At 38.3% G+C, this 144,179-nt stretch overlaps 5 protein-coding genes across 8 annotated transcripts; 2 read left to right on the forward strand and 3 right to left on the reverse strand.

Moving 5' to 3' along the window:
• The first annotated feature begins 2,135 nt into the window (after positions 1-2,135).
• Positions 2,136-38,002, forward strand: nlk2 (nemo-like kinase, type 2). Of its 2 annotated transcripts, XR_005992732.1 has the most exons (12): positions 2,136-3,727; positions 13,356-13,485; positions 15,692-15,747; positions 21,172-21,278; positions 21,586-21,671; positions 22,189-22,398; positions 25,528-25,629; positions 25,864-25,950; positions 26,731-26,929; positions 28,852-28,945; positions 29,061-29,294; positions 37,593-38,002. XR_005992732.1 is itself a non-coding variant. In XM_041802528.1 (11 exons), the coding sequence occupies exons 1-11, from the start codon at positions 3,261-3,263 to the stop codon at positions 29,113-29,115; spliced, it is 1,593 nt and encodes a 530-aa protein (XP_041658462.1). In that variant the 5' UTR covers positions 2,136-3,260; the 3' UTR covers positions 29,116-34,254. The 2 variants fall into 2 exon arrangements, 1 of the variants encoding a protein (XP_041658462.1); XM_041802528.1 differs by lacking the exon at positions 37,593-38,002 and having other exon boundaries at positions 29,061-34,254.
• Positions 38,003-41,497: 3,495 nt separating this feature from the next.
• Positions 41,498-56,985, reverse strand: LOC121525496 (Na(+)/H(+) exchange regulatory cofactor NHE-RF4-like). Of its 3 annotated transcripts, none has more exons than XM_041811540.1 (11): positions 56,940-56,985; positions 54,543-54,570; positions 51,000-51,061; positions 50,269-50,480; positions 49,062-49,133; positions 48,240-48,372; positions 43,554-43,690; positions 43,261-43,468; positions 42,913-43,109; positions 42,665-42,835; positions 41,498-42,424 (listed from the first exon to the last, which is right to left on the reverse strand). In XM_041811540.1, the coding sequence occupies exons 1-11, from the start codon at positions 56,977-56,979 to the stop codon at positions 42,395-42,397; spliced, it is 1,290 nt and encodes a 429-aa protein (XP_041667474.1). In that variant the 5' UTR covers positions 56,980-56,985; the 3' UTR covers positions 41,498-42,394. The 3 variants fall into 3 exon arrangements, with proteins under 3 accessions (XP_041667474.1, XP_041667466.1, XP_041667480.1); XM_041811532.1 differs by having other exon boundaries at positions 41,498-42,427; XM_041811546.1 differs by having other exon boundaries at positions 41,498-42,427; positions 56,847-56,951.
• Positions 56,986-59,133: 2,148 nt separating this feature from the next.
• Positions 59,134-78,597, reverse strand: nlrx1 (NLR family member X1). The gene is made up of 12 exons (XM_041810137.1): positions 78,426-78,597; positions 75,561-75,611; positions 72,207-72,322; positions 71,367-71,754; positions 70,430-70,661; positions 68,918-70,082; positions 68,127-68,310; positions 67,703-67,798; positions 65,976-66,062; positions 63,259-63,510; positions 62,876-63,086; positions 59,134-62,667 (listed from the first exon to the last, which is right to left on the reverse strand). Exons 2-12 carry the CDS (start codon positions 75,575-75,577, stop codon positions 62,518-62,520), a joined length of 2,898 nt encoding a protein of 965 aa, XP_041666071.1. The 5' UTR covers positions 75,578-75,611; positions 78,426-78,597; the 3' UTR covers positions 59,134-62,517.
• Positions 78,598-80,618: 2,021 nt separating this feature from the next.
• Positions 80,619-106,155, forward strand: efhd1 (EF-hand domain family, member D1). The gene is made up of 4 exons (XM_041810149.1): positions 80,619-81,006; positions 99,542-99,689; positions 100,531-100,665; positions 104,513-106,155. The coding sequence occupies exons 1-4, from the start codon at positions 80,705-80,707 to the stop codon at positions 104,645-104,647; spliced, it is 720 nt and encodes a 239-aa protein (XP_041666083.1). The 5' UTR covers positions 80,619-80,704; the 3' UTR covers positions 104,648-106,155.
• A 10,192-nt stretch (positions 106,156-116,347) lies between these two features.
• kcnj13 (potassium inwardly rectifying channel subfamily J member 13) lies at positions 116,348-120,844 on the reverse strand. Its single transcript, XM_041812876.1, has 2 exons — positions 120,328-120,844; positions 116,348-116,922 (listed from the first exon to the last, which is right to left on the reverse strand). Exons 1-2 carry the CDS (start codon positions 120,842-120,844, stop codon positions 116,348-116,350), a joined length of 1,092 nt encoding a protein of 363 aa, XP_041668810.1.
• Positions 120,845-144,179: the final 23,335 nt, after the last annotated feature.

The following is a 144,179-nucleotide window of genomic DNA, read 5'->3' on the forward strand; positions in this document are numbered from 1 at the left end:
CTGGGACACACTGTATTCATTCCATAATTACACATTATCCGGAAGAACTCAAGTGGAGTTAATTGTTTCAGTAACCAAGAGGAAAGTGTGCAACATATTTTATCTGGCTCAGGTATGCAAATGACAGTCGTTAAACACAAGCAGAGTTAGGAGGTTCATACCATTCACCATAACCCCAAAAATGTATGGTGTTTTTTTTTAAATACACCACTATTTATTTGTTGTAATGCATAGTTAGAAATATTCTATGTGGTGAAATTGGTATAGTATGGATGTAAAACTATGTCAATTTCAATCAGTTATCCTTAGAATTAACAAAAAGTTATTTGTGATTAATCCCTTTTATGTTGAAATTCAGCTATTTTGTTCTGGTTTTTTTTATTTTATTTTCATTTTGTTGTTCTGTCTTAAGCTAGGCTAAGGGTAGTCAACTTCCTGTTCGGATACAGATCTGCTTTTATTTAGAAAGAATAAAAGAATTTTTACGTGTCTCTGCTTTTTGCAGATGATGTGGTTCTGTTGCCTTCTTCTTTTGGGGACCTCCAGCATGAGCTGGGGCGGTTTGTAGCTGAGTGCAAAGCGGTCGGGATGAGGGTCAGCATCTCTAAGCCTGAGGCCATAGTCCTCTGCCAGAAAAAGGTGGATTAGTCCCTCAGTGTGGGGAGGGTGTCTTTGGCCCTAGTGAAGGAGTTCACTTATCTCTGGGTCTTGTTCATTGATTTAACTATGGAAAAGAAACTTGTTATAGACTCATACGGAACCAAGGAAACAGTGAAAAATGAAATGTTTGATCACAAAGGATTCAGATAACTTCAGACTGTTCCTTTTTCAAAGTGAAATGTGACATTAACCTCCTTCGCCCTGCGTGTACATGAAATTACATTTTGGCTTTACTTATAATTTCTGATATTAGAATTTCATACATACATTTTGATATTATGGAGAATCTGCTTGGAAATTTTTTTGGACATTTCGAGAATAGGTTTATATATTTTGAGTGTTTCATTGAAGGTTTTGGGGGAAATTATTTTAATAGTTTTTTTTTTCAATTTCATGGGAATTTAAGGGGAATTCATTCTGATGTTTGGGTAAATTTATTTGGAAATTTTCAGCCACTTTCACGTAAATTTAGGAAATATATTGTGATTTTGGGGAATTTGATTTATTAAATTAATTATTATTATTATTATTTTAAATTTGGGAGATTTAATTGAAAAATTTGGGGGAATTTGGGGTGGGGGTCCTTTGAAATTTTCAAGAATTTTCACAGAATTTCAGAGAATTTGTTCTGATATTTAGGGGAATTTTCAAATAAGACATTTAAGGGGGTGTTGCTTAAATGTTCAGAAATTTGTGTGGAATTTCTGAGTGTCTATGCCTTCTAAAAAAACGTTTCACTAAAACATTTGAAAATAATTGAAGGATTATGGGGTTCTTAAAAAATATGGTAGAAATGTTTTACAGAAATTCCTTGCAATTTCTGTGAAACTTTGGGAAATATTTGCAGTGCTTGGAAAAGAAAATGTCCAAGAAATTCAGAACTTAGTGGAAATTTTGTTCAAAGTCAGAGCTTTAAAACTTATTGGGCCCTACTTATACCGAACAAGTGGGAGAAACTGAAAATGCATTCCATGCAGAAGCTCTGGTCTCAGGAGGTTAAGGTGCAGTGGGGTACTTGTTTTACATCACTGTGGCTGCAGGGAGATGCTGCCGTGGCTTATCCAAAGTGTTCTCTTATGGACAAAAAACCCCAAGTAATTTATATGATTTAAAAATATTGACCTTTCTCGCATTTTTCACATACACTTTTCTGTATGTTTTGTGAACATCCAACATTGAAGTTCCAGCTCTACCCATGTCAATTTGGCATGCACCATAGACTGTAAAAAGAATGCATGCAAGAGGCATGCTCACACGGATCTGGCAATCTTGACAGAAAAACAATGATGACAAACAAGACAGTAGGTGGCGATAATGCTCCGCCTTTGAGTGGGTCACCATGTAAAGAAGAAGAAGGGGCATCTTGTTCGTTCAAAGGAGTCGGTTCAAGGAGTCGACTCATCCGTGATCCTTACACCTCTGATAATCTCACCGCCGAGTAGCTGAGGTTTTGTTCACCATGTTGGAGCAACTGTTCATGGTAGTTAACGTGTGACCAATACTTTTATCATGTCAGCGGCTCTACCGGAGCACCGCGGGCCCACAGAGTAGCGCTTCTGCCGGGGGAGCGTCCTCATCCCCTGCGGCGGCTCACCGACACTCGGAGAAACGGACAGACGGACGGAAGGAAGGAAGGAGTTGTGTTTTGATTTGAGGATAACGCGGACACAGATTAGCTCCAAGCTGTCAGCTGAGCACCGCCGTGTCCTGTCCAGCTCCTTGCAGCAGCAGCAGCAGCAGCAGCAGGAGAACTGATCCCGCATTAACAGGATTCACTTTCCCCGCATTGTTACCGAGCCTCCCTGGATGTTTCTCCGGGGGACACACATCGAGCACCAGGCTGCTGTCGATGGGGGAAATAAGTAGCCTTCCCGAGGATTTCTCTCGTGTTTTGAGCCATGGTGGAAGCTTGGTCTGTGACGGCTGATGGAGGTTTGTGTGCGGGCTCGGAGCTCGGTATGTCGGTGTGATAATATGTGAGTGCGGTGGACAGCCGAGGCCTGGGCCTGCCTGCCTGAACGCGCTGTTGTTTTGTGGCCTGGGCTGGGAAACTGCTCCTCTGCACCGGATCAGCAGCGGTAATCACGGCCTGGAGCTTACAGAGGGAGCTCTCTGGACTTGGTTTCAGTGGATAGATGCCGTGTGGAGCCCCGGAGCCGGAGCAGAGAGCGAGGCAAACTTGGACAGTGCTGAGATGAATGCGCTCCCCTCATGTGACAGGTTTTAAGTCTGATTGAGGGAGGGGGCGCCACCTCCATCATGAGGGACATCTAGGGCCAAAGTGTTTGATTCACAGAGGGGGCGGGTTGTTTTCTCCTCCGTATTTTGATTTCTCATTGTTAGTAGATGCTCTGTGATGAAATGATTCCCGTTATGAGCCCCGGGCTGCTGCAGCCTGATGGAGAGCAGGCAGGGAAATTAATTTAGAGGAAGTGGGTCAGATCCTGGTTGGCATTATGATAAGGAGGGACTCCCCGCAGACCCAAAGGAGCTGTAGTTGGACCATTTAAAAGCCAGACCTGATTTCTACATGTTCCTGTAGTGGTCGTGTTGCAGCCTGGTAGCCATTATCACCACTTAGACGCTTTCTGCATCATTTTATGGCTCTTTGCGGCACAGCAGCTACAAATGTTACAAAAATGATGGCTGCTTATAACGGTGGCTCCTCAGCAGTGGCTGCCCATCACCCGCATCACCACCACCAGCTGCAGCACCTCCCGCCCCCCCATATGCACCACCACCACCACGCTGGTCAGCATCACCTGCAGCACCCGGGCTCCGCCGCCGCCGTGCACACGGTCCAGCAGCACGGCTCCACGGCGGCTGCTGCGGCGGTGATGCTCAACCCCGGCCAGCAGCAGCCCTACTTCCCTTCGCCGGCTCCCGGGCAAGCCCCAGGGCCGGCGGCGGCCGCGGCTCCCGCACAGGTTCAAGCCGCCGCTGCTGTCAAAGCTCACCACCACCACCACCACCATCAGCAGCACCAGCAGCAGCAGCATCATCTCCAGCAGCAGCTCGACATCGAGCCCGACAGACCCATCGGATATGGAGCGTTTGGGGTTGTCTGGTAGGATTACCGAACTACATTTATCTAACAGAGCTCACCAGGGTCTAATTCACCATATCCTGATATGAAAACTTACTTTAAGAGTCTTGAAGCTAAGCTAACTCCTTTTAGATGTCTGCAACAAAAGTGAAAGAAATACTAACGGATGTTGCAGAGGTTACTCATATTGTCTGTCACTGACGCGTTTTACTTTTAGTTCTCTGCAAGTTGAACTGCGTTTCTTCTCTGTATTTCTTGAGTGACATTGTTTATTGTACATAAAGCTCAGACATCCTGTTGCTAACAGCTAGCAGAGAGAGGCCGCATGTGCTTGGAAGTGGAGCCGATTAAAGCTAACTCTTGTGTAGGGACATTACTACTGAATCTCAGAAAGTTTGAGTTAAAGTACAAAATAAAAACTGGAAGTTTAGTCTCCAAACCCAAGTCAGGAAGTGTTTGATGAAAGTTGCTACCCAGTTGCATTGTGGGGGATGTAGGATCAAGTTTTGACAGCTTGAATTATACTTACTCTGGTGCTGAAGTTAGAATTTCTAGGCCCAAGATGTATCCATCCAGTGTTGTAGTCAAGACCACACTACCAGAGACCAAGACATGCCTAAGACCAAAGTGCACCAAGACCAAGACTTTTGGGGGTCAAGATTGAGTCAAAACCAAGACCATAGAAATCTATAAAAAAATTAGAGCAAGACATGCCTTAAAGCAAGTTGTTGTTTTTGCGTAGGCCTCTCCTTTATTAAATGAATGATGTCAAAGAGTGGTGGTCTCCACCAGTCTGGATGGAAAACCCAGAGTCCAGCCAGGCCCAGACATTCAAAATGTGGCTCGAGGCCTAGACTGTTGTAGAGTACTACAAGGCTAGTTGCTACCATACCAAAATTTTAACTTTATATTTATTCTTGTAAAAATCCAACGATGCTGATACTGTTTGATACCACAACAGCCAAAGGATCCCCAGACACACAACACAAATTCTTGTTGTTAATCATCAAAAATCCAAGGTGGACTTCTTAAATGTTGTCATTGTATTTGTGGAATTTAAAAAGTTGTCCATTTGTTGACTGCAGCAGCCTGTGGTTAAAAATGTGATTGAAAAATCAGCATTTTCTTTAAAGCTTTATAATCTCTGTGGCTTGTTTCCAACAAATTATCTGGTTCAGTTCTGTTCAGTATTGAACAGATTGGACAGTTTCCAAAATAACTTGTACTGTCCCATTTTTTTGGCACTCGTTGTTGGGCTGAGGTAGGTATTTCAGGCACAACTTCACTACCTTTCAAGGTGCATGGAGGATGAATAAAGTCTTGAAGCAAACAGAAAGCTCCAGGAATACTTCTGGCTTAGAGAACAACTTTATTAGACTGGTGCGTTACGGCCTGTGGCCTTGATTTGGATTGTCAAGAAACACATCAGACATTTAAATAGAGTACTTTTTAAAATCTCGTACTACCCCATTTATAGAAGAAAGACACTGATATGGTTTAACCAAATAGTTTTGAAAGGGACAATAAATCAAGTGATAAAGCACGGTTAAAACATACATTAGTGCACTAATTATAGACCTTGATTAATCGCAATTAACTTGATTAATCTTGACAGCCTATGGATTTTGAGAGAGTAATTTCATCCATGGTTATGCAAGAATTAGCACTTCTACCTCACAGTAAGAAGGTTCCTGGTTTGAATCCCCCATCTGAAAGAGCCTTCCTATAGAGTTTGCATGTTCTCCCCATGCATACATGGGCTCTTCCTGGGTACTCCAGCTTTACTACTCCCACAAACCAAAGACATACTTGTTTGGCTAACTGGTGACTCTAAACTAACCTTAGGCCTCAATGTGAGCACGGCTGCTTATTTGTCTTTATATGTCAGCCCTGTAATAGACTGGTGACCAGTCCCAGATGTACCCTGCTTTTCACCCAATAACAGCTAGGATGCCCCCCCCCCCCCCCGCAGACCTAAATGGGATAAGCAGTGTAGATAATGGATGGATAATTTCAATGCTGTTGTTTTTGTGAGTAATGTGAGTTCATATCACTGCCCCATGGATAACCTCAAGGTGCAGAGGTGAAGAGTAACTTTGCTCTGCACTCTATTGGCCACCGACACTGATTCTTGTAAAACAATTTTGCTTTCCTCTGTAGTTTCTGGTTTGGTAATAAATCACACATAAAGATGTCAGTTTCACTTTTAAATACTTTTCCTTGCATTAATCTCAGTAATGTAAAGCATATTCTGCTCCCCTGAGCTGCATTCCCTTTTTGACAGAAAACATTTACAAAGCGGTGCTTTTGAACTCAATATAATCTGCTGTTTTTACATCCATGTGTATTTACTTGCGGCCTTCTGACTGGCTGTCTATGTAGGTGCACTACAGACACCTGTAGATTATTGGAAAATTGTGAATCATCAGTAGGAAGAGGTTTTTTTGCATCACCTGCATGCACGTGTCAGCCAGCTTCAGACTAGGTTGTTTTTTGGATGGATTTATCCTGATTAATTTCTCCCTGCAATCATAACTACAGTTTCCATAATTGGGATATTTTGATGCTTTTTATAATGCATTATAATACTATGCAGTTTCTATTAGATTTGTCAATAATATTGAAAGTACAAGAGCTTTATGAAAATACATCTATTCTATCAGACAGGTTGGTAGGATAATAATTAATTCATCAAACACACTGAAAGCATCTGCTGCACCCTGTCTCAACTGAACAATTGACATTCATATCAAGACCTCTATATTTGCTGCTGTGGTATCAAACAGGTATCAATGGTTTGTTAAAATTCTGACATCGTGACAGTCCAACTGAGAACACAGATCCAGTCTCGGACCAAAGTCAGTACCAATGTTGAGCCTGTACTGTCTGGTAAAGTGACAGGTTCACAGATCTATCTCAAACTTTATGAACTGCTTGTAGACTCCTAGATCATCCCAATAATACTGCACATATTTAAAATAATAAACATTCTAAAGTCAGATCAGACAAAACGTGACCCAGTCAAATATGTCTCAGGTTCAAGAGCAGAAGTTGTCCTCAGACTAAAATAATCAGCCATCCATTGTATCCATCAATGCAAAGCATGCAATTCTTAATTGTGTCATTTGCATATTCATGTGAGGGAAAATTAAAAATTAAAGCGAGAAAGTTTTATTTAACTGTTAAAAGGCTGTCATTGAGAGAAATGGTGGCATGGGGGAGTTTTTGAGACTCTAGTCTGCATGAATACTTCTGCTGCCCCTGAAACTCATCAGATTATTGAATGTAGATTAACACGTTGCTGAAAATAGTCCTCTCCATTTCTCTCTGCTACAGTAGTATGTAAGCTTCACTGAGCAGCTGCTATGGGAGGAAAAATCTTTTTCTTAGTTATTAAAACTGTCTATTTTTCTTTTCTTTTTGAAGTTTCTTATTTTCACAGATTGAGCTTGAATCTGTAGACAGGATTTGATGATTATGAAAACTAAAGATAGCGCTTTCCTATTCATACACAGCCACATTCAAGTTTTTATAACTCAACTGAGATATTAATGTAAAGTAATATGTCTCATGATGTTAACTTGGAGTGAAATTATTTGATATAAAAAGAAGCATTTCTGTTTAGAAAGGTCTTCTTGTAAAGTTCAATGCGAAGAAGATGATGAAGAAAATGAAACCTCTGAGACAGTTTACAAACCAGGATGTTGTGAAACCAATGATGTTGGTGGGAATGGTTTCTGCCTTTTTGTTCTGTTTTCTGAAAGACATTGTTCTTTCTCTGTATGTAGGGTTGTAGCTATCTATGAACAGAAAGACGTCTCACACACTGCAGGGCTCCAAAAATGTAATTATTTATTACACCAACGTAGCGACATTTTGAGCAGTATTGCTCTTCATCAGACAGGTTGTAACTATCTGTCATGCAGAACTAAGTCAAACACTGACATCTTGAAACTGCATGCAGCAATATTTAAAAGTACATGTTACACATTTTCATATGCACATTTTTTTCATTTCCAAAAGTAAAAATACCACTTTTGCAATAAGACAGTTCATGAAATTACATCCCTGCTGGATATTCCCCAGTCAATTGTATGTGAAATAATTAAAGTGGAAGCATTTAGGAATAACAGCATCTTAGCCATGAAGCACAAGATCACGTAAAATCACAGAGCAGGGTAAATGACTGCTAAAGAACATATGTGGTGTGTAAAAAATGCTCTGTTGATTCCATAGCTAAAAAGTTCTGAACTTCCACTGGCGTTAATGTAAGCACAAAAACTATGGTGGGAGCTTCATGGCATGGGAGTCCTTGATTTGAGCAGCTGCATGCAACCAGAGCACAAATCAAGGACTATAAAGGCATGGTTTGATGAGTTTGTTGTGGAGAACTTGGCCGGCCCACACAGGGCCCTTACCTAAACCCACATGTGCAACTTTGGGATGAACTGGACTGGTGATTGTGAGATTGTGAGAAATGCTCTACAGAATGAATGGGCTCAAATTCTCACAGAAACACTCCAAAATCTTGTGTAAAAACTTCCAGGAAGAGTGGAGGTTGTTATAACTGCAAAGGGAGAGCAAACTCCCTATTAAGGAACATTTGAATACAATGCCAGACAGTCCCTGTCTGAATACTTTTGTCCATATAGTTTATGTAAGCCTTTGAATAGCACGCTCATCCATCAATTTTATTTTACCTAGATTTCATTTTGTTAAAATGCTGCTTTTCCTATAATTCTTACTGTCAGTTATTTTTTGATTATTATTTTTAGTCGCTTTCTTTAGATGTCAAGAATTTCTACTTATCATGGGAAACCAGCACCGTTGTTTTAAGAGAGCAACATAAATCAGTTGTGATCTATAAGCTGTTATCTTGAGAAAACAATCTTGTTAGTTATCACAGAAAAAAGAGCAAAATGAAAACGATCAATGAATGTTATCTTAGGGGTTCCACAAAAATAACATGTAGAAGTGTGACAGTCTTTTTTTTTTTTTTAACTATTTCAGACAAAATCAAGATTTTTGGGTGTTCCAATAGTTGGCAGGTGGCAATGAAATGTAATTCAACAAGTTTATTCCCCGTCATTGGGACACCATGGACCAAATAGGATCTCCACTAACACGTGTGTTTTGTCGCTGTGTGCGGAGTAGTTGGAGCTCTCAAACAATTCCACAAGAAAAACCCTTGTGAATTTTCTCAAAATTAGAATATTTGCACATTTGGCAAGCTGCGATTTTAGAACTCATGACACAAGCCACTTCTGTAATCCATCTGCCAAGCTGTTCAACTTCCAGGAAACATGGTTTATTTCTTAGATGTCCTGCCAGATCTACACCTGTTGGGAGTGTTGGAGGAGTTTACCATAGAATACTAAAGTGTCACAGCAGAGTCTTTTTCCAGGAACAGCTTATAGCAGAGGAGTGTGGTCAGTACAGTTTACATTGCCCCCTGGGGACAAATTAAGGTTTTTTTAAATTCATTTTGAATTGAAGTTTGAAATGTCAGGGCCTAAAATAGACTTAAAGTCCCAGTAATGCAATGAAAATATCTTTATTTTAGATTTGTTGTGTGACAGGCCACGGAATTATGAACCAACAAGCCACATTTCAGTTACGTAAAACATCTCAAAGTATATCAAACTGAGCTTCAAAATCATGAAAAATGAGGCAGTAAAATCTGTTCTAGGATGGTGAGGGTGTGTGGTTTGAATGAGACGAAGCCACGCCCACTCACAAGAAATGCAATCCTTTCAAATTTCAAAAAATGCTTCGGGTCAGAGCGCAGCTGCCTGGCTCTGTGCCAGAACAGAGACAAGTTGGGATTAAATTTACTGTTTTCTGGAACAGATCTTTCTGTAATGATGTTTTAAATGACATGCAGTCCACTGTGGCTGATAGATTTGGGAAATTTACCTCACAATGAACTAAAACACAGCATGTAGCTGGTTGTTAACTGTATAAGAAGTTAGTGACACTCGCTAACAACAGACTGTACTGAGATGAACTACTCGGTGATTTTCCATTATTGTAGCGTTAGGGGTGAGGGGTAATTCCCCATCTAGGCTGGTGATGTCATGGGCTCATATATTTGCCCTGTCCAAATTAAACCAAGCCAGGAAAGAAGTTTGTATCCAAAATTCAGTCGCGCCTAGATCCTGGTGTTTTCAAGTTTACAGCAACATTATTCAAACATATCTAGTGTGTTATACTCAAAGTTTGGATTTCACTTTACAGGGACTTTAAAGTATCAGTCGTAGCTTGCTTTTACACGTAGTGTAAAGTGACTGTTCCTCCTACTCTACAGCTCAAACAGTAGTTTAAGAAAGGAAAAATATGTATAGCATCACACTTTTGCAACAGAATTATTTTTAGGGAAGCAAAAGTATAATTTGTCTTTAACCTTTCCTTTCCTATATAAAATTGTCAAAACAATTCAACACTTTGATATTTTTGATATTTGTCAAATTGTCAAAAAAAACCCCAACATATTCATACAGGTGCATGGAAAAGAAGTAAACATACAGAAAATTGCAAGCACAATCCTGTTCATTTCCTAAATTTTTCAAATACAGCTGTGTTTCTGTACTAGAACATTACCAATGTTATTTTGCAATTTAAACGGTGTGCAGGAGTTTGCCTGCAATTTCTGGTAATTAAAGCAAGAAATTACCCAATATTGGCTGATAGGGACTTCTGTTTTTGTTGTTGTGGTATCAAACAAGAATCACCATTGTTGTATTATTACTAGAATAATTTCTACATCTCTACAGCTTTAATCTGGTAATTAGTGAACATTTTATTTCCATTTCTGTTTGGAAGTGTTATAACAGCATGACTTTTTGACAGAAGAATCATAAAACCATGGTGCCAGAGGATGACAAAATGAGTTACAGAGTAATGTGAGATAACTGCAGCAAAAATAAAACAGGAGAAGAAGCAATAAAAAGATAACAACCAAAGAACGAGAAAGGAGGAATCAACAGGAAGGGAGAAAAAAGTTGAGTCTGATAGTTTTTGATAACATGATTGTTAATGGGATCTTTCTCCCCTGGATGTTAGGGTTTGGCCTTTCTCCTCACCCCTTCTTGATCTGTTTGCACACATGCAAACAACTAGTTAAGGTGTCCTTTTTTAAACTTTCAGGTTGAGTTGGTATGTAGAGGCAGGTATTATTAAGGAAAGGCAAAAAAAACTGTCAACATAGTGTCACACTCTGTGGCTTTATTCCCCACCCTGTAAATATGATGTAAACATGACCAAACTGCCTTTTAACATCATAGCAGCTATGTTAGGACTGTCCTGCAAACCAACCTAAAATCTTCTCAGATTTTTTGGCATGTATGTGTGAAAAAAGCCTAGCTCTTACAAAGGTGAATGTGTAGGAAATGTAGAATCTAAAGAAGTGAGATTACAAAGTAAACTCTGATTGAGGTCTAAAAGAAGCCAGGATTGAAAAATGAATTAAAGCCCCCTTTGTTAACACATGGTCCCTTCTCATCACTGTGTCTGCTGTGTTCCATGTTAGTTTTCCTCTTGGAGAGCGTGAGCTTATTAGCGGTGTTTGGAGCATCGTGTGGTCTTGAAAGCTTGGATCTTAGCTGGCTGCCATCTGTCCGCCTGCCCTGATCCTATTTGAAAGGTTCACTGAAGGTTACACTGGACGGGGCTGCTGTGTGCAGAGCTGGAATCGTCTTACTTACACCTGCTGTGTTCCTCACGAGGCTCTGATCTCTGCGTTCCTCAACAAACAGTTTCTTTAACTGTTTGCTCAGATGGACGCTAAAATGATCAGGAGTTCACTTCTGGTGAATCCGTCTTGGTTTTGACCAAAATGGGAGGTCATAGGCATCTTAATAATTCACTAACACAGTAGGGTCAATAACACCGTTTCCTCAGAAAAGTTGTTAGTGTCTGGCTACTGGCATAGTTTGATGGATGCCTGCAGCAGAGCCCCACGATAAGCCAGTAATTTGAAATTATGAGGAAATCACATATTTGGATTAAGGAACATTAATCAATTCACTCACAATAATCACACTACAGCAGCATGGCATTACTGAGAATTTGAGATTAAGTTTAGAGATGATGTATTTTCCTGAGCATTAAATGTGACAATAAGAGAGTAGAAGTTTTTGCACATCAAAAACTCTAAAAAATACTTTTTCTTATACACTTAACAGCAGTGGTGCAACAGATCCCATTTAATCTGTGTATTCATTTGGGTCCCCCCAACCCCCAAGTCATAAATATGGTGTAAATAAATGCTGTCAAATCCCTGTTCAGCCTTGGAGAAAGGAAGACAGGATCTGATTGGTGACAAAAATCCATGATAAAATCCCAAAGAGTGACATTTGTGATCTGTCACACTGCAGATGGTGCAGGCCTAAACATAACAAAATGACACAAATTAAAATAGATGATAACAAGGCTTTGGCTTTACAAAACCATTTATCTCATCCTAAATGGGCTGCTGTGCAATCAGTCAGTCGATGAGTACATCTTAGTGGCTATAGCCCTGAAGACTAACAGAAGTTTTCTAAGGACACGACCCATCAATGCATACCAGGTAAACAGAGAACCAGCATGAATCCACCATGAGATAGAAAAATGTCCTTTAATTGGCTGAAACCTGGATCAGAACCAGACTGACCTAGAGAGTAGTGCAGAAAACTGCAGTTCTTTGAGTTTCCACTTAAGGGTTGTTGCAGAAGCCGTGGAAGTTATGTACACGCCCATTCAAACGTGTGCAGAGCCTATTATAAACTCCAAATTTGATCTAAATGGTTAGTCAGTATTAGTAAGGTTCATTGCTGGCCTGTCTGATGTGCAGATGCAGTGTAGCTGTTTGTCTGGAAGCTTAAGACTCACCCCGACTGCCCCTCTTTGACAGGTGTTTGGTCAACCCAAAGTCAAATAGAGTTTGCATTTCCAATATGGTGACTGGCTTCAAAAGTCCCCTTCAGTAACCAAATGGGGGACATCAGAGAGACCTCTTCAGTGTTAGAATGTAGTTCATAGTGTTCACATGAACATGCGGCTTGCAGTTGGATGTATTTAGGTGGCTTTATCACACAGAGGCAAATCCACCTTTGTTTTCTTTTCCTGGTTGACATCATGTCCTGTTTTGTGCTGTTTGATTACAAGTTAAAGGTGTTTTGGCTTCTGTCTGTGTTACCGACTGCTTAACTGCCTGCAGATGCTAGATAAAGTAATCTTTAAAGTTTGAATATTCTTTGCTTTAATTTTAAAGAAAACTGATCTCTGACCTGCTGTTTCAACTCAGAGAGCTCTGTAAGAATTTCTGATATTTTCTTTAAGGTTTTCATGAGCAAGAATGATGGAAAAGGAAACAAATGGAAACATTAAACTTTAAGAGAATAAAACAAACTACAGTGCTATCAACCAAACTAGAGGTGTAATATGTTAGTTAACTTAGACAAAAATGTGAGGGTTTTTTAAAGTACTATGGGAAAACCTTGAAAATCATTCATGCACATTAATTAACATGAAAGAAATCTGACAAATCTAAAAATGAGCGAATATAGTTATTTTTGAACTGAGCCACCCAACTGTAAGTGCAGTTTTAAAAGCATTTTAAAAACATTTTAAAGTGATTAGATCTAACGCTGTGTTTCCTCTTCACCAGGTCGGTGACGGATCCCAGAGACGGGAAGCGAGTAGCCCTCAAAAAGATGCCCAATGTCTTCCAAAATCTCGTTTCCTGCAAGAGGGTTTTTCGAGAGCTGAAGATGCTGTGTTTCTTCAAACATGAAAATGTAAGTACACAGAAATAACAAATTTAGTTATCATTAATGCAGATTTCTACAAATTATAATTATAAAAAAATCCTTGGCCAGATGTGAGTGAATGCTGCATGATCTCTCCTTTGCAGAGGACATTAACAAGATTCATGGAACAGTTTTGTTTCAGTAGAGTTTTTAGATTGATACTGGATTGAAATCCCAGGCTTATTGAAGATTTGCGCTTACATGGCTTTTTGTTTGTACTGGTGTGTAAAATGTCAAAAAAATGAATTTCAGTAGATGTGTTAAACTCAGGACATTTATCTAAAAACTGGGTTCAAGTCTCAACATCGTGCTTGAACTTTGTCCTTTTTCGACATTGTGCGTTATAAAACTATGTAATTTCTGTTATTTTAATATCAAATTATACTGAAGCTATTAAAGAAACTACAGATCATTAGTCATCATTTTACTTAAAGCTGAGAGAGATGGAGAGAGCAGCAATGTATTCAGAGTTACAGGCCAGCATAATGATGGCAACATATTTGTACAGTTTAGACTCCAATGTTTTCAATTTAATTTTTTTATTTAGATTTATTTAACCAGGAAAACAATTAATTGAGATTAAGAATCTCATTTACAAGTGTCCTCACAAAGATGGACAGCAGCACAACAAAGACTCAGACACATAAAATAGAGCAATTAAAATCAAAGAAAAACATAATTAAAACAGGAAATGACCCAGTATTGGGTGACCATTTGTCAATAAATGCCTTTTAAAAATTACCTAATTATCAGTGACCAAACTTTTTTTTGTTACATTGGATTCCAAGTTTGTTTGTTGGAGTCTCCCTAATGTTAAAGCTCAGCCCCCGCAGTAACCACTGGAAAACAGTGAAACAATGCTGTAGAAATTAACCTAAATACAAGTTGTTCCCTAAAGAAGCTATACTAACTCTATACTATACTTACTGGGTGTCTCTTAACTCACACAAGCTTTGCATTTTTCATATTGAAATCTAAACAGAATGTGCCTTTCTATTCTTGCCCAAAGATGTTTGCAAAAGCTGTCAAATATTTGTGTTCTCATTACTTTAGTTAACATGTACAAATTTAGATCTCAGAGCAGACAAAGACTCGTGGCCCCACTAACTTCTTCAGCACCTGTTTTAGAGGGGCCCTGGACCCCAGGTTGGTGGTTGATGGTCTTTGATGGACCTAGAAACTCTGTGCTGTTTCATCTAAAATGCATTCAGTAACAATAGTTGCCATAATGATTCTATTCTGACATCCAGAGTGTTCTGAGTGTTCTCTTTAGAGTAAACGGTTCCCTGCTCTTGATGAAAGCATAGACCTCTACAGATATGAAAGACTGTCAATGATGGCAGTTTTAAGCCAGAAAAGAAATGACCTAAAACTGTGTATGCATGGAGTTTTTCAACTACTAAAAACACTTTTTTACATGGCACTGACGAGATTCTTCATAGTTATTCATAAAAAAACACATTTCTAGGTAACAAGTAGGGTTGGGAATTGCATGATAACTAATGATAAGATACGACATGATCCAGTTCACATGGCAAGATGGGCCTTACATGGCTGGCCTTGTAAGGCCAGCCATGTAAGGCCATGTATGGCCATGATACAGCAATTAGGCAATAATCAACATATTTTAAGATGATCATTGAACGAGCCGTCACAATACCTGATAAACATATAATGATAAATGGCCTCTAAAAGGTGAAGTATTTCAACTTTTGTCTTGCTAACTGTTGTTAATCTATGAAGGATTCATGAAGTAGTGACGAGAGTTGAAAAGTAGGGAAATCTGTGCTGAATGCTGGATTTTTTTTAGTAAAATCACAATATTTGAACGGTTGATTGTATAGTCTTGTCACATAAGGCAGGATTACCATGTATTGCCATATCTATATTATTTCCACTATACATATAAGCACTGCTTTCTGCCTCATATTTCTGTTCTGTTTTTACAAAAGAGAACTTATTCTGATATTTCTTTGTCAAGCTGATATTTATTAATCGAGCTATACCTGAGATGTACCCAAACTCTTTTTCTCTTCATCTGGTTTACATGTTGAGATCTGATAACTATGCTGGCAGAATAATGTTAACTTAAACTTATTAAGGCCTTTTAAAAAATGCAAGGTTCTGATGTGATTGTACAGTGAAGACGCTTGGTAACAGGCACCTGGTGTTAACCTGTGAACTCTCTCCTCAGGTGCTCTCTGCTCTGGACATCCTGCAGCCTCCACACATCGACTACTTTGAAGAAATGTATCCTTCCGCTGTACTGATCATGGATAAACGGACTCAGTTGTTGATGTTTCATTTAATAATAGAACTAAACACTGACCGCCCACTTTTTTGGCAGCTTGATTCTGTAAGTAAATTTTCCCATTCAGATCCTCCGCTGACATTTCAGAAAATCTTTAAATCAGTTCTTTCTAATCCTGGAACCAAACCAACAAGCTACCAGAAAAAATGTGACTTTAAAAGCTTTAAATTGATTGAATGAGACTATAAAACAAAGGAAAACGTACAGATTCATGACTGTGTACATATTTTTCATGGAACTAAGGGTGGTATGCATTCCACTATCCATTGTGATTTTCTGGAGGTATAGTTTTGAGAATTTTCAAAAAATATATAGTCTTTCTTACATTTATCTTCAATGTACTATTTATATTGTTTTATCTTAATGCAGTGTGAGAATAAAGAGCATTTTTAGGTAACACTTAAGTAGTAATTATCTAGTAAATTCTCAGGAATAAGGTGGTAATTACCTTGTTATAAGTTTAATCAATCAATCAAATTAATTTATAAAGCACATTTAAAAAACAGCAACAGCTGACCAAAGTGCTGTACAAGACAGAGAATCATACAGAAAAGTCAAGATGCACACACATAAAACTAAAAGCAGTGAGGATAATTATTATAATGACGAAACAAACTAAACAAAAAATAGATAAAAAATAAGAAGTTGTTAGAGCTATGTTGAATATAAGGACCAGGTCACTGGGCTTCGGACTCAAAAGCCAAACTGTAGAGATACGTTTTGAGACGGGACTTAAAGCAGTCAACGGAGGGGGCAGACTTGATTGAGGGTGGGAGGTCATTCCATAGTTGAGGGGCTTTTATTGAAAAAGCTTGGTCACCTCTAAGTTTATTGTTGGAACGAGGGACAGCCAGAGGTCCCATGTCTGTGGATCTTAGGGGCCTGGAAGTAGAATAAGGGCTGAGGCCATTTACAGCTTTTAACACTATCAGAGCAACCTTAAAATCAATCCTATACCGTATGGAAGTTAGCATTTTAACATGCAATAGCTCAGATATAGGGTATAATAAGAAGGTATTTACCTAGTAAAAAGTATTAATTATCAAGTAATACCTTTTGTTGTTTTGGCAATTCTCTGGTAATCAGGCGTTATTTTACCATAACCCTACCCTAACCTCAACCCCCTAACTTTAAAATTATTTATTATTCAGAAGGGATTCATTTTAATTTAGTGGTCCAAAATAAAGAAACTACCAGGGAATCATTAAGCAAGTTGTATAGAAAATTATCATCTTATTTCTATGAAATTACTTGATATAATACCACCTAATTACAGAGAATTGCCACAATATTACGAGGAATTACTTGATGATTAATACATAGTTACAAGGTAAATATTTACCATTTATTACTATAAAATTACTGGGTAATTACAATCAGAGACGTCCTTCTACTGTCTAGGGTTGTAGCGTGGTTCTTTTTCTTAAAGACAGCATAGAAAGCATGCTTATCTTGTGTCTTCTACAAGAGTTTTTAACTGGTAAGTCTACTTTGGATGGTTATGATATTATAGTCAATTATTAAATCTACTCTGGATAAATTAATGGGATATTTACTCATTGCTAGACCCACATGACTGAGCTCTATTCTCTCCCTGAATGTGAGAAAGATGCTTTAACAACAAGGGGAATACGAACTATTACTAATTTAACACTGTTCATATGTGTCCATAGACAGTTATGCATACAGAGATATTTTTTAACAATAATAAGACAAATTCTAAAAGTTGAGGCTCTACAGAGCAAAAGTGAAAAGTGAATACTCTGGTTGAATAATTTATTGATCATGTTGATGCACATCTCCTATAAAGGAACAGTTTGCCTCCTGAAAGTCATCTGTCTAAAATCCGTCTTACCTCCTAGATCCTCTTTTAGTATCTGAGCCTCTGGGCCCAGTCCAAAGTGACACACACACACACAGATGCATGTGCATGAACATCAAAACATACATTAAAAAACAACCAACAGAAATAATAGTCCATATAAAACATTATACTTCCATTTATAAGCAATAAATCCAAGACAGTGTTTCAGTCAAACATCCCACACAAATCAAGAAATAAACAAAAACATTTCCAACGAGGCCCCTTTTTTCACTCTGTAAACTTGTGACCTCACTCTAGTGGTGTTGTATGCAGGAACTTCTTCAGTCTTTGCAGAGACAAAAGAAATAAAAAAGGAAACGATTAGAAGTTAAATGAGCAGTTTCTTCCAAAAAAGGCACTGTGTTCTGCATGTGAAATTCTTCTCAAAAATGTTTCTCAATTTTTTTTTCTCTTTGAGCTATACAAAACTAAATGCAAGCAATTTTTTCCGTTTTAAAATACATATTAAAATGTCTGGATAAATGCAATATAAATCATCATGAATTCTCACTTTAAATTCTGGTAAAATAAGCTTCCTAATGTAAATATTTCCTCATCTTTTCAGCCTGTTAGCTGTCATCATATCACAGTAAAACCTGTTTATTTGAGATGTAGTGCTGTAGAAAGGCTGTCAAAAATTTAAAGAATTGGATACTTTTCCATACCACATGTTTGTAAATAATACAAGCTTCAATATGTTAATGATTTTATTGTCTCAAAGGGTACAGAAGCTTAAAAAATCTACATTTATATCATAAGACAGATGTACACCTCCATTGTATTAATGCAATTTAGATAGTGGGCAGGACTCAATTTTTGGTTATTAGAAAATACAAGGCATTTCTTAATATTGGATGTGTAAGACTTAACTAACTTTCACTAACTTTCACACCTTAAATTATAGTTTTAAAATCAAATAACAGTACAATAGCGATCAACAGGCAGAATGGTGTCCATTCATTTTCCACAGAATGCCCCGGTCACCTGCTTTCAGCAGTGGACTGAGTTTCTCTCTCCTAATCGTGCACAGCTTTACAGCAGTAGTTCACACAGCAGCATTCAGCTTAGAAAGAAGCCAATTAGCCCGTCTCAGAGCTGTTTGATACAATGGCTGAGGCTTAGGGACTGAAGAGGACGGTAAAGCTGAGAAGAGACCGAGTGACCGAGCAAGAAGCCAGAGTAAATATTGGACAGGCTTTTACACGTTTGGCTAGAGCTTCCTGAAACAGTAGGCTGTCAGTCCAGCACAGAGCTGATTATGGTGTTGTTTGATGGGTGAATAATATGCACATACACATGCAATTTGCAAACAGCCATATTTATGCAAAGTCAGGTCATATATCTTTGCTTTATCAGTCCATGTTGTAGCTTGTCAGAAATGAAGCCAGAAAGAGTATTATTAGAAGTTCTGTTTGATGGTAGTGTTGGACTTTGAGACCAATCTGAGTTTCTACATAATGTAGCTTTAACTCTGTGTTCAACTCGTGTTTTAAAGCTTTTTAAATGCTAGGAAGAGGATATATTAGCTCATTATCCACCCTAACACTTTATAATAAACAAACTGAACAGAAAAATCTCAATAATATAGAGAAGGATCCATGAAGGTCCTGCTTTCTTCTTCATTTTTTCCACTGAAGTTCAGAGTGAATGCATCTGAAAACACGCTTCGGTTTCAAGGCGGTTTTCCCTTCACAGCTGAGGTTTTCTGCTGACTCTGCTGCACTCTCTGATCATTGGGGTCCTTTAAAATTCTGTTTCTTAATTAGTTTCATTCAACATGCTCCATTGTTCATACAGAGAACAAAGATGTGTCCCTCTGTGGAGAGATTTCAGCCGTGCTAGGATGTTCATGTAGGCGACCTGCAGGTGAAATTACCTAAAAGAACTCTACTTTATTCATATGATTCACACTCAAACATCACTGTGTTTAAAGCCAAACAATGAGAGTATCTGAGCTGAAGCAAGGTTTAGATTTTTACAACCTCTAATAAAATGCTCTTAACTGCTCAGAGCTACATGTGACGCCACAACAAGCTTTTTATAACTTTTATATTTAATCATGAGGAAATGAGTCAGTCTCATTGGAGAGGTCATAAATAATCAGAAAAGAAGAACTCAGAATTTAGTGTCATTGATAAATGTAACAACATATGCTTCTTATTTTATGAGCTTTTAGTCTGTAGTGTGGAGATTTGATGCAGATGACAATTAAATAAAGGTAATATCTTTGATATTTTAACAAACACAGAGAAACAGACACTTAAGAATGAATTCTCACAGTGTAAGTGCACCTTGCCATGCTGCCTACATGTTTAAAAGTGTGATACAGAGTGGGTCATTCTAAAGTACGTCTTTAAATGTGGAACTGTGTTGATACCTGTTAGTCCCAGCCTAGTGGGTACTAGAGGTAACATAGAAGTGACCTCTCCTTCTCACTCCCAACATGACCAAAGTATAAAAAAAGGAACAGGAAACGAATTTGCAGTCCACAAACAAAATTTTAATTATCCTTTTTCTTATATCAGTGCAAATAATTTAAATCAGGGATATATAGCTAACATAACAAACAAAAACCCTCTTATAAATCAAATACCACTCTTGGGTTTAAACATTAGTGAAATTTCATCCCTGATGGATATTCCACAGTCAACTGTAACTGATATTATTAGAAAGTGAAAATCACAGAGTGGGGTCAACAACTGCTTAGGTGCATAGTGCCTTTTCTATTCCAACATGACTGTGCCCCAGTGCACAGTGCATATAGACCTGGTTTGATGAGTTTGTTGTAGAAGGATTTGACTGGCCTGCACAGAGCACTGACCTCAACCCAGTTGAGCATCTTTGGGATGAACTGGAACAAAGACTGGGGGCCAGGACTTCTTGTCCAACATCAGTGCCTGACCTTATAAAAGCTCTACAGAATGATTGAGCACAAATTCCCGCAGAAACTTCACTAAAATCTTGTGGAAAGCCCCCCAAGAAAACTGGAGGCTGTTATACAGATGAGGACAAAATTATAAGCCCCCCTTGTGAAAATTTCAGTTTTTCCAAGTATTATTTTGGACGCTTACATTATTTTTACATTGCACACAGAAACAAAATTATTTCAAAATTAAAAACCCTCAAAACTACCAGTGTCAAAATAATTAGTACCCCTTAGAGACACCTTTTTTGCTGACAAAAACCACTGTTGTGCAATGATGTGCTTTACCTTTGTAATGCTCAGTGCCCGTAAAACCAAGATACGACTCCAGTTTACACTCAGTATAAAAACTTCAGTGAGGGCTTGAGCTGTCATTTGAGAAAAAACTGAAAGCTATCTATGCAAGAGAGCAGACTAATTATTATTCCTTTTTTATTTCTGTTAATCCCACTGTGTCACAGATAAAACTCCTTACCCCCCATAGATAATGTCTTCCATCATTTTTTTCTGTAACATTTTTTCTGTATGCTCTTGAATATTTTTGCTGTTTTACACCCTTAAGCTCTTATTGCTCAGATATGTGGTGACTGAACTGATGCAAAGTGACCTCCATAAGATTATTGTCTCACCGCAGCCTCTGAGCTCGGACCATGCCAAAGTTTTCCTCTACCAGATCCTACGAGGTAGGAACTTCTCTGCTCTTTATTGTCTTTTTTTCTTTAAATATTTCTAATATGTACAAAAACTTCAAGATGATCTCCCTTAAACAGTAGAAAAGATGCAGGTATGTGTTTACAGGAACCACACAGTGCTTCCTGATCTCTTAGACTCTCTCTTCTGAAGTTCTTCAGTGAGGGAATAAATCAAACATTTTATAATAGATTTCCATACAGTCACATGAGTCACCCCCCTGCTGGACATTAGAATCTCTTACAGACAAGATTGTTTCCTCTGCTGTAATATACCGACCTCCTACTCCTCCTCCTGTAGGACTGAAATACCTTCACTCTGCTGGCATCCTGCATCGAGACATCAAACCTGGCAACCTCCTGGTCAACAGCAACTGTGTGCTCAAGGTGAGCACATAAGGCAGCTTTTTTAATCAGATCATAAAACATGATCCAACACAGACCTGAGGGATAAAGGGTTCAATTAACAAGAAATATTTAGCTGGTGTTTCTACATCCTGACACGTTTTAGATCATCTTTACTGTCCTTTAATTGGGCATAATCCATGTCAGATTTTGTAATATTAATGTATAACACAGTTTTGAAACACTTTCATCTATTAGTATGCTTTTACTTACACAACCTAGTTTGACATGTTGCATGAATTCGAGGGAAATGAGGTGTTAAAAGAAACTCTAAGAAATGACATCACTAAGAATAAAATACCAATGCACGCACAAGTGAAGTTCAGAGCGTTAAAAATATGATATTCCCTTTAATAAACACGCGTGGATTCCCAGTTATAGTCTGTGTGTGGGAATCTACGTGATATAACACCTGCTGTGGTCGATGAGTAACACACACAGCGGCTGTTTCCATCTGAGTGGGAGACGCTCGCTCCTCTAACACCTCATCGTCTTCCAGATCTGTGACTTCGGCCTGGCCCGGGTGGAGGAGTCAGACGAGTCACGCCACATGACTCAGGAAGTGGTGACACAGTACTACCGCGCTCCGGAGATCCTCATGGGGAGCCGCCACTACTCCAACTCCATTGATATCTGGTCTGTGGGCTGCATCTTTGCAGAGCTGCTGGGGCGACGCATCCTCTTTCAGGCCCAGAGCCCCATTCAGCAGGTAAGGACTGATGTCTGAGGAGACCTGGACGAGAGCAGAGGTGCTTCAGAAAAGCATCAACATTAGCAAACTTTCAGTAGGGAGTTTGTTAAACATTTATCCAACAGATTTTAAAGGAATCTAACTAACTCTACTACTACTATTGCTACTACTAACTTAAGAAAGAAAAAAGGAATCTCAAATACTTAAAAAGAAATGGGAATGGTTTTTTCTCATCTGTAAAGTTTACAAATTGATTTGTAAAGATCATTCCATAAGTATAACATTAATTTTCAAATCTGTGCTTTTCCAGCAAGTCCAATAGCTAACATTAATATATAGGATCAAAATTGTTGTTATTGAGAGTTACTAAACCCCAGAAGTTCAGCTGGGGTGGAATTAAAAAAAAAAACTTATGAGCAATGCTAGGAGAAGGGCGGTAAGGAGACATGCCCTCTCACTCCTTCATGCTGTCATTTGTTAACCACAGCATCATTCAGTTTGCTGCTTTTGCAGATTTGATTATTAGCCATAATGTCGTTACCATCCAAAGCAGACTTGCCATGATCATGTAGGAAACAGAAAGCTCCAGCAACACTTGTAGTTTAGAGAACAACTTTTTTAACTACAGGTATTACAGGAGCTTTCTGTTTCCTTCAAGACTTTCTTTATCCTCCATGCACCTTGAAAGCTGTTGAGGTTGTGCAAAAAATGCCTGCTTCAGTAATACGCGGTTATGTAGAAGACAACTTTCTGTGATGTCAACTTAATTTTAAGGCATAAATGGTCTATTCATGATCTTGGGGAAAAGAACTACTCAATCCTAGGAGGTCACAGGGTTGTCTCAGATTGGTGGAGGTGGCTGTTATCTATGTGTTTCGACTAATTGCTGCTCCTGCTATCATGGAAAATGTGGGGGGTAGCTGTTGAGCTGTGTTGATTCACATTTGAGGAATTGCTTTGCACACCTGTTTCTTAAGACGTGTCAGAGAGCAAGGTGTCCAACAGGCAGTTCAGAGAAAAAAAAGGGTATTTGCAACATTTCAGTTCAAGACCTTCATCGGGCACTGTTTGTACAGTACCAAACATTGCAAAGACAACCTCTTTTTTGGAAGTTGGTATTCCTGGCTACCATTGCACCATAAAGACAAAAGAACACTTTGCCAAAATGCTTGTAGGAGACTCCATGGCCAGGTAGGAAAAAAGTTCTTAGATCTGATGAGACCAAAATGGTACTTTTTGGCCATCAGACAAGACACTATGTTTGGCAGACACCAGACACTGCACACCAGGCACTGTTTGTCGGATGAAGGTCTGCTACCAACTAGGAGTGCACCGATCGATCGGCCAAAATTGTGCCGATTTCCTTAATTTTGGGAGATCTGTGATCGGCCGATACTTAGATAAGATCAGTGGATAAGATCAGTTTCATATGTACCTCTATCTACTAAAATGTGAAAAATAAAAGACTAAAGGAACTGATGTAATTTAGTAGTTTGGGCAGCGATGCTCTAAACTTTTCATTTATAATTGAGAGAACTGCCTCGTGCAGTTAAAACAACAAGTTTGTATTATTCCACGGGTATTGTTCAATGTTTTTCAATAAAATAAGATTGGAACATTGAAGGGGTATGCTGTCAGTTATAAAAAAAACATTGGTATCGGCCAAAATCGGAATTGGCAGGTCAGGCTTTTTAAGATCGGTGATCGGACAGAAAATTGCAATTGGTGCACCCCTAGTACCAAGTAAATGCCCCCTTTTTTTGCAAGGTGGACAGTGTGCTGGAGTTTTCTTTGAACTGTTTGCTGAGATCTGAAAAAAGTACAAGTCAGGGGATGGATACAAATCCATCATCAAGAAATGGAGGGAATGTGGCACAAGTAACCCTATCTGGACAAGGCTGTCCTCACAAACTGAGTGACCATGTGGAAAGGAGACTAGGGAGAGAGGCCATCAAGACACCTATGACTACTGTGGAGGAGTTACAAGCTTCAGAAGCTGAGATGGGAGACTCTTGATACAACAACTGTTGCTTGGGTTCTTCACTAGTCAAAGCTTTATGGGAGAGTGGCAAAGAGAGAGCTAGTGTTGAAGAAAACTCATTAAATCTGGACTAGAGTTCTCCAAAAGGCTTGTGGGAAACTCCATGGTCAAGTCGAAGAAAGGTCTTTGGTCTGATGAGACCAGACACCGAACACTGCACAACACCACAAACACCATCCCCACTGTGTAGCACGGTGGTGGCAACAACATGCTGTGGAGATGCTTCTCAGCAGCCGGCCCTGGAAGGCTTGTAGAGGTAGGGGGTTAAATGAATGTGACAAAATAGAGGAAAATCATGGAGGACAATCTTATTCAGTCTGCAAGAGAGCTACAGTTTGGGAGAAGATTTGTTTTCCGGCAAGAAAATGACCCGAAATACACAGCAAAAGCTGCTCAGAAATGATTTAAAGATAACAAGGTGAATGTTTTGAAGTGGCCAAGTCAAAGCCCAGACCTCAATCCAATAGAGAATTTGTGGCTGGACTTGAAAAGGGCTGTTCACGCCTGATCTCCATGTCACCTGACAGAGGTTGAGCAGTTTTGCAAAGATGAATGGACCAAACTTTTTTGTATTTTGTTGTAAAGAAGAAAAAAAGCTGAATTATGTTGACCATGACTGATTTATAAAAAACAATAGAAGGATAAAACTTTAAAGGGGGTGGGTAGTTTTAATAGACACTGTATGACACCTGCCAGAAGATCAGTCAATTTAAAAAGCAGGGCCTCAACCTGTAGAGTGCAGTTGCTATGGTTATTCCTAACACAATATATAGGATTTAAATACTTTTTAATCAAATGCTGAGATTTGTACCCTGGTTGTTGTTTTTCTTTTGTTCAAGTTCTTCCTGCTTTATTTGTTTCGGCAGTGTGGTTTGTATTTATGAACTTCATATGTTCTATTATTGTAGTTTTGTCTGCATTGGTGAAACATACTGAATATCTGCTGATGACAGGCTTGTGATTGGTCACGTGCTACAAACACTTTGCCTTTCATGAGAAAAGTGCTTTTCATGAACGAAGAATTGATAATGCAAAACCTCACTGCTGAAATGTGCAAAAATATTCCTCCCTATCACTGACTGTGTTTATGTGCATTTGTGTTGCAGCTGGATTTAATCACTGACCTGTTGGGGACCCCGTCTCTGGAGGCGATGAGGACGGCGTGTGAAGGAGCTCGAGCTCACATCCTCAGAGGACCACACAAACAGGTGAGCAGTCTGTGCCTGTCTCCAGGTTACATCATCTAATACCTCATTATGACAGGAGAACTGAAACAGCACCAGTATGTTCCAGAAAATCAGTACAGAGAAATAACAATGGCAGAAGTATAATTTTCTTATTCACTTTCCTAAAGATAAGGCTTTATTTAGAGTATTACGAATATTTATACTTTATATCCGGGGGAGGTTGTTTGATTATTTTCCTGCCTGTCTTGTCTGTAGCCGTCCCTTCCTGTTCTCTACACCCTGTCGAGCCAGGCGACCCATGAAGCGGTCCACCTCCTCTGCAGGATGCTGGTGTTTGATCCGGTGAGTCACTCAGCTATTCATAGATCTGCATGATGTTTTTTTAATGAATGAAACCCACTCAGTCCGTCACTTAGGTGTAATTAAGATATGCAATCAACAACAAAGAGAGAAAAATCACACGCCTCCTCTTAGTTCTAGCCAGAGGAAGTGACTGTAGAGACACTCTGTACTGAGGAGACATGCTGATAATTGTGTAAAAGAAGAGGCACTGACTGAATCTGTTTCCAAATGTAAAGATGGAGCCAATCACTGGATTTATTTCAGAGTTTATTCCTATTCACTCACAGGGGACTTGCAATGTTTCACACTGTAAAGAATCCTCAAAAAAACTCACAGACTTGCATTGCATCTTCATAAAAATTCATCTACAAAATCAGACATTTAAAGAAGCAACAATCACGGACAAAGGGCTGCTTAGCACAAATGAAGTGGATTTACATGAATCAAAGTTTAGTTGAAAAACAAAACTTAAATTCCATATTCTGCAGCTTTTACTGTTCCAGCTCTGTACCGCCTGACCTATGCCAGGCTCATGGCACATCAATCATAGGCCCTCTGAGGCGGGAGTGCGATGTTAAGACAGGTGCTAGTCTCAGCTGCCAACAAATACCTGTTCTATGCTGAGCTCTCCTGGTCCACTCCAGTGGCTCCTGTGCTTTCGAGGGATAAAAGTTGGGTAAAAAATTAGCTTGGAAGCCGTGGGCTGAGGTAACCAGTTAAGGGGCCAGTATTACAGTTAATTGTTTTGTTGCTGAGGTCTAATTTTTATTTGTTTTCCAGTCAAAGCGGATTTCAGCGAAGGACGCTCTGGCTCACCCGTACTTGGACGAGGGTCGACTGCGATACCACACTTGCATGTGCAAATGCTGCTACACCACGTCGTCCGGCCGCGTTTACACCAGTGACTTTGAGCCCGTCACCAACCCGAAGTTTGATGACGGCTTCGAGAAGAACCTGAGCTCTGTGAGACAGGTCAAAGGTCAGTATTCAACAGAGTACATAAGCTTATTTTTTACAGTTTTAAGATGTTTAAGATACCTTTTTTAATTCTTGGAAAAGAATAGAGTGTATCCCTCCAGCGATGCATGTTGCTCAGATATAATCCTATAAAATACTATGGAGACACTATAAAGTGGAAATAAAATAATGGATTTAGAGATAAAGAAAAAATCTCATTTTGAGATTTCAGATCGGTCTTTATTCCTAACAGACATGTTTTTATCTTTTGAGTCGTTATAATGTCCTGCAGGTGGCTCCTGCACATTCAACAAAAATGTTGAATGTTCATAGGTATGATAACCCCTGAATGTAAAAAAGGATAGGCTTTTTTATTTTTCAGGAAAATATAATCTACTATGATAACCCTATATTAAGTTTGGGTATTTTTTTAGAAAAAAAAAATCTAAAATTCAAGTTTTTTTCCTTCATTTGTGACTACAAACTGATGTTCTTTGTTGTGGATAAAAGAGGAACTTCAAGGACATCAATTGTTAGGATGCAGGATTTGCATGATATCAGCAGATTTTAATCTTCAAAAGTAAATTATCAGTAATTATCAGCAAATAATGAAAACTAGGGCTTGGTGGGGAACTATTTTCTTAATCCCTCTCCCGCTGCATTTCTGCCCATTACCGCCCTCTCCTGCAGCGCATGCCATCCAATCCTGCCTGCACCCACACAGATTCTGCCAATCCATGTTAGATATTTAGAATAACACAGTGCATTTAATTAAAGGTATATTAGGTATATTAAGTGTTCACTTAAAGATGCAGTGTGTAAAACTGAATATCAACATCTAGAAGTGGGTTTTAGATTACATTTCTCTGCTGGAAACCGTGGCAACCAGTTGAATTTAATGTGTATCTGTAATGTGAATTCCTCTATGTTACCATGGAAACATGTAAAAATCCAAGATGGTGGCATCCATGGAGGGGACCTTCCCTATGTATGAATTGAAGGTTTAATTCTGAGTTGTTGTTTTTTTTCAAAATAGCTATTTTTGAATTTAGATGACACAACCATCTTAGAAATGTTTCGTTTTATTTGACCAAGTTTATTCAGCTAAATGCTACTAGGCTAAATATTACACACTGCACCTTTAAGCACCCCCCTGATTAATTTTTCTCTCTGATTGAAGAAAACCCTAAGAAAATAAAGGATCAAGGATGGCTAATAAAGAAGCTAGGAGTCTCAGACTGATTTAACTCCTGGTTAAAGCTTACTAATAGCAATGTCAAAATTATAATTAACTACCTTATCGACACATTATTTACCATTGTTTATTTTTAAGTCATATAGAGGTGTTAAAGAGAGTTTTTACTTTGATCTGGGTTTGCAGAGCAGGTGTATCATCTGAAAATGTCTTCCCATATTTACAGCTATAATATCGGCCTCATATATTGTGAGTATAAATCATATCTGCCTTAAATAACTGCAGAATGTACAGCTTCACCATGAAGCTTGGGCACCTAACACTCAATGAGGCCCACAGTGAGCTCAGGACATCTTGAACAAAGACTTAAACATAAATAACCACGAGATTATCTTCTTCCTCACTTCTTTTTCAGTTTCACTTGACTCAGCCTCTTTACACAGGAGATACCTGGTGTTTTTCACAAGAACGATAAAAGGTGTGCATACTTTGGTGTTGGTATAGGCTAAAATAAGGTTGGAAATAGTGGCAAATCTGCAAAAATTCAATATTGTGCATCCTGGACTTTGCTGCATTTCTACTGTATCACAGACCAAACTACTGAGTTGTTTGTTGATTTTTTCAGGTATGATGTTTTAGCCAGAAGACTCTTTTTAGAGTCAAACCCGCTTTCAGCTTTTCTGGAACTGTGCAATCATTTTTGAATCATTTCCTTCTTTTGTCTGCTGCTTGTGCATTTATTTCCTCAGAGATCATCCATCAGTTCATTCTGGAGCAGCAGAAGGGGAGTCGAGTGCCGCTCTGCATCAACCCTCAGTCAGCTGCTTTCAAAAGCTTCATCAGGTACAACTCCAGCAATCTTCACACAAAACCCCTTTCAGAAACTCCACCTTTTCCTGGGCATGTTTGCGTGATAGATTCTTGTTAACCCTACCTACTCTGGTTTCTCTGCCCACAGCTCTACGGTGGCTCAGCCCTCTGAGATGCCTCCGTCTCCGCTGGTGTGGGAATGAAAACTGCTGTGCGTCATCAGCGTCTCTCCTGACCCGCTGCTAAACAGGGAACAAGAATGTGGTGGTGTCGTCTGCGTAGCATTTCACTGGAGAGCAGAACTCACCTGCAGGTCTGCTCAAATTCACCTGCAGGTCTGCTCAGCCTCACCTGCAGTGAATCCACTGGGGGGCGATCAGAGGTGTTTATTACACATGAATGAGACTAAAACTCTGTAGACCAAATCAGAATGTTTTAGACAAACCCATCTGATCATTTCCTGATAGATTTTACTGGTATTGCATCTTAATGAAGTATGTTTTTGCTATATATATATATATGAATACAAATTTAAAAAGATGTCTATTTAGAAATTACCTGATTTATGATTAGGGATGTTCCAACGCTGGTACCAGGATCTGAAATGCTGACAGAGCTTGAAAAACTGGATCAAGAATCCATTATTATGATTGTCTATGCGGGGATCAGATATTGCAATTGTTGGCCTGGAATCAGATCAGCTTGTCACATGGAAATTCACCTATTATTTTTCTTCTTCAGTGAGCAGCTCAATGCTGCCACCATAGAGGTATTATGTTAACCACCTGTAACTACAAAGAGAGAGCAATAGTCAAAAATACGTTAAATTAAACCATCTAATGTAAAAAGCTTAGTTTTTTCCCACCTCCCCTTGGCCACAGCAGGTCCAGAGGGCAGGAAACTTAACTGCCACTCAAGTGAGTGTACCCTAATATAGGTTAAATGCTTATTTTTGGTGAACTTCATTGATTTAAAGGATTTAACAAGGAGTTGAATTATGCAACAGTTATGAAACTAACTGGCTCTGTTATAAGCATAAAGCTCCTTTTCCACTTTTATTTCTATTTAACACAGGCCTGAGGCAACACAAGTTTATAACGAGTTCTCCATTCTCAGGGCTTTTTGTTTTGCATGCCTAATACCCCTTAAAAAAAAGAAAAAAACTTTGGTCTAGATCATGTAAATTGAGCCCTTTTAACAGATAAAATTGCATTACAAATGTCATAGAAGTTTTAAAGCTGCTGTAAAATGTGAAATTATCTTCTACAAAATTCACAAATCATAAATCCTTTTGCATTTTGCACAATGTTCAATGATTCAATTGAGCTTTAGATAACCTTATAATCTTAAAGAACACGCTTTAAAAACTGATCTCCTGCATACAGATTATACTGTATATTAATGATCATTCGATCATAAAAAAGTCTCTCATTAATTTTGCACATAATTATTTCCTTTACTAAAAATGCTGGGAAAGTTCAGGCATCGCATAAAGGTTATCAAAACTTTTGGAGACTTAGAAACTTGTGAAAATATTGTCAAAGTTTTTGAACGTGTTAGAATGTGCAGGAGTTTGCCAGCAATTTTTAGTAAATAAAAACAAGAATTACCCAGTACCCGGTCTCTAGCACTCTGATTTTTCTTGTGTCAAACAGATAAAACTACTGTTTGATTTTTACTAGAATCATGCCAGCATTTCAAATTCTGGTACCGTGTGTCAGAGTCAGTTTTGGGGGAAAAAATGTCAGCATTGGAACATCTCTAATCACAATAAGGCTCTTTGTATTATTACCCCCTCCTTCACCTCTGCACGGGTGAATTAAATCCAAATTCTTATCCAGACAATCGATTGTAGTTGTGTTTAGATGTTGAAGGCAACTGAGAGTTCCCCGTTTATATATAACATGCACTTGAGCATATTGATATTTTAATTTATAAAAATAAGGTATTTTAAGCATGTTCTGTGTCCACATGCACATTTGGCCATTGTTTTTACTTATATAAAAATTTATTTGCCAAAGATCAGGAGCCTCATGTATAAATGATGCAAAAAATATAATGTCTGTGTTCCCCTTTTATCCTTTTCAAATTTTCCAGAATGTAACTGTCTTTATATATTTTATATAATAGTCGGTTATGTCCCTGAGTGGACAGAAGAAGGTGTTTCTATTGGCTGTTTTCAACCATAGGCTTCATATAAGAGATAAACGTTCAAACTGATATCACTAAGAGCCATCTCCTTACTAAACCAGACTTTTTCAGGTCACATTGATAGCATCTTGCCAATCACTGGTAGCTCTGCTCTCCTCCCCTGCTTTCTGTTCTCTATGAGTCAAAATGTGACCATAATTTACTAGATTTACATTACATTTTTGAATATAACTTGAAGCTAAAGATTAAGGCCATAAACCCATCATGGAAATGTTTAAAGAGGAAAAAAAATCAAGTGATAAGTAGGAACATTTTAACGTGGACTTCTATACAACCAGGGTCTGATTCACATATGATTTTGCAGTATTTGCAGCTGGTAAAATTGTGCAAATAAGTCAAAAAGGTATCGTCTAATTCACAAAAAACTCACAAAGGCTTCAGTACTGTCCTAACTGTGCTACAGAGCAAACCGTCTCCTGTGCTGTTTGCATGTATTTATGCAGTTGGCTGGATAAAAATGGCCCCTTTCTGTTTAAATTAGCATCATTGCACAAATAATGTGATTCACAAACCGCGGTGCTAACAGCCACACTCAGAGTGAAAACATGATCATCTGACGAGAGCAGGTGGTAACTTCATAGCAGTATTTATAAGATGTCCAAACTTTCCAGTGATTTTTATGACTTAAAATGAATGATTTGTAAAAAAGTGAATATGACTTTGGCATTACTATCATTAGTATAACGAGGGGTTAGATCAGTCCATGGCTGTCAGTGGCTCCACTCTTCATCTACATGTGTGGAAACAGCCTGTCCCTTTTAGCTTCGTTCAAGAAGGAGTGTAGGTTTTAAAACAAACTCATATCACATTTTTAGAGTCCTGTGTCAAAATAAAGTGTTAAAGTTTACCCTTCCCTCCTAGCTTACCATCTTTATGTGGCCAGAACTGAGCTCTGTCAGCATGAGAGCTGAGCTCTCTGCAAAGTATAGGTGCAGATCACTTCTCTACTCAATCAGACACAAAACAAGAGCAAACTATATGGAGCACGACAGCTTTAATATGTGTTTTCACCAGAGCTATCTGCTTTGTGAATTAGACCTTAAGATAGGGCAGCTAGCGGAAGGAAATGTGTGATTCTTGGAGCTTTAAGCTGCTGCAACCCAGTCTTGGTGAAACAGACCCTTACGCTCTGCTGAGCAATGCAGGTTCTTTAATTCAAGTCTACTTTCTATTTACAGTCTAAGGCTCAGGCACTGGGTAAATCAGTTAACATATTTCAGAAACAGCCAATGTCAGAGATTTGTACCTGTTGTTCTGCCCTCTAGTGGTCAAGTATGCTCAGGTTTTAACCTAAGCTGCAGTATTAGGCTACAAACATTATGCATCAGTCTGACAAAATATAGATGTTTGGACAGGCTTATACATGAGGCTCCATTATATTTGTATAAAAGATAAACTTATCCTAATATTTAAACTTTTCTCAAATAGAAAAAGTCAAATATCCCTGCAACATGCAAAAAACAGATTTGTTTCCTTTTAAAATAAAGACAGGGGAGTAAAAGTTTGGAAGCTCACCTTTGTGTTACATGAAAAATAAGACAAAAAAAAAATCTGTGAATTTGAATGACCAGACAAAAAAAATCTGGGCTCCCGAACTAATAAAGGAAAAAGTAGCTCCTCCATCACCTCCTGATGGACAGCCCTGACGCTGTGTGTCAGAAGCCAAACTCAGCCCTGAGGATGTTTTCTGCTTCTTCTTTGCACTATTATTTTAATTTAACCAACACTCAGGTCATCACAAGTTTACCTCCAAATCCCCTTATTTACACAAAAATGGTGAAATACATTCAGAAATTAAGCTGTTACAATTATATTTGTTGTCATACAGTTTTAAAATTTGGCACCCAGTATCCTGAAATATTGGGGAAAGTAGCAAAACAAGATTTTGGTGCTAGTTCTTATGAAAAAGAAAAAGACGATGAGTTTAACATTCGCTGAAAAAATCTCCTGCAAATGGTTATTTTAAAGTACTCATGGTTGATATTGCTGCCTCATGCATATTTATCCAACATATAAGATTAATTTTACTTTCTGTATGACCTTTGTCTAAAAAATTACTCTTTCTGTAGCCTGAAAATTCCTCACCATGCCAAGCAGGAAAAAACAGATAAAACCTCCGAGGGGCTGGACCTGGCTTCCTTTTCTTCTTCTTCTGTTGTAAAAAGAAAAAAAAAAAGTCCTGTCGGCCTGACTGAATGCTTTTATTTTGAAGGAATTTGTGCTGTCTTAGGGTGTGCCTCCTGTTTTCACTGATATCTCAAACTCTTGGCCTAAGCTGAGCAGATTTTTGGCCAAAGAGAATTCAGAGAAAGGTTTACTGAACTTGACATGTTTGAGTGACAGTTGAAGATCACCTGTGCTTCACCTGCTCTCTCCGCACGGCTCTTGAGCATAACGTTGACCTGCAAAGCCAGGTTGAAGAGCATTTACAATCTGGGTCATATTTTTGTAGTGTGAGCTATTCTTGATGCCTCACATCCATTTCTAATGGCTGTGTGGATCAAAAACTTTGGATAGTCTCAGTTTTTTACATGACCTGCTCAGTAAACAGGATAAATAAGTAACACATTAGAAATTCATTCATCCTGGTTCTATTCTGGAAAAGCTTTACACATCCACATTTCATTTGCTGAGGGAGAAAACTCAAACTGCGCCCCAATGTGCTTCTTTGAAGACAAGAACAGTACTCCAGGGGCATAGATGGCCTAGTGGTTAGGTCACACCTGGACTTCCCTATGACTCTGGGTGGCCCGGTTTAAGTCCAGCCTGTGGCTCCTTTTCACCCCCAATTTCTTAAGCTCACGCTGTTTTTAACTCTATTCACTGTCCTCTATAAATAGAGACATAAAAAGCCCAAAAATATGTCTTTAAAAAAGAACAGTACTACTCTGCCTCTAGTAAAAATTTACCAGAATGATCAATAAGGTGATCACTCAATATTTTGATTTTTGCTGGTAGTTCTTCATGCAAAAACGTAGTTTTCAGAGCTTGATAAAAGGCCTTTTCCTGCTGTTTGTTTCTTTTTCTTTAAAGGTACAGTGTGTAAAAATGGGACTATCAACATCTAACAGTCAATTCTGGAGTGTGATGCTCATTTCTCTGGTGATAACTGTGGGAACCAGTGAAGTTTAAAAATCAATACATGCTTAACTGTTATTTGGTTCCTTCTATGGTGCCATAGAAACAGGCAAAATGCAAAAATCCAAGATGGCAGCGTCCTTGAAGGGGACCCTCCCTGTGTATGAATAAAAGGCTTATTCTGAGTTAATTTAAAACATAAATTTAAAAAATGTGTTATCAGATGTCAACACTAATTTAGATCAATCTACTTATAAATGTTATGTTTCATTTTAACCAAGCTTGTTTTGCTAAATGCTAATAGGCTAAATATTACACACTGCACCTTTAAATCACATCAGTTGGGAGATTTAGAGTTTAGATCTGTTGGTCCAGAAAACCAGAAAATTTATATACATTACTATGGAAATAAAGAGTACGATCATGACCTTGCTCCACTGATAACGGAAATAATAAGCAGATAAAGTGAAAATGCTGATGCTGCACCACAAATATAGCAAGTTACTCAATTTGTCAATATGTATACAGGTGCACGGTAAAAAAAAAAACAGAATATCATGGGAAAATTTAACCTTTCAGATTATCAAGATTCATCTCATACAAAGTGAAATATTTCAAGATTTTATTGATTTTAATCTTGATGATTACAACTTACATTTTAAAATGTCAGAATATTGTGGAAAAGTCACATTTGGAAAGGTTTCCTGACCATTCTTTCATTCTGGTCCAGTACACACAACTGCAGTCATGGGGAGGGATCTGAATCACAAGCAGGGTAAGCCACAGAAGGTCATTGCCGAGGGGGAAGCTGTTCCTAGAGGCCATATCAAAGCATATTGATGGAAAGATGACTGTAGGGGAAATGGGTTGTAGGAAAAGAAACGCAAGCAACAAGGGTGAGCTCACACAGACAGGTCCAGGAAATGGATGAAAGTGTCATGTTCTTAGCCACTCCTGTACCACAGATGTCATAAGCTTGTCACCTGGGGCTAAGGAGAAAAAGAACTGGACTGTCGCTCAGTGGTCCAAAGTCCTGTTTTGTAAACTTTGAATTTCATTTGGAATACTCTCTGAGTAAGATCAGAGAGGCTCAGAATTCAAGGTGCTTGAAGTCCTGTGTGTCCAGTGATGATTTGGGGTGCCATGCCATCTGCTGTTGTTGGTCCACTGTTCAGAGTCAATGCTGTCAGCCATCTACCCTTAGATTTTAGAGATATTGATTTCCTTTTCCAGCAGGACTTTGCACCTGTCTGCAGTGAAGTAAAAGACTACCTGAAAGTGGTTTGCTGATTGTGGTATTACTGTGTTCAGGTCAGGGTAGAGCCCCATAGAGAATCTCTGGGGAAATGTTAAGAGGAAGATGAGAGATGCCAGACTCAACAATACAGATGAGCTGAAGGCTGCTATCAAAGCAACCTGGGCTTTATAACACCCCAGCAGTGCCCGGGCTGATTGGCTCCATGCCACGTCACATAGATGCAGTAACTTGTGAAAGAGCAGCTCCAGCCGATTAATGAGTCATAAACGAGCATAATTTTATAGAAGGGCTAAATTTCTGTATTATAAATACTTACTTGGAATGATGTTTTGTGATATTCTAATATTTGAGATGGTAGATGTTTGATTTTTGTAAGCTGTAATCATCAAGATTAAAACAACAAAGGGGGCTTGAAATACTTAATTTTGTATGTGATCAATCTAAAATATATGAAAGTATTTGAAGACATAGCTGAAAAAAAGAGCAGGCCTGGGATGTACTTTTTGTGATATATTTACAAAAAATAAACACTGATCCACCATGACTGATGATCTGGGGAACATTTACCTTAGATCAAATGACAACAGAAAAATCACTTTCAACAGGCAGAACCACGGAGCAAAACTAGACTCATGTTTAACGTGCAAAAATCAGACCCAGATTGTGAAGAACTCTTTAAAAATGGACATCTCCTGGTGTTCTTCGGATTATAAAGTCAAACTGTCATCATGCTCTGAACAAAATATTTCTTCACAAAAACATACCAAGCTGAAGAAGCAGCCAAACCAGCAGAGTCCCTCTCAAACTGTTCATTCTTTGTTCTGTCTACTTGAATATTTCCCATAAACTGTTGACCAACTGTGTCACGCAGCTCACCACAGGATGAAGCACGTAGCATTTGCTGTATAACTGATGGTTTTATTGAAGCTAATTCCTCCTCACTCATGTACACTGTCTCCAGAGAAAAAGAGCTTTGAAGTAAATTATTTAATATATTTTTAGACCTGTTTTCTATTCCTGTCCTGGTGTCTTATACGGCATGCATTCTCCTCAGAGTCAGATTGTGTATATATGTTACATAGAGAAACAGATCTACACAACAACCTGAAAGCAGAGTACCACTGTATAGAAATTGTATTAGCCTGCACATTTCTAAGGCTGTGAAGTTGATTTTATTTTTAAAACTTGCATACAAATGTATATATTTTCTTGATTTGTACCCTCTGTAGAGGACAGCAGACCCTGTATGGACCCACAGTTGTGTTAGCTGTACGTGTGTGTGCAGCAGAGATGTAGATAAATCTGAGCAGAAGCCTTTTTTTTTGTTATTGTTGGTGATGATTGGATCACAGAAGCACTGTGTGAATATGTACATAAAGGACTCACCGTGTTGGTCTCTACCTCTGGAGCTCGAAATCTTGGCTTTGTTTACCCCTACGAGTCTCTCACTTCATGTGGGGATCCAGAAATTCAAAAAAGAATGTCTACTCAAGCTTTTATACTGAAAGGATAAGCATACTTCCCATATGGAATCCCTGAAGGGACAAAAAACAATACAAGATAAAAGAGAAAAATGAATGTGGCTATATAGAAAGGAATGCCTAAGTAAGTAAAGATTAAAAAAACATACATGTATGATAACAAGCGCAAGTTTATTTTCATTTCTATATGTTCATTTATTTCTCTATAAATGTGTTAATTGGTTTTAAATATATATTAATGGTATTATATAATCTGACAGTTGCCTCTTTCTGATGTTTTTCCTTGTAAATCCAATTTTGAATTATTTATTATCTCAATTATTTATTTTTCTTTCTTTTTTTTCCCCATCACTCTTATTTTGTTGATTCCTTAAAGGGCTGAGCTGTTAATCAAATAACATTGTTAGGTCTTCCTCCCAATATATTTTGCAAAAAATAGTATGATAAAATGATATGATAATTTACTCAATTAAGAAATAAAAAAAAACAAATATCTAATATACAGAAATAAATGAACTAATAATGTGAAAATAAGAAAAAAAATCACTTATTCTATTGAAAATTTGAACATGTACTTGTTCTTTATTCTAACCTTCTTTATTTCTTGTCTAATTTTTTATTTGATAAATATTTGTTTTTTTGTCCCTCCTAGGACTCCATACTTCCCCCTGCTCTCCCTGCAGAACGTTCCTCTCCAGGTGTAAAGCGTTCACCTGAGACTTTGAATGATCAGATGTTTGTATTCCAGCCGTTCAGATAGCCAAGGGTTCCCTGACTGTTAGTCAATTTTCTCTCTGCGATGAACAGACGTGATGTGGAGGAGAGTCACTGCTCACACCTGAGCGGCTGTGTTCAAAGATCAGTGCAAACCACTCGATTCAAAGCTTCAACCCACAAACTGTTTTATCATCCGTTTCCTTATTTTCTGCTCTCTCACAAGTCAAAGCTGTGTTTCTTTCATTTAAAAAGGCTGTGTTAACCTTGCAAAGCAGATGGATATGCCCATTTCCTTGTTTCTCACTGGCGAATCCATCTTGCAAAGCTCCTATCTGAACTATTTGGGCCCGGTTAGAAAGTGACGGGACCAATCAGCAACGAGGGGCAGTAGTTTCAAGCGTGGCAGAGTCGTGACGTAAGCAAGCAGCAGCAAGAGGCCGGTGCGATTATGGCGAAAGAGCTTAGCGTGGATGCTGCTAAAGCGTTAGTTTATCAGAACTTGATGACATTTCTTCGTTTAAAGAAGAACAAGGAATGGCAGTGAGTTGTTTTCTTTTCAAAAATGAAAAGTCGTGTATTGACATGTCTGCAGTCACCACGGTTTGTGTTGTTCCTAGGTAACTGTGCATGCGCACCTCAGTCATGGCTATGTCACATGTTTTGTTGCTCTGATTGGCCTGTAAAGATGTGACAGAGAATATTCATCCAATCATTCTCCGAGTTTTTTTCAAGGTGTCTGCCCTATTCCAAACTCTTAGTATTGAAGGTTTTCCAGATTGATGTGTTTCACACATCCATCTGACGTGTCAGGTTAAACTGTGTGGGATTTTGCATTAAAAGCATTTAATCAAATCTAAACTCAAATTAGTAATTTAAATACAGTTTTACATTTAAAAGTAACTGAATGACAAAAACATTACATCTACCCTTGCTTCAGGAGTTTGCAGGCTGTGAATGAATAAATAGGAAAATAGTGAAATAATTTAAAAGTAACGTTTTTAATGAAATTCATTTTTCAGTGACTCCTTGAGTCACCAACTTTTACCGACCAATGGATTTGATGTAATGTGGAAGTTCGGCTGATTTGTTTAACAAATGCCACTTGCAAGTTTCTAAAGCTTAAAGTGTGTTTTTTATGGTGGCTCAGAGGAATCAATACAAGGCCAAAATTTGGCACTACACAAAAAAAGTGCAGAGATACACTCAGATGAAAATGTAAAAAGAAGTAAGCAAAGAAGAAAAATGTTTTAAACAGTTCCAATTTTCTTTAAATTTGGATTTAGATTTATTTTCTATGAGGCGCAAGCATTAACTTCAGCATTTTTGGCTCTGCTAGGCCACCATAACATTATCAAGAATGAGATTTATTCATCTCTAGTTCAGTGAGTAAATGCAAACCCTTCAAATGACCTTAATATTTTGATCTCTATCATGCAGCACACAAGTATGGAAGTTAAGTTACTCAAATTTCTTGTGATGATTAAAAAATTACTCTCTGGTTACTCCGACTTCCTCCCACCACCAAAAACATGGTCATTGGTTTAACTGACTAGTGACTAGTCCAGGGTGTGCCTCGCCTCTTGCCCAATGAAAGCTGGGATAGCTCCAGCCCCCACGCAACCTGAACGGGATAAGAACTATAGATGATGGATGGATTAAAAATTGTATTTATTTTTTAGCAATCTAAACTTATCAGTCCCTTCATCTCATGATAACAATGCTGATTTTTGGTGAAAATGGGTTGATTCTTCAATACCATGAGAAAATGACTGAAACTAATTTTTTATCATGGGACATTGAGGTTGAATCAAGGAAATGGATGCATGTACTCTCCAGGCTTCCGTACACACAGACCAACCTGTACTGAAAACTAACTGCCCATTGTTAACGCATATGATTCTCCTCACACATTAATTATGTTAACATCTGACAGGAAGGATAACACACTGTGGGTGTTTGATTGGAAACTGAGTAGGAGATTTCTCAGGAATGAACACAGCCAGCCACGGTTGGAGCCGTCTCTCTCCCTCCACGTCGCCTGTTAAACCTCTTTGTGTAGATATTCTAGTTTCCTATCTGTTTTATTTTGTGTTGGAATGAAGTACTTGAATCAAATGATGCTCATTTTGGGTAATTGTAGAGATATAACTGACAAACTTTGTGTGAGACTAACCGCGACGCAGCAACTACTGAACTCTTTGGATTCATATGATTTGCTGTCCTAAACAATGTTTGTATATTTGATGTTTTAATCAGATGAACTGTAATTTGAATAAAACTTATATATACATACATATACAGTACATAGATGTATCTATTGAACTCTGACTTAAAGCAGTGTAAGTCAAAGTTTAGGACCAGGTTTCCACGTATTTACAGACATTATTCTGAAGGTCAGAAGTCAACCCAAACGCTTCCACTTGGATCAAAAAACATTAAATGTGAAGTTTAAAGAAAGACGAACCTTGGTGTCCATAATTCTGTCACCATGACGATGACCCTTAAAAGCAGACTAAGAGAAGTTTTGCTTTCTGCTGCGTGAGAAGATCTTAGTGTGTTAGACACACCTGAGTTGCCTTCAGTTGTTTGTGTAGTAGCAGCAAGTAGAGTTTTGATACTAACTGTAACGGTGACTAGTCTTAAAACTGCAAAGTGTTAAAATTTTGAACAAAAAGTACTCACCAAAATTTAAATGGTTGAATGTATATTTGAAATAAAACACTTATTCTGCTGATGTATTAGAGTGAAAAGATAGTACTTCTGACAGTGATAACTGGTGATTAATCGTTATTTAACACTCAGGCCTTAGCACCAAAAAGCTCCTAATGAACTGTTAAGTTACAAAAATTCCCACAGAAAAAGTGCAATAAAATATATGTAATTTTTTAGAAGACGTGGATCTTTTCATTAGCTTAAGTCCTGCTTATGAAAAAAAAAATCATTTGAATTTATTTAACCCTTTAAATGCCAGTTTACATGCCAAATGCAGTAAGTTTTACTTTGAGAAAAAAACACAAAACTTGTCTTAATTCTCACATACTTTATGCTAGATGAGATTTTCTTGTCAGTGGACACAGTGTTGGACATGACATTGATAAAAAGAAAAATTGGTTTTAATGCATATTTCTTTCTTTTTCACAGAGTCTGATTAGAAAAAAAATTCTTCTTACGTTCAGTGACCAAAATGTCCACATCCAAAAACTGTCATAAAATTAATATAAATCCTTTTTTTCTACTTTGAAAGACCCAGATCTGGTTATCAGCCGCATCACTGTTTATAAAAATCAATGATTTAATCATTGCAATAGATTTGGAGTAAGAAAATACCATGTACTTGCCCTATGGAAAAAATAGCCCCATCTGGTGATTTTAAATTAAAATGTGGAAGCTTGCCTCTATAATGGGAGCCAAAAACCCCTGAAAACACAATTTTATATCCTTATAGCAACAGGGTCAAAATTTGGTGTTACAGTGGATGTTAATGGGGACATTTCATTCCTTGACGTGCTGTCACTTTTTTGATAACAGTAGTATAGGCATATTTTAAAGGATGAGGTTCAGTTTTCAAAATTTAGAGAAAAATGCACACCTCCACCAAATTCCATGCCATAGGTAACACTAAACTGGAAAAAATATCCAAAAGTGAAAATTGAAACCGACAAAAATGTCACCAGTTAGGCCTGAGGGTTAATGTTTAAGAGAGCAGGGTTTTTTAAAAATGTATTAATTTATTTATGTAGGAAAACCATCTACATCATACAAGATCATGTCCTATTTTTGCTAGCACATAAAACAAAACCATAACAGCCATTATTAGAAAATGATGATTTAAACTATTCTGGAACTCTTTATTATAAAAACCATGCCATCTATGACTATTAACTATTAATTCAACATTAATGAATCCTTAGTAAACATTGCATGAATTGAAAAGTATCATTAAAGCTGGTAAATCTTGTTACAAGCTCCTAAATTAAATTTTACTTGATACATTGACATTTTAAAAATACATTTGTAGCAATTTAAGCCTTATTTTTGGTTTACACATCTTAAAATCTGATGTTTCTTTGGACAGGTGAATGTGGCTTAAACTTATTTTAATTAAAAAAAAGAATGAATCAACAATTACTTAATAAAATGATCATGAATAAAAACAATTGTTCTTTTGTATAAAAATCAGCAAACTAAACAATAAAGCATATTTATCTTAATTCACATTACATGCAGTTAGACTTTATTTTACTTCAGTTTGAGCTTCCTCCCATTCACAAACACATAAAAACAAAATATATTTTTTTCATGACAAGATGAATATGGGGAAAATCAACACAAAAACATTATATAAAAAACAAACATCCATCGTTTGCACTGTGGTGTATTATATCAGTCTAACAAAACAAGAAACAAATATTTAAATATACAATCTGGATTTACAAGGCAGCTATGTGGAGTGCTAAATGTTTATTGGATATTTCACAGCTTAAATTTTAAAATATATAAGAATTTTTTCAAAAACATACAACAAACATCTATCACAATAATCTGTTATTGTAAGCTTTATATTCATATATTATGTCTTTCTAGGGGTGTGCAGGGTTAAAAGAAGTCTGGTAGATGGCTTAATTTCAACAAAAAACACTGGCATTATTTAACACTACAGTATTTTGTTGATTGCAAAATTATGTATTTGATGAAATTGTGTGCTGACGCTTCTGATCATTCATGTTTGTATCTTCATCATAAGAAGGCGTCACCTGTTCTCACTGGCTGCTGAAAAAACAACAATACAAAATCAGGTAAAACATCACACAGCTGAATGAAGGTAATTAAAACCACATCATCTCCTTTCACCAGTGATGGGACTAGCGCTTTACTGTACACTAACTCCACTGCTGTTTAAAAAATATTTTAAGATAAAAGTGATTAGATTGCATACAGCTAAGGCAGAAATATGTCTTAGTCATTATATTTTATTTACTGAATAAATAATGCTGAGATCTATCATACCTGAGTGATTAAAGCAGGATCAACGACGCTCTTGAAGTGCACACCTGAACCCGTCTTCTGATTGTTCTCTCTCACAGTGGTCCCATGGCGCTTGGGGCAGGGTAAGATCCTCTGCTGTTTGTCATCCCAGTTGATAAATTCATGGTGGAAGAAGAGAGGAGAAACACCGAGCTGTAGGGAGACATATTAGAGAGCAGCTGAAGTCCTGATAGGATGTGTGAAAGTAGAGAAAAGTCGCCTGTTCTCACCTGTCTGTAAAACTCTCTCCCAGTTATAGAGACTGTTGTGAGGACGACACTATCACCCTTCTGTCTGATCTTTTTTACGATGTCCTCATGCTCTGCAGACTCCACATGCTCCCCATTTACAGCCAGCAGCAGGTCTCCATCCTCCATCCCTGCCCCCTCTGCAGGACTCCCAGCATCCACCTCTCTCAGCACATGGACTGTATCATAGCAGGCCACACAGGAAGTGGAGAAGACTTACAATTTTTTTTTTTACTACTGGTTTCTATTATCAGAGTCACCATAAATGTTATGTATTACCTACCCCTACACCCTTTAAAAAACTGGCTCTGTAAAGTGTAAGTTTCTTACCAATCCGTCGGCTTCCTGCCAGTCTCTCCTGTCTCAACAGGAAGCCATAGCCGTCCCATCCTTTCTGCAGACTCATGGTTTTGGCAGTGAAAGGGAGGCTGCAGCACTCTGACAGCACAGGCAGGATGGGTACCTTTCTCCTTATATAACAGCTCTCACTGTCACCATCAATGACCACAACTGTAACTGAGGCCCCGCCCTTCTTCACCTGACAACCAATCACAAAACAAGGGTCATTCACAGGGTCAGTTTCACACAAAGACACACTCGTAATAATGCATATGTGTGCTTACAGTTCTGCTCAGAGATGAGTGTGTGAGAGTTGACGTCATGACTCCATTGATCCAGATCAGTCTGTCTCCGGTTCTCACCCCTGCCCTCTCTGCCGGACCATCAGACACGGTGCTGACAGAGAACTGACCTCTCTGACCTGGGATGGATCCATGACAAATCGAGTAAATATCCAAATATCATCTATTTAATACCATCAAACATCCAACAAGCATCCAATTCACATCCAATTAATATCCATCAAAAATCCAATTAATATTCAATCACCAACCAAATTCAACATTCAACAATCATCCAATAAACATACAATCAACACTGAATAAACTTCAATTTGTCATTGATAACACATCCAACAATCCTTTATTCAATATCCACTCAAAAACAATGACACACCCAATAAGCAAAGAGTTACCAACAGGGACATTTAGTAAACACCTAATAACTTCAATTTGACATTCACTACAACTCCATCTAACATCCAGTAAACATCATATTAATATCCATGGCACAGCCAATAAATGTCAAATTTATATCTATGAAAAATTCATGACACATCCAATTCACATCAACAAAACATTCATGACATATCCTCTTAATATTCATCAAAATTCATTAATCATTCATGACACATCCAATAAACATACAAGTAGTATGCATTTAACATCCCTGACATTTAAAATAAATATTCAATAAAAATTCATATAACATCCAAAAAATAAACACCTAGAAAAGCACTTGGAGAGCGCAGACCTCCACCATTAGCCCTATCTCCCAATAGTACAGAATCCTTCAAAAAATTCCTGGATCCAGACGGTCCTTCCATAAGTTGTTGAGTTATGTTGCTAACACAATAACAAACAAACAAACTATCAAACAAACAAACCCTGCCGATCACATAACCTCCTTGGCAGAGGTAATTATTCAACATTCATTACATATCCAATGAGCAGTTGATATTGTTTATTTATCCAATAAACAATATCAACTGCTCATCAAATAAATGTCTGTGACGCATGCATTCCACATCTACAGTGTGACTAATTTATTTTTTGGGAGGGCTGTGGTTTTAACTGTGGCAAATTGTCACTTCAAAGAGTCCATACTGAAATATTCAGTGTTTCTGCTGAACAATACAAAGCTCTTTAAAGTAGAGGTTTTCAAAGTTTGATCCTTAGTGGGCACGAGGAGGCATAAAACGATTAATTTCCATTGTAATTCTATTTTTTTAAGTAACAGAATGACAGAATCCTCAGTCACACTAAATTTCTGTATTAAAAAGATTTCCAAACACAAAAACTCAATGGAAGAAAACCTTATCATATGGGGGTCTAATTTGTTTATTTGGAAGTTATTATAAAAGAGTTTAGAAAAGCTTAATATTATAGGAAATTTTAGGGTTTTCTATTCAAGAATGTAAAGATAGCTGACAGATACAGTGCATTCAGAAAGTATTCAGACCCCCTTCATATTTTATTATGTTGCAGCCTGATGCTACAGTTGACAAAAGTATCTTTTTTTTCATTTGTTCCTAACTGAGGAGAGGCTTCAGTCTAACCACTCTGTCAGAACGCCCAGATCAGAGGAGTGCTGCAGCGATGGTTGTCCTTTGGGACTTTGTCCTGTCAGGATCTCTGGAGCTCAGAGTGACCATATGGTTTTCAGTCACCTCTCTTACTGAGGTCCCTCACCCTCGATTGCTCAGTTTGGTCAAATGACTCCTGGAAGAGTCTTGGTTGTGCCAGCCTTCTTCCATTTGAGATGGAGGCCACTACTCTACTCTTGGAGACCTTCGGTGCAGAGCTCTGCAGACAGTTCCTTTGGCCTCATGGCTTGGTTTTTGTTCTGATATGCATTGTCAGCTGTGAGGCCTTCTTTAGGGAGGGGTGTGCCTGTCCAAATCATGCCCAATCAATTTAATTTACTACAGGTGGACTCCAGTCAAGGTGTAGAAACATCTCAGCAATGATCCAGAGAAATAAGAGGAACCTAAACTAGATTTAAGTGTTTCTGCAAAGGGTCTGAATACTTAAGTCAATGTGATATTTCAGTCTTTTACTTCAGGCTGCAACATTACAAAATTGAAAAAAGTAAAGGGGGTCTGAATACTTTTTGAATGCACTGTAAATTATGTTCAAATGTTCAGAACAGAGCCTGTTAGCCTGGTTAGCACTGAAGGCATATTACGATTTTACAGTACTTCTACGGAGAGAAGGAGGAATTTAAAGGAGCCTTTGAAATGGGACACCATCAACATGTCTGTGATTTAACTGGCCTTTAAATGTGCCTACATCTGGCCTAGCTGAGATCTCACCAAAGTTCAAATACACACCTGCTAGCATGAGCCTGAGAGACAGTGGAAGTTAATATTTCAGATGGATTAAATAAAATACTTGTGTTGTTTGCAAAGATTTAAGTCTGAAACTATAACAGGCCTGCTTTATTTGCAGCAAAAAAAACCCAACTAATTCATACATTTCAAATGCCTCATGTACTACATCTGCAGATTGTGCTGAAATAATTAAAGGCTATTTAGCCAGAGCGCCCTCTGCTGGACAAACTAAATCTAAATCATCCATGCACTGTTTACTGTATCACTCCATATGTTTTGTTACAAAACTCTAAATTGTCACAAATCTAAAAGCACATTTGATTTATATGTGACACATATTGTGAGGATCAGATTGTGTTTGTTGCATGTGCACACAAACTGAATTTAAAAACCAATGTTTGCGTTTTTATGTAGGTTTTACCATATAGGGGAGACCGGGTATGGTCGTAACACTTTTTGCTTCAGCATCTTTAACTCGCTGAATTTTTGAGTTAGAATTCTCCAACTTTGATACAAAGTATCCACATTTGTCTACTATAAATGGCACCAATTCAAATCTCTGCAAGAATATCACAGACCTCATGAGGTGATGTTAAATACATGGTGAGCCTTTGTTACAACCTACCCCACTACCGGGGTAGGTTGTAACACATGCTGGGGGAAGTTGTAACAATCAGACAAAAAAAGGAAAAACAGAGGCCACACCAGGGCCGGTTCTGGGCATAGTTGATATAGGCATTCGCCTAGGGCGCCATGCTGAGGAAGATGCCATTATGAGCCCAGAACATTTTGATAGTTCCACTAATATAACAGATCATCAACTCCTGCACTCCTGTAACTCTGCACCCCACGTTTGTGAAACTGTCCAGCCCAAATAAACTGGTTTACAGCCTGGTTGAAAAAACGTGTCTCATTAGCTAGTGTCTTATTGTGCTCTCACTGTAGGGGGGGTGAATTTTTTTGTACCACGATCGTTTGGATTATATTTAGGATAAACCTCACTTTACGCTGTCTGATTTGATTGACAGTTTAACAGGCAGAGGCTACGTTTCTGTCAACCAGAATGCTAGCTAGCTAGCTGAAAGGAAGTCGCGCTTATTGGGCGGGCCGTTAGGTTGATCCAAAGTTCGGTTGAGACCGCAATTTCAATATGGAAGCCTCCACAGATTGGCTTCAAGAGCCATTAGAGTCCGTCTATTGTAAGCAGACGGCTGACGTCACACGGGGTTTGTCCAATTCTCTTCACAGTCTAGGGTCCAGCCTCATCCCGCCGCTCTCTGTCTCTCTCTCCACACACGCACCCAGCCTAAACACACTGGAAGCCCAGCAAGACACTGAGAGAAAACAAGTTGCTTTGTCCTCGTTCACACTGTGCTCAATGGGCAGGACATTGAGATAGAGCCCTGTGTTAAACAGCCAACATCCTACATGCCCATTCATCCTGATTTAGTAATGTAGTGCAGTGATTTACGGTATCTGCTTAGTGTTACATGGCAGATCCCATGTGCCTTCGCGACTGATCTGACTGACTTGCCCTTCTTTGTGACCTTGTCTGATGCTTTTTTTTTTTAAACATCTGCAGGCACACCTCTGTCAGTCTTTCTTTTCCACTGCCTGGGCATTCTTTTGCATTATTTAAATCAAGAATGTGTTCTTAGTTGTATGTAAGGGGATGGTTGTAACACTTTTTCAAGATGTGTTACAACCCACCCCACCCCTGTCAGCCATTGTTTAGCTAGCTGTATTAGCACAATGGTTTGAAATTAGCAGGGGAAAGATGCATCACATTTTGCCTGAGAAACTAAAATTTGTTCTAATATAAGTCACATGGTTTTATCTGCAATAGTATAAGTACTAAACAAAAAAATAGTCTTGGTCAAAAAATTTACTTTCTTACATGAAAAGCAGTTTTTTCTCTATAGAATCTGCATGCACCTGTTTCCAGGCTTGGCAATCACCATGTGTGATCAGGGAGGAAGTGGGTAAATACTGAAATGATCATATGACTCCTATCTTATCCCTGATTGGTGGATTTGGTGGTGTTACAACTCTCCCCATGTTACAACCATACCTGATCTCCCCTAAATATTTCTCTGATATGGAGAAAAAAACAGAGCCAATCTCTGCTTCTAAATCAAATCAATATTATCCTTAAGGATCTCTATATGCTGCCATTTTTTTAGAGACAGTCCTCTGTAGAGAACTGAGCATGTTGAGATGAATCATTAATAGTCTGTGGCCAATCACTAAATAACAGCAAGTTAAATCTCAGAGGGTTGAGACAGAGAGGCTGTAAATGAGTACATATCAGTCTGTTAGGTTAACACAGTGTGGTCAAACAATGTCAGGTGTGTGTTACCTTCAGCTGAGACCACAGACATCCCCAGACCAAGCTCAGGGTCTCTGCTGATGTGACATAGTCTGGGTTTGGACCAGCTGTCTCCCTTTGATTCTTTAACAATTGTCTGCAAGTCCACGCCAAGGGACAGAAGCTGCATGAGAGAGACAACAACACGATTCAACTCATGGAAGATAAAGTCATCTGACTGAGATTATCCAACAGATTAAATCAACACATCTTCTCTCCTTGTAATGTTACAGTAAGAGGCATTATAACAATACCCTTCAATCACCTGGTATCTCCACCAGTGGCTCCGGTGCCAAACTTTTGCAGATGTTTACCTCTGTTTTGCTAACAAGCAAAGAGCCTCTACTCTAGAGTAATATTGGCCTAAGGAACACAGCATTAAAGCTGCTCTGTTGTCAGCTGCATAGACCAATATTTGTCTTTACATCACACTGCAGCATCAGAAGACCTAAGAGTAAAGTGGCTCAACTTGGGAAACATCCTATCCATATTTGGAAAATATTGTTCTTGTGTGCCAAACATTTAATGTCTGACTGCTTTATTAGCCTTTGGCAGTACAAAGCAGGATTGGCCCTCAAGCTCCTCTGAAAAGATGGGTCTGTACCAACTGTTTATGACAATCTAGGGACAAGGGAAATGTATTATTTGGGGCCTTCATTTACAAGACTTTGTGGAAATCTGTTTTCACTTTGACACATTTTTTTGTCCCAAAAACAAAACAAAACAAAAATGTAGGATTGTGATGATTTCATTCTATGATACAATCACAGGAGAACTTAAAGGCAGTGACAGGTAACATTTCCAACACTTTACCTGTTCATACTCATCATTCCCCAACACCAAGAGGAACAGGTGAATACCACATGCCTGGATCTTCCTCACCACCTGTCAGGTAGATAGCATTAGTAATTCAATTAAATCCTGAATTAATAGAAAACCGCTTCTTCTATTTGATCCCTCAAATGATTTTTAGGCTCAGATAAGAACAGGAAAGGACAGGGCCAGGTGAAACCTTGAAACAGTGTGTTTACACTGACTGAACTGTAAATAAAGCAGAGAAAAGATAAAGATGTTTGAAGAAGCTGAAGGATCCCTGAACAAAGGCCTGCTTGCTTTCATCCTCTTACCCACATTAACGCTTTATGTGTAACACACAAAAGTAAATGGCAATTATTAACGGGACATAAATGTGGGTGAAAACTAAGAAACAATGTATAGGGTGGCTGTATAGCTCAGTGGTTTACATTGCTGCCTGTGGTATGGGAGATTAGGGGTTCATATCTCAGCAGGAGCATGAGTGTCCAGTGTGGGCCCTTGGTCAAGGCCCTTAATGCTGGGAACACCTGTCCCAGATGTAGGTTGCTTTGGATAAAAGCGTCTGCTAAATGATACTGTAAATTGAAGAATAGGATTATAACAGAAGAGAATCAAGCTTTGTAGAATATGTTCACATGGACATTTTTCAGTGAGTAAAAAGAACTGATTTTGTATTCATTACATTTCTGGTTCCCAAAGTGGGGGTTGGGCCCGACCCATTGTCTGCAGCAAGGTACTCTTGTAATTTTTACTGAATTGAGGGAATTGCAATGAATTGTGGGATGCACAGTCTGCAAAAATTATTGACAGTCTTGTACCTTTGCCTTTTTCTCTTTCTCCCAATCCCATTTTTACACAAAATTAAATATTGGATAAATTTTTGTTTTTATTTATCAGAAATCACAGACAGACTCGACAAGCTCTGTAAAAACTCAAACTTCTGTGATGATTGGCTGTCTGAATGTTTTGCTGCTGTAACAAAGCAATTTCCTGCAAAGGATTAATAAAGTTTCTATCTAAAATTGCACAAAAACACTGGCAGCATTTGCACAAATGGGTGGAACTGAAGAGGATTGAGGTTTCTTTAGCTCCATTCCAACCATTTTTTTTCCAAATGTTGCAGATGTTTTTGAATATTGCAGACAGAACACTCTCTTATGGTCAAAAATATGAGTCGTGAATCTGCCTGACTCTAAGCTCTTACTTTGTTAAAGTCCATGTTTCCCACATATTCCTCATTGACCTCCAGCACTCTGTCTCCTTCTCGGAGGCCTCCGTGCTCTGCAGGACTCCATGGCTGCACATTTCTAACCTCGAGGCTCCCACCGCTGCGGTCTGTCCTCAGGTAGAAACCATAGCTTTGCTCCTCTACTCGTCTCAGCTGACACAGTCTGGGCACCAGGCTGCGATCAGGCTCTGCATGTGGAAAATGAAAATATCAATATTTCTGAGAAAACACCGAAACCCTTTCTTTCTTGAACTCTTCTTGCTGGGAGACTTATCTGTTCTAAAAATGCTAATACAGTTTTTGTTCTATTCATTCTGAAAGGGTTCAGACTGCTGACGTGTTCATACACCATCAGCCATGGAGTGCTATAATCTACTCACTAAAATGGCACTACTGAGCAACATGGATCAATACCACTTAAAAGTGAGAGAGATTCCACTTCCATATTTCCAGCCCATGAACAAACTTAAACCACATCCTCCTTTTCTGTATTGTGTCTTCCTTATTTGTGTTTACAAGCGCCTGAAATTCACACAGCACCTTTTCTTTTCTGTTAACTTGTGAGTAATTCTCTTGCCCGTTTATCATTTGCCACAAAATTTATCAGAGTATTGTTTTCCCTATTGTTTCTTCCATTATTTCTACTTGCATATTGTTTAAACTCAATAAAAAGTAAAATAGAGTTCTGAAAAGATCTGAAACCTCACCAGGGTCATCAGAGATCACCAGAGCTGGATTATCAATCCCCTCCTTTGGATTGAAAGTGAAACTGAAGAAAGGAGAAACACAGAGTCATTGTGACAACATGGAAAGGATTTGATACACTGGAAATTCGATTTCTTCTTTTATTGTGAAATTGGGTTTTGTTGGATATTACACCACTCACTTTTAAAGAACAACTATTTGAGAAATAAACTAAATTGTTAAATACCAAAATACCTATTTGCCGATGAAACTTAATAATACACAAGTTTGGTATACAGAGAATAAAATGGCGACATTTCTATTCAGAGGGCATATGACCCCTCCGCAAATAAAAAGAAATAATGAAATCCTTCAAAATAAGTCAGATTTTATTTATAATAACCAAGATCTTTAATCCATGGACGCAAATAGACCTCAGCAGTTTAAACCTCCAGAAAACATTTATAAAATCTTTCAACTTTAAACCTTTTTTGTTGTGTTACATCACCCCTGTACTCAAATCCCTTCACTGGCTCCCTGTTACTTTCAGAATCAAGTTCAAGATCCTCACACTCACTTACAGATCCCTGCATGGTCAAGCTCCAAATTATTTGTCAGAAGTCATCCACCCCTATCAGACATCCCACCCCCTTAGATCAAACACACTAGAATATCTCTCTCTGTCCCACGCACTCACCTAACGACTCAGGGTGATAGAGCTTTTCAAGCCATTGCCCCAAAAATGTAGAATGAGCTGCCCCTGTCTCTGCGCTCTGTAAACTCTGTAAATGACTTTAAAAGTCAGTTAAAGAATCACCTGTTTAGACAGGCCTTTGGTTAGTTGATCTTTCTTTAATGCAATGTGAACTGTTTATATTGTATGTTTCTAATGATATTACTCATATCTTCACACTGTACTGTTGTTGTTATGAATATTGTGGTCATGTGGTGATTTCATAATCATCAATTTTTTTTAAAGATTTGTTTTTGGGCCTTTTTTAGATAGAGGAGGACAGTGGATAGACTCAGAAACAGGGACGAGAGTATGGGAGAGACATGCGGCAAAGGGCCTCAGGCCGGATTCGAACCCAGGCTGCTTACATACATGGTGCGTGCCTTAACCACTCAACTACCGTCGCACTCCTCACAGTCATAACTTTTATTCTCTGTATTTTTTGTCTGTGCAAAGCACTTTCTGACTGCTGTCTGTGAAAAGTTACTTACTTTCTTAAAGGGGACATGTTATGCAAAAATCACCTTTTCGGGCTTTTCTAACAAAAATATGTGCCCCTGGCCTGTCCACAATCCTTTCAAGTACCCAACCCCCCCCCCCCCCATCAGAGGGTTTTAGCATGACATTACAAGATTGATCGTAATCTTAACAAAAGACAAAATAGCCATAACGAACATGAAATTTGATCTAGATAGAACTTGATGTGTGCAGGTAGAAGGTTTCTCTTCACTCTCTCACTGCATCAAAGGGTGAGACCCCAGGGTAAGTCTTGGGGCCACTCATGTAAAATCTTTATAGTGATGACATTGATTTAAACATTTTAAGGTACGTTTGATTTCTATGCCGATAAAACTGTATGGTACTGCTCAGTACCCTCCAATGACAAGGTTCTATCCCAGTCATAACTTGCCTTTATCTAATTAAGCAAAATATAATGATTTAAAACATGTTTTACATACAGATAACAAAAAAGTCATGTTTTTTGAGTGAAAAATCTAAACTACTGAACTTGCCTCTAATACTTACTTTTACATTGTACAGATTTATTCTGTTTCTGACAAGTACCTTAATATTTTATTTACTTTATGAATCTTTTATTGTTGCAATCATGTTGTGAACCTTTTTTTTTTTTTTGTACCTCCGCCAAGGAGGTTATGTGATTGGGTGGGTTTGTTTGTCTGTTTGTTTGTTAGCAACATAACTCAAAAAGTCATGGATGGATTTTCATGAAATTTTCAGGAAATGTCAGAAATGGCATAAGGAAGAACTGATTAGATTATGGGACTGATCTGAATCACCGTATGGATCCAGGAATTTTTTTAAAAAAGATTCTGTACTATTGGGAGATAGGGCTAATGGTGGAGGTCTGCGGACATGGGGAACTTATTCAAAGTTTGGAGTTTAGAGAGACACACGCCTGGTGGAGGAGATGAGTTGGAGCAGAGAGAAAGACAGCGAATTATAGCGAGAATACTCACATTGCTGGGAGGAATAGTGGAATATTCACCCTCTGCCATGACTTTCAGTCATCCGGTGAGACCATGGGTGCTTCTGCCATGACAGTCCAGACGTAGCGAAGCCAATGCTTTGCCTCACCGTGTCTCCACCCCACCAGGGAGGGAGTATTAGGCAAATTAGATTTTGGGAGTCATCCGGATCATCGTCTGAATCCAGGAATGTTTTTAAAGGATTCTTCACTATTGGAAGGTAGGGCTGATGGCGGAGGTCTGCGCACTCTGAGTGCTTTTCTAGTTTTTTAATTATTTTTGGGATTTTGTGCCTTTATTAATAGCAGAGGACAGTGGATAGAATCGGAAACAGGGACGATAGAGCTGGGGAGACATGCTGGAAAGTGCCACAGGCTATATTGAAAACCCAGACTGACTGCGTACATGGGGCGCCTTAAACCACTAGGCCACCTGCTTCCTGTGAACCTTTTATTTAAATGGAGAAATTAAGCAAAAAGAAAAAAAAGAGGTTTATAGGTTTATATTTGAGGTTACAAGTTGGGATGGTTTTGATAAAGATCTATTTCAGTTCATTTTAAGTTATGATGCTTTAATCTTAAAATTGTTTTGAAGTATTGTTGGACTGCTTCTGTGTGAATTCGAGATTGTCTCTGTCTTTAATTCCCTCTTATGTACTGAAGCATACAGCCGATAAGGTATTGTCTTTACCCCCAATGGATTTCCTTATTAAATCTATTCAAATTATTAAATTTGAGGCAGAAAAGGAAACTGTTCATCAACAGAGGTTAAGTCAAATGAACCTAAAAGGTTTATGAGATAAACACGTGTTGTACAGAAATTTATCTGAAAAGATAAGAGGTCACATCTGAGCTGATGACTTTTATCTGCTCCACTCTTATCAAAGTTAAGTCATTGCTGATCACCACAGCATACACTGGTTTAATAACTCTAATGTCTCAGCAAAAATAACAGAAGAATCTAGAAACCAAAACTATCTGTGAGATTAAATAAAAGAAGTGAACTGTAAACGATGAGTAAACGATGGTTTTGATAAACAACTGAAACTGAATCAAACATGATGGGTGTGTTGAAAAAAATGCTGTAAATGTCAGAAATACAGGACATATCAAAGCAGTTTTAGTGCTTCTATACTGTTATTTCTTATTTATTCAGTTTAATATTTTATATATCTATATATAAAAAGACCTTATACAAAAATAAATGCACATGTTGTCATCTCATTAATTAAACCAGGGTTAAGTTAAAGCTCACTTCATCAGTAGAAACTACAAATTCAAATGAACAATTCTGAAATAACACACAGATACATTACAAACACAAAGAAACAATAGGTGTACACTCACTGTGTGATTTCCATGGCATGCTGAAAACCTGTCAAACACAGAGACAGTTATGAAACACTTGCTGATTTTATTCTCTTTAATCTAAGATTCATTAACATTATTGACAACAACGAGCTCTGAGGAAAGAGAATTTTATTCTGCTCCTTGGCAGCACAAAACATTAGATCTTTCTTCAAACATCAAAAACTCATAGACAACTAAAAAGGCTGTATATGAAGATTAATATAATATCAAATATACATGAATAAAGTGTACACCGATACATGTTTTTTTATGTAGTCTTAACTATAATGCCAACAATGGCACAGAAAGAAACTATGATGTTAGACTAAAGCCTATTAAATATAGACACTCCTCTTTGATGCACTATTGCGTCAAAGTAAAAACTAGAGGTGTATTTGCTGGACCATTAAAAGGCTTTTAAAATATTGGAATCACTCGTTTACACCAAATCTCTGCAGAAGGTCTGAGGTAGTAAAAACCAGCTGGGTTAATTAAAAGTAAACTGTCAGACTTGTCATTACTACAGCCCACTGTCTTCTCTGCAGGAAAGGCCATTAACATCCTGAATATATTCACATGGTGCCTCAAATAAATCAACGTATGACAAACAGTGACTGAGCTACCAATTCAGATATGGTTCTCATGGACAGATAGCAGCTATTTGTTGTTAATATGTCAATAAGGGAAAGCTATAATGTGACTGCTTTTAAACTGGAGCTCAGATTGTTGGAGCCTGTTAGTATAATTTACTGCATAGCAAGACGGATTATTTGTCTGATATTTACATAAAAGCCCCTAAAGGCTCCAACAGCACAAACACGGCCCAGAGGTTAAAGGGGTATTACAGTATTTTTGAGGTTGGGTTGTAGGAAATGCTTGGCGATGATAGTGCCGTTAGCCTCCAGTGATTTCAGCGAGTGTTACCACTTCAAACAGGACAGAAGCTAGGCTATACAAGGACAGGCACAGCAGCTGTAAGCAAGTTTTAGGTAAACATGGGTCAAAACAATGTTGGCTCTATTGTACACCATATTGAGCATTTTTTAAGCATTTTATTTCTCACCAAAAAGCGTATCTGAACAGCTGTTTGGGCCTGTGGCTTCATCAGAGGAAACAAGAAGAAACTAAGCCAAAACAAAACTATAATGCACGATATTGTCGCGAGTGATGATGACATGCTGTTTAATGGAGGATAACGATGAAGCAGAGAAACTTTACTGGAAACTGGTTAGCTTACCTGGTGGTTGAGGTGTGGAAACTGTAAGCCTACAAGAGCTAATTTTCTCATGAATGAGACTTAAAAACTTTTCTTCAGGACATTTCTGATTGAGATTAGCAGCTCACAGATGCCTGCAGCCTGCATCACTCCCCATCCAGAGTTCCCTAATGCCAGTGCTTTTTGGACCTCCTCCAGCTTTCTGAAGATAGATTGGAGAAACTGACCCCAACAAGAAGAGCTGAATTGAAATTTTTCATCCAGGTAAGTTCATGACTGTTGCTTTATTCCTCTAATGGCTGATAGACCAGCTGCAGTCGGCACAATATGTTCACTTAATGAAAACAATGTGTCAGCTGTTGAAGTGGAGAACTGAGCTGAAATGACTAGTCTGAGCTTAGTTTATATTTTTTTTCTCTAACATAGCCATCAGACGCAAACAGTTGCTCATATATGCTGAGGCAGAAGAATATGTGACTGGTAGCTAAAGTGTGCATTGAAAAATAGTGCCAAACACGGAGGCCTTCTGGGAGAAAAATATAAAGCTCCAAAAATTTTTGTAGCACGAAATTGAGCTAGTATTGTGTTTTGGTCCATTTTTTACCTATACATACAGCAGCTATACCTGTCTGTAGCGCTATATAGCCTCACTTCCCCAAGAATGTCCTGTCTGAGGGGGCAACACTCACTGGAATCCCTTGAGGCTTATGACACAGATTTCATCTGGCTCAAAGACATTTTGGAGAATAACTGTTTGAGATTGATTTTAAAAATCAGAAAAAAATGCAATAGATCAATCATGGGTCAAAGAAAGAATTTGTCTGATTTAGGAAAAGCCAAAATGATACCAAACGAAGAGTCGTGTCTTATCACTGTGCTGAGAAATGATCCACAGCACTAAAAGAGCTGAAATTCACATCACTTAACTGCGTCCTTCCTGTTTTAAACTATAAACATGTATTTTTTTTTTTTTTAGTACAGACTCAGTTTGGATGACAAAAACAGTTAAACCCAAAGCAGAAAGCTGACTGTTGGTAAACAAGAAGAGAGACTTTCCATACAGAACACAGGTGAGAGGAACTTACCTGTTCAGTCATGGAGATCTGTATTCACATTCAGCACTGGTAGAGTTCACTTTGAATATTAAAATGATGTGAAGGAGAGAGCAGAAAGCATACCTGTGGAGGATCTCATGGAGTCGTGAGACAGTGTTTTCATGCTCACAGTGAGACACTGCAATGGTACAAAGGTTCTTCCAGGTAATAAAGAGTGAGCAGCAGGTGAGAGGCTGACTCTTTCTGCAGGTGAGTTAAACATTGACTCTGTTACAGAGGAGCTTTAGGCTGAGAGCATGTGGTTAATGATGGAGGAAAGAACAGCAACAGATCATAAAACTATAACTCAAATTTATCATTAGATCAACAAGACACAGACACAACTTTTAATAATACATTTTTAGACATTATAAGAAAAATATACACCCTCGTAATAGTTCATAACAAAAATATCAATGCATTTATAGTGACATAAGGAAACAATATATATTATGTATATTGCAGACTTTTAAATTGACTAACAATACAGTATTGAAATAAATTCATTCAGGGATAAATGTGAACATGACTAAAAAATACAATAAAAAAACTAAATCTGTTACATATATTTAAAAAATAAAACACATCTGTAGTTCATCTTTAGTAAATACCAGACATTATTCATTTAAGATAAATTTACTATTTCTCATAAATGAAAATATTAAGTTGGAATTTATGTTTTAAATTGTAATAAATATTACTAATATAAACACATAATAAATCTTTGAAAAATGGCAATACATTTGTCAAAGATATCAAATTAAAACTATATATACAGTACACATATTATATATATATAAATATATATATATATATATGTGTGTGTGTGTGTGTGTGTGTGTGTGTGTGTGTGTGTGAGATTAATCCATTCTCATCTTAGATTAAATCTATAATGAGCCTTTAGGATAATATCTTAATCCATATTTCAGAAACCTAACATAAGTGTCAACTTTGTGAGCCTAAATTATGCAGACCTCGCAGTCCTATCTATCGTGCTTCCAGAAAGAATTCAGATCAGATTCAGTTTTGTTCTTTTGCAGCCTGATGCCACAGTCATTTAAATATATTTCTATTCTCATAAATCACCACTAAGTACCCCATTATGACAAGTGAAAACAGAATTTCAGAAGTTTTTGCAAATATATTAAAAATAAAAAAGTGAAATATCACTATTGACTTAAGTATTCAGACCTTTTGCAAAGACAGTTGAAATCTAGATCAGGTTAATCCAATTTCTCTGAATCTTTGACAAGATTATTCTACACCGTGATTGGAGTCCACTTCTATAAGATCAAACTGATTGGACATGATTGTGAAAAGGACCACACCTCTCTACAGAGGACCTCACAGCTGTCTATGCATTACAGACCTTGTAGTCCTACTTAATAAAATGGATACAGTATATACAAAAAATCAACCCTTGCCATTTCTAAAAAGAAGAAAGATGACACATAATGAAAATTACTTTTATTTTTGCCATAATGTTGGACATTTCAACATGGGGCTCAACTCACCACAAGAGATGGCTCCTAGTGGACACTGGAGGAACTACAATTTTGTAAGATCTGCATTAGCTTTTAACATTGTAGAAGTCTAAATTTTACCTGTTAATTGTATTACTTAATCATAGAAACTCTCACTTTTTCCTTAAGGTGGGGACCAAAGTTAAAAAGTTTATAGTGTAATCACAAATGTAAAATGGGTTGTAAACATTTCATGAAATGTTTTTGTGTTCAGTGAAATTTTTTTGCAATTGACCTTTAGGGCCACTAACCTAGATTTGTTTCACACATCCATCGGAAAACTTTCGATATACAGCGTTTGGGAAAGGGCAGAGCCTTCAGAAAAAAACTCGGAGGGTGACTGGATGAACGTTCCGTCTGTCACATCTTTACGGGCCAATCAGAGAAACAAAACACGTGACGTCATCGGCACTACCGAGGTGCGCGTGTGCAGCTACCGAGGTATAAACTCCATATAGAACTGCATAACGTGAACCATGGCGACTACAGACATGTCAGTACACAACTTCTGTCATTTTTGAAACGAAAACAACTCAGTGCTGTTCTTTGTTCTTCTTTTAATGAAGAAATGTCATCAAGTTCTGATAAAACTGGCGCTTTGCAAGATGGATTTGCCAGTAAGAAACAAGGAAATGGGTGTATCCATCTGCTTTGCAAAGTTAAAGGGCCACTGAAAACAGGCAGGAAAGTAATCTAACTAAAGTTAATTTTGAATAAGAATAAAAACCAAGAGAGCAGTGTTTCCATCATAACATTTAATGCAGCAGGCTATAATTTACATCCAGAGACATTTCAGCTCAGCTCATTCACAAATTCTGATCTTTTCTGTCTTTATAAGACATTTTGATATGTAATACAACTAAATAAGGCAGCCCTGAACCCATCTATAACTCCTCTCACATGTGCAAAACAGCAAACACCTAATCAAATAGATAAACCCTGATGTAAAAACGACCACGAGGGATGCATGTGGTCTGAAATGTTCACGTACCCATACTGAAACAAAATTTTAAAACTGTTTTTTTTTTTAAATTACAACAGAAAACATTCTAATTTTTTTTTTAATGTTCTCAAACACAAACCACTGTGCAAAACCTTCCTGAAACATCAAAAATAAGCTAACATCTGATGTAAACATGGCTCTGAATGTGAGTGGACATTTGATGTCAGGATTTTTTGTGCTTGGTACCTTAAACACTCATTCAAACAAACAAAAAAAAGAAAACCCAACAACAAAATTATGTTAAATATTTAAAATGAATCAAAGACAAATGCATCCGTAGGCGGTAAAGATGAAAAATTGATTAATGCACTGTAAAAACATCTGATATGTTGACAAGTCCTTAAAGTTAATGCACATTTATCAGGATGGATAAATATAGTCATTTATGATTGTTGAGAAATTACTTTGCATAGATGTGTGTCTGCATGTGACCCCAGAAAACATGATAGCAAAAATATATAAAAATGTAAAGTAGAGCTGGTTAGATTTATTCTCCTCTGACAACATTTTAGATCAACTTTTTATACTAAACAACACCTCAAAACATTAAAGATCTTTATGTTTATGTGACAGTGCAACTACCAAAATCAATTAAAGATTTTTACATTTGTTAAATGTTCAAATATAGTGCATCCAAACAAAAACACCACAGAGACGATCTAAACTGACTTATCTGTATCCTATTTCAGAGCAGACTGTGAGTTTTAAAAAGAAAACGTAAGACCCTGAAATTATTCTGAATTTATTTTGGGCTCATTGTTTCATTGATCTTTTGCATTTGGGATCACAATGTCTGTCCTGCCCCCACCCAGATAGAAAAAAGGACATGTTTTATCTGCAATTTCCTATGCATTTTCCAGATTATTGTGTTTTAACTTATTGTTGTAATTTATCACTGAAATGTATTATTTATTATGACGTGTGCTGCTGACCTCTTGGCCAGGTCATCCTTGTAAAAGAGATCTCGACCTCGATGGGTCTTTATCTGGTTAAATTAAGGTTAAATAAAAAAAATGAAATGTTAATTACTGAATGTCAGTGACAATTCCCCATTATAATCTGTGTAGTGCAATTTTTTATACCGAAAGCTTAGAAAAAGGAAATCATTTTATAAAATCTACATAATCTAAGATTATGAGATGGTGAAAACAGAAGAGTCACATAAAAATGCCCCTTTATGTTTATGTGTAACCCTTAAACAAATGTCTAATGAGAATATTTTGACATCTTAAAGAAGCACTTAAAAGGAGGTATTCACAAGGCCAGCTATGTAGGCATCAGGGCTTTTATATCCTTTAAGATCACCGCCTGTGAATGGAAGAATGCCTTTCTCTGTCCGGTCCTATCAAGTGTCTCCGTTTGTGAGCACCCTTGAGGTGACTAACTACATCTGACAGAGTCACTGACATTTGTGTTTAGTAGGCTAACTTATAGTTACTTCCTGTTTCCTTAATGGCCCAAAAATACACCTCAAATGTAAAAACTGTCAAAAATGCTTCTAGCCTAATGCCAGCAGCGGTACTTCCACTGCAGAGAGTGATGTCATGATAGTCACGTCTGCAGGCTGTCAATATCATTCTTTTCCTCTGTTAATGATTTTTTTTAATTTCACTCAAACCTTGTCTTTAGTAAAGAGCAGTGGGAATCCTGATTCCTAAGGAGAGGGAGTCCTCTGATCTAAACCACTTTAGAACCATTTAACGGTTATATGAGGAGGGAAAGATTTTCTTTAGTATTGTAGCACAGACGCTTACTAGCTATTTAGAAAGGAATAGTTTAATAGATACATCAGTACAGAAAACAGGGATCCTAGGTTTTCCTGGGTGCACAGAACACACTAACATGATCAGATTTAGGAAGCTAAGGCAAGGAATAAGGATTAACATGTTGTATTTTCAGATTTGGCAAATGCATGTGATTTTGTACTACATTTTAGAGGGTATTTAACTATTTTAGAGTACCAGGGGTGGTGGGTGGCTAAGTGAAAGCACATTTTAGAGACATTAGGATGTGTATTATGATGTCTAACTTCACTGCAAGTAGGCGGGGACTGGAAATTTGCATTATGGCAGGGTGACACTGGTGACCACAACAGTGCCATGTATAAGAAGGCTACAATAGAGGCTAAATAGGAATCTCAAGTATGCTAGTATGAATATCAAGCCTGACAAGTCCAGGTTTAGGGACTTTTTTGCTGAGCGCTTATCCTTTCCACAGAGCATTAGTTCCTTGTATTAGCTTCAAATCTAGCTATTAGTTTCAAGCATCTATTTATGTTATTTTACTATATATTTAGTCAAAACTTGACCCATTGTTGTTATTTGTTCTTATTTTTAGGCTCTTTTTGCCCCTGGGGCAGCTGGTTTGTACAAACATTGCTTTTTATACAAATTCAAGATGCTTTAAAGACTGCTTATTTAACCTATGACAGTGTAAAAGTTAACACTTTTTCCACAACACTTTTTCTTACTAGTTAAACATCAGAAGGCCCTGACTGCCTTTACATTGAATGCGTTTATTTTGAAATACATGCAAGAAATGCCGAGTTAGTATCAGAAAAACCTGAAAGTGTCTCTTCTAAAACAGCAAACAGATCGCGAAAAAAAGAGCAGAGACACAGGCTGGAGACCATCAGGTATGAAACTGATATCAAATATCTGTAGACCACCTCTGGATGCCAAAAATAAGTCTAAACTTTGCCTTTTAGCCATTAGGTTCATATTTCTAAACTACTTTATGTTTTCACTCTCACAGGAACAACAGAACCATTTTCCACTGGCCTGTAAAATACAATTCTAGTCAATTTCAACAAGATATCAGTAACTAACTTTTATTTATTGTTTATTTTATCTGAAAACATCCCTTTTTGCTGTTATAAATGCAGTCTTTCTAACTGTCTCACCTCTCAGATAATAGTTTTATTGCAGTTTGTTCTTCTGTCTCAGTTTGAACAAGTGGAAGACTTAAACCTGTCCCAAGTTTGACAAATCAAATCAAAAGTCAGCCAAGCAACAAAATCTCAAATATATTCAGTTCTTAAGTCTTGTTAAAACTTGATCATATAGGCAGAGTACACCTGAATTGAAGTTTTTTCATTCAGGATTCTCAGAGGGGAGGTTTTCAAGTTTCAGATTTGTCACTTGCTGTATCCTGTAGGTGGAGGTAGTGTGTCCTTCTCCAGCATCTGTAGAGTCTGCCGCACTCCTTTCTCTACACGACGGAAGTGAAGCCTCTTCCAGAGACTCTGCTGCTGCTGACGACCCCACTCCAGGTCCCTGAGGAACACCTGAGCACAGGAGGAGGAGACTCAACTAACAACATAGAGCAAGCGTTTTTCTATGTCAATATGCTGAGCAGCCATACGTGCTAATGTATGGGGGCTGATGAGTACAAATATGAGGCATCAGCTCAAATGACTTCTATTGGAACACTTCACACATCAAGTTTTCGGATAACAATCATTTAAATTTTGTAAAAACCTCACTTGTTTTTACCTTGAGCTGCTCTTTAACCCGCCCTCGGTCCCAGGACGACGCGTTCTCTCTGATCACGCTGAGGATTGGGTGCCAGTCCTCTGACAAGTCTGAACCTTCAGTGACTGAGGCCAGGACCCGGACTCGCCGCCCGCTGCCCCCATGACTCTTTGTGATGCCACGGACATATAGAGACTGCTTTCCAACGTCGCTCAGAGGATTCAGGTACAAACTGCACACAAAGACATGAAAATCCATCAAAAAAAAACCTAATAAAGATGCAAAGGACGAGATTTTCTCATATCTTTAGTGAGAAACTGTTGAAACTTCCTCTCTCTTAGCTAACATAACACTGATTTTCGGTATATCTGGTCAAAAGCTTGATTTTTTGCAGATTTTCTCACTGCAAGGTGTGGATGTTGGGGTGCTCCCTGCAGGCGTCCACCAGAGCAAGAGCAGCGTTGTCTCCGATGTTGTTGTACGCAACGTTCAGCTCCTGCAGCCCCATGTGTTTCTGCAACTTGCCGGCCAGGTCCAGGGCCCCTGCATCCCCCAGCCCAGTGTGCATCAGGGACAGGTAGGTCAGGCTCTGGTTCTCTGGCAGGGCCTCCAGGAGGGTGTGGGCCCCAGAATCCATCAGAGGATTATCACACAGTCTGAAGGAAAAAAAAATTAAAAGACTGTTTAATCAAACAGATGGTTTGGAATAAACTATGCTCTGTATAGTATGCTTGGTTTTTAAGATTTATTTTTGGAGGAGTAGGGAATGACTTGCAGGCAAGAAGCCATAGGCTGGACTTGAATCAAAACTGCCTGCTTGGTCATCTGCATCCCCCTCATGTTAGATTTCACTTCCGGATGAACTATACTGCTATATTATTGTTTTTATATCTGCACAAACTAACTGTTTGTTTATTTTCTGAACGAAGGTCACATGGTGTTTTTTTTTTTTAATAAACTAAATGTGTTACCCCTTAATGTGTTATTTTTGTGTTCTGGAGGAACTGTGCATGTTTTTTTTCTGTTCTGAGTGTATTTCATGTTACTTTTTTGTTCTGGATGAAAATGTACGTGTTATTTTTCTGTTCAGGGGCCTCACAATGAGCTGAGAGAAGAACAAACTTCTAGTTGAAACCATAGGGTTTAGTCTGGATTACAATCTGCTGGCACAGCTTGGATCTTTTCATTGAAATTCTTGTCAACAAAGCTTCACTTATTCAGGGATTAAAGCATTTCCTGCAGCTGCTTCACAATAAAAGCCCTCTGGTAGATCACCAGGAAAAGTGGGGTTCCCTGATCTACTGTTCATGTTTAGGTCTTGTTTATTCTTTCTGAAGTCTGACCTTTTAATTTTAATTTGTGATGAAGCCTTTGTTATAAATTGGGGTTGTGAGGTATTTGAATTGTTTGTTTTTGAGAAGAAGAAGAAAACGTTACAGTTGCATGATGGGAAGTGTAGAAATCAAGAGTTTTGGAAAAGTACTGTGATACATAATAAGATACAAGTGCAAAGTTTTTCAGCCTAAGATTATTTAAGTTTTACTTTTTAACTTTTTTTTATGTTGTAAAATCTTTAAAACCTTATGGTGTTGCAATAATCAATCACAATTTATAACTATTTTAGTAAAAATATTTACAATTTTAAAGTTATAAAGAGATGATGCAGCATGCAATGAGTGAAACACATTTAGAACAAAACATTAAAAAATCTTTGATGACAAAAATAAAATAAATGTATAAATAATGGTTCCAAATGCAAAGACAGAGAAGGACCAAACAGAAAAAAAACAGCACAAAGAAATAAGGTATCTGTCAGCTTATTCAGTTTTCTTTAATTTCTCTGTTGTGATTTCATCAAAGACTGCTAAAAAAAGACTACTAGTGCAAGCCAACAAATTAGAATATCATGCAAAATATTTTTTGGATAATCAAATTTAATTTGCGTTATAATACACATTTGAAATATTTCTGTCGTTAAATCTTGATAAGAACAGCTTACAGCCCACAAAAAAGTAAATAAAAAAACAACATCTTAAAATACTAGAATATTGTGGAAAAGTCAAATTTGCAAAGGTTTCCTGAGCCTTTATCACCTCTCTTGCTCAGTAAACCCAACCATAATTATGGGGAAGACTGCTGAGGGTAAGCCACAGAAGGTCACTGCTGAAAGGGCAGGTTGCTCTTAGAGTGTATCAAACCATTTTCGTGGAAAGTTGAGTGAAAGGGAAATGTGGCAGGAAAAGGTTCAAAATGATTAGTGACTCTAGAATATGCAGAGGCTTCACATTTTGAACACAACTATGAGAAAAATGAACTTTTATATGATATTCTAATTTATTGAGATACACAAGTATAAAACAAAAATTATTTTATAGTAATTCTTGTTAGAACCCCATCAGTCATTTTTTTTCATTACAACAAAGAGATATATTACCACCAATAAAATACTTAAAATAACCGATCACAACCAATTCAGAGGTAAATCTGCATCATTAAGTTCTTCCTTTTTAAAGTTTCTAAAGTGCTTATGCTTTTGAAGAAAAACTGGATCAAACCTGATAAAGTCTCAGAGATCTAAGGTGGTACACCATTTTCTTCTTATTCTACTTCCTTTTGATGATTTTGCTCTAAAACAGCAAATAAAATTCGTTGTATGTGTAAATGTACTTGGCAGTGAAACTTAATTCTAATTCAGGAACAAAAATTAGGTAGGTTTGTTTTAACTGTTGTACATTAGTTGTCTAGAAATGTTTTTTAGTTAAACACAAGCCATAAACTGCAGACTGTTTGGTTCTTGTCCTATTATCTTCTGCCATGTAATCAGCTACTTCATCCATCCAAAGAAGAAAAAAAGTTTTTCATCCAATTCAGTGTTTATTTTGCCGCTTATTGGAATCCTTTTACTGTTGAATATCCTCCAAATGTTTTCAGAATCATTTTTCTAAAGTTATAGTGTTAAATAACATCTCAGTAGATGTCAGAGAGCAGAGCTGTTGGACACAAACTTCATTTAATTTATTCAAGATTTAATAATTTGGATGTAAATAGAGTTTCATAATACAGAGAGGGTTCTTTTTAACACACAGGTTAAACAGATTTATGTATTAAAGTTTAGTCTTACTGTAGAGATTTAATGGAAGCCTTTGGATCGAGCAGCAGATCTCTCAGGAGGATGCAGGAGTCAGGGCCCAGGCTGTTAAACTGCAGACTGAACACAACAGAGGCAGGCAACAAACATCACACACAAACAAACAAACATGCTGTACAAGCAGGGAGTGTAGCCCTAACCCATGCTCAGACTGCAGATGATAAAAGATCTGATTTAAAAATCTGAGTCCATCATGTAAGAAGAAATGTCACACAGAAGTTCTCATGTGTAGATAGAAGCAAATAAGGTGCATTTCCTCCTTGTGTGTCTTTGCAGTCTGAGCCCATCTTAGTCAAAGTAAACACATTCAATTAAAGCATTAAAAACAAACTCCCTATTTCTTCAAACTTCAGCTTTTTACTCGTGAAAACAATTTGCACTTTAACATACAGCTCAGGAAAAATTAAAGGCCCACTTCAAATGAGCTCCAAACTCTCAGGTTTCCCCTCACATCAGTATCTGCATGCATGGGTTCTCTTCCAGACTCTGTTGAGTTTCAACACAGGTAAACATGATCTTTTTTTAATGATCCTCTGATCACCTGATAATCCACTGAATGAAACTGAGCTGCTGATATTTTTGCTCTGTAAGAGTCAATTCCCCGCCAGCAACACTGCAGGCTGCTTGAGAGCATGCCAAGACCAAAGACTATAACGATGGACACTGGCCTCCTGACTGAACTCTGCTTATTTTGTCTGTAATTCTGCTTGTTCTCTGAGAGTTTACAGATATGGGCTGATCGCTTCAATAACACCAGAAATCATGGGTGCAGTGTAACCAACTGCTCAACCATAACCCAATGAAGAAAAAAAACTCTGAAAAGTGGTGAAACTTTCCAAGTTGTTTAGGAAGCATAACATTTATATGGCATTAGTTCACCTTGACACAGGGACAGACAACTACAGCAGAACAGCTGGGAGGAACTCAGATGGGAACTAATGTCTGCTGAATGGCACATCAGAAGAGGTGAAAGTCTGTGTGTGATTGCACCTTCAAGAAGAATTTTTTTCTAATACCCACCCCAACATACACGGCATGGGTAGTGACAGGTGTTTAAAATTTACAGAGCTATAATAAAATTCATGATAAAAAATGAGTCTTAACCTTCATAAAATCTAACATTTAAAAAAAAATCCCCTCTCATAAAGTGTGTGCAGATACACCCATGATCTACCCAGTCTATCTTTTGTCCTATCAGAGTGTAAATGTGTTTATTTTTCATGTAAAGCCCATCATTTTAACATGGGTGTATATGTGACTTCCAGTACTTCTGCCGACAGCTTCAAGTGGACACTTGAGGTACTACAGGCACTTCTGGCTTCATTTTCATCAGGCTGCTGCTTGGTCAACAATATAGGAGCAACTTAAACTTGTTTTTCACTGAATTTTTGGGTTCTCTCTGTTTTTTTTTTTTGTTTGTTTTCTTGACCATATATAATTTTCTGCAAAAAAATGCCAATTTTATCGGTAGTTTGTCGATGTTAAAAAAATACTTTAAACAGCACAATCAGACAATACAGATTTTTGCAGTGGTCTGATATTTTTTCTGGAGCTGTATTTATGGAGCAGAAACTGAAGTTATGGTACTAAGTATAAAATGTGCAACATTCAACATCATGCAGAAAAACAACATTAACCCATGTCTTTCCTCTCACACCATTTCAATAAACATCAAAACACACAAACTCAGTTTGTCTCACTTGAGGCTGGTTACGTGTCTGAAGGCCGGCCCCAGTGTCTTTAGCATGTCATGAGTGAGGAGACATGAAGACAGGTCCATCTCCTGCATGTGATAACTACAGAGACAAATACCTGCATTAATACTGTTGTTACCTTACACATAAAGAATGACCACACTCTCATCAACACAGTGACACACACAATGAACATAACATTGTTATCTAATTTAAACATCAGATAAGCTGATACCTTAATCCCAGGTACAGGTGTCTATATCAGGACTGAATGGATGGTAAATACCACATTAATACAGAAAGGTCAGACTATAGATCAGTTTAGACTGTAAGTGATCAAGCTGTAAAAAAATGTATTTTGGTTCTACTTAATAAATAAAAAAAATGACCAAATAAGTCAACACTGAGCAGGTGTGAGTGTAGAGTTTACCTGGCAGGTGTGCATGACAGCACTGAGCTGAGGATGAAGCACTTCAGAGACGTCATGCGGATGTTGGTGAGGCAGATGCTTCTGATGGAGGCCAGAACATCAGCGGTCAGTCGGGGGTTCTGAAACTCGTACAGAAGAACCAGCAGGTCCATCACCTCCTCAGGGGGCTGAGGTTTATTCAGCTCTACAATTAAATAAGATAAAATACAATTTATCTTCACTAACACTTTGTGTTTTTATAGACCAAAAAATGCACTAAAACCCTCCATTAACAGTTCAAGACAGGGATCGATATGAAGATGATCATTGTCTTTGTACACAATTTAATTTGGTTTGTAATGCAGCCTACTTCAGAACAAACTTGTTTTTTAGACTAATTCAACTCCAACAACTATTTTATGTTATCCACCAACTGTCTGATTAGTTTTTAATGTTTTAGCAACCACATCTGCAAGACAGAAGAGTCAAATTAGAGCAAAAATTTGAGCTTGATCTGTTTGGAAACACATGGAGAGCATGAGCATGCACTGGTCAGTTAATAGTTGGGTTTGCATATGCATCTAAAAGCAGGATTTAAAGTTGGACTTCCATTACAAAATGCTGCATAGAAACAGTAGACCTTCTCGATTTCAACAAAGCAATTTGTTGTTTTTATCAAAAATTGAAAAATATTATATGTTGTTTTTACTCTCATCTTATTTTCACCCAGTGTAATGTGAAGCTAAAGTTTAACGTCAAACATACAAAACAACACAGACAGAAGGAACAGAGCTATAAAGAAAATGTTTTACCTCTGACCAGGTACTTTCTGAGCGCCCGAGTGATCTGAACCACAGTGCTGCTCTGGATGCTGCAGCCCAGCTGCTGCAGGAGGACTCGATTCCCATAATGCAACAGTCCTCCCATAAAGATGGGGTAGAGCTCAAAGGGCTGACCCTCAGTGCCCTGCTGCAGCTGTGGGCCATGAACTCCCAGCAGGCTTTGCTCCACCTGGTCCAGGACATCCTCATTGTGGCTGTCCTCATTGCGAAACAACTCGGCTGCCATTGTCTTGGCGATGCTTCCTTTGTTGTAGCGGTTGATTCGATCGTAGACCTTGGGGAACAGCTTCAGCAGGTTGAACACAGCAAAGATACGCAGAGGGATGACCTTGGAGAGGATGCTGACTAGTGCACCTACGTCTTCACTAGCCTGACCAATGGCCACAGATACTTGCCGGGTCATCTTCTCCAGAGCGGACTTGTTTTCTCCCAGAACCACGTAGAGCGCTGCCAGGTACTCCTGCATGGCTGGGACGGCAAACACATATCGACTCATATCATTCTCACCATCCTCCTCGTCAAAATGTTTCCCGTTTTCTACGCAGGGAGCCAGGAAGAAATCCAACACGTCTGTGCGAAATATGGCAAGCTGATGGAGCTCTTCATCAGTCTTTGTTTTCCCACCAATCCACTGCTCCAGTTCCTTCTCTGAGAATGATGTGCGTTTGTACGTCACGCCGTCATATGCCAGTTTCCCCAGAGTTCTGACAACATACAGCATCAGAGAGCTGTGGTCCTGAATGGGAACATTTGTCCCTGTCTTTCTTTCCAGCACTTCCCCCCCGAAGTTGAGCCTGAGGAAGCTTGTGTAGATGCCGGTGAGTGTGCGTATTGGCGCTTTGGCATCAGTGAAGTGCAGGAAGTGTAAAGTAGCACAGGTGAGCCAGCAGTATGAGGGCAGGAAGCAGGCAGCAGCCAGCTGGCTCTCTCTCTGAAGGTTCAGGTACAGCAGCTCAATGAGCGCATGGGCTTCATGGTTTCTATCTGTCTCCCCCGTCTGCTGCAGAAGGCGGCTAGTGAAGTATGCACGCTGGCGATCTGGGTCATTGAAGCCGCAGATCTGAGCGTAACGACTCACGTACTTCTGAGGTATTCGCTCCACAGCCGACAGCCGGGTGGTGACCAAGACACTCGCCTGGAAACCAAGACAGACAGCAACCATGACCACCAACAACCCAGATTCAAATAGACTAGTCAAATGACGTTTTTGATTATTTCCAAAGGTTTGATCGCTTTGTTGTCTTTAATGTCTTATACGGCTATTTTCCACAGCTCTGTTTCTCCAGTAAACTTTTAAAAAAATCATTATTCCTTCACATAAATAATTTCAGAGTCACTCTGTCTAACCCTCATAATCACCAGAATCAGAAATGGCTGCATTTCAGTTCAACAACCACCCAGTGTTAAATGACGGCCCAGCCAGATCTCAGCAACGGACATTATAAGTCTGCCGTAACAGAGTAACAGCAAGGTTTGTCTCACCTCAGGCAGCAGGTACTTCCTGAGCAGGTTGACGACCAGCACATCTGAAGGCACCGACTCGTTGGGATCACTGCAGAGCTCCGAAGCTCCGATCCTAAAGTCCAGCTTCATCTTCTCCATCCCGTTAAAGAGGAAGAGCACGTCCTTCGCCTGGTCCCCCGCTCCACTCAGCAGGGGGTGTTTACTCAGGTGGAGGTACTTCCTGCTCACGAGGTCCCGTAAGGAGGCAGTCCTGTGGGAGATGAGGAGGAGGGGCCTGTCAAGATGTGTGCATTATCCATGTCTTGGAGGCAAACATGCTGAGCTGTGGACCAGATGTTTTTTATGATTGTGGGGAATCTTAATAGTTAAATAAAAAAGTAAATGAATGAATAAAAAAATATATATTTTTATATCTTCTATTATCCTTTACTATTATTTATGTACTTTTTAAAATGTTATGTTTTTAATGTTTTTTTGGATTATGTTATCCAATATATTCTATTAACTGTACTGTATATTGACTTTTTTATTTTGGGTGTCTAATAAAATCATTTTAAAACCATTAATTAATTCCAATTTTTAAAATCTTATTTCATTTTTTATCTTACACTATCTGATTCAAATTTGAATAACTTATTTTCCATATTTATCATGGCTTTTATCAAAATATATATTTAAAAAAATACACATATATTAAAACAGTATTTTTTTTTACATGTTTTTAGAAATATCTTGTGCTCTCGTTTTACATTTATTAAAATCTTATATCTCTGAAAAGATTTCTTCATTCTTTTTTTCTGTCAATTGCATATGTCATATTATCCTATGCATCTGATTTACCTTAATATACTTTATATACCTTTATATATATATATATAATCAAGTTCAATATTTTCATATATTCAGCTATTTGATATAAATTATTTAATCAAAAATGTTGCTCTCGTTCTCGTACTTGTTCAGTTGTGAGAGGTCCTCACAGGAAAAGGGAATCAGTAGTTTGAACTGCCTCAGGGTCTTCCCGCTGCACCAGTCCAGGACCAGTTTCCTCACCAGTGTGCTCTTCCCGGTCCCCACGGCACCGTACAGGAGGACGTTGAGGCCCCGCCCGTCGCAGCAGGAGGAGGGGTCCAACAGCTGCTCCACAGTTACATGGGAGGAGGGGGAAGGGGCCTGGAGGGGGGAGCAGTGCAGGCCTACTCTTTCCTCTGTGTTTCTCTCCAGGATTAAAGGGTCCACGTGCATCTTCTCTGGACTGAAGTAACCTCCGAACTGTTTCTCCTCCTGAGGGAGGTGACTGAACCACAGGAACAGCTTCCTCCTGTGCACCTCTATGGGGTCTCCTGAGGGACAAAAAAAGAGAAGAGCTGAGTTTGTGAACTTATACTGTCCTTCTGTATTTTTCTTTTTATAAAATCTGGTCCAATCATGTGTTGCTACAGATTTCCAGGATCCACTAGGAATCATATTTATGATTTTAGATCTATAATACCTCTAGTCCGTAACACTAAATCCTACACTCTTTTTATACCTGTTTTAATTTTTCAATTAGTCATTTCAAACTTCTCTCCTCTTCTCATTTTGCTTATGTGTGATTTCCGTGTGTGCACATGGCCCTGCAGTGTCTTGCACTTCTGTGGGCATTAAAAGGTGTGTCTCTGTGCGAGTTAGGATCAACTTTGAGCAAACCTGAGCATTTTCTTAAGAAAAAAACTCAGAAGTCTTAGGAAGATACAGGTGGAAGAGGTGTGTAGTTTTGTTAAAAGCAATAATTCTTTAGAAAAATTTTAAGCACCTGGTTCTGAGGAGGTGGAGCAGACTGTCCTGCAGTGAAAGGCAGCAGCCGGGCACAGAGAAACCTCCAACCTGTTCTTCAGCCTCCATACTGCCAGCAGCTGACTCAGCTGGCGCCTGCAAAACACACAACACAACACACAGGTCTGATCTGTTGATCACGATCTTAATATGAACAAATCCTCAGAGACAAGCTGAAAGGTCACTTCAATCACAGGGGGAGAGAAATGAGGCAGGATCTACCTCAGCTGGCAGGGAAACAGCTGGTATTAAGGTGTTTGCAGGTTGCAGCAGGTAAAACGACATACCTCCAAGGCACTGACATTTATGCAGCACAAAAGATTACACCCAATAACTTGAATTGGGCTTGTTAAATCTGCTTAAACAAACTCACAGGAAGCTTCACTTGAAAAACAGACTACAGGGAAAAGTCTGCATATTTACTTTTGATGAATGAAACCGGAATATGAAGCATGTGAAGAAAAAACCAAAGATCTATGTCCTAAAAAGACAGGGGCATTTTTGCATAAGAAAGTAAAGATTCTGCTCCTTGTGTAGCTTTTTTTGTAATTTAATGATTGTTTTACGTCATCTTGTAAAAAAACTGCCCAGGTGTGTTAAATTGAGATTTAAATACACTTAAAAGTGAAGCTGACAATCAATTATTGCAACGTCAATCAAAATGACCTTACTCTGGTGTTTGGACGCCTGCAAGAGGTTGGACAGGTTTGTGCACTTACTGGGAAAATGTTTTAATGAGTTCACAAGAACTCAAGAGAGAAAGTATCCAGGTACTATTACATAAGTAGCAAACACACACACACACACACACACACACACACCCACACCCACACACCCCCACACACACACACCCACACACACACTTTTAGAAAACATGCTTCAGAGTATGAAGAAAATGGTTGTGTTGTGTGAAGATTTTAAATAACTTAACTTGCTGCATCTCAGTTCTGTAGTTGTCTACAAACCTCTCAATAACTTTTTCAGGTTAATTATACAAACCCAATTCCAAAAAAGTTGGGGTACTGTGCAAAATGTAGATAAAACAACATATCAAATGTTGAACCGGAGACATTTTACCCTTTTATGAAAAATATTAAGTAGGGACAGGGCAACAAAAGGCTGGAAAAGTAAATGTTCTAATGACAAACAGCTGGAGGAGCATTTTGCAATTACATTATGTAATAATTACAATATGTAATATTAGGTTGATTGACAACAGGTCTGTAACATGACTAGGTGTACAAACAGCATTTTAGAGAGGCTGAGTATCTCTGAAGTAAAGATGGGCAGAGCTTCACCAATCTCCAAAAAAAGACAGCGTCTGAAATTTGTGAAACAATTCCAGAAAAATGCTCCTTCATGTAAAATTTAAAAGACTTTGATAGCCCATCATCTACATTACATAATATCATCAAAAGATTCAGAGAATCCAGAGAATTCTCTGTGTGCACAGGACAATTTCAAAGGTCAATACTGGATACCTGTTATCTCCAGGCCCACAGACTGCACCGCATTAACAACAGGCATGATTCTGGACTGGAAATCCCTCAGGAACACTTCCAGAAATCATTGACTGTCAACACTGTTGGCAGTGCCATCCACAAATACAAGTTAAAGCTGTGCCATGCAAAAAGAAGCCATATGTGAACATGATCCAGAAACGCTGCCATCTTCTCTGGGCCCAAAGCTCATTTAAAACGGACTGAAACAAAATGGAAAACTGTTCTGTGTTCAGACGAATCCTGCAGACTAAAGAGGAGAGGGACCATCCAGCTTGTTATCAGCTTTTAGTTCAAAAGCCTGCATCTCTGATAGTATGGGGTTGCATCCATCACAGCAGCATGACTTCACATTAGGGTGCTAAACCTACCTTTCACCAATAGAAAACATTTGGCGCATCATAAAAAAATAAAAAAATCTGGCAAAGAAGACCAGGACTGTCGAGGAGGGTGAATCTTATTCAGACAAGAATGGGACAACATTCCTCATCCAACACTCCAGTCAGTCTCCTTACTTAGATGTTTACAGACTGTTGTTAAAAGGAGAGGATGCTATGCATGGTACTGTCCCTCTTTGAGATGTGTTGCCATGAAATCCAAAATGAGATAATATTTTTCATGAAATGGTAAAATGTCTCAGTTTCAACATGGGATGTTTTTTGTACTCTATTGTGAATACAATATGACATTTTAATTAATTATGAGATTTGGTTTTATTTACATTGGGACTGTACTTTACAAGTTGAAAAAATCTGCTTGGTTGTATAAAAGGGGCTGTTACAATAATACTAATAATACTTACCATGCATGTTAAATTGAGCATTGTTGGAATTTATTGATGATCATTGTCCACATTAACACACCCTATCCCCCACTGTTCTGCAGAGATATGAGTATGTATTTTTTATCTAGCTCTGGTATTTATCCCACAGCCAATATCTTTGACCACTGCAGGATGTAACAGTACAGTTCAATCAACAATGCAACACACACAAGATAAAACAATCAGAGAGCCTGACTGTAAATCCTGAAGTATAAAGGCTTTTCATCTTCCTCTTATCATGGGTCCAAGTGGCAACCTTTAGATCAGCCATGATCAGTTTAAATAGGGTCAGACTTAACCTTGACCCCAGGACAAAATGTGTTCAGCCAACTCTGATGCCTTGCATTTCCATGTATTGTTAAGAAATACATTGTTAAAGAGCCTTATTGGCTTAACTATGTGTACATGTTAAGGTCAAAAGACTCAAATAACAGCATGTTGTGAGGAACAGGACTCCACCACACTCACAGTCATCACTGTGGCTCTCTGCATCTAAAACTTCATAGGAACTGTATTACTTATATTTACTAAACTTCAAAAAGTAATGATTGTATAAGGGCTGTGGAAAAAGATCTGTCATAACATAAAACACTGAACTTACACACAAACACTCTTAGAAACACTGAATGTGTCATACATAATTCAGTAGTAGTGTGTCAGGTACTTCTTTGAACGTCACAGCTTTAATGTATGATGTTTCTGTTACAGTAAACTTTATTTTGATTAGATGGATTTTTAAAATCATTATAGGTTCCACAAACATCATCATGAATATTCTAATCAGCATGATGTGTTATGGTTGAATTGCTGTTATGTTAGCTCCAAAACAAAACTTTAGAGAGAGTTTTGTGTTCATACAAGGTTTCTGATCTGCTATCAGTCCGGCTCTACTAAGATTCAAAAAGGATTGCTCAACCTCCACATCCCAAATCCTTGAGCAATCCTTGTAGATCAGACAGTTTACCCAAGACTGAAATATGAGCTTCAGTATTATTAACAGGCAGTAACTTACCTGTGAATGGAACTCATTCTGCTGTTCAGCCTCTATACGTTCGGGAGCACTCTGTGGGAAACAGGAAGCACACACAAATTAAGACAATGTATGGAACAAAGGACCACAAAATCCCCATACAGCAGGGCTGCAATTATGGCATATTTTTTGAAGTTCTGGGCACCCAGTATTGGGTAACTCCTTCTGTTAAACTGTCTAAACTGCACAGAGCAATGACATATTTGTGCAATGGTCCATGTTGTGATGCACACTGGCTTGAAACTTTTCTTTGCATATGTATGCCCATATCCATATGCTTTGAAAAAGATGGCTATGATCAACCTTTTAATGCTACTGTTTCAATCAACCAATGTTTGTCAACATATATATATACATTTATATATATTTTGCAAAAGTCATAACAGATGTTATTTGAGGACACTTATTGATCCACCATGAGCACAGCACTTCGTAATATTTATCAAAATAATTTAACAATCAATAGTTTCAAAAATACCAAGGAGGAGTTGAAAAATGACACTGGCTCGTCTAGAGGTCAATACTGCAGATTAGAAAAAAGATCCAGTTACTTGGGTCTGATGTTTTTGTGAGAGTGCAACTTTACCGCTTTTTTCAGAATCAACAGAACCCGAGGTCCAATCTAGTTCTCCTTTAACATCCATGGCTTACAAAGGCAAAATAGAAAATTTAGGGTTGCTACTCACATTTTAAAATAAAATCTGAGCTTTTTCAAGACCTTTTTTTTTAACCATCCAGACTACTGGTGGGCTGATCTTGTGGCTAAAATTCAATTAAGTATTCACCTAATTAGGAACTTTATTTGTGCAAAAGCATTAGTGCATACAATAGGGCCGGAAAATTAATGTGAACTATGGTTAAATCTCACTGTGTCCTACTGCAATTTTCAAATCATGTAAGGCGCAATATTTCGTTAACCCGAAAAGTGTGTTACAATAACAGTTTAATTTTAAAAATGCAGCAATGATGTTATTCTCCAAACATTATAGAGTCCATTTTATTTTACAGTAGTTTCCAGAAAAACCCTTCTTTCCTTTGTTTTTGTATATCCTAATCAAAATGAAAATGACATAAAATTATCATTAATTTCGATACAACAATTCATATCCAATTTGCAAATCAGTGAAAATAATCACAATTAGATATTTTCCCCACATTGTTAAGCCCTTGAATGCAGTTAACAAAATGAGAAAATATTACAAGGAAAAAATAGCCTAAAATTATGATCACACACATTACACTGATCTCAGTGTCTCTCCATTGGCTACCCATTTGTTTACATATAGATTTTAAGATTTTTTTTTACTAGTTTTTAAAGCTCTTAATGGCCTTGCCCCTTCTTATTTATCTGGTTTGCTCTTACCTCATGAGTCCAGTAGAGCTCTCAGGTCTACATGAAGTTCTCTGTTAACAGTCCCAGTGAGAACTAAAATATACAGTGAGACGTCTTTTAATCACTCCGGCCCCCCTCTGTGGGACAACTGACCTGAAGACCTGAGGGCGGCACCAAATGTTAATGATTTAAAAGGCAAACTCAAAACCTACCTTTTTAGTCTGGCTTTTAACTGAATTTTATTTCATCCTCTTAATTCTTTTTAGAAATTTAAATTTTAATCTTAATTTCAGAATTATCTTTTGGTACTGTATCCTCTTATTTTATTATAAAATAAAAAGTTATCCTTAGGCATTGCATTTTCTTATTTTAGTTTATTTCCACGAGTTACCTTTGAGGGTTTTTATTCTTATCTTGACACATTTTTATTCTATTCTATTTCATTTTGATTTATTTCTGTTTCATTTATTGATATTTTTTCAAAACTTTCACCTAACCTCAGGTGTTTCCTCATCATATTTCCTCAATACTTAAGTTCATTTTCTTACAGTCTTTTTGATGACAAATTTCACCAATGTTGAGTATCCATTGTGGATTGTGGTAGAGGGACTGGGAAGTCGATTAGTGGGGTAGAACAAAGTTTGATTGATTATCACAATTACTTTGACTAATAATGATCTCATGGTAATTGTACACAGTTACTCCCTGATTTTACAACACCCTCATCACTCGCATGTGTTGAACTAAAACAGTCTTAACAATTTTGCAGTCTGAACCCTATGGAAAACAAGCAATAAATACACAAAAATAACATACAATAATACCAAAAATATCTATCTATTTCTGAGGTAGTGGTGGTGTAAAATATATCACAACAAACGTGAAACATTACAACACATGAAAAACCTACAGACAAAATGAGCCCAACAAGGCATGCTACAATAATAGTTTTAGTCATGTTTTGATTATTATGGAAAGCCGAAACGGACAATTGCAACACCCGGCAATAACAACACAAATGCATGCATATTTGTGCTTTAAACGTGGTCATTTCAGCTGCACTGCACTCTGTGGAAAATGACTCACTTTTGGAGCCAGTCTCGATGGACACTAGAGGAACTGCACTTTAGACACTTGGTTCAGCGTCATCCTCCAGCCTCTATCGCTGCAGCTTGTTTTAAACGTGCAGTATGTATTTATCTAGTGTGACAGGCTAATCAAACTCGGCATGCTAGCTACTTAATGTTAAATTTAACAAGTACCCCACACACCCATCCTGTGACCTGTCACGGAATGTTACGCCCTTGTGCCAGAGTTATTCATGGACACACATAAAAAGATGGAACAAAATGTATGAATGAGTTTGTGACTGTAAGAGCTAAATGCGACACTACTGTTAGTCAGCCTGCGTTATCGTCTGATAATTTACTGTCACAGCGGAGTTTAAAACGTGCAAACAGGTTGGAGCCAAAGCGAAATGTCATGTCAAGGAAAATAAAAGCACACAAACTTACACACAGACATGTACTCGTGGTTATCCCTCGTCTTCCGTGTGTCACTATTTTAGGAGATAAGCGTTTAATCTATACCCATTCTTATGTGTTTTTCTCTATTTATGTGTCTATCTGTTAAATAAATCTCATTCTGTCAGCTGTTGTGCTCTCCACCGTTTTCCGCTACACAGTAGTGAAGCCTTCAGCTAGAGTCCGGAAATAAGCTACTGCTTCACAATAAGAGTCACCTTTTTCTTCTTCATGGTATTCTTAAATAGTGGCAGCCGACTATTGCGTTTGAGGCAGTTACCGCCACCTACATGATTTGTTGTTATTTCTCAATAGCGAATAAGAAATAAGAGTTTGAAACATAAACAATTAATATTTAGGTCTGTTGTCGTGTAATATTAGATCTATTGCTATTTAACTCGATGTCTTAACGTTATATTTCCCTAGTTTCCTGCAACTGTGTGTGCTAGCTTTTTTTAACTGCTGTTTGGTAACGCAAAGATTTCAGAGTTTAATAGTGATTAGACTGAAGAAGAAAAATGTTTAAAAGTTGAACTGAGAATGCAAGTAAACACACAAACAAACAAAACAGCAGCGAGGAGAATTTGAATGTGCTCCCTATAAAACTTTATTTTTTAGCAGATTTTTTTCCCGTAACTCAAGTTATAATTTTCCTATTTGTTTTATTAAATTCAACTCTTCTATCTGCATTCTGCTGTTGTTAACAGCACTTCGAATAGCCCACAGTTGACCTTATATGGAGCATTAGCACCATCTTCTGGATGAAAGGGGAATCATTCAATGTTTAAATTTGACCATTTTAACAGTGGTGATGAATCGTGACCCAACTTTCTAAGAAACTACGACCACGTATCGTCAGCTCATGCATTATCATCAGCCCTGACAGGAAGTGAGTGCATAGATTTTATTGCACTCCTAGTTTCCATTATAACGAGTAAATTTACGTTGATTTATAGAGAATCTTGGGAAATTAATACATTATCAGCAAATAAACTCAGATATAAGATGCAAATGAGATTTCTTTTCAATTGAGTACACAAGAAAAACTGATTCCCGCTTAGGGTTTCTGTATATTGTTGACTTTTAGCCACAAATTTTTCCCAGGCAAACACAACTAACCCTGCAAAGCAGATGGTTCCACGTCTTACATCAGGCAAATCTCAGGCAATGGATTTATGAAACAGTCCATCTCGCTTCTCTGATTAATTCACAACTGGATTCAAAAAGAGATTTAGAAACTAGGGATGGAGGATATCCACTATAAATCATATCACAACTTTTCTTTTTAACTGAATGCTAAGCCAGTTTCAAGCAAATTCACTCAAGCAAAATGCCATAACATGTCACAGCCATTTTCATTAACTAACAGTGGCAAAATATAAACAAGTACATGTAAATTACTTAAATATAAAACCATGTGTGAAATAAATCAGAAAATACTTTTTTTTTTTATTGAAACACATTTAATTAACTGACAATTCTTCATTAAGTCCAAACATATCAAGTAGATTATCTTGTGGTTAGTAAAAACACTGTTAGTGGTTTTTACTGTCAACAGTCTTTTTTAAATTATGGCACATCTGATTGTTAAAATTAACACAAACTAGCCTACAGATGTGAACGACAGGCTTTATCAGACTATATTGTTAGAAAATAGGCTATACTGACATATCTTTACAAAGTGGTATTGCACCCAGCCCCCAAAAGACTAAACAAATTAACTTTTTTCACAATTATATTTGAACTAATTTTTTTGGGTAATAATTCCTGTTTAAAAATAAACTGTGTTTTTCCCGGCCTATCTCAATTTTATTTATGTAAACATTTGGAAATTATTTGCTAATGTCCAACAAATTTAGTCTTGTTTATTGTTGATTTACACCTTAGTTGAACTTCATTATTTCAACTTTTATGACTTTTTTGAAACCGTGGACTATTTTTGATATGCCGATCCTCCTTTATTTTACTGTCAGCATTCGGACTGATGTAATTCTTCCGCAATGGTCACAGAGGAATAGTAGAATTTACCATAGGAAATTACCTCTAGAATTTACCGCTATCTCAGTCTTATTCTGAAAAATGTGACCGGAACTTCAGTCCTCTCTCCTATCAGCAACTGGCCGGCGGGTTGAGGGATCACGCAGGGGGTTTGACGGATGACGTAGGCGAGCTGACGTCACGCAGGCGGGTTGTGAGTGGTACTTGAAGCTGCTGCTGTCAGCCTCCATTCTCACGGACAGCCTCAGCAGCATCGGCGGAGGACACTCAGTATGGCGTCGGATGAACTCGCGCGAAAGCTGCAGTCGCGGCTGGTCGTCACGCAGGAGGCTGCGGAGCCGAAGCCAGAGCCCGCTCAAAGCCCACAGAGAGCTACCCCGCAGAGGGCTCGACCGCAGGAGCCCGAGGCTGCCTGCGGGGACTCAGCCTCCGAGCTGTCCGCCAAACTGAACCGCAGGCTGGACATCAACCAGGGCAACGCCGCGCCGCGACCCAGCCGCGTGTTCAACCCGTACACCGAATTCAAGGAGTTCTCCCGCAAACAGATCAAGGACATGGAGGCGATGTTCAAACGGTAAGTGCGCGTGACGTCGCATTGTTTGTGCGTTAACACACATGTAATAAACACATGCAAATAGCACGTAATACACACATGTAATGAGAGTGTTTACGGGGATTTACACTGAATGAACATGCAGGGTCAGAAGCTCTTGATGAGATTAAGCTGCTGCTGCTGACGTGAAGCCTCCAGGTGAAAGCTGCGCGTGTCACTGACTCACACATTCACTCTCACTCACGCACACACTCTGAGTCACTGCAGGGCCTCTGTGCGGTGATTGTGCTGCGGTGTCGTGATCACACACAGACCTCAGCTGCTGACAACAAGCACCCTTCACCTACACTGCACACAAGCTGTATTATAATTATTTTAATAGGTCATGCTTATTTAGGGGAATAGTCTCTATGGTGGCCCACACAGGCCATTAACATGCTGATGTTAGGGTTAAAAACATACAAGACTGTCAGCGCTTATGCTTTACTTGCAGTCAGATTAAGGTCAGCATCAATATGTAGAATTTTTCTAAATCACACTAATGGCATTCAATTTTGTCATTCTAAGCAGGAGTATGCAGCAACTGGATACTACTTCACTTTTAAAAACTCTGAGACAAATCATTGGACACATCTAGAGTAGTCTGTTCTTTGTTAAATCATACATTTCCCTTTTACACCTCTATCTGTAGCAAGTTCTTTTTCCCCATGATTAAGCTACTGTCGTAACTTTTGATCCACATTAAGTTCCTAATTTTCTTTCATAATAAAAGCACAAACAGAAAGCAAAGTTAAAATAGCCAAAGACAGTAAAAATTACATAGTAAAAGCATAACAAACAATGGGTGTGTTGAGAAAGCTCTTAACTCAAGTGGGCTACTTATACAGGGAAAGCAACTACACCAGAAAAGGTACAAATGCTGTCACATTAACTGAGGATCACTTGATGTCACTGAGTAATTTTGTACATGCACTCTTGCATATTTCTCAGGGGATAATGGTATCAAAAACTATATTGCACAGAATATCACAGAAGAAATTTGATGCTTTCTTCTATCTTTAAGTTCAGACCAAACTGGAATAGCAGAGAGGCTGTCATTAAATAATTAATCTGTAAGTTAAGATAATAAAATGCATCTCTTGGTATTAATTTGATTCCCCAATCAGGCCTCTGAATTATTTCACACCGATTCAAATATTTAAGTTTTGAAATGAAAAGTTGGTTTAATATATAGTAGCCCATATGATGTTTTTTTTTAACTTTTCTTTTTTTTTTAAACTTTCATCTTTTAACATGAATTTATTAAGAATTTAGAATCTTTAATTTCATTTTTTCTTCTCTAAAATATGAAATGTAAGTTATACTTTTTTAGTTACAGGCTATGTGATAACCTATAAAACATATTTTGTCCCTATAGAAAGTGCTCTCTGTTCGTCGAATACTGGTTAAAGAGAGCATTAAAGTACATAGTTTTGTCCAATCCATTTAAATTGTCCAATTATGTGTCATTGTTAAAATTGTATTGTATTTTATTGCATTGTGTATTGTTATACCCCTAGTACTTGCGTTAAGGAGAAACCACCCAATGATTGAAATATAAATATAAAAACATTACACAGAGGATCACACTGAAAAATATAGCATTATTCAGGTGTGTAGATCTTTTAAAGCTCTATGTGTGAGATCCCCATTTTAGGGGAACATACCTTTAATTTTCCACTGACAGGTAAACAATAACACACATCCACACAACTCTGCTGACTTACCTTTGAGATCCTGACTGAGTGTATCTATCCAACAGTCAATCAGTCAATCTTTATTTGAACTGCACCAATTCACAACCATTGTCACAAGACACTTTACAAAGAGGGCAGGTCAAGACTTTACTCTGTTTAATATTGTCTTTGAAGACTCAATTTTAATCCAACAGCTTAGTGCTAAACAACAGTTAGCAAAGTTACAGTTGCAAGGAAAAAACTTCTTTTAACAGGCAGAAACCTCAGGCCAAACCAGACTCATGTTGAACAGCCATCTGCCGAAACTGTGCTGGGTGCAAGTGGATTGAAAGAGGGAGATGGATAGAGACAAGTCAGAAGATTCAGGATCTTCATCTCCCTCCTGCTCATTCAATATTTTGAGTCAATTTCCTGTTAGTTTGAGTAGATAACGCAGTCAAAACATTTTCTGTTGTCTTATGAGCGCATCTTCTTCCTCCAGCAGGATATTACTGATCAAAATCAGACCAGCTGTGCAAAAAACACCGGAGGCGATAAACTAAAACAACTTTTTTTTTAAATATAAATTGACCATGTTTGAATATGGGGCTTCAGCTAGAGTGGGAGGGGGTGCTAGAAAACTAAACCATTTTTATCCAGACTAAAGTTAATACAACCCTTGGAAAGCAGTGAAAAAATTGAGCATTTTGTTCAAATCAGATAACCACAATTTAACATTGTCTGCGTATAAACAATGTTAAATTGTGGCTTACAGTGGTTGTGCTTGCACAACCAGCCTCCAGTGCTAACATCCAAGGCTAAAAATTGACTTAAATGTCTCCAGTTGAGAGTTTATGTGTCAGTTTACCTGCTCTGCTCAGCTCATCCTCCATTCACTGTGTTAATTTACGCTCAGGTAGTAGGCTAAAGAGAGCAAACTGTTTAACTGGAGCTACAGCCCCATCTAGTGGCGGGTGACTGTCACAGCTTGGACACAACAAGTAGCCAGCATTACAGGCCTAAATTGATAAAATCATGAATTTTAGTTGACTAGTCATTCTCGCTACAGCTACTAGTGCAAATGTTGCCAATGTTTTTGCAATTCAGACGGTGTGTATAGGAGTTTGACAGCAATTATTCACAATTCAACATTATAAATTACTTAATATTGGGCATCTATGACTTCTTGTTTTGTTTCTGACAATATTTCTGCTGTAAAGATAGAGGTTTCAATGCAGCTCTGTTTGCATTGACTCACAGCAGTAGACCACTTCTAGTGGACTGTGTAAAAACTGCAGTTTCAGCATTGACTGGTCCAGCTGCTGCCTGTTGTGAATCTTTGTTTTTTTTCCCTTTCAGAGGATTAAAGTGTCGTGTAAGGTTTCCCTCTCTGGTCAGCTGGTTTGTGAAGTTGAACTTTTTGACTTAAATATATCTTGGGCTCTTTGTCCTCTTGACCTTTTCCCCCGTTAGCAGTGGGCTGGTGGTTAGTCAGATGATGGCGGCTGCCCTTTCCTGACACTGTGCTCATTGTGTGGATTTGATCTTAACGCAGAATGTGGACAGGCAGGGTTCACTTGCTGAGTTTCGACACAGCCTGGTTTCTAATCTCCAAACATGTTTGTCCTTCAGGAGGTTCAGTTACGTCTGTCTCCAATCTCTTTAGTCTTACTTCTGTTGCTGCACTGATCCCATTCACACAGTCCACATTCCCGGGGGGCATCCACCGCCTGCTGACCCACTTTCTCTCCACTCAGAGCTGTGGGCTTAGAAGCATATTTTAAATTACAACATTTTATCAAGCTCTAATCGACTGAGAATTTTAATCACAAAGTGCCATTTAGATTTGGCCGTGTGTCCTGACTAATGTAGAGGGAATGTTTATAGGAATAGGAGCATCTTTTCCTCCACATATTAAGTCCAAAAGTCATCACAGGCCCTTCTGGCTGAGCTGAGATGAATGGGTCGTATAATGGGGGTAGATGGAGAAGAATACAAGCAGAGAAAGTGAGTTTCCTCTGCCAAAAGCTCAGGCATCTATAATTAACAAGGAAGCTGCAGAACAATGCGGCTCAGTCCGGACTGTTTCAGACGACGTGGCATCAGGTCACTCTCAAATGAAGCACCAAATCTCTTAATTGTTTGAGCTTATGGATTTAAAAAGCACTTTAGGAGCAGCCATGCACTTTCAGACCATGTGTTCCCATTGTTCAGTTTTATTCTGTTCAGTCAGGCAACTTTTGTTTCTCTACCACCCAACTAGCAGATCTTTCTACTCTTGTAGAGGTTCAAAGCGTGATCCCTGTTTGATTGTACGGCAAGGAAAGTAGAAGTCCTTGACCCCAATATTTGGAAATATCTTGTTTTGAATTACCAAAAACTGAAGGCAAACTTGTACACATATTTGTGCAAATGAAGGCCGTTAACATACACGGAAAGATCCATTGTGGTAATTATTTAGTTCCATTTTCTCCCTTGCCTGGCTTTAGATAAGTGGGTAAAAAAATGTAAACTTTGACATGACTGGTGAAAATCATACGATGCAGATAGCTGTTTGATTTCATGCCAGCAAAAAGGGAATTCTGTCACTCCCTGCACTGGGTAAGTATTGTTTTCATTAATGAAATATTGCGGTCAAACACTTGCCCACATTGTAAAAATAGCACAAAAACATTGTGAACGTTTATACAAGAGGGTGGAGCTGGTGCCAGTGTTTTGGGCAATTAGAACACTGCTGGTAGACTATGACTGATGGTATTAAAGTAAAAAAACAGATCTTTCATTTGAATTGAAGGTATTGTATTGTTTTAAAACTCCGAATTCTTATCAAAAAGTCTATCCCATCACTCAGCTCCAAACTCAGCCTGTACTGTATCTCCTCTGCTGTTCATGTAGTAAACATGTCATGTGGGATTGCCAGTAATTACATGTTTCCAAATACGGCTGACCTCAACATTCAAGTCATAGTTATGTCAGGAAACACACACAGATTTCACACTTTCCTTTTCCACTGCACACAAAGTCCAGACTTTCAAGTCTATTTTTCTAATAATTTAATTTAAGACAAGAAAAGAAGAGACAAGAAAAGACAGGCATATATCTGGTCTCTTTGAATGTTGTCAAAATCCACCATACTTTATGGTACCATTGGTTTTTAAACCATACAATCTCTTTCATTTTAATGACTGATAGAATTGAAAGGCTTTAAAGCTTAAAAAAGACCTTGAGATCTGTCATATTTTTATCGGAGAGAGAGAGAGAGAGCACTGATTATATTGTGCACTTACATCAGCAATGTTCTACACTAAAACATTTCCAATGTGTTCGAACATTTAAGACAGTTCATGAATTTGCCTGCAATTTTTTTTGTTATTGAAAACAAGATGTTATCTATACATGGTGGCAGGGACTGTAAAGCCACATTATGTAATAATGCAGCATTATGTAATAACCCTAACCACAGGACTTAGTGTGGGCTCCAAGGTATGCCCTACCCTACTACCTCGCCCTAACTGTAACCGCTTAGTGACATGCCTAAACCTAACCCCCACTTAAGGGCTCTAGACTAAACACCTACCCAACTACCTTGCCCTAACCCTAACCGCTTAGTGGCTTAGAAAATGCGGCATTATTACATGATGGATGGAAAATGTATTACATTATTACATAATGCGGTGTTATTACATAATGCAGTGCTACAAGGACGTACATATTTGAAGCTGTAGTAGCACATTTGTAGCTGTAGTAGCAACTGGGTATTGAAATTGGTTTATGTCACCAGAATCATACCAAAATATACAACTATGACTTGTGCCAAGTCCTGTCTTGAGAAAATATCCTGCGTTACATTGCACATCATGAATTGGCACTTTCACCTAGAGGTAAATTGTAAGCATATAGATAAACTGCATCCTTAATGACTCTGCCTTTTTTAGATTTATGTTCTAGGTTATGTCTAGGCATTTTTGTCTGCTCCACAGGTGTCTAATCCGAAAAAAACGTCACAGACTCAGACCTTGCACACTGAGTCAGGTACGTTTGGCCTTGACTGCGATTGATTGAAGAATGTGGCAAATAGTTTTGTACCGTGAGTCTGTGTCTCTGTCACTCTTAAAATCCAGCTGGATCCATCCTGACAGAGAGCTTCATACAACACACACTTATGCGTCATAGCGCTGAGACAAGCTGGAGAGATGGAGAACAACTTTTTAATTCTGTCTCTGTTATGACCTGTGAGTAGGCTTCAAAAATATGCCTTTATCTGTTAGATTTTCATGGTTGATATCCACTAGGAGTGCACCGATTGCAATTTTCTGGCTGATCACCGATCACCGAGCTTTAAAAAGCCTACACTGCCGATTCTGAGTTTGTATGATACCAATTTTTTTTTTTTTTTTTTTTATAACTGATGGCATACATCTTCAATGTTCCAGTCTTATTTTATTGAAAAACATTGAACAATACCCGTGGAACAATACAAACTTGTTGTTTTAACTGCACAAAGTAGTTCTCTCAAATATGAATGAAAAGTTTAGAGCATTGCTGCCCAAACTACTAAATTACATCAGTTCCTTTAGTCTTTTATTTTTCACATTTTAGTTGGTAGAGGTACATATGAAACCGATCTTATCCACCAATCTTATCTAAGTATCAGCCGATCACAGATCTCCCAAAATTAAGGAAATCGGCGCTGATTCTGATTTTGGCCGATCGATCGGTGCACCCCTAAAATCCACATAACACACGGGAAAATGACAGTGTTTGAAGTAAAGTTTCAGTTAGAGAGAGAGAGAGAGAGAGAGAGAGAGAGAGAGGGTCGGGCGGTGGTGAGCGAGCAAGAGAGAATAAAGCAACAGATGCTGATCTGAATCATTATTCACCCATCTCTCTGTGATATTTCCATGGTTGATATCCACATGATAAATGAGCAAACTTTGGTGTTTACAGTGAGATTTCGGTGGCGAGCAAGCGAGGTGGAAGCAGTGGGAACTATTTTGAATCATCGGTCATCTTGGACGAATATGAAATTTCGCATAAAATCAAACCTGTTCCGATAAAAAAAAAAACAAAAAAAACAAAAAAAAACTGAATGAATAAAACAACAGTTCTGGCATCAGTGTGCAGACATGATTAGAACAACATGAAACGGGCTCATTTTGCAAAGACCTTAACACTCTGCATGCCGACCTTTGTACTGAGACACCTGCAGGAGCCTTTCAGTGCTGTCAGCACGGAGACCAATGCACTTTTAAAAATCTACGGTGTTGAGGTCAGCGATAGAGCCCACTGGCTACAAGATTTTAACAGATTAAATAACCTCCTTGATAGTCCATGCGTGCTAAATGGAAAAGGTGCATCTGTCTGTGTGTGTGCGCTGATATTCACGCTCATCCTCATCATTCCAGTCCATCAAAACGACAGACAGCCTTCAAAATTCTCCGTCATCCTTCAAAAAAATCTGTCAATGATGGCAAATATTCGGTTAACGCGACCTCTGGTTGACATAGATGCAAATCTACAGCAGCAGCACTGCCCATTGCCTCGCAGAGGTCTGCTGGGTCTTTTTACAGCTCTCGCGTGCGGATGGTGCATTCAGGAGTGTCGGGATTTTCTTTACTACTGAAAATAACCGGGGTTACAATGGCTTACACATGAAGGATTTGTGTGTGGTGGACACAAAATGACCCTTGGCAAAAAGTGTGGGGCACCCCCCCCCCCCCACCCCCCATCCCCCCCTACCCCCCATCCCCCCCTAAACTGACGCCTATGAGGATGCCAGATATAGTTGGCATGATGTCGGTATCGGCAGATATTAACTTTAAAAGTGAATTATCTGTATCGGCAGATATTAGAATTTCTTCTGATATTTACAGCTGGTATTTTGATTATGAAAATCTGGCTATATCAGCTGTAAATATTGACCTTATGAACTAATACGTTAATGGAGTTTGAGGCTGGACCAACTGACCAAAGTCAACTACAGTCTTCTTCTCTGTTCATCACCATTCCTTACACTTGAAAGTGTGTCTTAAGGACTGAATTTTGTGAACTGGTTAATCCTCAGATTTTAAATTGAGTGTTTTAAGTACTAAAGTTTTAGGTTTAAAAGAAATATATAAACATTGTCTTATCAGATGCTGTCAAAAATCAAATACTGTGCATCCCTAATTTGTGGTTAAGCTTTTAGCTTTCACATCAGTAAACTGCTGATAAATACCCTCTTACATTTATGTAGAGCCCAGGCAGAGCAGCTTTAGAAATTATAATTAGAATTATTGTCAGCAATTCAGTTTTACACAGAATCACAAGAACCATTCTCATGCGACCCTAGCAAACCTGAACAGGCCTGACGGACACGCCCTCAGGTGGAACCAGGTCAGCAACTCTCATGGGACCACCCGGATCATTAGCCTACCAGTGGTCAACAGAAACTATTTCTCTGTCTCTGGCTTCAGTCACTTTCAGAGATTAAAAAGTCTTTTGTAGTAGAAGCCAAATGTTTTCCACTCAACAAGCCCGGTTTCTACATAAGATCTAGCTTTGGATTATCATGACGAGGATATATGAGAACCTACACAGATTTATACTATATGTGATGCACACAATGTTCTAAGTAGGGCTGACAGCTGCCATTCTATTGGTCGATTGTTTGGTCAAAAAGCTTTTGTCCGACCAAGATCACCCTACTTGGCGAGTCCCCCTGATCCTGTTAATAGTTACAGTTATAAATGAATTAAAAACAGTGGTCTGAGGTTATTTTGTAGGCTGTATGAGTTTAAAGAGTTACCACGCTCAGATCATGGAGATCAAAGGCGGGTATGCGCTGATCGTCTCTCAGTTATTTTTTTTAGTACCACATGATGAGCCTAAAATGTATTAATGCCATTAATTCCAAAGACTTATGTTCATTTAAAGATCATTTAGAGTACCAAGCAGGCGCAGTAAGGAACTTGTATGGATTAAACTGGTCCCCAATAAGATGATTTTTAAAAATTTATTTATTTTACCTGAACGACCAATCGATTGGTTGGTGCCTGGGTGTGATTTTGGTTGATAAAGTTATTCTTTGGTTGACTTAGGGCTGGGAGATATGGACCATAATATATATCTCAATATATTTCAGCTATATCTCAATATTTGATATCTCGATATATTTGTCCAAGAAGGAATAAAAACAGATTCAGTTTTGAGTCAAACCCACATGAGCTGAATACTGTCTTTTATTGAACCAGTTGCATAGGTTGACATGTACATTAATTACATGAAAAGGAAACTACCTATATATAAATTAATAAAGAATTAAATAAATTAAATCAAGAAATAAAGTAAATTATTAAAGTAAGAAGTAAAATAAGTAAACTAATAAGTAGTTATATAAAGTAAATTTCTTCTCTGCAAAACAAAATACATCTGGCTGTACAGATAAGCAAAATGTAAAAAGAGATAATACAAAACACAAATAACATTTACTTCATCTGACAAAGTAGCTTTTCTCTGAGATTGGTAGTTCTTTCTATTAAAAGTGATTTCTTTTGTGAACAGCCCCTGAGTCCTGAACATTTAAATATGTTGTTTTAATAAACAATGTAAACTGACATGGGCAATGTAACAAATATGCCTCTCTGTTAGAGCCCGACCGATTTATCGGCGGGCCGATTAAGCTGGCCGATTATAGCGTTTCACAGATTAATCAACATCGGCCAAAATGTAGCCGATACATTAACGTTTTTTGCTCCGTGGTGATTGTCTCTGCTCCTGTCGCTCTGTGTCTCCATGCTGTACTCAGCCCGAGCGCCTGGCCCCTCCCCCTCAGACGCAGAGTGCAGCAGCAGCTCTCCCTCACTCAGTGTTGCCAACTTAGCAACTTTGTCGTTATGTTTAGCGAGTTTTCAGACCCCTCTGGCGACTCTTTTTCAAAAAAGCAACTAGCGACAAATCTAGCGACTTTCCTGGTGTTACTGGCCACTTTTGGAGACTTTGACATGAAAGCACGTATTGTTGTTGTCCTTCTCGCTGCTGCTGTGGGCCCCTCTCCGTCCCTAAGCACTTACAGGCAGCCCCGTCCTCGCGCAGTTTGAGTGCGGCAGAGTAGAGGACTCACGCTCGTTTCAGACTGGGATCGTGTTTTGCTGCTCACATGTGTCAGCTCCGGTTCCTGCCGGTGCAGCTTTCACACAGGGCGCGAGTTTTCTGCGTGTCAGCCACATCTCCCTGCTCTCAAAGCCCTGTCCTTCTTCATAAGTTTTACCTCAATGAACACCGCTTAAAGTGACTTCATTTAGTGTATAGAGGAAGTGTGTCGGGAACTATTCAAAATAAAAGCATTCTGTACAAGTGAATGGAGTTTCTCTATAGAAATGCTAAACCGGGCATTTACTTTGAAAAGCACAAACCAGAAAAGCATTCATATGGTGTTCATCTTTTTTTACTGTCATATTCTACCAGTGTAGAGACAGAAAGTTTCACTAATAGTAGATCTTTGGAGAACAACTTTGTAAAACAGGCACATTTAAGCTTGTGGCCTTCCTCAGGGTTATCAAGAAACACACTGTAAACATATTCTATGTGCAAATTTGCCACAACGATGTAAATATGGGTCTCCATTTATCATTTTCCTGTCTGATATGGTCCACAGCCACAGTATAAGACTATTATACAGCATTTTAATGTCATCTAAGTTGCATCTTTGTGAAATAAACAAAGATAAATGCAACTGGTTTTTCACATGTCCACATTTGTGTTCATGTACAGTATATATCCAGTGTATATCAATGTTCTTCTTTCATATATCGGCCGATATATCGGATATCTGCATTTTTTTTTAGCCCCCAATATCGGTATCGGCATCGGCCCCAAAAATCCCATATCGGTCATGCTCTACTCTCTGTGTTAAGCTCACAAAAAAGGAAATATGTGAGAACAAAAACTTGCCCTGCTGCTCAACACCTCACAGATTCTGTGCGAGGAACACCAGCCTGTCAACAGAATCAGGCTTCAAGGATGCTCTATGGGAGGTTACACTATGATACACCACAGCTTTTGTGATATCTCTACTTTTTTTACCTTTTCTTTCACAGGGCTCATTGCAACATTGTTGCACTTTCCTTTGGTTTGGCTCGCATTCACATTGCTCTTTGCTCAAACGGACCAAATCATCTTAACAACTACAAACTCTGCCTGTTAGGGGTGCTGTTGTCACAAACAAACGGAAGGCAGTGAGCTGTCCAGCATGTCGTTCTTTACACGATATGGATAAATCAGCACAGACTACGACGTGTTGTTATGGGTACACAGACGCTAAGTGAAGTACCAATGTGTTTGAGTGTATTAAATCACATATAAATCCGTATATCATTACACTTTTTGCCTCTTCCTGCCTTTGGTTCACAAGTTGGTCCACAATCTTCATACTGCACCCTGTGCTGCTGCTGCAAATGATGATAGAGATGCTTCGTGCTCGAGTCTTTAGTTGCGACTTGTTTTCAGCACTCTCTAAAAAAACCCCATTAATTTGCTGATCATCTGATGTTTTAAAACAAAACCATATCCAAATGATAGAGCCACTATTATTCTCCTTACTGACTAACTCTTCGACTACACTCGTTTTGTTAGCGGTCTCCATGTTGTCTGTGTTGTTGAGGTGAGAGGGGGAGGGGGTGGGTCCTTGAGTTTCGTGAGGTCTCGGAGGGGGAGGGAGCGGTGGGCTTTTGAGTTTCGTGAAGTTTCGGAGGGGGAGGGAGGTGGGGAAGGACAAAGAGCAACGCAGAGTCAAGAGAAGTAGGCGAAATGGCGACTCGCGTTTAAGTATTTTAACGTAAAACTAATTATATTGATATAATGATATTGTCCTGTGTCATATCTCATGTAGAAATATATCGATATAGATTAAAATCTCGAGATAGCGCACTGCCCTAGGTTGACTGCAGCCCTAGTTCTAAGTGTTTTCTTGCTTTCAAACCATCACTGGGAAGTAGCTGTAGAGGGCAAACTGGTACCAGTACCATCACCGTTATTACTTCTGCCACAAAATAGATTTTCTTAATACTATTATTGCCAGTTTAAACTCATAAGTTTGGTTGTAGAGCAGAGCTAGGCAGACCTATGCACTCACTAACGGAATGCCCCCCCATGTCAAAGTAGTGTTAGTGTTGACAATTAACAGCCAGCATAGCAATCAGGCTGGCCCAAAGTCTGTTTACTGTAATAACAACAACAGCAAGGGTGCTCATTTTGCAGAACATCTGTCGGTCTGTCTGGGGCTTTGGCACAGGCTAGGTGCTGGAATGATGGACTTGGGCTGACTGAGCCCTACAGTACAGTGATCCCCACGTGTTATGTCATTGAAATGCCTTTATTGTGAAAAGCTATATCAGGAAATAATGTGTTTTCAATGCTAGCTTAACACAACCCAGTAGGAAAACAAAACTTTAAACTTAGGCTAAAAGGTACATTTACATTTACACAGAGCTATGAAAGCATCCACTGATCTTATGAGCAAATATGAATTGAATTGCCATTACAGGCTAGTTTTGGGGGAGAAATGGGTTGTAGCGTTTGCATTTAAATGAGTTACTCATTTTAAAGGCAGTGTGTAATATTAGGAATATTAGCAACATCTAACAGTCAGCTTTGCAGGTTTTGCATGTTGAAAACATCTATTTTAGCATTAAGACTGTTTAAATACAGCAAATATGGTATGTTATAAAGACACAGTTCAATACAGAATGTCGTGTAAAAAGGCATCTTTAAGGACATTTTTCTTTCACTGAACATCTTTATTATGATTTGATAAAGTCATATGAATTTAAAAATAAAAACAGAACTAACAGGAAATTAATAGACTGATATGAATACATACAGAATCGATCATGTGACCTGAACAAACATGTGTGCCGGATCAGCCCTGCGTGCGGGGCTCATAGCCACATTGAAAGTTGCCGTGCTGCAGCCTCGGGCATTCCTGAGCTCCCACAAAGTGAGCCAAACCAGTCCAGGCTGCCTTTTGTGTTCAGGAGGAGGATGCTGTGCCAGGAGAGGAAGCCCACCCCCAATTTGCTCAGCCCGTTATGCAAATGAGGCCTAATTGTGATCACTTGCAGCCTGGATACAGTTAGTTGAAGAATGAAGGGAACAACAATTAAAGGCCCTAAATTCTTCTTCTTTATCCTGCGCTAGCTCTGGTTCAGGACTGCGGAGAAAACATAGGATCAAATGTGGTTTTTCACATTGAACTATTTAATATGTGAACATAGTAGCTTTTTGTGAAGAAGTGGGTTTGTGTGCATGTCAGACAATAGTCTCTATAGAGAGTCCCTATCTAAGCCTCAGGGCTGTGAAGCTAGTGCACTCTGTCTGCGATCTGATCTGGCTTTACAGTTGGAGACTTGGGCTCATGTTTTAGATAGTGTTTGCTCAACCTCTTGTGTAAATGTTGCACAGTCTGATAGGGTTGTCATGAGTTTTGATATTATTCTAGTACAAACCAAACAATATTGTTCATACCTTTTTGATACCACAGCAACAACAATAGAATTCCTATGCACCTAATATTGAGTTATGTCTTATGACTGTCCGATCAGTCTTTTTATATATATAATCTCTGCAATCTGACACAGGCATACCAGTGAAAAAAAGTATTTTAGTGGACAGGTGAAAAGTTTAAAAGATTGAGCTGCTGGATTTTTATTTATTTGACCACTGGTGTTAAGGAAACAGTCTGCAGAGAGTCTGGTGTTCAGAAGCTTTTCTTGAACCATTAATGACAAAGACAAACAGCCCACCTGGGTATTAACAGCTTATGTTTCACCACCTTTTAAGGTAGAAGCCTTAGGGTTGCAGAATACCAGATTTTAAACCTTGATGTGATTATAGAAAAAAAACAAGCTTCACTGATACCTGTTTGATACTACAGAAACACAGATAAAAGTGCATTATTATTTGATTTTAGTTCTTGAAATTGCAGACTAACTTCCAAACTGTCTACATTGCACACATACATCGGCATTGTTTTGGACAAGTGGGGGGATCTGGAGAGCGCTCTTCTTCATAACTGACAACTACATGGAGAACAACAACACAAAGCCTCTCCCCTGTTAAAATAATAAGCCCACTGTTCTTGTTAAGGGACTCAGTGTTATCTTCTACATGTCACCGTAGTGTCATTTTCCTCCTTATGTTTCTCACTGTGTTTTCATTGTGAGCACCAGAGAAGGAACATAAACAAAAGGCATTGATTTAAAATGAACAAACAATACCTCATGGAGACAGCACATTCATTTGACTGATATCAGCAGCTGAAGCATCATGTTAGCTTTGTGTAAACTTGCTGACTAATTCTGTGGACATTGGATTATCATTAGCACTAAGAGAAGATCCTTGCAGGGCCCACAAGGACATCAGGAATCATTAAACTCTTATAACTCTCTGTGAACATGCTTCATAGACACATTTAAGTCCTTATTTATTCAATACAGCATCTTTGTCCTATAAATATGGCTGTGGCTAACACGCTAGTGTCTGTTTTCTTTCTTAAGATAGCAGGGATTAATATGCAACAGGACACTTTTCAAGCTTTCAAAATTTAACTTTAAGCAAGCAGCCTTCAGTGTTGTAACGGTATCAGAATTTTGTTAGGGGTTCAGTCAGTGCCTTGCTCAGGTAAACCTCAGCGGTGCTCATTTGGTAAACTGGAACCTCTCCAGCCAATCTTCAAACTCTCAGGCTTGAACTTGAACTTAAGTTCCCAGCCTAAGTCTCACTGACCTGAGCTTCTTTGGATGAGAGGAAAGAACTGAAGAGCTCCCCACCAATTCTTTTATTCATATGTAGCCAACAAATTTTGGACAGTTTAGATAGTGCTCTCCCTTTGATTAAAAGTGTGATTGCAGGACCATTGTTCTTTTGAAGCTGTGGCACTTTTCAGTATTATCAGTCATGAAAGGTAACCTCTTATTTCCACATACAAGAAGGATCACTCAGTGGGTCACAGAGGTACAGTGGCACCATTGATGAGGAAAAGTTAACTTTCCAGGTGAAACCACATATAACCACACCTCTTTTATAGCAAACATTAACTTTTAACTTCATAATGTACTCACTCCTGGCAGAAGTCATAAAAACTTGGAATCATGTTGAAATGAACAGCAAAGCAGTTCCAAAAAGGCAAAAAATCCGCTGTTCTCTGCTCTCTTGTCTCCAGCTGATCAGGGCCTCACTTCATGCACAGCGCTCTAGAGGTCTTTCCAGTGTGTTAGGTCTCTTGCCTTTATTCGGAGCAAAACTGTGGCACTGTGGAGCATGGTACAGCCGGTGTATGTGGAAATAAGTAATAGTTTATATGATTCCAAAATCGGGGTGTAAAGGTACGAGTATTTGTACCGTACCAATTTGGTACGGGCCTCTCAGTATGGTACAGACGTGTACCGAACGAATACGTGTGGAGCCAAGCTCACATATAGACGGAAAACCAGAGAACAACTCACCGTCACACTGTCCTGGCAACCACACAACCACAGCAAATGACAGCAACAGCCTGAATATTCCCAGATAAAAGTGTCCTGTTGCCCTAAAATACAACCCTGGACAAAGACAACAACAGTAGCTCTGACATTATTCTGCAGCTGTGTCGCTGACCGCGCATCGTCCAGTGGCCCAATCAAAGTGTTTGAAAAGGCTCAAACAAGAACAACACTGTAAAGAGGAGCCAGCCAGTTATGAATTTCCTATTCTTTAAGATAGTTTTTATTATAACAATGGTGGTCTGGCTCTGTGAATCAAAGCAATTTTACCTTCAACTGTCAGTTGGAGGAGTGAGATTCTGTGAGAATGAGACTCTGCAACTGCGTCATAGGTAAAGTTATCCTCAGATTTCACACGGCTCTAACCTCTTTATCCTCCAAGATGGGCTGTGAAAAGTTCCCCCAAACATTGTAGTAGGTCCCATTGATTAAAAAATAATCCAGTGCTGAAGTCCATGTTGAAATCAGCAGGATAGACGCTAATTTGCATATTTCACAAGCTAACTTGTGGTTGTGTGATGATGCATTTAAGTTGGCTGGGAAATTTTAGCATTTAAAGAATGGGTATATATATCAATTTAAAAAAACCTAGTAAATAAAAAATATATTTATTTATTAATATTTTTAATCACTGAAGAACTTTTGGAAGGAGGTCGCTGCATTATTTATAATTTAAATGTAATTTATTCAGCCTATTTATTTCAATCCAATTTAATTAAAAAATTAAAATTAAAATTAAATTTTATTTGTTCGCTTCTATCACCATACCAAAAATGTACCGAACTGTGACTTTAAAACCGAGGTACGTACCGAACCGAAATTTTTTGTACCGTTACACCTCTATTCCAAAATGTGGTTTTGGCTTGGTCAGGTTCAGAAAAAAGAAACATTTTTTGGTTCAAAATTAATCAAATACTTTCACATGTCTTGATTGGTTTATTATTGTGGCCTGTGAGGTAGTGGCTTTAAAAAAAGACAAAATATTAATATTGTCTGTGGTACCTTCTCACTTACCTGTTCTTTCCATATGATATTGGTGTTATCCTCTGGACCACATTTTTTTTTTTTTTTTAAGATTTTATTTTTGGCCTTTTTGCCTTTATTTGATAGGAGAGTGAATAGAGTTGGAAACAGGGGAGAGAGCAGGGAGAGACATGCAGGAAATAGTGCCACAGGCCGGATTTGAACCCGGGTTGCCTGTGTATATGGCATGTGCCTTAACCACTCGACTACCGGCGCGCCTGGATCACATTTCTAACCAGGATGGAAGGATGTTTTAACTCTGCCAAACCAGATTGCTAGGATGTGCACAAGTAGCTGACTAAACAATAAAAGTCATCACTCTTACAGGGTACCAGAGTTAGCCTTTTCATTTTTTTGACATTAATGTTTGCTGTGTCTGTCAAATGTTGTGGCTTAGCTGTCAAATAGCCATTTGCCACTAGAGGGGGCTGCAGACTGGCTAATAGGCCTGTTATCCTCCCTCTACTGCCTGGATGCAAACCAGCAAAGTAGATGGATGGCATCTCATGATTTAGAGGGGGTTGGCTGTATTTTGATCAAGAAAATGAAGATTTGATTTGATCATCTTTAAATGAATAACCAATAGACATGGTAGGGCTGCTGTGTCCCATGGATGAAAAGAATCCTTTCTCTCAGCCTGCAACTCTGTGAATGATTTCAATCGCCAGTGCTAACAAGCTATAATGTGCTGCACTGAGTCATTACTGTTGATTGAAAAAGGAGGAAACATTAATAAACCTACCAGAATACAGTCACTGTTGCCCATATGCTATAAAAGACCACATGAAAGATCCCATTCAATGGACTGACATGCCATTCCCAGCAATCTCTTGCCTGGTTGAATTGCCTGCTAAGGTCCACTTATGGTGTGCAGCCACAGTCTTCTCCTCTACCATATTCTTTGGTGGATAACTATAAAACTTTGATATAAAAGATTTGGATTTTAAAGTTTATTTGTAGCACATAAGGCCACACAGTAGCTCTTTAGTATTGGGGTTAATGGTTTGTTTCTCTCTCGGTGCAAAGAGAATATGATGTTTTGTGGGTCTTTACCTCAATGCAGACTATCTTTGAAACATCCCTAGTTGAGAGAAGACTAATACGACTGATTTGTAACTACACTTGTGTGCTCCTGCCTTTTTGTAGATACCTTTAAAAAAACTGACCAGGCATCAATTAATAGCTGATGGGTTTAAGGATTGTATTATAGTCATAATATGTTTGATTGTTTGCCTCCATTTCTAGAATTCGTCCATAAGATTTAAAACATAGCAGAATGTTTCTGACACCAGAATCTCCTCCCTCACCTACAGAATCTGGATTTATAAGACGATATAAGCTTGTAGAGATTAATGCTAGCTTAATGCTGTGCAGCAGTAGACTGTTAGATGTGGATCAGTCACATCTGCCTGATGTTTGATCAGCTTATAACATCTGTGTCAGGGCCAGCATGGATCTCTGACTCATGGATGGTCCTTCAATCCTAGGATCTACTTCTCAGGTGTGTTTTCACAGAGTGTGATAGCTTTTAAAGGGTTAAAAAGAACCAGATTAATCTAAATAATGATGTATAGAGGATTTTCCCTGCTGCCTTTTTTATTCTTCCTTAGACTTAGTCTTTGGTAGATTTTAGAATCTGAAGTGGAACAATGATTCTGCCCCCTGTCTGAAAAGATTAGTCTCACTTTAAGGTCAGCAGGCCTCATACTGCAGTATGTACACACAGAGTGAGAGACAGTGAGAGAGAGCTGCTGAAAGCTTCTATAAATACTGTTCCTATCAGACAGGGCTGTGTGGCTCTCAGTGGGTGATAAGAGTCTCCCTTTCATGATGGAACTGAGAGTCTAAGGAGGAATCCTCTGTTTCAGAGAAGCCGATTTAAACTGAGGGTTGAGCATAGATACAGAGACAAATTTCAACACATCTCTTTAAAATACAAGAAAAAGAACACTCAGTTACAAACAGAAGATGCTATTTTAAAATTTTCTTTCATGTTACTGATTCTTGAGTCTATTTAAACACTCCAGGTAATGAAAAGTTCAGTGACCCCTGTGGCCTCATTGAGTTAGGTTGCAACATTTTTAGAGTCTTCTTGCCTATTGTGTCCACTATGAATTCACAAAGGAGGGAATTAGGTTAATGTTTTTCACTTTAGGGTAAAGTAGTGGGCACCCATTGCATCCGATGTATTGAAAAAAGAACTATATCATGTACGCTCTGCTTGAATAGATCCATGAAGGGTAGTTTCTCACATTTATCACAAGAAGTTTTATTAATGGGGTTTGTTTTTATGCTGTGCAGGTATGACACAGGTAAAGATGGTTTCATTGACCTGATGGAGCTGAAGCTGATGATGGAGAAACTTGGAGCTCCTCAGACTCACCTTGGTCTGAAGAACATGATCAAAGAGGTCGACGAAGACTTTGACGGAAAACTGAGCTTCAGAGAGGTAAGACTGAACAAACACACATATTGTGATTTATTTTTAATTCAGGTGATTTCATACAGGTAAGGTTAGCTTACTATCATCACAGTCTTTCAGTAGGTTTTATATGATCACCCACATATCATTAAGTCTATTTTTTAATGCAATGTAACGTAGAAGTTAATATGAGCTGCTGCAGTTAAACCAATGCCTGTCAAAATATCAACTGTGCAGATATTGCAAGTTTCAGTAGGTTATTAGCACTTAGCCTTTGCGAAATGCACTTGCTGGCCCATGAGAGAAATGAGGACACTGATGGACACAAACATGCTTGCTGTGAACAAAAACAACGTACAGCAGAACTACGTACACTCGCCTTAAAGAAACACAAATACCAGATCAAGCTTCTATTTTTTTTTTTTTAAACCAGACTCACAGAGATATCCAATACAGGATCAAACCAGCCCATCACTGCTATCAGTATATTTCAGTTCAATCATACAGGAAACATAACTCAGTTTAAGAGTGGTCTAATCCTGACTTTGTCTTTGATTTAAACTTTACTCAACCCCCTTTTACACATGCACAAATATCTTTTTTTTCTGGGAGAGCTGCATGTGTGAACACAACCAGACGCATTTTCACCCTGAAATTTATTCTGAATTTTTCCTGCTGGAAAAATGCGTCATCCTCCACTCCATCATTATTTTCCGCTCATGTCCTGCCTTCTCAGACCACCTGCTCCCCTTATGTCAGACAGGAATAGTCAGCAGACACAGTTTTTAAAAACTGCATCAGCAGAATAGAATTATGACTTCCTTCATTGCCTTTCTTTATTGAACTTGTCTGATTTTGGTTCCTGTAGTTCCTGTTGATCTTCAGGCGAGCAGCAGCCGGGGAGCTTCAGGAGGAGAGTGGGCTGATGGCTCTGGCTCGTCTTTCCGAGATCAACGTCTCCACAGAGGGAGTGATGGGAGCTAAAGACTTCTTTGAGGCAAAGGTGATCCTTTTTTTTTCTGCAGGAGATTTAATTGATTTATCCATCTACACTTTGAGAGTGTGAGCTTTGACTTAACCTACAGGGTCTTGTTAAACAATATAACTCTAGTATATTACTGTTTACAGTGCTGTCTTTTCATTGTGCTGTAGTCATTTTAAGGACTTTACATAACAAATAATATTCAGTGCATCACACATCAAATCTTGCTTTTAAATGAAATGTTTTCAACTACTACCAAGACCATGCATCAGCTTATAAATAGATGTTATTATGTTTGTGAATAATCAATCTGAAGACTGTTGTAATGCTATTAGATACAACTTCAAAAGTGTCTATTGGACTTAAATTTTACATTTTAAAAAATCCAAATACAAGCCAGATCTATACAAAACTATGGTATATTGTAAATGTATTTTTAATCCTGCAAAACCGACATGTTATTCAAAGACAATCTGAAATGAGTATTTATAAGTTTTCTGTTTTAAAAGAGTGAAATAAGAATTATTAGATATGTTTTGACATGTTTGTCTTTCTTGAAGTAACAGACTGAAACTGTTTGAGCTCAAGTACCTGCTGTAATTTTTCAAAAAAAGAAACATAATATTTATGAGTGGGCCTATAGAAAAAAAATTACAGGATTGCCATCTGGTGGTTAAGACACTATACTACAACATTATATTTTTAAAATGGCTTCTGTACATTTTGTCCTCTTAAAACGTTTCTTGTCTAAGGATAACCAAACTACATTTCTCACATTGGTATCCCTACTGATTTTTTTTTCTTGACTTTATCCAGTGTAAAGATCGTTATAGCTGCAATTCTCCTTCTTCTTTCCCTTTCACTAGTGCTGCTGCTCATTTCTAGTCAGTTTTAAATCTTTTATTTTTTAAAATAAATATTCAAAGATTCTCTGTTAATATATAAGACGTAGTCTGCTTTCTGTTTGTCCTGCATTTGTAGTCTGGTAAAACTGACAGGCTACGTATCAGCAAGCTTTCGTACAAGCAGAAAAACTGTCCATATGAAGTCCCTGTAAAAAGCAATAAAGATTTTAGTGATGCACAATTTTGGCTTTTTGCCAGTATCTGGTATGCTGATATTTACAAATTACTTATTGTCGATACCAGTATTGATACTTGATATTAAATGTAGGACAGACCTAAAAGTCCAGTCCTTAAAACGCACAATTTGATGATAAATAATAAAGAGTTCAGCTGAGGTAGGTTTGTTGGTGCAGCCTAAAAACTCCACTGACTTATTTGTTTACAAAGCCAATTTTTACAGCTAATATAGGCTCATATTTATAGCCAAAATCTTGGTTCTCAATACCAGGAGAAATTTTCATATCTACTGATAATTCACTTTGAAGCTACTATCTACTGATACTGATATTCCCATAACATTATTGATTGTGCATCCGTTAAAATATGCATTTTAAGTTTGTTGTTTAGCAGAAGACCGATATTGAGCATGAGGCCGACTTAGTTGATTGTTCCCATTCTACATTATTTGTTAAATGGTTAAGCTTTTTGGAGAAACCTTAAACTTAAAACTAGGGCTGTCAAATAATACAACTTTGTCACAATAATATCTCAGACTAAGGGTAAATGGCCTCTTGGTTAGATGTAGACTAAAGAGTAATAATAATAATAATAATAATAATAATAATGATAATAATAAAAAACTTTATTTATATAGTACCTTAAAAAACAGATGTTTACAAAGTGCTTTAACAGACATGACAACAACAAGAGCTCAGGGATTCACAAAAAACAAAGAACAAATTAGCAATAAACCAGACAGAAAAGTCTTGATAGTCGAACAGAAAATCACTTAAACAAAAAAGTCTGCAAAATTGGCATAGTTAAAAGGAATGGGAAGTACGTAGATGATCCTGAGGGCAGTTAAAATACGAAAAGATGAAATTATCCAGGAAAAGACAGGATGATATGAAATGAACATAAAACTGTATACACACAATTAAGACGACAACATCACATTATTAGCAATTAAACAAAAATAAGCAGATTAAAAGCAGAAAGAAAGGAAGGAACAGGTTAAATATTGAAAATAGGGGATACTGAGGTTGCAATGTATGGAAAGGGCAAGGATAAAAAGGAGTAAGAACAGCAAAATGGGTAAAAGAGTGAAAATAAAAATAGGTTAAAGGAAGTGTCACATAAAAGCAATTCTGTAAAAGTGAGTTTTCAGGAGTGATTTAAAAGATGTTACGAATCTGCTAGCCGTATCTCCTCAGGCAGGTCATTCCAAAGTTGAGGGGCCCTGATAGGAAATGCCCTGTCTCCTTTAGATTTGAGTCTCGACTTTGGAATGTCCAGGAACCCCCCCGCCTGAGGATCTAAGACTGTGTGAAGGCTCATAAGGGGTTAGCATCTCAGTAATACAACCTGGGGCTAAACCCCTGAGAGCTTTAAAAGTGATCAGTAAAACCTTAAAATCAATTCTAAAAGTGACAGGAAGCCAGTTGAGGGAATCGAGGATCGGTGTGATGTGATGCCATCTGTTAAAACCAGTTAAAAGCCTAGCTGCTGAAGAAGGGCAATAGTAAGAAATTTAGATTAAATCGCAATATGTCGTTCTGCAAAGTCTAAATTGCAGAAGATGCAATATTTCGTTAATCTAAAATATGTTAAAATACCAGTTTAATACATTTTTTAGTAAATATTGTGTTTTTGTTTGGTTTTTAAAAATCAAAATAAGAATGACTTACAAATAATCATGACCTTCAAAACAGCAATTCACATCCAATTTAAAACTTAAGTCTAAATAATCATAGTTAGATATTTCTTGAAAACATTTCAGCCCTAGTTTAATCTATTGTATCTAATATTGTACTGTTTATACAAAGGAATGATTTATTGCTTGTGTTTGTCAAAAAATAAGATAAGAAACTTCAGAAGTAATAACATATTAAATCACAATTGCAATATTGGAAAAGACAATCACAATTAGTTTTTCCAAATCTTTCAGCCTTAATATAGACCTGCTTTTATTTGAAGGAAAATAAGGAACTTCAGGTGATGAAAGATTATGACAAGAACTTAACCATGGAAACATGGACTCGTGATGGATTGAAAAGGAAATAAGGGAACAGTAAAGTGAAAATGAAATGAGACATTCAGCAGTGGTTTGGTTATTTGACATAACTGTGCTGAAGTGGCTTAACTAAAGTGTGCTGAAAAGAACATTAAAGCATAGGATTAATTTAATAAAAGAGATCTAATAATGGACCTAACTTGCTTCATGATAAATGCATTTGTGCTCACACCCCAACTTACTGATGTATACTGCAGAAAAATATAATGTAATGTCTTTTGTTGCCAGAGATAATAGTGCCAGCCATGCCAGTAGGACATTGGGAATATTTCTTTGCTAGAAGCAGTGAAAAGACATTATTAGATAGATCAGATCAGAAATGACTGTAACATAAAACTGCATCTTTGGTGCTGAAGCGAGATCGTATGATTGGAAGAAACTTTAATTTTGTTTTAGTTTTGGCAACCCTGGTAAACAAAACGGTTAGGCATGTACTATACAAACTGAAAATGAATGAAAAACATCCTGTGGACTTTTGACAATCAATTATATCGCTCACTCTTTCATGGAAACTGTAAAAAAATTATCTTTTGCTCTGCTCTTAACTCTTAACTGCTGTAAAAACCACAATTACCAAGAATTTTATCCTCACCTCCTGAGGATAGATAGGGATGTCTGATGAGTTCTGGGAGAGGTTAGCTCAAGTCTTAGACTGAAAATGGATCACATCAGAGCCACTTGTTATTTCAGCCTGATGTGTGCTGATTGGATGTCTCTTTGTCATGAACAGATGAAGGTTGCGGCTGCAGGCAGCAAGTTTGAGGCAGAGATTCGAGAGGAGAAAGAAGAACGCCAACGTCAGGAAGTGGAAAAGAAACAGCGGCAAGCTGCGTTCAAGCAGCTTCAGTCGACCTTCTGCTCGTGACCCGACAGCGAGGCCAGAGTCCAGCCCTGACCTACACAGTCAGTGTTAGAGAAGTTTAAACTAGCTTCACACTACACTTTACTTTAACCCATACCATCATTCATAATCTGGCACTTTATAGTTAAAACCGAGAGATTATAGAAGCAAACACTCTTTAACATGCAGCACACGTAAAGTTCTTTTATTCCAGATGTGCTGCAGCTGCACAGATAATTATATAGAAAAAAATAAATGTGCAGGAAATATGAAGTGCACATTTGAAATTCATCAACATATCTTAGATTTATTGTGCATTTTTTTCTTTGTGTTTTAAAAAAACTGGAAGTTTTCACCACAAGGGAAATGTTCAGTGGTGTCTGATGTTTGTGAAGCTTTTTTGATTCATGTTTATGTCACTTTGTTCCATCCTCACCTTGTTACAGTGAATTCCATTTTTAAATCAACATCTTTTCTGCAATCTGCAATGTGATAGAACTAGAATAGTGATAAATAACAGCATAAAAAGCTGTCAGTATTATCATACAAAGTAATAAATTGAAGCCTTATGCAGCTCTAGCTCGACTTGGTTCGAACAGGTCAAACTGTGATCAGATTTAAACTGTTTGCAGCAGCTCGTGATAATAATCAGAGCAACTAAAGGTTCATTCTGTGGTTTTATTATTAGAGTTTAATCCTCAGCTCAGCAGTGAACCACCAAGTTTCAGAATCAGGTCTTTAAAGGAAAAGGTCAACATTTTGGGTAGCGGTTATTTGCTTTCTGTCTGAGCTTTAGATGAAAAGACTGATCTCATGCCTGTGTGTTAAAACTATAAAAACACAAGACTGGCATCAAAGAGCGAACAGAAACAAAGGCCAAGTGTGAAAAACTCATGATGACAGCAAGTTCAACAACCTCTCTGCGCCTGTATTGAAGAAATTAACTCTTTACACCAGCAGGTGGCAGGAGTCTTCATTTATCTCATTCATTTATTTTAAAGGGAAACCTAAAGACCCCGAGCAGCCTGTAAGCAAACCTTTGTGTTGATAAAACAGACAATGATCCTTTACTCAGTTTAGTTAAGTAAATTAATCGAGAGTATTTATGGTAAAAGGACACTTTGGCTCTCATGTTGTAAACTCTGACTTACTTTCTTACTGATTTGTGAATCTGAACAGCCAAATGAAATTATTTCCCTCACAGATGATTTAACTGGCTCAGTCTAAAGCAAAAGCACATACCAGGGTTAGCTGTGCAAGAAAATCTTCAAACACAACTACAAGAGATGCTCAAAAATACCTTTCATTCAGAAACACTCAACGCTCATACATTCAACCATTTTATTGTTACATAGATATTCAGATTTACTTGGCAAAGAAGGCTCTGCTCTAAGAATGCTTCCTGGTTAGTCAAACAGCATGATTTGACTTTCCAGGGAGCACATGGCTAGAAACCCTCATACAGATGGATACATTTATGACATTGTGTATTGAATACAACAAAATTAGTTCAAAAGCAATTAATCCATAGCATAGCATGAATCTGAATAAGAGGGTGCAACAAGCTTTAAGCTATAAAGGAGGAGGCTGGGGTGGAGGAGGTTAGCTTTGCCAGCAGCAGCAGCAGTGAGGTGAGTCAGCATTAGTGCATTAGTTATTCATTTTAAAGCTATGATTTTAAAAACGCTTGGAATACTGGATGCAAATGTAAATCAACATAATTTACTTGCTATTTTTAAAAAAACCTTCAATTGAAAGATTTTAAGCCAAGATTTTTAATGATCTAACTAATGAATAGGTAAATGAATTTCTATGCCTGAAAACAGTATTGACTTTCAGATGTCATCCTTGCCTTATGAGCCTTTAGATCGTCAATACGAAACCAAACATTATTCCTGAAGTAGTGGTAAGTTTTTGCTGGATTTACCTTTTAAAGAGCTGTTTAGCTGTTTCTCCTTTTTCCAGTCTTCCAGGTTTTCACATTGGCACACAGATGTGAAATTGATCTTTACCATTTCCTCTCTCTCAGAAAAAAAGCTTATAAACACAATATTTTGAAACATTTCAGAGAGCAGACAGATTTTAATCTGTATAGTTTAAAGCACATGTTCAGATTAAAGATGAAGGACAGCATGCTTGTGTTGTTTAACAATCTTTGTTTCTTTAAGGATTTAAATCCTAGACAGCTCATAAGTTATCTTTGGAATTAAAGTACGTTTAATATTATATTTTATTAAGAGCATGCAGTGATAGTGTAATATGTAGGATAGTGATTCTCTAATATTTTACTTGTAGAGCAAACAATTCTCCCTGCAAAAAAAACGCAACCGAAACAGAACAACTGTTTAAAATATCAGTCAAGCTCCATCTTGTTTAACTTTTGGACAGAGCAGGCATGTTTTAAGAACAGGAACTATAAAGATAAAACTATGGGTTTATTGTTGTCTTTTTTTAGATCTTAGGTGGATTGTGCAGTGAACACTGTGGGTCTGATTCACAATGGCTACGTTCACATTGCAGGCCTTAATGCTCAATTCTTATTTTTTCTCAGATCAGATTTTTTTTGTTTTCCTGTTCACACTGCAGTCAACTTCCAAAAGATCAGATACATATCTGATTTAGAACCACACATGAAAGTGGCCTGATTCTGATTCGAAAAGTTCAGATTCAATGTGACTTGCACTGTTCACACTGTCAGAAAAAAAATCAGAAACAAGTCACATGTGAGCAAAAAAATCAGATTCAGGTCACGTTTAACTGCAGTGTGAACGTAGCCAAAGAATTGTTTGTGGCTGCTAATAGCTTCAAAATTTGTGCATGATTTACTCCTTTCTGCTCTGTCTCATGTCTTAATCACATATAGCTCTAATGATATTCAGACACAAACACACCCATAAAGTTGTGGTGCTCTATGCAGTTTGTTCTTGTTTTGTGTCTGAATGTGGAGACAAGCTATCTGTGCATTTAATCTGCACAGAACTGAGCTCTCATGCTGATGGAGCTCAGTTTTGTCTGCATAAAGTGGACCTGCTGACAGGCTCAGACTGATGATTAATAACAGTAATAACAAAGTCATTTACAGACTTTAGTCACAGATCATTAATTTTTAAGTCATACAGAAATGGAAGTGTTTTCCTGATCACTAGAAAGTTTGTGCATGAAATCTTGTCCAAATACTGCAAGACAGTTACCACTCATTTCCAGCTCACTGAGTGTTTGTGGATGGACGCTTTTTATGATGAGGCTAATTTACATAGAAAGGGGCTAACTTCCCCAAATGATTGCATTATAGATCATTTAAATACAGCACCACTGCACAGACACGGTTTGCTCTGCAGCAAAGTTTGGGGAGCATTACGGCTTTTGTGTATTTTGGGAATCAGAAAGTGTTTTTGACACATTTACACAGAACTAGAGGTTGCAAAAGCTGCACAGTTCTTTAGTGAATCAGGCCACAGAGACTGAAATGCTATGTGTGGTAGACATATTTTCGACTGAGAGAATCTCTGATCATCTCTCTGGAAAACTTCTTGAAAAAGTCCCACAGCAAATCCAAGTCGGTAATATCTGCTTTCATAATCGTCTATTGCTTATCAATACAGATGCCCATATCTTTACTGCTCTTGTTTGTGCCGTGGACGTCTCTTTTCTACAGGCCTGATATTGATCTTAAATGTGATGTAACCACGCATGAATTTGTGTCTTTTTGACATCATTTCAAAGATCAACACTTCATCTATGCTCAGCTTTGTTCTAATATTTACTTTAAACAGCAGACACTTTATTTTGAAGGGTTACACACTGTGACAGTTGAACTTTATTTTGTAGAGCCTGATGTTCACCTCTATGAGTGTATGTATTATATCTCTTAAAGGAGCAATCCACTGATTTAGTGTTGATGGATGTAAATTGAAATCTGACATTATTTTACATCATGTTTAATCCCTGTTGATGTTATTACTTTTCAAGAAGTTCTACAAGATGGGTTTTATTTGGATAAATCCTCATTTATTTGCATTAAGCCCATGTTGTCAACTTTTTTGTATCTACAGGAGCTCAGGGAGCACAGGCCACTTTTCTGCATTTTACTAAGTTGTAAGTTAAAGACAAAATGGATTTTCATTTCTAATCTAGTCCTTTACCTAAACTTCTAATTAATTAATTAACAAAACTAGAAGAATTTTTTTTTGCTTGTTTAAATGGGCGCATTAAAATTACAAGCCTTAATTTACCATACATTTATTTGTGACAGTGTTTGAATTCAGTGGATTGCCCCTTTAATTCAGATATTCACTCATTCATAAACAAAGTGTGTGGATCTGTCCTGTATTAACTCCAGTTAAATATCTGTGACTCTGAACTAGTCATGTTTGAGTTTATACATTTTCTCATTATGCACAGATTTTTTTTTTATATTATTGTGAAACGTAGAAAAAAGAGCAACAAAATCTTTCAGTTCAGCAGGTTGGTTTGGATGATCAAGTTGATCACAGGACTTTAACTCTGATACCCCGGGCTCCATTTTTCTAAATGTTACATATGGATCCTGATTGTTCAATACTGTGATACTTTTTGATCCCACAATCTCTGTTATTCTGATAACATATAGCATAGAAACGTACATAAGTTTTATGAAAGCTCTATTCCATGACAGGGTTGCAGGAGAGAAATTAATCCATAAAAAAATGCAAACACAATCTGACTTGATAGCCCTTTTTTGTTTTGAACAAAAGAATTTTAAGATTTGATCCAGTAACCTTGATCTGACCATTAGCGATTAGCAGATTTATACAACTAGGCCCAAGTTTAAGTCCTGAAAACTTAATTTCATTCTCTTATATTGACCCAAACCACCATCTCTCACTAAACCTGACACAAATATGTGGTCAAATCTGCCACACTTTAGTGAAGGAGCTGTTAAACATGTGTGAGAGATTCACATTTCCAGGGTTGACATCCAGAATTGACCTGAACTGTAACATGTAGCATTTTATTTTCAGAGAACCAGAGGTTGACAGTCAACAGCTCTGTGTGAGTCTGAAGACTCAGAGTTTGAAAACTTTACGGTCACTGTGGGTGCTCGTTTTATTTTCTTGTTGTTATTGTGCAATGTAATAAATGTTAGAAGGACAGTGCCACAAATATGCACACATCTATGTTACATTAAACCTGAAATAAATGTGTAAAGATGACATTTTCATGTCCTGAACGTGATCCATCCTACGCCTGATCGCTGCCAGGATCAGTCTGTCGGCATGGAAGCTGCAGAGTCCTTTGAGGGTTCATTCATTATTTAATAAAATAACACATAAAAACAGAATTACAAATCTAAAGCTATGTAAAGTGTGCAAAGGAGAAACTGTGCTAAAATAATGTATAATTAACCCTTTAGACGACTGTTGGACAACCTGAAAACAGTTTAAAAAAGCTGATGATCTCTGGCTCTGGATCAGTTCTTATTGTAAAGTGCAGTTCTTTATTTACTCAGTGTTTTCATGTATTTAAGTTGTAGCATGTTCCAGGTGTCATATAACAAAACTACTGTATGTATAAAACATAACCTCTTTGGTATTTGTTGTGGAAATGGACAATGTATTTTTTCATAAATAAAATAGTTTATATTGTTATTTGTTTTAGCAAAGACTTATAAGTTGCCAAATATATTAAAAAGTCATGGAGATATATTTTTGGGCACTTGTAAAGATATTGTGTTGTTATAAACCCTGTAAGGATGGAAATGTTGGAAACTGGATTGCAATAAAGAACAAATAAACTGATGTTAAAAAATACTGAATCTGTTGTTTTATATATGATAGTGGGATTACTGGTAAAACACCTACTGTTAATAAACCCTAGATAGACATGCATTCATGCATGTTTGGATTATTATTAATTATCATTAATGTACATGTGAAAAAGAAGATGTCTGAAGTCAAATTTTTGAAGTGTTTAGATTGAGAGAAACAAGATTCCCTGGTCTGATGAAACCAGCCTCAGTTCTAAATGTTAGGAGGAAACCAGGCGTACTCATCACCCTTTCAACACTATCCCAGCAGTGAAGCATGGTGGTGGCAGCATCATACTGTGGGGATATTTTTCAGCAGCAGGGACTGGAAGACTCGTAAAGTCCATTTTAAGTCAAAAAACATCTGTTGGCTACCAACAAATCAGCACTCAAAATGAGACACTAATTATTTTCTACACTTGTTAATCCAGGAGTAAAATAGAAAGGGCTTTTCTGAGTTTTATATATGTCCAATACCATCCCAACAGTGAAGCATGGTGGTGGCAGCATCATGTTGTTGGTGTGTTTTTCAGCTGCAGGGGCTGGGAGACTAGATAGAGTCGAGGGAAAGTTGAATGGAGTAAAGTACAGAGATATCCTCAATGAAAACCTTTCCTGCAGCACTCAGGACCTCAGACTGGGCCAGAGGTTGACCTTGTGACATGACAATGACCCTAACCACACGGCCCAAGACAACACAGTAGTGACTAGGGACAACTCTGTAAATGTCCTAGGGTGGCCCAGCCAACAATCTCATCCTCCGTGACTGAACATGAGAGGATCTGCAAAGAAGAATGGCAGAAAATTCCACAATCCAGGTTTGCAAAGCTTGCTGCGCCATATTCAGAGAGACTCTAGGCTGTAATTGCTGCCAAAGGGACTTCAACTAAATACCGAGTTAATACTAAGTTATACTGAGTGTAGCTTAGTGAGAATAAAAATGATTTTTTTCGACTATAGCATCAGACTGCTACAACAGAATTGTGAAAAAAATGAGGGGGTCTAAATACTTCCTGAATGCACAGTACATGTCTTTCAAAGGAAGATGAATAATTTGATCTTTGGTTCTAAAAGTCGAACATAAAAGCCTGTGTTCAAAGTTTGCATGAGTATTACCACCCTTCACCAGCAGAGAGCAGCACTCTTCTGTAGTAATAATATGATGTTCAGTGCACAGAGTCCATGTTTCAGCTTGTTTAGAAAATATTTATTTAATGTAATGTACACTGTACAAAGGCTCTAAACATGTGAGACATCTCACCATTAAAAATCACATTTAGTGAAACATTTCCTCTGTTTGTCTGAAGAAACATGATTTGTTTAACACAGTGATTCTCTTCATATCAACATCATTACAATTAGAGAAGACTCCACATAAAAACTGTTCCTAAAACTTCTATTTCTCGCTGCTCAGCTAGAAATATTTATTATGGTACAAATTAAAAAATAAAACATAGATTTCTGCTTTCATACTGATTCAAGTATTGATTTTCAAATAAATTCATCGATCAAATCAATCAGCGAGCACTACTGATCCATTTAGAGCATCTCAGTCTACTGTCATTAATACAGTCTTTGTTCCATTGAATAAATGTAGCAGCTCAACTCTGACACCGGCTGTTGCTTTCTGTGATTGACCAGCTCCTGGTGACGTTTTCTATGATGGACCGTATTCCCATGGCGGCCATGTTCTTGTGACACCATATGCAGGGTGGGAAACTCAAATGTTCTTAAGCCAGACTGTTTTATTTCAGATCATTTTTGAATAATTGTCAAGATTATGACAATTGTCTTAATTTGGTTGCTTCTTAAATTAAAAGCAACGACATACTTAATGAACGCTGAGAATCCAGAGACAGATCAGACCACTTTTTAAGTCAAAAAACAGGTTTGATAACCTGTTAGCTACTGCCAAATCAGCTCTAAAAATGAGCTTTCAGGCACCATTTAGTTATTGATTACACTGGGTAATCCAGGACAAAAACAGAAAGGGCATTTTTAGGTTGTTGTTCCGATTCTCTGGGGGATTGTGCACAGGACAGGGGCACATATTTTTGTGAGAACAGACTGAAAAAGTGTGTACACTGCTTTCCACATAATTAAGCAAATGACATTTTTCTCTTATTTTCCTAAATATTAATGCAAATGACAGTCAGAGTATTTTTCAAGTCATCAGCCATTAGAGCATAATTCAAATGCTTTTGAACAAACTTCATAATGATAACCATCATTTTCTAAAAAATAAAAACCTCAAAATGCACTTTTCCACATGGTCCACATTATTAAGCAGGCCACAGGTTTCAGCAATATGGGAAAGAAAAAGGAGCTCTCTGCTGCCGACAAGTGTCAAATAGTGTAATGCCTTGGACAAGAAATGAAAACATTAGATATTTCATGAAAACTTAATCATGATCATTGTACTGTGAAGAAGTTTGTGGCTGATTCAGAGCACAGATGGGTTTATGCAGATAAAGTCATAATGAGGAAGGTTTCTGATCGACAAATTCATCAGATTAAGAGAGCAGATGCTAAAATACCATAACAAAGCAGCAAACAGGTATTTGAAGCTGCTGGTGCCTCTGGAGTCCCACCAACCTCAAGGTGTAGGATCCTCCAGAGGCTTGCAGTTGTGCATAAATCTACTATTCGGCTACCCGAGCCAATGCTCACAAGCAGAAAATTGTTGAGGTGGGCCCAGAAACACATGAAGACTCATTTTCAAACAGTCTTGTTGACTGATGAGTGCTGTGCAACCCTGGATGGTCCAGATGGAGGAGTAGTGGATGGTTGGTGGATGGCCACCACGTCCCAACAAGACTGTGACGTCAGCAAGGAGGGGGCGGAATCATGTTTTGGACCAGATTCATGAGGAGAGAGCTGGTAGGCCCCTTTAGGGTCCCTGAAGGTGTGAAAATGACCTCGGCAAAGTCTATAGAGATTCTGACTGACCGCTTTCTTCCATGGTAAATAAAGAAGAGCAGTTTCTTCTGTAGCAAAATTTTCTTCATGCATGACAATGCTCCATCTCATGCTGCAAAGAATTCCTCTGTGTCATTGGCTGCTATGGGCATAAAAGGAGAGAAACTCATGGTGTGGCCCCCATCCTCTCCTGACCTCAACCCTGTTGAGAACCTTTGGAGCATCCTCAAGCTAAAGATCTATGAGGGTGGGAGGCAGATGACTTGCATTAATATTTAGGAAAATAAGAGAAAAATGTCATTTGCTTAATAATGTGGAAAGCAGTGTATTGTATAATATGTGACCTTTAAACATGTTTTAAGATGAAACATGGTCTGATCTCTATCTGGATTTTCACCATCAACAGACTTGATTATCAGTTTTAAATCAGGAAACAATTCAATAAAGCCTTGTCAGAGTCTGAATGCTTCTATAACAAACCAAAATATAAAAGCACAGCATAACATTTTAGTTTGACATCACATGAACATGGCTGCTTTTTTAAATTCTGCCTATTGAGAGCTCCCGTTGGAGTTTTCTGTGATTGCCAGCTTTGTCTTGCTTATTTACACTTCGATTCTTCAACTCTGTTTGTTAGTTCACAAACTGATCAGGAACATGAATGCCCTTTGATAGAGATGACAAAAGGATCACTGCTTTGAGTCCCTAACTTATTGCTCTTTAAACAACTTTATCACAAGCATTCACTTCATTTTCAGTTTCTGTGAGCTGAGCTGAGGCTTGTCAACTCAAAAATGAGCTCAGTATACTTAATAGATGTGTAACAAAGGACAATCATCACCTCATTTTGATACAAATATGATGACAGCAGGTTTTCCCGTTTTGATAGGATTCTTGGCTAAAATTTTGAACCATATTTGACATTATTACAACAAATCCCATTTTTCACATCATTAGTGAATATTATCCAAAGGACTGCATCAGATGTGATGCATATGTCAGTCAATAATTCCACCACTTACACATTTTTAGGATTAAGCAATCTACCAAATGTTAGCATGCATGCATTCCAGACTCTAATGGCAAAAATGTCAAACATGATCTTTATAGCTGAATCAATATGAGTATGGTAAAATCAATAAAACCAATGTTTTGATCGCCTCTGTGTTTTAAGCCTGATCTGTACTACTACCAGCCCTGATGAGGAGTCTGCGTTAAGCAGCAAAAAGACATTACTAAAGAGTCAAAAACTGCTATTCCTCTTGTGTCCACTGGAGACTGTATCCTGCAGTGAGTCAATCCCCATAAAGCCCCATGTAAAAATGTCTAGTTTCACTGTAGAAATATACATGTTTACAGCCTGGTATGAATAACAGCATTGGTCTAGTAGGATTGTCATGATACCAGAATTTTAAACTTAATTATTATTCTAATAAACATCAAACAGTGTGGATACCTGTTTGATAACATTACAAACAACAACAACAACAACAACAACAACAACAAACAAACACAGAATCTATTGGGATCCAATGTTGAGCAATCCCTTGCTTTTGATTGTCATCATAATATTTTGGTTAAAAAATATGGCTGAAGTGTTTTAATTTTTTTGATAATCAGTTATCAAAATAACAGCACTTTAAAAACATTTAATTTTTAAACCTACCAAATAATGGAAAAAATCGACAGCCTTACTCTATAGCTCATCCTTTTGTTTTAATGGCACCTGTATTCAGGGGCGTGGCAAGGGATTTTGGGCCCCCAGAAAGAATATTATACAGGGCCCCCTTAACCGGCTTGCCAAGCAACAAATGTTGCATAAGTTTTACAAATATCTATGCATATTAATATATTTTTGAACCATAATTTCTTCATGTATGAGCAACATTTTTAAACTTAATTTACTTCCATTATTTCAAAGTGCTGGACCACACCATTTGGACATTATTAAGAGAGGAGCAGAGGCACCCCAGTATTATTAATACTGACACTAGTTTCTAGGAAAAAATAAATAAAAACACTCTTTTCATTGTAGGCTTCTAAAGGGCCCCTCCTACTGTGGGCCCGGATAATTAGTACCCTTTCCCCCCCTTGCTACGCCCGTGACTGTATTGATTTTATCATGATTTTATTGGGCTCAGTGGTGTGGCTGAGTTGACTGATGGCCTCTAAAGAAAGGTAGTCAGCATCTCCAATATGGCAGCCACCATATTAAAGCTTCTTTACTAACTTTAAGGTAAGGTTTGCAACCACCTACTCATCAAATCTTTTCAATCTGTGCATTCGTTTTCAAAGAGGCCAGTTAACTAATGCATTTCCCACAAAATAAAATTCAACATATGCTGACTGCAGTTTATTTTGTTTATCCATCAGGCTAAAGAAGGTAGAGAAGTCAGTAGAGCTTGTGAAAGTAACAGACTGACACTCGTTCACCAGTTCTTATTTCTTAGGCCTGAAGTTTGGCTCTTAGCGCTTGTACGCCTATGTTTGGTTTTCCAGGCCTCAAACAGTAACTCAACAAAGCAGCTGAAACTGAGTGGATCAAGTTGCTGTAGTTACTAATAGTACTGGCACAACTTTGACACTGACAATCGCAATTAGATTTTTAGCATTAAATTAAAGCCAACAGGGTGAAAGCAGCTAGCTACTATCATAAAACACAGAGATCCCTGCTGTTTGACTTTAACACATCAGAGATGTTGAAATCAGTAATACAGTGACATCTAGTTTCTTTGGAGTTGTTCATCAGGCAACTATGTAGGGTCTGCACATTCAAATCAGAAGTACTAATCAGGCTGTTTTTTTCATATTTGCATAACCACTGGACCGATAGCTAAAGTAATTAAACACATTTTTTAATTAACACTTGATCAATTTCCACTCATCAAAACTGGATATTTGGATGGATATGGAAGCCAATGTGGGATCATACACTTATTTGTTTTACAGGGACTCTAACTGATTAGATTTCCCTGCACAGTCATCTCTTTTAAGCCTTCTCTGAGGAAACTCCTGCATCCCTACTCCATGCGTTCACTGCCGTCCCCGTTGATCTGTACCACACAGTCCTTGCTCAGAGGTTCCTTTGAGTGGGCCGTTTCAAAATGCTGAGTGCTCACTATGTATCTGCCCCGAGCGTCCAGCCCCAGGGCGGGAACAAAGCGGCGGTCAAACTGGATCTCCTGGCGCAGGTAGGATGTCCTCTTCTGGCACGAGTCTCCAGTTCCCTCCTGCAGGGCGGACAGGAAGACCACCAGCTCAAAGTGGTTGGACATGCCCTCACACAGGGCGGGGTACAAGGGGCTCCGGCGATCCAGTGGATGATAAAAGGTGAGTGGGAAGATGAAGAAAGGACAGGGCTGCTGGCCAAGATGATCCAGGTAGAAATCCAGAGAGGTCTGGTGTAGGGCCTGGCCTTCATGCTCCTCGTAGAGCACCGCACTCACCTTCACGTCCACCAGGGGCCGCTGCAGCAAGTTAGTGGCTCGTATCATGAGGCACGCCTGGCCCTGGTGTTTTCCCACCACAGCCTGGGGGCTGAACTGGATCGCTCCTGCACGCTTCTGAGGACGGGCAATTTTGGCTACAAAGGCACCTGAATGGTAAGACAAAGAAAATGTAACCCTCAGAACACTTTATCAGCTGAACACCTTTGTACAAGGGTATTAGGTGGTGTTGTTGATCAATATTGAGTCCAAATCCTGACCTTTAAGTACAAAGTATCTCAGTACTACATATTGTTTCAGGAATATGCTCAATAACTGCCCCAAGTTCAGATGTGGCTAATGTAACGGGACTTTTCTTTCAGCTGATCTGCAGTCAGGTGTGGTGCTTAACAATGACTGCTTACTTTTCTACAACTGTGCCTCTGGAAGTAAATTCCCCCTTACAAATCTTTAATTAACAATTCAAAAATCCTTTCAATTGTATTTTTAATCCTTAAAACTGGAAAGGCCAGAATTCCGAACCTACTAGAAAGACTATGAGAGGTCATTTTGACTGCTAAATTACAAACTCTGTTATGGTAGATAGCCATTTCAAATAGAAGTACATTTATGGTGTTGGGATATCTTAAAAAAGGAAATAACACAAAATGTACATTTCACCTAATTTATGTAGACCTTTTTCCACTATCATTTGTCAACTAATACAGCAAACCATAATCACTCCATCTAAAAAATACCTGTATTTAAAATAGATAATTCATCTAACACTCTAATGATTGCATATGATTGATGATGAAAAAACAGTTTATATCCCCTTTTATATTTAAATAATAATCATCATAAACTAACTGATTATAAAAATTATATTTTGGGGGTTAAATTGTATTCCCAATCACCAGAGAATGTGGGCATGGTGTACTGCTGTGCTGATACCACCTGTCAGCAGTTTTACAAGTATTTTAACTCTAATAGCACAGAGCTGGATCTAGACGTGCAATATGCTTGAGGGGTAACCTTTCTCCAGAATTACCCTGAAGCAGAGGAAAAAAGCTCCTGGATAGAGGTTTAGATTGTTGTTATTCTGCCAAATATCATCCAGCTTCTTTTCAAGGGCTGAGTCTTGTTGGACACATCTCTCCACAGCAAAGTTTTCAATCTCCTGGGAGATCCAAGTCAGTCTGGCTGCTGATCTTTACATCTCTGATGGCCACACACCGTTCAAGTGAGACACTTTCTCTGTCAAAACGGAAGTACTGTAATTTGCAGTATTTTTTCTTTTTTCTTTTGTTTAAACAGAGAAAAAGGTTAGATGTCTAATCCAGGATTAAATTGTGTATCAACCTGTTTAAGAAGTAGTTAGATGAATGGTGGGTCACTTTAGCTTCGTTAGCTTCAGCCAAAGCAAACATAGCTCGTTATGCAATTATAGTCACTACATCAGTCAATGTAGCGGAGTTAGCTTTAGCAACATTAGCTTTAACAAACATAGCAAAAGCTAACATAGCTACGCAGATAATTTATCCACTGTATTTTATCTGTGTAGCTTCTAAGCCATGTTTGCTGTGTTGGAATGTTTTCTTGGAGGACATTCTTTTTTCCAGTTAGCACACTATTTACTCGGCTTTATTAAACATTTTGTAATCAGATTTTGCAGGTCAGGTTTCTAACTTTTAACTTTCGGCACCCTAACCCTTATCTTAACCCTAAAAGGAAGTTTAACCTGATTTTAATCTGAAAGTTTTAGCATGAAGTCCAGTTCTGACAGAGACGGCATCTCACATGAATGGTCTGCCAGAGGCATTGTCAGAAATTTACAGTCTGCGGCCACACCACTCTTGGGGGACCAAATGAATCTTGTAGGTGGGATATTTAAACCCTCCAGCAAGCTCAGGATGCCATGGCTTAGGTCACGTCTACAGGTTTGCTCCCCTTTAATGGTGATTCTCTGTGTGTCCATGTGTTTCATGTTGTCTCAGGGTATGAGCAAACTCTCTCCTCTCATCTTCACCTATTAACCACATCAGAGAAATTACACAGTCTGATTTCAGTCAAACTAATATGTTTGCGCGCATAATTTTAGTTGGTAAACACACTCACTGCGACTGATGGCAAAGTGCCAGCTGTAACCATCTCTCCTGGTAATGCTGTTTGAGTTTCTTTCTTACTGCTGAGGATTTTGGGGTGACACCTGGCACTCAGGGTGGCCAATCAGATTTCAAGGGAGGCAAAGGCTTCCCCCCTTGATCTACCCCACCACACTGAAACTATTAGAGTAATAATTTTTACTATCAGACTATCCATACCACACCTCTTTTAGTGTTCTCAATCTAAGTCATTTCCAGATGGGACCTCAAATATTCTGCTACTGTGAAAAACATATTAAGCTTTGGAAATGAAAAAGAGGTCTGCATATCTTATTGTAAAATGACTTGTAAAACAAATCAGGTATTAAAAATGGTACACTTTCAAAAGTTCCATATTCCAGACATCCCTACATCTATTAACATCCATGTTCACTGCCAGGTCTCATTGCTCTGCTCTGTAACGTAAGCAGTGAAGATAGTGCACTCTGAATCCAGTTCTTAACAACCTGCAGCACCAAAACTAAAGGTCAAAACTCTCCACAGTCTAAGCTACGGCTCAAAACCTGCACATGTTGTGCCTGTAAATCCTCATTAATAATGTCATCAGTCTGTTATGTGCTATTTGACTTTTTCACCTTTGTTGGCCATTGTTCTGCTGTTCTGTTGTTGCAGGCTACACAACTCTGATATGTTTGTATTTTGGGTTTTGGCTAACACTTTTACAGAGCAAAATAAAACACAACAAAACAACAAAAGACAATGGCTTCACAGATCCTCACAGTGTAATCCATTATACTCTTGAATTTCAGCAGAGTTTGTTTTCTGTGCAGTGCTACATGCTACATTAAAGTTTATAAAAGTTGTATGTCCTAGAAGGACAAGACAGATTTTCACAACAGAAAATCTATGATGATTCCAAGATGATTAAAAAACTTTCTGCATGGGGTTAGACCTGGGTGACATGAACCCTTCTTGAGTCTGATGACCACTTTAGGCTAAAATCATTAAATTGATGATGTGCCAAGTTTGTCACAAGTTTGAGACAGCATGCAATTCAAACCAACTGATTGGGCTTTGCTGCAAAAGGCTGCAGGCCTAGACTTTAGCTTCTCATTTGGATACCTTTTCATACACCTGTTCATTTTTTTCTTATGAAACAGATTTTGAATGTACCAGCTGCCTCAGAGTCTTGCATGTATTTTTTATGGTTCAGTGTGACACATCCTGATTGCTGCATTTATTCTGTCTGAGTCTATACACAGAATGATATGCCAGCCCTGTTCCTGTGACATCATGCCAAGGGAGGGATGCTTAAATATTGTGATCATGTGAAACTTATGTGTATAATGTAGGTTGTTTGTCATCTAAATGTTAGTTTTGCTCAAATGTATGCATAACACATTAAAATAGATTCCAGACCTCAGAGATGATGCAGACAGTAGATAGTTTCAAACAGCAGGAGTGTGGTACCTGTGATGAAAGCCTCCAGCATGAGCCCAAGCAGCATCTGCACAGCCAACAGGGCGATGGCACTGGGACAGTCTCCACTGGGGAACATGGTGCCATACCCAATTGTCAGTTGGGTTTCCAGGGAGAAGGAGAAGGCTGCTGTGAAACTGGTGATGTGCTTCACACACACCACATGTCCTTGTGGGGGGGAATCATGGTCCTGCACCGCTAGGTCTCCATTCAGGTGGGCCAGCAGGTACCAGAGGCAGGCAAAGAGCAGCCAGTGTGCCAGGAAGGATGCACAGAAGGCCAAGAGGACCCACCGCCACCGCAGACCCACCAACAGACCCCACAGGTCCTGCAAGGCCAGCAACCACGCCTTGCCCAGAGCTCCCCGCCATGACCCCGAAGGGTACAGGGGAGGCTGGAGAGCACAGTGTCCATCTTTGGTGACGAGGCGCTGACAGGGTGGAGACGACAGGAGGGGGGAGGAGGAGGCCTTTCCACCCAGAACCAGACTGGTGGATTTTGTGGTCATGGTGTGAGGTGGATCTCGATCAGAACGAGTAAACAAGTTGACGATGATCCTGCAGACAAAATGACAGCCAAAGACAGAGAGGGGTGAGATGGTTAGAGGTAAGAAGAAACATATTATCAGCTACATTAGTTTGAAAGAGACAAATCCGAGATGTGCAAGCAGAATTCCTCATGATTGTTACAGACTGATTAACTACTGTATTCATACATAAATCAGTGTATCATCTGCATACAGAGTTTAACCAAAGAGTAGACAGTCGATCATTTACACTGTGGGATATGAACCGTTTCATAGCTCCTCACAGACATTCAAACTTCACATGGTGGAGCTGATTCAAGCAAGAATAACTAGATTACTGTGCATTCAACAAGAGGAGAACAGTTTTGTGGTTTTTTGTCAATTGCTGGCACAATTTTTCAAACTGACTAAACTGTCCAGTTTCAGGGGGGAACCTGTTGATTCCTTTAGCTGTACCAAAATGTCCAACTCCAGTTTTTGTAAGACTTACTCACAATGTTTGCACATCCATATGCTTTAAAGTTTTCATAACATTTCGACATGGGCTGCTTGTGTGAACACAGACATTTTTCTTTCAAGTGATTCACCACGAGTAAAGAAGTGAGCAAGCAGTCGAGTGAGTAAGTAAATATGACAACATAGAACTTTTAACACTCTTGTTATGCATCCCCATGTTGGTGCATTGGTACATTGATAATTTTGTACATTGCCCCTTCATGAGAATGTTTGTTGATATACTGTGAATACATCCAACCACATGAAGCATCGATTAATAAAGAAGAAGCACCTGCACTTTTCTGTTTCTCTCCTTCCTGTTGCCACAGCTGTGTCAGTGTGTGAATGTGGCTGATTAAACTAGTTAGATGAGAGGACAGTATTACATGAAATTTAGGTTGAATTTTTGGACAAACAGGACGGCAACATCACTGCAAAATCTAAGTTCAAAGGCTCTTGTTGTATTGTGGGTTGTGTCTCAGAGCCCTTTCACTTGGGACTTACACACTGCCTGTGTGTTAAGCCCAAAGCCTGTGAGGAACAATCATATGACTCCACCCTGTTTGTTGTCTAAATATAAGCAGTTACAGATTAGGGGTTGTAAACTATCCACATATACAAAGCAGATTGTCAGCTGGCTGCAGTTAAAGGAACTGATTAATTTAGTAAGGTAACAAATTATTTCCTCAGCACTAACAGTTTTAAAACACTTGACACTTATCATAGTGTCGGACATCACTACTTCATCTGCTTCTGTATTTTATTTTAACCCTCAGGTGATGTAATAGAAAGTCACCCTCAGTAAGTGGCCAAAATTGCAGCCTGTACATAAATAACAATACAAAATATACGCATTAGATTTTTTTTTCCAACTTCCTTTGCATTAATTCTTTAATCAAGATTTATACCTGATCATAAATGTCAAATGGGGATTTTTTTTTAGGTTTTTAACCCTTTCAATGCCAGTTTATGTGCAAGAAATTCAGATGTTTGTAATGTAAACAACACAAGAAGTGATTTTTCAAAATTATTTTTCATGCACATTTAATTTTTTAAGGAGGCTCATCGTAGCCTTGAGTGTGTTTATAATGAGAAATGACTTTTGACTGTTTTTTCTTTTTGTGATTTTAATAAATCGTTACACTCAGGGTGTAAGTGGCCAAAATGGATGCCGTACATAGCTATAGAAACATATATTTTTTACCCCCTTTTTTTGCATTATTATTATTATTATCATCTTTTTTTTTTTTTTTAAATCAAGATCAGGCCTGATCTTAAATATCAAATGTTGATTAATTTTTTATTAATATTTTGATACATTGCACAGATTACAAAGCATATCATTGACCACTTACAGGTTCTGGTAATAAAATTTCTAAATTCTCTTGAGAAAAAAAAAATGCCCTCAAAAATGTATGTTGTTAGCCTGAACAGTCCAAATAATCAAAAAATTGAAAACAAACAAACAAAAAATGTGATCAAAAAGATGCTAAAGGCCTACATCCTCTATTGATGGGGGGCATTCTAGAAATTTCCAGGAGGGCATGTGCATATGCATACAGTCGACACCCTCCCTGCATTCATATTGTCTGTATATCTGCATGTTCAAACAACAATACCTCAAAATGTCCTGTTCATTACAACTCAGATTAAGTTTCAGCCCAGGCTCTCCATGCATGTAATTTAAACATGAAACATGTGTGTTTGTGTGTATATAATGCAGCGATGAGCAGGTGTGTGTGCAGGGCCATGCAGACAGCCTCAGAGTGTGTCCTCGTCAGAGTTTCTATTTCTATGTCAATATTGTTGCCAGGAGATTAGAGCCGGTCCCAGCTGGGATCAGTCTGAGGAGCACAGCGACATGCAGAGTAGGAATGTGTCTTTCATCTGCAGGGAGCTTTAAACTGAGCGCTCTGCACCGCTCAGATCAAGCTGCTCTGCAATTACAACATATATTCACTCACTTTACAGAGCTTCATGCTCTCTGTGGAGATGTTTTATACTAGAGGAGTGAAATCTGAGTGAGATTAAATATTAATCAGAGTAAAGTAAGCGTATCTGCTGTTTGATGAAACTTTTTCATCCTTCATAATATCAAAAATCCTCTCACTGATGTTTTATATCTGGGTTCAAAGGTTTTCATGTTCAGAACAAGAACCGACAGAATTTTGAAAATCTTTTTTTCAACACTTACAAAAAAAAATTCTCATCAAAGTCAAAATTCCTTATTCCAACCATCATCTCTTTTTCAACAGTTCCTGCAGAAATGGAGAAAAAACATTTTATATTTCAGCAAAACAAGCTTTTTTCTATTCAAACTGCTGCCAATGGAAAATTCACTTTTGTTTTGTGAGATTCCTAACAAAACAGTGTGCAAAGCATTAAATCATTCATTTAGAATATGATCTGAAATTATAGTCAAAGTATATTCTTTTTTTGTGAGAAGTATTTATTTGTCTTTTGTACTTGTTATTTTATGACTCAACTTCGTATCACGTTATCTATTTTATTGTGTCTTTATCCATTAAGTCAGTTGCAAATGTATTCAATGTGTTCTTAATAGATATTATTATTGATCTGCAGATTTAGATGCCATGATGCTGCAAATGTGTGCCAGCAGATGAAATATGGCAAAGAGTCTACAATGTATGGAAGCCCTAAGAGAACATGAACTCTGTTATTTTTCTTGAGATCTTGACCTTTATATCTCACTTTCTTAAAGTTATAAAGTTCCCATGATAATGTATTATTTTCTGAAGACCTCTACAAAACAACCAGAATTTTCATTCATTCATTCATTCATTCAACCTTTATTTATATTGAAAAGATAACTGAGTGGAAACCCTCATTTACAATGACATTGAGTCACTACAGACTCAAATGAAAACGTCAAACAACAAATCATTAAAGGAGCCAGAATCAGATGAATGCAATGCCATTAAAACAACAAATGAAGAATTTCTAAGAAGCCAAGAAAATGAAAAAAGAATTAAAACAGGAAAATAAGAAGCCCTAAAATAAACCCAAACAGTTAAGTGAGTTAAAAATTTAACGTTAAATTAATTAATTGAATAGAACACAGGTAAAACTGTTGCAAACAGAGGATTGGAGATTTAAAATCAGATTGCCCTCTAGGAGATGTTGTATCTTGTCCTAAGAATCAGGTGCAGAGGAAGAAAAAGCTGATTTCCAAGTTCTGACTTCACTCAAGAAACACTGAACATACTACACAATGTAAGACTGAACAGTTGAATGTTGTAAAAATGAGTTGTGTTGACTTTGAATACAAAAGAGGTCTTTCAGCTCCCTCTTTCTGAGTTTATTGAACATAATTTTAGTTTAAAGTAAACAGTATTCAGTGATTCTAAGTGGTTTTTTTTTTTGTCATTGTTCTCAAATTATTTGACAATCACCCATAATCTGCAGAATTTTCCCAAAATACCCTTGGGCATTAGACACTTTTGCACCATGAATAAAGTAACTGACTCATTTAGACAAGTCCCGCCTATGAGGAACAACTATAATATAGAGTGGATGTTATACCAAACACAATGAAGGAAAACTTCCTGGTTTGCACTTTTCACCATCTTGGGTGTCAAAAACGTTCAAGATTACAGTATGTGATAGAAGTTGGGGAAAATTACTGTAGACAAAGAACAAGTACAAAAAAATACATGTTGTTTTGAGTTACATTTAAATATAATTATTAAGTTCTGTGTAACTTAAAAATATCAAACTAACCCAACATAAATGTACGACTAGTGATTACTTGAAAACAATATTTCCTCAAAACTTTATGTACTGGGATCAGTTTCAACAAAAATTTGAAGCAATTTCGACTTGTTTGGTTTTACAGTGTAGGAAAATGAGTAAATGAAATGTAGGCTAGCGTGACCTGTCAAGGCTTCTGTAGTACTGTACTCCTTAAACATGTTTGTTTTATCCTCATGTTTTGTTCCATCTTTGGTCCACCCAAAAACATACTGAGATAAAATCTCAACATCTCAGATATCTTTAACAGACAGCTTTGAGCTCATCACATGCTTACTAGGGTGGAGATATTAATTGTGAGTCTCTGAATTTGCGTTTTGAGGTTTCTGCCTTGTACAGGAAAAACACAAATGATGACATCAGAGTACCTTCACAGTATTATGTCCAGAGGACGCCACAGATCAACATTTAAGAGGAGAGCGTGAGTTTGAAACACGTTTTTAGTTCTTTTCATGAAAACACTTTCAATATAACTGATGGAATAATTTGTAAATTTAAAAACAAAACAAAAAATACAAGCTAGAGTTTAATAAAAATATGTGAATTTAAAGAAAAAGTTGTTCCATATGAAATATTTTCAACATCAATGTCAACATCTGCTAGGAGGTGGAAAAAGTGCTAGACTATTGTACTCAATAGAAAGTACAGTTACTTCAGTTCAAATGTATTAAAGTAAAAGTCAAAATACTGGTCTATAAATTTACTCAAGTAAAAGTCAGAAATAAGTCTTCTAAAATTTACACAAAGCACTGAGTACTGAGTAGCTACTTCTGTCAAATATGATCTTTCCCTTAAGTGCAATAACTAAATCAGAATATGAAGTGTGATTTAACCTAAAGTAATATGCAACAGCTGTTTTGGGCTAAAATGTTACATCATTGGCTCACACTGTTCTACTGACTGTGATGTGTTGTGAAAGTTAAACTTCGGTCCAGTTTCTTGTTGGCAGAAATCTTGAAGCTCCTTGTTTTTGGCTTTTAGTGCTTTTAAAAAATACAGTGAAATACAACACTTCCCCCAAAATTTACTAAAGTAAAATTTAAAAAAGTGATTTTAAAAATTAACTCTAAAAAGTACAAAGAGCTACTCACTTACAGAAATCTGAGCAATTCGTTACTTTCCACCCCTGATTGATATAAATGTTTTTTTAAAAAGCAATGCATGACATCATAGCTAGTTTACAGAATATCATTCAGATTTGCCTCTACACATAAAGTCAGTAGGTACTTGGAAGATCCCTAAGATAAAAGATGAAAAGCCTAACCATAAATATAATGGCACATATATGCATTGTTGTTGATGCTGTCTGCATTATTGTATACATTATATTTACAGTCAAACATGGACTGTTGTTGAGTGGCTGATTGTTTTCTAAAGATTGGTGAACCAGTTTAAACTTTAAAAAAGTTACTCACTCTTCAGGGTTAATAATCAATGTCAGATACTTCTGTGTTTACCTGTGGAGTAAATAACCAATCACCTTCAGAGACAGAGGCAAAAGAAAGACTAGGATTGTGTGATTGATTTATGTACAGTATATCAGTCTTTGTGATGAAGACAGAGGAAACAGCTGCTTGATAACACTCACATGAACCCTACAGTCCTTAGATTTAAACTTTGATATGAATCTCAAACAATCAAATGATATCAATACCACTGCAATGTTTGATGCCAAAGCAACAAAAATAGAAGTCTTAAACACTCAATATTTCCATATATAGGGATTTCTTATTTTCAACTAAAACCTGAAAATAAACTACTGCATACTGCCTAAATTACACAAGTACATTAAAGCTGAAAGAGCCCCTTATACTCCCCAGCTCCACTCTGTTCATCAAACAGGCCAATTTATTTGCTGCAGGTTAGACAGTGAGTGCCTTTCTCTCTTCTCTTCAGATCTTATGACTTAAGATCTGGAGTCTTCCTATGTTTCTCTCCTGTCTATCAATTAAGTAGCACAGGTTGCATCATTTAGAGTTTAGTTTCAAAAATTGACAGCCTTATCTTGAATATATCTTTTTCTTTTTGCTCTTGATTTTGCTTTTACAACATTTCTGCTGTTCTCTCTGGCCAAAACAATCCACCAAACATTTCTGCAGTCAGATAAATAGTTTGTAAAAACAACCATTGTGTACATGGATCTGCAATGACAGCTAAAAAAAAATGTAGTATATATGCCAGACCACTAATTGGCACTGTGACTCTGTACTCCACACACCACCCTTCGTGTAAACCATAGACTATAAAAAAAATTGGACAAAGCCTGACATCAGCCATTTGATTACAATAGGCGGACTCAAACAGCTTTTGAAGCCAAACCACGGCGGCTTCCACTTTTGAAATTGCTGTCTCAGCTGAACTTTAGATCAGTCTAACAGCCCGCCCACTGAGCCCGACTTCCTGTCAGCTAGCTAGCTAGCATTCTGATTGGCAGAACGGTAGATTCTGCCTGTCAAGCAATCTGTCGGTCAAGTGAGATGCACCAATCCAAACGTGCAGTAAGAAGACATGAAGACATTAGCCAATGTGTGTAAAATAACAATAATAATAATAATAATAATAATAATAATAATAATAATAATAATAATAATAACAAATCTATTAATAAAGCGCTTTCAGTCAAAGTGCTGTATATAGAGATAAAATCTATGTAGTCCCTGGGGTGAAAAAGATGCTAACAACAACACAGGATCAAGCCATGACGGCTAATACTGCTACTGTTAGCAAATACGCTAACAAATACATGGGATCAAGCCATGACAGCCATTTAACACATATTAAATGGCTTTTTAACATGTGTTGTATGCGTGACTTCCGGTGTTCCTGCAACCAACCTCAATACTCGCCGTATTGCAATTTTTTGCACTTCCGCACTGGCTTCATTTTCAGGACCGGAGGCTGCTGTTTGGCACAAACATACACAGATTTTCAGCACATAACTTTGACGTAGGGTTTCCAAATGAAGTGACCCTGAACTACAAAGTTTATAAAAAAATGTAATCTGGGCGTGCCGGTAGTCGAGTGGTTAAGGCGCGTGCCATGAACGAATCCGGCCCGTGGCACTATTTCCTGCATGTCTCTCCCCGCTCTCTTCCCTGTTTCCGACTCTATCCACTGTCCTATCTAATAAAGGCCAAAAATAAAGCTTAAAAAAAAAAAGTCATCTGGGGCAACTTAGGATCCCAGCATCAGTGTTGTAGTCCAACATCTTACATAATTATGGCTATTCCCTGGAAGTGGAAAGTATAAGCACAAGGTCTCTGTTTTCAGAGGAACTAAATATTACCAGTTTACACTGTGAAAAAAAGACAAAAAAGAAAAAAAAGACAAAAACAGCTAAAATGGTTGTGTAAACATGGCCTCAGATAAATAAATAAACTGACTTCATATAAGCCTGGCTGAGCTCAGCAGCATCAATGACTCCACTTGCCAACATTCCCCAAAGTTTGCCTTTATTGTGCTGTTTTGTTTGTGTAAACATTGTTTTTATGTGTTGTTGTTTCGTGTAACATCTGCGCCCTCTAGTGGGCCACTCCAAACTTGAACAGTGAATCTTGTACTTTGTAGCGGGTCTGCACTATGCTGGCCCCATGGTAAGACTGTTATTAATAAAGCTTCATGAAATAGTTTAGAGTAAGCTCCTGTTTCATGAAAGTTAAAAATAAAGTCTAAAAATAAAGTTTGGGGTATCTAAGGGGTCTTCAGCACTTTATTTTCTATGTTAATCGCCACCGTGTGCAACGCTATGACTATTTCTGAAACCACCAACAAAGTGCAAACTGACATACTCAAACAGAATTTACTTCAGATCATCAGCATGACGTTTTTACTGTACTTATGCTTGTCCACCAGTGTTGTTTTTCTGGTCCGAGCAACATTACATTTGTGAGCAACAAGCTAACTTGACTGCTGGACCTCACTCAGATATACTGTTACATTTTAAAGTGAGAGCTGCCACGAGTGGAGAGAACGAGAGAAAGTGCTACTACTGACAAAGCAGTGATACAGAGAAATCAGAACCTCTGTCATGACTGTTTATCAGTGGTAATACTCTAAAGACTCTAGAAGCACATCGACACAAACGTACAGAAACGTGCAGGATTTCGTTTATTTGCAATTGAAGTGGCTCTTCTTCTGGCTGTCTGTGTCTCTGCTCTGCACTCTATTACAACAACAAAACTACACACTGTTTTGTTCACTGGTAGAAAAAAAAAACTTTTTATTAAGTCCCTTTAATGACTTTTGACTGTAAGCTCTACACCCCTGCACAAACACAAGCACCCATGAAATTTTGTAAATAAGAAAACAAGAAATATAGCAAGAGAGCAGACTCACTGCACATTAATCAACATGTCAGCATTATTAGTAAAACAGAGTAAAAAAAAAAAAAAAAAAGCCAACGACAGGCTTCTGTTTCTCTCCGACTTCTCGGCATGGCTAACACCCTGACTCTTCTGGTCTAACAGTTGATAAATAAATAAACAGCTTTTTATATCACTTTAAGAAAAGTGATGTGGTTTACATGTTCATTTTGAAACTGGCAACATCAAATTAAATGTTCATTTTGCTGCTTTACAAAGAATGTTAAAAATCTATTCCCCCTTATGAGCGGCCTTGCTGGCATCAGTTTCACAGTGGTGTTGTGAGAGTTTGGTGTTTGTGAAGAGCTCATGAGTTTGAATCTACAGACTTTAGTTCATATTAACAGTCTCATGACTGATTCAGTTTTAGACAAACATACTGGTTATGAAGTGAAGGAGGCTATGGAGTAAAAAGTTAATAAGTCTTTTTAAAAATGTAAAAATAACAAACACCCTGGACTACAGGAGAGTTAGTTTGAAGTGACCATTTGACTTACAAGTCCACATAAACTCTTGTTGTAAATGAGTAAAATATCTTTATTATCATAAAGTCCTCATGTTAGAGTTTAAAACAAACTGGTGAGATTCAGATCATGCAGTGACCAGTCAGCTTTGAAAAATCAATGCATTTATGAGACCAAAGAAGAAAGCTTTAAATGTTTCTTGAATACCTAAGTCCCTCTTTGCAAATAAACAGATTAATTCAGTGTGATTTTTGAGGAATTTGATCCCCTTCAAAATAAAACTGTCACTGTGTTATGTCTCACAATAATCCCACGCTGTGTTACATTAAGATAACATTAAAGTCTCTGAGTTCATGTTAACGCAGCGTGTCAGTGTTTTTTCTTTAATTACATGCAAAACCACAACAATTTTACAGACTTTTATAAATAAGGATAGATAGATCTTTACTCACAGACTATTCTGTTTTATAGATGAAGATCAGGTCACAGAATGTCTGATCTGTTCAGCTTGTCTTAGTAACTTTCTCTTTAACTTCTGGACATATCTTCATTTTTAAACTTTTGATTTGAAACTTTTATTCTCTAAATGTGTAGAACTTGTGATGTAAGGACATGAAGCGTTGACACAAACAGCACGTTGTGTCTGCTCTCCTCAGGCTGTTGAACTCAGAGACTGACTGAAGTCGTCTCCTCGTAATGACGCCAACGCATGACTTACAGTCAGACATTTTTCTGCTGCCAAGCTAAATGCTAGCTTTAATATCCAATGGAAAGGTTTCTTTGTTGCAGACTGAGAGAGAGGCCAGTGGGTTTCTAAGCTTTCAGTCTGCAGCTGTTAACTCTTTCTACACAATGGAAAAGTTTGAAAGAAAAAAATCAGTAGGGTTGCAGAGGAAAAAGTTGCAAAATTTGTGGTCTTGACTTTCAGATGCCCTTGTGTGCCTGAAATCTTTTACTCTACTCTTACAAATTAGTTTAATAAATTCTTAAACTTAAGCAATGCAAAAAATGCTGGAAAGTTTCATCAGGTTTGGCAGGAGTGATCAAATCAGTACATCTTTGTCCCCATAGTACGAGGGCCTCAATGTGTCTGGCATCACACTCACCAAAAGCTGCAGTCAGGCCTGAACAGGGGCCCTCTGACCTATCAGCCAAGAGCTGATCTGAGGTCTGTGGTCCTGGAAAAAAAGGGTCCAGGTAGATGGAAAGAGAGCAGATAGTGTCCCCTTAAAGTCCCAGAGGAGCCCAGACAGGACGAGTCACCCCGGTTTCCTCAGTGTGGGAGCCGGACTGAGCGCGCTCGGCTCTGCAGCCTCCAGCTCCAGCGAGGATGATTCAATTGGTCACATTACTCTGCATGGAGCCTATTAGTGTTCCCGGAAGACAGAAGACAGAGGGAGGGAGGGGGGAAAGAACAACACCTTGTCACAGCTCATTCAAAGAGCTGCTTGTTGCTGGTTGGTGTCCTGCAGCTGCTCACAATGTGCCGCATGAGTTTTCTGACTGTCCTCATACCAGAATTTAAACTTTGATATGATTCCTGTAAAATTAAACTATATCAATACCTATTGCAGTACAGTAGGCGTTCAGTGATTTAGTAATTTCTTGGTTTTATCACCAACATGGCAGACAAAATACTACAGTTTTTAAATTAGACTATACGCTGGCAGAATTGCCCTCTTTCTCTCATGGCAGCTTTTGGTTGAAAATATGAATAAAGACTTGATTTTTTTTTTTTCAAGTTTTGGTACTTATCTTTACTGTCAATTAGTAAAAAAACAGACTATCAGTTTAAAACATGTTGCATCAAAAATCTTGAAAATGTGATGACATTACTGTGTATGCAGGCGTGCATGCATTTTCTTCTAAAGTTCTACTTTATTTGTGAGTTAAATAAAGTTACCTGAGACTTACATTGATGTGCATCATTTTTCCATTTGATCACACTTAAAACAAACTTGTGCAGGTTACTTGATGCTTGACTTCATTCATTAACAACTGATATAACTCCATCACTGTGTGAGCTTACATATTAACCAGGAATCACAGAGACTCTTCTCTGGTGACAGAGGAATAATGGAGCAACATGAGTGGAGGTCAAAGGCCATCACAGCAAAGGACTGATAGGAAATACAGTGGGCTTTATGTTTTTGGTTTTGTTTATCGTTCTGGGTAGTATTAAAGGCCTGATTAACTAAGAATGGACTTTGGTTGCTAATTGCTTCAAAATTTGCCTATATCTGCTCCATCTCAAGGTCTTATTCATAAAGCATATAGGTTTAATAATATTCATCATTACACATTATTAAACTCATGTGTCATAAGGAGAGAAGCTGTCTACGCCTTAACTGTGCATGGAGCTGAACTTTCATGCTGACAGAGCTCACTCAAATGGTTATAGACTTGAGCTTGTATAGCACTTTTCTAGTCATCTGACTACTCAATTCATCCCATTCACTCCACATTCAGGCACTGATGGCTGAGGTTGCTATCTAGAATAGGCCATCAGTACCAGCTAATCCCATTCATACGCATCCATAAAGCCCCCGTACCAAAGCAGTGGGAGCAAAGTTAAGTCTTGCCTCTACCTACTGACCTACAGTTGCCACACTGGCATTTCTGTCCACATAAAGAGCTAGGAAGGGAGGGTTTTTTTCATTTTATTATGAGGCCAGTTTAAAAAAAACCTGTTTTAAAAAAGCTTCCTCCCTGAATGGAGGAAGAAAGGTCAGGTCAGGGAGCATATTCTGGTTTGGCACTTTGCCACGCCAACCTTTGTTGTGTACTGCTTGGTCTTGCCAACGATACCCAAAAATGCATCGAAAAGAAGTTGTCAGAAAAGGAGTCCAGTCAGCACCTCTGGCCATCATGATCATCCAGGCCTCACAAGAGTATACGAAGACCTTGAGAACCATGGACCTAAAAACTTTCATCTGCATGCTTGGATACCAGGAACGCCACATTGTCTCGCTCAGCGAACGCATTGCCCCATATGCGAGTCCAAGTCCGGGGTTGATCTCAGCCTTGCAGTTAGGGGCATTCACTTTCAAGATGGGTGAACTGCTCTATAAATTTCACCCTCTCACCATCCAAGAAAGGACAACTGAAAAAAAACAGTGCTCTGATCATTGCTATGGTAATGGCTCCAGACTGTCTCAACACATTTGGATGAAGTGTGGAGCTGCTGACAGCCCCTGGTTATATTGACAACGACAGCGTAAAAGTCATATTTATGGACCTCATTTACACATGCTTTATTTCTAAGTCTTACAAGTGGAATTGTTTTACTGATCACTGGAAAGTTTGAGTGGGACATCTCCTATAAACACTGTGGTGTGATTCCCACCAACTCTCAGCAGACTTTTTAAATAAATTAAGATTCAATTATCTGTCACACAATCTAACTAGTAAAGCTAATCAAAATATATATGGTTAACAAAGAACACTTTCTCTTATTTGTAGAACATCTTCTGTTTTAAAAATATTGATTGAATAAGTATGTGGCATGAACATTCCTCTCTGTATGAATACAATAATTTTTCAAGGCTTTATCACATCTTGGGAATGGTAATTGGAGGCGCAATGCTAATATGTATCTTCATTTTCTTCTTTTAATACTATATGGGTATTATAATTTGATTTAAAGACCAATGGTAGTGCAGGACAGCACCATGTCAAAATTTCCAGAGCTTTATGCTAAGGTCAGACTACATTTTATAAGCATGATTAGGGTCTGCAGCCCAATCTAGCACACGTAGGATGGAGGAACCATTGGCCCTGAAAATTAACCATTTAATCCCATGCAGTGCATCACAGTGAATGACAATCAGGGCCACAGCTGAGGTACCCTCTGAGAAAGGATGGTGAAACAATGTAAGGCTTAGAAAATTGGTTCGGCAAGATGGAACCATAGGACAGAGTAAATGTTTCTTGAGGAAACAACATTGTTGCCTTTATGATGTGTAATACAGGGACTAGCACTACAGACCGATATGCATCACTTCAGTGCTGGTCTTGTTTCGTCTTTCTAGGTGTCATGTAGCCCTGCCTCTTTCATCACATTGGGTGTGATGACTGGTCTGGTATCACGGTGTAGTCTATCATGTCAAACCATGGCTAAATTATGGCTCTGTGATCCCTTTATCTGACAAAGTGACAATTGTGAGTCTGACCACAGCATCAAAGCAGCAGCTGGCAGGTGTGATTTTATTTAAAGCTTTAAAATAAAAAAGTGTGATTTTAAAAGAAAAGTGATGGTATAAAAGGTCATTTTTGAAAACCTTGATAGGGAAACGGCTCCAAACATTACTGCTCAGCCCTCAGCTGAGAGAACAATCAAAACCTCCCAAACTTGCAGGATGCACATTTATAGGCTGCAAGAAATGGCAATAAAGGTTCATTTCTGTTCAGTATTTGATATTCATATAGTTACATACAGAGCCTTTTGTCTGAACTACAAATTCATTTTGTTTGCATTGATGAAATCCAACAAGAAGAGATCATAATTAGAAACCTAAATAATCTGACCCTTCAAACAGAAGCATGAATAATGTGTCATTTTATTTTCTATCCTAAATGAGAGTTTAAGCAGGGTCTCAGTGTGCAGGTAAACACTGACTGCCGAGCTTTCTCTGCAGCTCTCCTTCATTCTCTCTCATTAGTCTGAAGAGTGAGAGCTCACCTGCTGCTGAGAAATGTGTCACCCCTTTCATTTCTGCCCCGCTCCTCTCTCCCTCTCTCACCCTCTGTAGTTTTAACAGAGAGGGCACGCACATGGGACAACACGAGACTGCCTGTTACACCTTTACACTGATATTAAACTCCTTTTTCAATGACAAACAGTGAGGACAGTGCCACTGCGGGCTGCTTTGAAGTCATGGTTGGCAAAAAGTTTCAAAAACCAGAAATAAACAATTAAAATGAAATATTCCTGATTTGTTTACATTATTAGCAGATAAGTTCTAAGTTTATGGGGAACTGGGTAAAAATTAAACTATATGAATAAAGACATAGCCAGTATGATGCCATCCACTAGTTTTTCAGCTGCATTTTTGAAGCCTTTAGTTTGGCATTTTGGAAGCTGCTATGTTTGTTTACTAGAGACAGAATTTAGGCGAGAGGGTGAAGGTGAAGAAAGTGTCTAAAGGTGGGCTCAGACTGTTGGCCAAGACATGGCCAGATTTTTGTTGTATAGTCTGACATGGTTCTGTCGTGAATGACCAAATAAAAATCATGTAGTCTGAGCCAGCCTTAACAAACCTTGAATTATTGAAGCTCAACAGGTGTACAGTGTATACCCTCTTATTTTTCAGACTCCATAAATTATACCCACTTCTGGTGCACTTCATTTAGTAGTATGCAAGTGTTTTTCCAAGGATGGGGAAGGTATGAACAGCCTTGGCGTCTTAGCTTGTGCTTATTTTTGCCTTCATTGTTTTCTTGGATAGGATGTATGTTATCAAATGCTGTCCTCTGGGACATGGCTGCAACCGACTTTATAGATTAAGGTAGCAGCATGAGGGAGCTAAAGGCCCTACTTTCTATCAGCTTGTCTCTCTCAGTGATATACTTTTTAGAAAATAAACCTTGTGGGTTGCTGGCATGTTTGAAAAAGACACCTAAACTGAAGGAAACAAGAGACCACTCAAGGCGGGCAGAGTGACTCTAACCTGATTACAACACCAGATTTTAAAGAGGGTGCTGTGCTGATGTGTAAAACCTCCTACAGAGTGTGCACTTTAAGCAATCTTAGAAGTTTCTGACATGCTACACTGTGTGACATGAATCTCATACAACATCAAGTCTGATGTGTGCAGACTGTACCTTGACAACTCCCTCTAAACACGACTGAAGCGCAGGCTACAACATATGCTAACATGCAAGAAATAAATGTCATTAATGTGCGCTGCCAGTGCCGTGGTAAATAATGAAGCAAAGCAACAACAAAGCTGTTGTACTTGTTTAGAAAAAAATCTGAGATCAAGATTTCCCTGCATGTTGGAATCCCATAAACCTCTGCATTTCAGCAGTCACATTGTGAGATGGTCATCCTAAATTTCGGCCACAGTCAGAATTGTATCCAAGACTACCGTCGGTTGCAAGACCATGACAATGGCTGCCTGTCGACCTCTCCCACTGCGCAATGTAGGACCACCGCTTTAGAGCCATGACCAATGATATCGCCTCGGTTGGTCACCTTTTGGGACAGCCCAGAAACACACACTGACTAAAGTGAACTGCTGTTGCTGATGGCTTTGACTGGAGTACAGCCTACAAAGCTGTAGTTCATTATAATATGTCTGGTCACACCTGTCATATATGACAGCAGGAAAAGCAAAACCAGGTAGTTCCCCCAGCATCCCTCTCTTTCTGAATCCCCCTTGTATTCTTCCATAATTGCTTCTTTTCTATTTTTGTTTTCTGTAGCTTTCTCCTTTTTATTTCTGCATTTCATTTTATTTCTGCTTTTTTCACACCTCCCTTTTCTCTTTTAATGCACTTCCCTCTAGCCTTTTAATACCCTGTCACAGCTTTGACACAACCCTGTTCAACATCACTCTGGTTCTAACAAAGTTCTCCTTTGACATTGTTGCTGCTAAAGGTTGTTTAGTGCCGTGCTCATGGTGGTGCTGGGTCTATATGAATAATATAGCAAAGAAATGGTCTTGACCTGCCTTTGTTAAGTGTATTGAGATAATAAAGGTAATAAATTGGCACTATACAAATAAAGACTTGACTGATTGATTGATAGTGTGTAACACTTGCAAAAACACAAACATTTAAATACCATCAAAAAAGAGCTCAGGCTTCCTACAAGGGCTACATTTCTCAAAACCATCAAAAGAAAATTAAAACTCAATTTTAGAGTCCCTCCATGATTTAAGAAATCATGCTTTCAGAGGACCTTATGCCTTAGCAGGCTTCTTTGTTGTTTACACCCTGTCATGTGTTTCAAAAGTCCGGCTGCACTTACCCCCAAAATCCCCATACTCTGCCTGCACTTTGTTTTGGGCATGTAGCACTTTGCTCCAACCAATGGCAAGAAACCTCACACACCAAAAATGTTTCTGGATCACTGCACAGCACAGATCACGGCACAGCACCTTGCAGCCCTGAGCAGCTCGAAAACTACCAGTTCCAACAGGCAAAGTATGTAGACAGTGGACTATTTTGCCTTTCTGGGGTTGACTTGCTTCCATGATTTTATTGCTTCTGCCAAAGGTTTATATTTTCTACAAAGGATGTGTGGTTTCATGTAAAATTCTGTGGATTCCCACCACAAAAGTTAACTTTTCTTTATCAATGGCACTGTAGCTCTGTGACCCACTGACTGACTGGTGACCTGTTGCCTTTGCCCCTGGATGAGATGTGATGTTGATGAAGTGATGATTTACTGTTGAGGGTCTGTAGATTGTGTTGTATTTTGAAGTTGATGCTTTGCTTGTTTATCTGGCTGTTTGGATCAATCTGCTCTATGCTGACTGGCAGCAGCAGGTGCAGAAAACAGACCTGGCACATATCTTGAGCACAATGGAGTGGCACTCAAGGGACTTGCCAGAGAAGGACAGAAGCCTGTGAAGTGGAACTGCAAATGTTGACTGGATAGGGAGCTCTGTAATGCGCTTTGTGGCATAGACAGAGTATGTGGAAATTGGAGATCATCAAACTATCGACTTTATGTTGCAGACATCACAGCCTATTTCACTACTGTGGGCTGAACAAATCCAAAAGTCAAGCATATAGCATAATTTCAGGCAGGCCATGGAGCCATGGGCTGCCATATAATTGAGATCAGCTGATCTCACTCAAGCCCTGATCAGCTGATGGCCAACTGACTTGCCCTAAGCATGCAATGGGCTAATCACACTCATGCTGCCATATTTAAACTGCTCTAGCCTGGCTAAGCTTTACTGCTCCCTCTACAAGCCACTTTTCTCCTTTATTCTGCTCCTGACTTAATCATTGCCATTCTGCTTGATGCTTTCCACTTGGGCTCATGGACGGGCAGGGGGATCCCAGAACAGCCATGCCACCAGATATAATAAAAGCAATGAGAGCAAAGTTAATGACAGCAAATCACGTGTGTTTCTCGACAAAGTTGCCCTGAGTGAACAACATGTACCTAAAGGTCAGTGAGTCCCAAAATTTAAAGCTAAAATTCAAATGAAAAGTAGCCTAATGCAGTGTCACTGGTAATAGCACATGATCAATGAAATCTCTTTTTGTTTCAATATTTTTAGGGGGTTTATTTATTTTTGTTCTTTTTACTAATTAATTTTCAGCAGAGGAAAATTTGATTCCTGCTTGAACACTTCAACATGACTGACCTCCTCAGGATTTCATCTTCTCCAAGTAAATGTGCTGAACATTTGTTTGCTGGCAATAAAAAGAGAACTCTTTAAAATATTTTGCCCCAGAATGACAATGTTCACCAGCCCTGTTCTATGAAAAGGAAAATTGCAGCTTTTCTTGCTGTCCATCTTTATGTTCAGAACATTCCAGACACTCTAATAACCACATGTGTTTCTACACCATTGAGACTGAAATAATCATTGTTGGCCGCTTCTGTTTTTTTGGTGGATGTCCTCTCTGCTGATGCACAGGTTCATAGTTTTCCTGTCTTGTACCAGCAGGTGGAGCTGTATCCCACTAAATAACAGTGCAGCTTCAGCTCAGGGCTGAGTCTCTTTGTCACTGTTTGCGTCGTTGACAAGCTGGAGGCAGATGGGGATCTGATATGACTGAGGATTAAAGGTATAAAACAATATATTATTGGCATTTAACAGAAGCTTCACCTTTACATTAACAGTTTTATCAAAATAATTAGTATCATTAATTCCTCTACAAATAAATACAGGAACAAATTGATGAGAAGAGGATTTGTTAAGTCAATGTGATTCACATTTATGCTTCTATACAGTTGACAGATGAGACTAGAGGCATTATATTTTCAGGCGGTCCATCCGTATGTAAGCACTTCTGGACCATTCTTGTGAAAGTATTTTCTCAAGAACCCTTTGGTGAATCTTCTTTAAACTTTGCTAAATGCCAACTCTGTCTCAGGATAGAAATCTAGTAGAGATGCACAATATTGTTACCATGATATCTGTATCAGCAGATATGACAATTTCTGTCTAGTCTGAACTACATAGGTATATATACCTATAGGTATAGGTATCAATATCGTCTAAAATTGTTTTGTAAATATTGGCATATTAGATATTAGCATAAATCCAGTACTGTGCATCCCTTAATTCTAGGCACAAGTAAATGTAAAGGTCTATAGGCCTTGTGTTCATCCTCTGCTTGCAAATTCAATTTCTCAGGAATGGGTTCAGAATTTTTGTCACAATTTGCACAAATATTTTAAAGTTATAGGTCAAAGCTGAAAGTTACAGGGTAAAATATCCATGTCTGCTGTGGATTTTTCCACCATAACTCATGGAAAAAACATCACGTTTTGGAGGTCAAACGATGAGGCAACTGGGCCTCATGTTCATCCCCTGCCAAAAAGATTTCTACACATCACACCACCACAGAACCCACTCTACAGGTCCACTTTAAGAATAAAGTCAACGCTTATTATTTTAACATAAAGTGGATCTTGGACACTGTGTTTATGAGCTAAAAGAGAAAGAATATAAAAGTATATTTTCACATGTTTATCAGTACAGGGCTGTTTGTTAGAGACAGTCAAGATTTGTTGTTTCTTATAGTCTTCAGTACTATTTGCACTGGATTAGTATTACCAGTTGACCTCTGATTATTCATGAAATACCCAGTGACATCAGTGTTTAGTGAGATGCATTCATATAGGATAAACAAAGTCAATATAGAAAACATGTTTCTGCATAAAATCGTAAAAAAATAGAGAAAAGCTTTATATTCGAAACATCTCACTTCTCTGATACATTTTATAGCAGGGACATAACAGCGCTCTCTATCAGTAACTGGCATCTATGCTTGTATTTCTAGTTTTCTCCCCACAGGCCTTATAGTCATTGTTGTAATGGGTGCTAGTTGTTTCTCCATGCTAACAGGCTCTATTGTTAAGCTAATGCTAACCACTTGCATGACGCATAAAAATGTCTAAAATGATAAAATATAAGATTATATATCTGAGAGTGAAAGGGCCTGCAGTGAAGAACTTGCAGGCCCTAACAGCCCACCACTGCTAGAATGACACTTTCCTCTAGCTGCAGAGTTTAAATGGACACTTTTAATCTGGTGGTCTGACACACAGAATCAATGCTGCTGTTAAATAGATCTAAATAAATCAACATAAAACTTTGTTTTACAGAAAACTGCAGTTTTCGTCTGTTTTATCCAATGTCTCTCATTGCAGACAGAGTCTCAGCACCTTTACAGACTTTAAATTAAAGAATTATTTTAAGTAGTTTAAAGGTGGCCTCAGGGGTGGCCTCACCTCCATCCTGAGCTCCTGAACCACAGAGATGAGCAGACGGAAGATATTGATTCCTGCAGAGAGACGAAGAGGAGGAGGAGGAGGATGAGAGAAACTGTTTGATGAAACAGCTATGAATCACAGAATAAAAAAACCCTCTATTTTTACTCTGAGAAAAACTCAAAGAAGATGTCTGACTTTGACTCTCTGCTGGGAGCTCCAGACTCCTGCTTCCCTTTTCTCATCCTTCATATTCACTCGTTTGTTATACATACTTGTGTTTATGTTAGAGATAGGCTGTCTACTTCCTGTCTAACAATAGATCTTTGCATTAAACAGCATTCCCCCCCCTAAGAGCTATTATTCCCTGCAGACAAAGGAAACATCTAGAAGTGTGAGGCCTCACAGTCTTATCAGGGGAAGTAGAAATCTACAGCATGTCTCTGAAACAGATTTCCTGATATTTATTGTAAATATTCTTGTTTGTCCTAATTTTTACCAACATCCTGCTTCTCATTTCCTTTCCTCACTGTGTGACCCCCCAACACTGCTGGGACAGCTCAAACTCAGTAATAATATCAGTTGATATACAAATACTGCAGCCATTTAAAATGCATTGCAGCTTTTATCTAAGTTACTCATGTTTGCAATTCTGTTTTGTCTCTATCCATGTCTCTGTTTCGCTCAAACCCAAACCTTTCCACAGATGTCTGTTCAACATGAGTCTGGTTTTGCTTCAGGTATAATATTTTTTTGTTATATGGATAAATGCAGTGCATTTTATGTGCTAATGAATGAATATAAACAGTTTTATGTGGCTGATTATGGTTCCACACTGTAACATTATCTAAATTCAGTGTAGTGACCCTTTAAAAGCACAGGCGGCTGTGGATGAGACTCGATTGTGTGTTTCTGTAACAAGAGTTCAGAGCTCATGGTCAGGAGCACAGGTACAGCTCATGTAACTCTGCTCTACCAGCTGAATTATTCAACATGTTGGATTTTTCTGCTGTCTACTGTATTACAGGCTGCATTCAATACCACTGTGAGAGAGAGAAAGAAAGGTTTTCTAATTTTAGTTGTGTTTTCATCTACTTCGACACAACAGGTAGTACATAATTTCATTGGACAAGAAACACTCGAGGTGATTTTGATTACAGAGGAACTGTGAGTGATGCATCACTCCTCAGGTGTTCAGTGATTGCTAATGAACACAGCAGGTGGTGACTGCCACCAAAACAACTGTCAACACAGTCTTATTTCACTAATTGCAAGATAAATCATAGCATATAGATAAAAGTGCATCAAAAATGTTAATGGTTACTTAGTCAAACATAAAAGAGAATCAAGAGAAAAGAAAATGATGGTGTGTGTGAAATTATGTCAAATTCCTGTTACACTGTGGAACACAGTGAACTTAGATGAACAACTAAACAAATGAATAATTACCTATTATTCCTTATCGGTGTTGAATTCCATGAGCTGCTCTTAAAACTAGTAAAGCAATATCCAATCTGATTGGACTTTGTAGAAGATACAGTGATCCTCTAACCTGACATGCCAGATGGATTTGTTTCACCCATCCATCTGGAAAACCTTCAATACTAAGCATTTAGGAAAGGGCAGATAACCTGACATTCCAGATGGGTTTGTTTCACACATCAATCTGGGAAAGCTTCAATAGGAAACGTTTGAGAAAAGGCAGCGGCTTTGAAAAATCCTCGGAGTATGATTGGATAAATTTTCTATCTGTCACATGTCTATGGGCCAATCAGAGCAACAAAGCATGTGACTTAGCCACTAGCAAGCTGCGCCTGCGCAGCTACTAGGAATAATGCGAAACATGGCGACCATAGACATGTAAGTACTCAACTTTTGTTGTTTTTGAAAAGAAAACAACTCACTGCTGTTCTTTGTTCTTCTTTAAACAAAGAAATGTTGTCAAGTTCTGTTAAACTGGCACTTTAGCAGCATCCACGCTAAGCTCTTCCTCCTTAACTGCACCAGCTCTTGTTGCTGCTTGCTAACGTCATGAGTCCGCCGTGCCTGAAAGTACCACCCCTCATTGCTGATTGGTCCTGTCCTGTCACACCAAGCAGAGGCTTTGAAAAAAACTTGGAGTATGATTGGATGAATGTGCTGTCTGTCACATCTTAACGGGCCAATCAGAGCAATGAAACATGTAACATAGCCACGACTGAGGTGCGAGTGCGCAGCTACCGAGGAATAACGTGAACCATGGTGACTGTTAACATGTCAGTACAGGACTTTAGTCGTTTTTAAAAGGAAAACAACTCAATGCTGTTCTTCTTTAAATGAAGAAATGTCATCAAGTTCTAATAAAACTGGCGCTTCAGCAGCATCCACGCTAAGCTCTTCTGCAGTAATTGCACAGGCCTCTCGTTGCTGCTTGCTTAACTCATGAATCCGCCACACCTGAAAGTACTGCCGGTGACACACACGGAAATGGGCGTATGCATCTGCAGGAGACTGAAGATGTCCTTTTCTTATTCTTCATATTTTCTTGCTTATTTGTAAGAGTTAAAAAAATGTGAACTCAAGCGAATCATTTGTGCCACAATGCCCGATCAGCATTGAATTTCTCTGGAGACATATATGGAGGAGGAGCTTGTGGTGTCTGTCTGTCACTACCCAGATCTATTCCACACAACGTGCCTGGAGCTTGCTTGGAGGAGGTTAGATGTTCTGGTAAAGGCAATCCTCTCAATGTAGTCAAGCTCAGCCATGTTTGTTGACAACTGACTAAAATGCCAGCTGTGGGAGAAGGAAGCCCCTCCCAACTCTTGTCTTACAGGCACTCGTATTTGATGCGCAAGTGGAGCAATCTTCCTATATCTGCACATTCAGATATACATGAATAGGCATTTGTTTACATTTGTTTTGAATGCAACATAAATCTTTCAGTCCTCTGCACTCCTGTCCTTACTACACTCTTGTAAGGCCTGGACGTTGATTGACTCTAGAGGTGTTGGCTGGACTCCATGACAACTTCTCTTCCACACATTTTTTTCGGTATCATTGGCAAGACTATGTCTAATACTGATGGACTGATGCACTGACCAGTACATGAGCCCTATTGTATCTGTAGAAATCATTTTTCTTCTGTCGCAACTTTTGCATTTTTGGGGGCCTTAACATGCTCCAAAACTCATGCAGTTTGGTGTCTTGTTAGATCCTGGTGAAAAAATGTGTATTCTGGTGCTTCCATTCATCTCGCTCAAAAAAAAAACCATGGCGCCTCAGGGGCCCCAAAACCTGGCTTTCGCTGGTATTCAGGAGCCCCGCCCACAGGTTTGAGCGTCAGACATGAAACTTGGTACACATATGTATCATTGCTAGACCAACAAAAAGTCCTCTTGGAACTATCCTCTAAAATGCACAGGAAGTGAGATCATAAAAGAAAAGTGTCCAATTTTGGCCATTTTCGGTCAATTTACAGTCCTCACATCTGACTGAACTTGTCCGAGGGGACTTATCTTATTCACTCAAGAATGGTTTCGCCTCAAACTTGAGAAGTGTGACATCTCAGCTTGTGCTCAGCAGGAGTTTTCACCACAGGGCGTAGCCATTGTTAGCTGCCAAAGTTGAGTGACGATTCTTGGCACTGTGCCACAAATGTTTTTCTTAATAACTCAGCAGTACTGATGTCAATCTTCATGAAACTTCACAGGCATGTTAAGACCAAGCGGCAACCTTCGGTCCTATAAAATGAAGCCAATGTGGAAGTGAAAAAATTGCTATACCACGAGTGTCCACTTGAGACTGGCTGCAGGAGGACCAGAAGTTCCATCTGCACACAT

Source organism: Cheilinus undulatus, linkage group 2 (assembly GCF_018320785.1).
Source record: "Cheilinus undulatus linkage group 2, ASM1832078v1, whole genome shotgun sequence".
NCBI lineage: Eukaryota > Metazoa > Chordata > Actinopteri > Labriformes > Labridae > Cheilinus > Cheilinus undulatus.

Bases quoted from the DNA above. Each gene is read 5' to 3' on its own strand.
- nlk2 (XM_041802528.1), top strand. From the start codon at position 3,261: ATGGCTCTTTGCGGCACAGCAGCTACAAATGTTACAAAAATGATGGCT. The intron at 15,748-21,171 runs GTATCCTTCCGC...CTTATTGCTCAG, and splicing joins ATCGACTACTTTGAAGAAAT to ATATGTGGTGACTGAACTGA. The intron at 21,279-21,585 runs GTAGGAACTTCT...CTCCTCCTGTAG, and splicing joins CCTCTACCAGATCCTACGAG to GACTGAAATACCTTCACTCT.
- LOC121525496 (XM_041811532.1), bottom strand. From the start codon at position 56,979: ATGAAAACACTGTCTCACGACTCCATGAGATCCTCCACAG. The intron at 51,062-54,542 runs GTGAGTGTACAC...TCCTTTCTTCAG, and splicing joins CATGCCATGGAAATCACACA to TTTCACTTTCAATCCAAAGG. The intron at 43,691-48,239 runs GTAACACACACC...GATCCATCCCAG, and splicing joins GTCTGTGGTCTCAGCTGAAG to GTCAGAGAGGTCAGTTCTCT.
- nlrx1 (XM_041810137.1), bottom strand. The intron at 68,311-68,917 runs GTAAAACATTTT...ATTTAATTGTAG, and splicing joins CAGAAAGTACCTGGTCAGAG to AGCTGAATAAACCTCAGCCC. The intron at 67,799-68,126 runs GTAAACTCTACA...TTGTCTCTGTAG, and splicing joins CTGTCATGCACACCTGCCAG to TTATCACATGCAGGAGATGG.
- efhd1 (XM_041810149.1), top strand. From the start codon at position 80,705: ATGGCGTCGGATGAACTCGCGCGAAAGCTGCAGTCGCGGCTGGTCGTC. The intron at 81,007-99,541 runs GTAAGTGCGCGT...TATGCTGTGCAG, and splicing joins ATGGAGGCGATGTTCAAACG to GTATGACACAGGTAAAGATG. The intron at 99,690-100,530 runs GTAAGACTGAAC...TGGTTCCTGTAG, and splicing joins GAAAACTGAGCTTCAGAGAG to TTCCTGTTGATCTTCAGGCG.
- kcnj13 (XM_041812876.1), bottom strand. From the start codon at position 120,844: ATGACCACAAAATCCACCAGTCTGGTTCTGGGTGGAAAGGCCTCCTCC. The intron at 116,923-120,327 runs GTACCACACTCC...CTTACCATTCAG, and splicing joins GCTGGAGGCTTTCATCACAG to GTGCCTTTGTAGCCAAAATT.